This window comes from Haliotis rubra, unplaced genomic scaffold, assembly GCF_003918875.1.
Source record: "Haliotis rubra isolate DU_JTF1 unplaced genomic scaffold, ASM391887v1 Scf629, whole genome shotgun sequence".
In the NCBI taxonomy this organism is placed as follows: Eukaryota; Metazoa; Mollusca; class Gastropoda; order Lepetellida; family Haliotidae; genus Haliotis; species Haliotis rubra.
Window position 1 is genome coordinate 33078 of NW_025767334.1, and position 144179 is coordinate 177256.

The 144179-nt window shown below is 41.0% G+C and overlaps 4 protein-coding genes and 2 long non-coding RNA genes across 10 annotated transcripts; 2 read left to right on the plus strand and 4 right to left on the minus strand.

Moving 5' to 3' along the window:
* Positions 1-808: 808 nt before the first annotated feature.
* LOC124256455 lies at positions 809-18295 on the plus strand. The gene is made up of 3 exons (XR_006892924.1): positions 809-820; positions 1615-1619; positions 17330-18295. It is a non-coding gene; the product is annotated as an uncharacterized LOC124256455 (long non-coding RNA).
* LOC124256454 (deoxyribose-phosphate aldolase-like) lies at positions 2999-13610 on the plus strand. The gene is made up of 7 exons (XM_046690447.1): positions 2999-3041; positions 4243-4340; positions 5873-6119; positions 6640-6774; positions 7936-8064; positions 9302-9414; positions 12662-13610. Exons 1-7 carry the CDS (start codon positions 3011-3013, stop codon positions 12866-12868), a joined length of 960 nt encoding a protein of 319 aa, XP_046546403.1. The 5' UTR covers positions 2999-3010; the 3' UTR covers positions 12869-13610.
* Positions 15560-16074, minus strand: LOC124256458. Its single transcript, XR_006892926.1, has 2 exons — positions 15971-16074; positions 15560-15613 (listed from the first exon to the last, which is right to left on the minus strand). It is a non-coding gene; the product is annotated as an uncharacterized LOC124256458 (long non-coding RNA).
* Positions 18296-20176: 1881 nt separating the features above from the next.
* LOC124256462 lies at positions 20177-36492 on the minus strand. Its single transcript, XM_046690452.1, has 2 exons — positions 36254-36492; positions 20177-22436 (listed from the first exon to the last, which is right to left on the minus strand). Exon 2 carries the CDS (start codon positions 22278-22280, stop codon positions 20445-20447), a length of 1836 nt encoding a protein of 611 aa, XP_046546408.1. The 5' UTR covers positions 22281-22436; positions 36254-36492; the 3' UTR covers positions 20177-20444.
* An 8299-nt stretch (positions 36493-44791) lies between these two features.
* LOC124256451 lies at positions 44792-63418 on the minus strand. 2 transcript variants are annotated; one of them, XM_046690445.1, is made up of 2 exons: positions 63159-63418; positions 44792-47661 (listed from the first exon to the last, which is right to left on the minus strand). In XM_046690445.1, exon 2 carries the CDS (start codon positions 47582-47584, stop codon positions 45638-45640), a length of 1947 nt encoding a protein of 648 aa, XP_046546401.1. In that variant the 5' UTR covers positions 47585-47661; positions 63159-63418; the 3' UTR covers positions 44792-45637. The 2 variants fall into 2 exon arrangements, with proteins under 2 accessions (XP_046546401.1, XP_046546400.1); XM_046690444.1 differs by lacking the exon at positions 63159-63418 and adding an exon at positions 54765-55069.
* Positions 63419-108877: 45459 nt separating this feature from the next.
* LOC124256453 (con-Ins Im2-like) lies at positions 108878-131045 on the minus strand. Of its 4 annotated transcripts, XM_046690446.1 has the most exons (5): positions 130718-131045; positions 113068-113323; positions 110318-112618; positions 109781-110233; positions 108878-109661 (listed from the first exon to the last, which is right to left on the minus strand). In XM_046690446.1, exons 2-3 carry the CDS (start codon positions 113288-113290, stop codon positions 112413-112415), a joined length of 429 nt encoding a protein of 142 aa, XP_046546402.1. In that variant the 5' UTR covers positions 113291-113323; positions 130718-131045; the 3' UTR covers positions 108878-109661; positions 109781-110233; positions 110318-112412. The 4 variants fall into 4 exon arrangements, 1 of the variants encoding a protein (XP_046546402.1); XR_006892922.1 differs by lacking the exons at positions 113068-113323; positions 130718-131045 and having other exon boundaries at positions 109781-109870; positions 109961-110233; positions 110318-112411; XR_006892921.1 differs by lacking the exons at positions 113068-113323; positions 130718-131045 and having other exon boundaries at positions 109781-110289; positions 110346-112411.
* Between the last annotated feature and the right edge of the window lie 13134 nt (positions 131046-144179).

The window sequence follows — 144179 nt, forward strand, 5'->3', positions numbered from 1 at the left end:
GGCCAGAGCTCTTGAGAAGCACAGTTGGACTCACAAGTAGATACAGACTTAGCGGGATCGAGTCTCATCTCAGTGCTCTTCCTCTCACACAGAGGCAGAACATATCCCGTATCATATATTAGCTTGTTTAGCTTGTTTGACCTGTAGATTATATACATGTAGTGGAATCATTTGTGAGTAAATATAGTACTGTCTATTTTTCCCCTGTTGTGTTTTATTGGTAACAGTTTTCGTGAACAAGAAGCGGAAAAGGCCTTTGCTTAATCTTGACGAACTAAGGTGCTATGGAAAGTCTATAATGGATTATGATGGGATCTTTTTTCTGGTCCGATGGAAATATATACTAAATACTATACTGCGTAGTCCATGAAAAAATATATGGGGCGGGGTAGCCTCGAAGACCCGGGCTCGAATCCCCACATGGGTACTATGTGTGAAGCCCATTTCTGGTGTCCCCGCCGTGATTTGCTGGAATATTTAAAAGCGGCGTAAAACCAAATCAGTTGAAAATATATGACTCCAGACAGAAACAAGTAACCCTTTTCAAATTGAATAGTTGAATCCGATAATATATATGAGAGTTTCGGACAAATATAAGGCTACCCGTATGTTAACATTCTAAAGCTATCATGTAATGTATACGGATACCCTAACCAAGCCATATCCTCCCGAAACAGTCTGAACCTGAAGTAAATCCAGACTTGCTTCATTGCTCGATTTTTGCTTTACATAAATGGCTGCACGGAAGGCAAACTGGTGTGGCGCAGCGTCTGATTGTCAGAGAGCCCAATAAAATTGACTTGCGTACAATCACGTTCCTGTTTTCTTTCTGGTCAACAACTGACTTGCACCTGTCTGGCGAGTGCCATCTTTATTGCTTAATGCGTCCATGACTAATGCCCGATATCATCATAAACACTTAATCCAAAAACATAATATGGAAACGGGTATTGGAAGAATTTTGTCCCGTATAATTAACCCGAGAAGGGAAATACAATGCACCACGTGTAACAAATCATTCACCAATACCAAGGCCAGCAACACTGGAAGGAGAACCACAACACAGAGGCAACACGTCTGTCTGTCCATGAAAATATATGACTCAGATAGACACAAGTTGCCCCAATTAAACTGAATAGCAGAATCCGACAAAATGAGAGATTCAGACTCAAAATGCTATGCAAAGCTTGCAGCTGGATGTGTACGTGTATTTCTTATGTTCCCTGGGTCTGTAGGATTCATGGAAGGAACTGGTTATGGTCTGACTTGGATGTAAAGTGTGTGAGTGCGTTTAGGTTTACGCCGCTTTAGCATTATTCCAGTAATATCACGGCTGGGTACACCAGAAATGGGCTTCTCACATTGTACCCATGTGGAGAATCGAACCCGGGTCTTCGGCGTGACGAGCGAACGCGTTACCCATTTACCCGTTTTTGTCCATTTTGTGTTATACCTGTAATTGAGACAGAATATCACATGTGTTTGGAATGGCCTTTTTACTATAATCACAGACATACAATTTTGCCTGAGTTCTATTGTACTTATCCTTCTTATGATAAACTGGTATTACTTTGCACATCACACGATTCAGGTATTTTAAATCGTTTAGCGAAGTTTTTGTTCCTTGCATTCAAACAACGTAACAATTACCTTAACAAAACTTGTACAACCCATTAAGTGTTTATTGATGTATCTTGTACAGTGCTATGGCGCTCCAGATTTTCCACTTTCATGCTATGACTCATGTAACTGTATAATGGGCCTGTGGCCCCTTTATTGAATAAACCAATTACTCATCAACTAGGTTACCCCACAGCCCCAAATGATATAAGAAAATATGAAGTGAATTGTATCTTGATCGTAACCATGGGAATAGAGAGGACTGGATGAATGGTTATCACCCGTATGGGTCTGCCCGGACTGTTCAGACTCGCATCCATTTACCAGCGAGTTAGACAGAGTTGAAAATGAGTACATCAACTATCGCCATTAAGGAAATAAAACAAAGGAGTGGTCGGGTCGGAGTCAGTGCAGTATAAAGGTTAAACTCCGACACGCAGTCTCAGTTGGTTTGTGCTATAAAACCGCCATAACCTCAATCCATTCACCCACATGTCAAACACTTGTATTGAAATATCAATATTTTGAGCTCTGTTGGTTTCAGAATAGTAAGTAACACAGTACAAGCAACATCTGGTTGACGAGTTCTCTGCAGGTAAAAGAAAATTCGTACTTCTGACAAATTGAATACATTCAGTGTTTCCATCTTTGGTGGATAGCGGCCATTCTACACATGATGAGCTAAGTTCAGCTGGTATCACGTGCTCAGAACTGGAATGTCGTTATACTGTTGAGGGGCGGTGAGGTAGCCTAGTGGTTAAAGCGTTGGCTCGTCACGCCGAAGACCCGGGTTCGAATCCCCACATGGGTACAATGTGTGAAGCCCATTTCTGGTGTCCCCCGCCGTGATGTTGCTGGAATATTGCTAAAAGTGGCGTAAAACCAAACTCAGTCAGTCAGTATACTGTTGAACTTACATGTTCACGAATGTGTTTGTTATAGGTTCGATTTCCGATGAAGAGACATGCATTGTTCTTATATACTGCAGCTTCCATCCAAAGCAGACGCAAATACATCAAACGAAAGAATGTAATCATGTACTCCTACAAAAAGACCCCGAATGAATTACATTGCACTATTTTAATTACATATTCATTTGACTGTCAAAACATTCAATGTGCATTACCAGTTACCCACTTCACTTTCAGACAAGAATATTTATTTTATTGTATAAACCATTTTCAATTACGATTAAACTCATATTAATTACATGTATTATTGTTAATTCTGAATTTTTAGATTCTAATTATTGTTTGGTCTGAAAACAGTTTAAAACGACAATCTTATCCAATTATGCGAACTTGTGGATTACCGGGGATGGTAGGAGCAAAATGTGTGTGGTATGCGAAGACGTTAAATATTTTAGAGTTACCTCCCATTTCGATCCACGATGGCTGCCAGGAATCCCGGAGTTGAATTCGGTGAGTTCTCATGTTGTGTATGTGGTTGACTAACTAGGGATTCGTTGTACACTGTGTATGAAAATCTAATCAATCGTTATCTAGTATTGCCATTGCTATAAATTGGTTTCACAATGTTTAGATAAATGACGAATGCACGAAATAGTGTCCGACCCTGACCTAGGCTAAGTAGACCTCTACTGTCTACAGCTGGGGTGTGAGCTGAACCTATCTACACAACCATGTACTGAAACAGACATGCCTATATCTGATACTATCGTTTCTTTGGGGACCCGCAACAGAGGAATGCGGTATGACTTTCGCTTGTCAAACCGCATACTCGACTCGTAGACCAATTTGGATGTGCACAGTTGAGACTCACGTTTGTCAAAAATATCAGTTTGTTTACCATGTTCACTGTCTTCATTTCGTGAAAACCATTTCTGAACAGGAACAAAATATATTGTGTGTGATTGTAATGTGCCCTACTCAGATGTACACTCTCTTATTCACTGACAGATGTTTTTTCTCTAGTAAACACCGCGAATGTAGGCTTATAATGTGACCAGACGTTTTTGCTTGTTTGTCAACAGAGCAGAGGGGAATGAGCCAAACCTTTGGTGGCGCTTTACCGTGTTTACATATCGTTTTGTTTAACATGTTTAATCATATGTTACTACAACTGTGGTGAGGTGCATCTATATCTTTACACATCAAAGTTGATGGTATGACTTCGACGACAGCCTATGGAGGATAAATATGCAAATAGTCCTTTTAGGATATTATTTAGATGAATATTGTTTAATATTTCATGACAAATGAAATGTCATTAACAGACTGGAGGGAAAAATATCAGTATCTAACATTAATAAAGCCTTTAAGGGTTTAACTCTGATTTGCAATATGTAGTAATACATACTGCAATAGATGTTAAATTATGCCAATATATTGCAGTATAATCTAGGTCAACCACAGCCCTAGTGATGAATGGTGTGAGGGTCCAAAGGGTGATGCATTGTCAATGCGTGACTCAAACTCAAAGTCTGATTCTAAAACCATTGTCATATTCTCAAAAGGTACTTTTCTCCTATATCTCAGCAATATTATGATAATTTCTGGTGATCAAAGTCGGCATATTGCTGTGATATTGCTAAAAGTTACGCAGACATGGTAAAACCTCACTGTCTGTATTGTAATGGATGTGTATACTTATCTGTTCCAGATGAGAGCTGGTTTCAGAATGTCAACATTAATCTGGCAGCTGTGAAGCGTCGGGCAGAAACACTGGGTACAAGAAGGACAGTAAAGAAACAATGGCAGGTTTGTGATATTTTTGAAACATGTAATAGACACTCTTAAGAGTTTTTGAATGGCATTTTGAAGTGATACACAGAAAGGCGAGAATGTATTAGTGTTGGGAATTGGTTGAAATCTCACAATTGATGATTGGTTCAATACCAACGACCAATCATCGAAAAAAAATTGGTTAGCGTCATTTGTTAGATTTTCCTATTCAGGTTGTAGTTGCAGATAAATATAAAGAAAAACATTTGGTTCTCTGTTGTTGTTTTTAGAAACTGCACAAATTACATTTGCAGATTTCACATCCAGTGTAAAATGATTCAGTTCCAGTGTAACATTAACTTCCCAGATTCTTCAAGAAATATTCAGTCATGACTTTTCAGAAAGTGAAGTGAGTTTTCTTAGAAATAAACACGTTTTCAGGCCTTGACAACATCCTAGATATGTTCCATCATCAAGTATTTCAAACTCTATTACGGCGGTTCCAAAATCGTTTGTGTTCGATTATGAGAAAATGTGATCGATTTCTTGGTCGTTTGGCCACTGCGACCAATCTTCGATTATTTCAATTAATCGGACCACCTCTAGAATGTATGGATGTCAACTTCTTTATTTTGATGATGAAGGTGATGAAGGAGTAAGAATATATCCTGAAACATCATGTCCCTCAAAATAAAAGGTTGACATCCATAAATTCTTGCCTTTATGATTAGCGAGTGGTAGATTATGATCTTTATTTGTTTGCACAATAGCCATTGGTTTAACCCACTTAGTAAATATCTACCAGTTCAGGATACAACAGAAAGTACCACCTTCACAACTGGTAACACTGGGGATCGTTTCTTGAAGGAAGCTTAGTATCTGTGGGTAGTTGGGTTGCCTAGTGGTTAGGGCATGTAAAGTGTTCACCTATCACACCAAAGGCTTCAGGGGGCGGTGGGGTAGCCTAGTGGTTAAAGCGTTCGCTCGTCACGCCGAAGGCCTGGGTTCGATTCCCCACATGGGTACAACTTGTGAAGCCCATTTCTGGTGTCCCCCTGCGTGATATTGCTGGAATATTGCTAAAACCGGCGTAAAACCATACTCAGCCAGCCAGCCAAAGGCTTCAGATTGATTCCTGACATTTGTACAATATGTGAAGCTTATTTAAGGTCTCTGCTGCAGTGAACATCCAGCCTAAAACCAGATCACACTCACTAACACACTGATGGTATGATCTGTGATGAATTGTTGAAGAGATTCACTGATGCTCAAATAGTAATGGGAAAAAGACATGAATGACAATGGGGATCAGATGGATGAGGTCGCTAGTTTTAAGTTCCAGGATAGAAATCGTCCCAGCAATGTTGGTCGGAGGAGGTGACTTAAAGTATTGGATGGTCCGACTAGGAGACTTAGTGGATTAGGTGTCATCATACCTTGACAGCATCGATCATTACACATTATATTAATCATCTGATTGTCTGAGATAATTATAGCTTGTAGCTATAGCTTTGCCGTCTTTACTGAATTTACTACAAGTCAACCACAATGTTTTCTTTTTCTCTAAGGCTGCCTGGTTGTTGAGGGCAGTCACCTGTATCGATCTGACAACACTGTCTGGGGATGACACAGCTGCCAATGTGTCACGGCTGTGTTTCAAGGCTCGACAACCAATCCGAGAGGACCTTCTGAAAGCAATGGACATGCTGGATAAAGGCATCACAGTAGGCGCTGTCTGTGTATACCCGAACAGAGTGGCAGACTGTGCTGCTGTCTTCAAGAAGTCCAATGCTAAACAGATCCCCATTGCATCAGGTTGGAAGCTTGCCTCATCATGTTTACTGAAAATGATTAGAAGATCTTGCAGGCATAAAAATTGTGCTTAATTTTCATCCCATGACACTGTAAATACTGGTATTGAAATGGCACAGACGAAATATTTTCAATATGCCTTGGCTGCACTAGTAAAATTATGATAATAATTGTCACTATGATGCAACTGATGGAAATGTGATAAAATTTAACCAACTCAAATGATTTATAAACCCATTCTTGCAGCTAGTCAATCTGTTTATCTGTGTCACTCTCAATCTCATATCCGTTTGGGGAATCGAACCCGGGCCTTTGTCGTGACTAGCGAATGCTACCCAACCATCTTGAAGTCAGCTTGACTTGTATACTCCCCATGGAGTTGAGAATAAAAATATTCCAATTGATCTATGATATTGTTGTGTTTGATTCAGGTGTTGTGTCATGATGTTCATCACTGCCTGGCTGACATCATCGCTTGAACTCATCCAATATGATCCTTCTCTTTGTTTCCCTCCCCGTCCAGTGGCTACAGGGTTCCCCACGGGACAGGTGCCCCTGAAGACGAGGCTGGAAGAGATCCACGTAGCTGTAGCAGATGGAGCATCAGAGATAGACATAGTCATCAACAGACAGTATGCACTTACAGGCAACTGGAAAGGTAGTTAACACTACCATTATGCATCACCATTAAAGTGTTTGACTAATTTATTTACAAACAGTTGTCCTGTTGCTGGTATATTGCTGAGTGCAACATGAAACAATAAACAACAGGCATGGATCATTTTGGGTTATTTTCAAGTGTCTACAAAGGTCATGGTCATAATCAGGCCTACCAAAGAAAACTTTCCCACTGTGCAGAAAAACGCAGAAGAGCCCACATTAATCATGGAAATAGCAACATAAATGTAATACCTCGCTACTGAAACAGTAAAAACGGCAACTTTAAATCGCTAACACTGCATCATAAAACGAGGAGCCCGCAACTTCGATTTTGCGCATGTGCACATGGAAGAGGAAGTCTCGACCACATGTTGACATTTTCCAGCTTGGACAAAAGTTACATTCCTTTTTAAGTATTTCTGTTGTGTTATTTAGCATTTATCATCATGGTACTCGTGTGCACACTTGTTTAGTTTACTTTCCATTTGTATGAAACGATTGACAGCAATTATTTCGACATATTTAATACTTTTTCTACGCGAGGCGATTCACGGTCGCTCGGAAATTGGAAAGAAGCCCAGATCGTAATGCGCATGCGCTTGCGGAGTAGAGGTCAAAGTTCGCTGATATAAAAATGTTGCAGTTTCATAGTTTTCGTTGTCGTTTTTACTGTTTCAGTAGCGAGGTAATATGTTTATGTTGCTATTTCCACGATTTATGTGGACTTTTCTGCGTTTTTCTGCACAGTGGGAAAGTTTTCTTTGGTAGGCCTGATAATGACTCGATGAGTGAGTAAGGATAGTTTTACGTTGCTTCTAGCAATGTTCCAGCTAGATCATGGTGGGGGACACCAGAAATGGGCTTCACCCATGTAGGGAATCAAACCAGGGGTTTTGGCATGACGAGTGAACGCTTCAGCTACAAGGCTACCCCACCGCCCCAGGTTATAAAGAACTGAGAAGCAGTTACTGTTAATTAATTTAGGTTGGCATGTCATCTGTTGGGCAGGATGGTGAGTGACCTATTTATGTGAAATTAATAACATGCAAGAAGATTAGTTACATTTCCATGGACACTACAACTTTTACCGTAAATAAGATGGTCACTCTGTAGGAGATAATTTTGCAGACGAGTGAAAATAAATTGGTTTCTATTCCAGGTCTGTACGAGGAGGTGAAGCTGATGAGGGAGGCGTGTGGGGAAGCTCACATGAAGACTATCCTGGCCACTGGAGAGCTGGGGTCAATGGTTAATGTCTATAGGGCCAGCATGGTGTGCATGATGGCAGGTGAGTGGGGGGTGTAAAGGGTAGGTGGGGTTTGTGTGTGTGTGTGTGTGTGTGTGTAGAGAGGGTATGGGGGAGGTGTGTGCGGAGGGGTTGTAGAGAGTTGTGTGTGGAGGATGCAAGAGATACGATGCTAATGAAGCTCACATAAAGTGGTTGGTTGGATGGTTTGTTGTTTAACGCCGCACTCCGCAATATTCAGCTATATGGCGGCAGCCTGTATATAATCTAGTCTAGAGCAGACAATCCATTGATCAACAGCATGCGGATTGATCTACGCAATTGGGATATGATGACATGTGCCAACCAAGTCTGCGAGCCTGACCACCCGATCCCATAAGTCGCCTCTTAGGATATGCATGGGTAACTGAAGATCAATTATAACCCGGATCTTCACGGGTACCACAGAAGTGAATAAGTAAGTGAGTGAGTATGGTTTTATGTCGCCTTTAGGAATATTCCAGCAATATCATGGCAGGGACACCAGAAATGTGCTTCACACATTGTACCCATGTGGGGAATTGAACCCAGGTCTTTGGCGTGATGAGCAAACGCTGTGAGCACTAGGCTACCCCACCACCCCTCACATGAAGACTATCTTGGCCACTTGAGAGCTGGGGTCAATGATTAATGTATATATGATGGCAGGTGGGTGTACAGTAGGGGCTTGGGAAGCTAGCGTAATGGCAACTGAATGAGTGGTTTATTAGCGGGGGTTGGAGAGATGACGATATTGGAGTATTTCATTGTTTTAAGGCTCAGAATATATATTAGGCAATTATTGTTCTGTGGTTGTTTAATTTTGTTCAAAATATATCCACAAATGATAAATCACGGTCTTATACATCTAATTTTCTATTCTACCAAATCACCTGTATAGATGTCAGGGGTGGAAATAACCCATTGCCCGACGTCCGAGTCCAGTGTTTTTTTCTGTCGGGCAAGCAAATTTGTATATCACACTGTACCAGTGTCCAGTTGACTTTCCAATGTTAATTATGTTGTTTATATTAAAAAATCAACAAGAAAACGGACGGTATCAGGGCAAGTGATTTTACATGTGCCACTTCTTCCGGAGTACACTAGCAATTTTAAAGTTATTTCCACCCCTGGATGTATGTATGTGCATGTTCAGTATGGTACCAAAAGGGGATAGGCATCTCTTCACCCTGCTTCGAGATTCATGATATAGTGGGTATGGTGTTAATGTTGAACTAGTGAGAGCTTGCTGTCTGTGCAGGTGCTGACTTCATCAAGACATCCACTGGGAAGGAGGGAGTGAACGCAACATTCCCCGTGGCGCTGGTGATGGTGAGAGCCATCCGGGAGTACCACCAGAGGACTAGCTTCAAGGTACAACACTGTAACACATGGTACCCTGACAACACTGTAACAAATGGTACCCTGGCAACACTGTAACACATGATACCTTGACAACATTGTACCATCAACATGGTAACACACATTACCCTGGCAACACTGTACTATCAACATGGTAACACACGGTACCCTGGAAACACTGTACCATCAACACTGTAACACATGGTACCCTGGCAACACTGTAACACATGATACCTTGACAACATTGTGCCATCAACATGGTAGCACACATTACCCTGGCAACACTGTACCAGCAACACTGTAACACATGGTACCCTATCAAAACTGTACCATCAACATGGTAACACACGTTACCCAGGCAACACTGTACCATCAACACTGTAACACTTGGTACCCTGGCAACACTGTAACTCTTGATACCTTGACAACATTGTGCCATCAACATGGTAACACATGGTACCCTGTCAAAACTGAGCAATATGGTACCCTGTGAACACTATTCAATGTGTTACCCCATCAACACCAAACAACATGGTACCCTGTCAACACCAAACAACATGGTACACATTGAACACTGTACATGGCATTCCATCAAACAATGTATAATATTGTACCCCACCAGCACTGTACAACATGGTACCTTGTCAACACTGTTACACATGGTATCCCATGGTTGGAGTGAAAATATAGACTTATACCTAGAAATACATGAGATAATGTGCATTTTCAAGGGACACAACTCTGATGTGTTTACAGCAGGTACATCGTGTTCACTTTTGAAAGGAGTAAATCTAGAATTATATCGACCGCCTCCGTGGTGTAGTGGTTAGAGCGTCCGCGTCATACCAAAAGACGTTAAAATATGGTACTTGTTGGTCCCTGCCTGGCGCTCGGCATTAATGGGTACAACAAGGACTAGTCGGCTCGGAGTCAGTATAATGTGTCTGAGTGGGGTATTCATGCTTCACTGCGGTATGGTATCTCAGTGGGCTAGCACTATAAAACCAGCTTAAGTCTGGGCTAGTACAAGCAGCCGCACTTACACATACACAAGCATGCACGTCGTCATATGAGCGAAATATTCTCAAGCACGACGTAAAACCCAATTTAACCTCACCTCACCTAGAACTATATCAAATGCATATTATCAAGGGAAACAACTCTGTGGAGAGTAATGTCAGAGTATATCAAGCCAACCAGCCGGCCTTCATGTCAATTTTGTTCAAGGTTCAAGAAGTATAAAAGGAGGTCAAGAAATTTAGTTACCACGACATGTGGCATTTTATCTTCTACCATTTTGATTTATCATCATATTGTTCAAAGCTGTATTTGGTATGGATGCAGACGGTGGACCATGTTGTTCAGATATGGAATATAAGAGTGATACAGGTGTTTTTCAGTGTGATCTATTATTGATACATCATGTTAAACAAATTTGTTTATCGGGACAGAACTAACTGTGGGAGACTCAGTTAAAATGTCTGGAAATAAGACCAGGGATAGAAACCAGTGTTAAATTATTTGCTTTTGACTAATTTGTTGCTGCTGAACAGCGTTTCAAGCAGTTATACAGATTATGATCTATTTAAACTATGATGTAGTCTAAGTACTTTATATCAAAGCCTTCACTTTGGTCCCAGGTTGTTCAAGTGACAACTCTCATTGTGAGTGAGTGAGTGAGTATGTTTTTACGCAGGTTTCAGCAATATTTGACCAATATCACGGCGGGGTACACCAGAAATGGGCTTCACACAGTGTGCCCATGTGGGGAATGGAACCTGGGTCATTGGTGTGACGAGCCAACTCTTTAACCATCAGGCTTACCCACGTTGTATATGCATTAAATTGACAAAATAGCGTATTTTTGTTATTGTTATGGTTTCAAACCGAAACCGGTTTCATAAAGAGGTTGCGGATGAATGTTGTTCTGTAGTACACTTTTTGCATGACGTCACACTGTAATGACGTCACTACGGTTTGCTCGTCTGCCCCCTTGGTAACCGACGTCACGATGCATGTCAGTTGGCATCGCCTCGTACAGCCTCCTACATTAAACTACTCCGTAGCACTCCATTTCTTGGTTTGCAGTTGCTTCACTCGGCTAACCTCACTGGTGGAAACTTTGTGTTTATTTTTTCGACTCATATAATGCCTCAGTCTGACTCACAATTAAACAGCGATATGGCAACGTTCGCAATGTTTACATTCCCACAATGCATATAAGTTGTAGAATGAATGAATTCACGTGTTTGTTATGAATGAAAAAGTAGTTCCGTCACAACGTGACCTAAATGAGTGGTCATCGGTTATCCAATCAAATCGCTAGAATCTCAGGTCAAGTCGTTACGACACAGGTCAACGCGATACGACACTCGTGTGACGTATGAGATTAGTATGCAACTACCCATACATTGACTAAGTGGGTAATAACTATGTTAAATACAGGGATGAGAATTTACTGCAGATCCGTGGAATTCCGCAGATTTAATCACACTAGGGTAATTCTTGTGAATCGTCTAAACCTGCTGCCCCTAAAACCCCCAGCTCTTTTTCCTCTGTTTTCACTCATACCCATTCTCATATCTGTAAGTAGCACGGTGCTGTTGTACAAGCAATCCTCGTGCTGAGGAGATCATAAATCCCCTCCCTTGGAATAGACCTCTGACAATCGACCTCTGACATAGTAGTAAGTTTGTTTTGTTCAGTGACACCCAGGACTGCATCTCAGTGTCAAGACCGCCTCTGTGGTGTAGTGGTTAGAGCATCCAACCGGAGAGCGGAAGATAGTGGTTCAGTCCCCGTCCGCGTCATACCAAAAGACGTTAAACTATGGTACTTGTTGGTCCCTGCCTGGCACTCGGCATTAATGGGTACAACAAGGACTGGTCGGCTCAGAGTCAGTATAATGTGTCTGAGTGGGGTATTCATGCTTCACTGCGGCATGGTACCTCAGTGAGCTAGCACTATAAAACCAGCTTCAGTCTGGGCTAGTACAAGCAGCCCCACATACACATACACACGCATGCACGTCGTCATATGAGCGAAAAAATATTCTCCAGCGTGACGTTAAACCCAATTTCACCTCACCTCACCTCACCTCTCAGTGTCAAAGCACTGTAAAATCAGCATCAGTCCTGACTAGAACAAGCAGCTTCATGAACACACCACATGCACAAATGTCACTGTTTATAAGATGTTAACCCCCATTTCAATCACCATTATATCAACTCTGTTAACCCCTCATGTTCTGTGGTTGCAGGTTGGTTTCAAGCCTGCAGGCGGGATCCGGACAGCCAAAGATTCCTGTACCTGGCTCTCGATGATGAAGGAGGAACTCGGAGATGATTGGACGAAGCCAAATCTCTTCCGTATTGGTGCTAGCAGCCTGTTGGGGGACATTGAACGGCAAATATTCCACTACGTGACCGGACACTATGCTGCAGCTCATGAGCTGCCCATGGCGTAGGCAAGATGTGGAAACATCACAGATACACATATAATCATGGTGCTGGATACGGGCATTGGGATAGCACTGATGGTCAGATGGTCAGTTGGTCAGATGTATGGACCATGACTTTCATTTAATCATGTATATATACTGGTTTTGCTCAGTTATTGAAGGACTAGGATTGAAGGATCAGCTTTAGAAAGTCCTGTTTGCAAAACTAGCTAAGAGGACTTGTAAAACCAATTTGTCTTCTGCATTTGTAATTTGTGCTACTGGAATGAGACAAAAATGTAAACCGTTTTTACACTTTCTGAGAGGTAAAATTGAAGCATTTGGAACTGATTGAGAATTATAGCCCTCAAATTATCTTTGTCAATTCGGACTTGAAGTTTGGATTTTTACTTGTCCTCAGCAAAATTTACTAGTCTAGGGGCTAGCAGACAAGCATGAATTTGAAGGCAAGATGATTTCGTTGGTCTGCAAGTGTGTTGACTAAAGGACTTTCGGAAATAGAAAAATACTGTTATTTCACATTTACATCTACAATTTATGTAGATAATATGTGAAAGTGTGAAATATTTGTTAAACTAACTTCAGTTTAACTATAGTCTCAGTGGTAGGGAGATATGAAACGTAAAAATTGGACTTTACTCAGGAGAGATTAGTGCAGAAATGAGCAATGCAGGTTTTTTCTAAGTCCAAAGCGACTTATTTGGAACAGACCATGGCTTTATGCAAATTAGAGGGCGATGATATTGTATTACAAAATACACTTTTAAATACCCATTTTGAAATTAGACTTAGCTTCATTATAACGATAGCTAACATAAAAAAAATATAAAAAAATATAAGGATGTAAAAGAGATATCAGCTAAGATAAGATGATCCTTCGGTGGTTTGGGGGGAATTAAACTATAGAGGGAAGCTAAGATAAGATGATCCTTCAGGGGAATTAAACTGGGGAAGTAAACGGCATGCCATAACAATTTACAAATAATATCCAGTCCTGTCGATCTATGGGTGGTCATGCCACCTATATATTTTGAGACATTTAATATGATGACTGATTATGCTTTTCTACGGGTATCATACATATCTGAACATAAACTTTATGAAAGAAATACACGTAAGATGATAATCAATAGATGCGACATATTCAACACACAAGAAAAGGCATCAAATATCTTAGAGATGACCCCTTGTGCCTGTAGGCAGCACGTGCATTTCATGCCAGGTGAGTCGATGGTCCGTCGTCATACCTGGCTGAGCGACCTAATTGTCATCTATAGTCTGATCTATTGTTTTCAGCAGCTATTCATATTTTTTCAAAGTTTTGCCCGATTTTACGAGTAAACATGCTTTTCTGGATATCCTATTACGCATCCCACTGAACGCCCAGTTAGGCTGATGTGGGTTATTTTGACATATGCTGTTTGCAGTTATGTAAATTTTAGGGATACAGAGTAATAGCCTAAAGAGAGTTCTTTTTCTATTTCCGACAGTACTTTAGTAACAAATGGGTACTATGTGTTATACAAGTCATGATTATGCTGTAGCAATAATGAAAGTGTCAAATCCTAGCAACTGGAAGGGGTGTTGTTCTCTGTGCTGTAAACCAATACCAGCGATACCTGCTTGATATGATTGATCAACCCATCAATAGCTCTCTGCATTGCGATACAGTGACATGATGCACGAGCATTTTATTGTGAGGTCATGTATTGATATAATCTGATACAAGTATGTTTAAGACAGGCATGTTAAAGTGAAACATTAACTGTACTAAACATGCTAAATATGGTCATTCCCTACTACTGAGATATGCCTGATAAGTATCATATCGACACAGAGTTTATTGTTACAGCTGATGCAGAATTTTAAAGATGAAAATCATATCATTGCCAGTTTCAATACTTTGTGCACTATGCAAAGTTTGTCTAGTCTGCCGTAGTTTGCTATACACAGTTGTGTCCCTTGGCTGTGCCAGAAACCTGTGATCATGGGTTTGATTCCAGGTCACTCCATGTCTGGGTTCTGAGCACCTGGGTTTCACTAAGTGGTTGACATGTCCAATCTACATCACTTTAGGCTTTCACCCACATGAGGTGACAAGCTATAAAGGAATCCTGTTCAAAGTGATATTAAACCCTACCTACTTTGAGCTTTGAATTACCCACTTTGCGACTCGGTGTATTTGTGACATGATATGCGTGGAATATGCAGATGAGGCGATATGGTGATTATTCAGATAATAGTTGATATTACCTGAATCAGGAGAATATGGTAATCATTCATGCTTTCCATCAAATTCTTTGTGATAGCAAAGAGACTTAATTGTTAACTATTTTCTGAAATGTTTTTATTGGAAATATTTGTTTTTCATGATATATATTTGAACTGTATGGAATCGCTTAGCATCTAGGTATTATAAAGTTATATAGATATATGTGACACACCAGATGAAATGTAACACAAATGCTGAGCCAGTTACCATGGTTTCTGATGCCTGAGGTATATAGGACAAGCAATATACAAGATAGAAATGATATATACACCTGATGCTTCATTTTATATGTATGAATGTACAAAGTATCAAAAACACAGTTCTGTATCTCTTTACTTTTGTACATCATGATAAAGCACTTAATATATGCATGTTATCTCATTGAACATAGTTTGTGGTTATTGTTTATTTTGTAACATTTTTTGACATCATGCATGCTTATGTATTCAGGATTATACCCGAGATTATTGATGAAGAACCTACTTTTTTTATCACTTTATTTCTTTATAATTGGTACATAATTTATGCATTTCTGGTACATGTAAATATTATAAGACAAGGACATGGGTGGTAGATAATCCGTAGGCTATAAGAATACATTTATTGTTGCAATTTATGTGAAGAGGTTATGGCAAGATGACCAAAAGGTGAAGAATTTACCATAGTTGCAGTGCGAAAAGGCAGTACATTTGTCAATTTCATACAAGGTGTTTAGATAATTTTTTAATCCAGCAATCTGTGGATGCGAATTGGAACATCTCTTTGCATATATATAGTATTTTGTTGCGATGATAATAAGGTTTAGTACATCATTTCTTTTTTCTTTATATAAGAACATACTTACCAGTACTGTTGAGAATCACATGATAGGTGGATTCACTACATCACTTTAGATAAGGATGGTGTTCCTCATACTTTAACTATAATTCAGGGCGAAAGTATCCTTTATTACACTATACATGGTGGTAGAGCGAACTAGATTTCTTAAGTATACATAACTGAAATTGAAGGTATCATTCTCTCAAAGATGTTCAATAGTTCAACAGAAAATGTTGTATTGTAGCAGTGTTAAATTTTTCAATTTACCTTGATGACATGAAAAAGTTCATCTGCGGCCTTGATGCAGTTTTCTAAGGGCTTGGAATACTAGCTGCACTGTTCAAATGAAAGAATGTATGTCAGTATATCTCAGGAAAATGTATGCATTTTTGTAAATGGGCAGTAAGTGGAATACATGTGAATCTAGAGTATGCTGTAGGTTGCATTCAGGGGGGCAGCTGTTCAAAGCAGGTAGTTTAGAAACGTATTCAGGAATAGGATGAGAGAGAACACGTCATCTGCTGATGTGGAAAGGGCAAGATGACCTTGACTGAGATGCTTTGTGTACAGAGTTGCCTCCCTTTACTACCAAAACTGCTTGTTGACTGATGATAAAATAGTTAGGACATCCTGGTGATAAAGGTTTGATTTCCCACGTTGGTACTGTGTTCGAAGCCCATCCTTGTGTACTCTGGCATATGGGTAAAATAATGCTAACAATGACATAACACTCACTCACCCAGTCATTCCTGGATACCTAGGTTGACCTGTGACTTTGGGTAATTGTCTTTGAAAATAATATTTTCCTTTCTGCATGACCGCTGTCTGGACACTACCATGCTGCAAGGTGGGGGTCATCACATCAGACACAGCCTCCCCTTTGGCTTGACCGCTGTCTGGACGGTACCATGACAGCTTTGCCCTCTCTCTTGATAGAAGAAAGTTCATCTTGTTTTTCTTCCAGCCGAAGCCAGCAATATGTTTACATTTTAGCTGTTTGTAATTTTGTTTGGATTGAATGTAGACTGTTTGTTTATAGTATTGTTTTGGTTTTATTCTTTTTATCATTTGTTGCGTGTGTTGTGGTAGGACCTCATCCAGCTCAGAAACATCCGGTTCTAGTGGGAGATGTAGTTTACTATCAAGGTTTGCTGAGGATATTGGTAAGGTGGCGACAGGAGTAAATAGCAACACCTCTAATTACACTGCGGGGCGGTGGGGTAGCCTAGTGGTTAAAGCGTTGGCTCGTCATGCCGAAGACCTGGGTTCGAATCCCCACATGGGTACAATGTGTGAAGCCCATTTCTGGTGTACCCCGCCGTGATGTTGCTGGAATATTGCTAAAAGCGGCGTAAAACCAAACTCAGTCTAGTCAGTCAAAGTCAAGCAATCGTTTTAACTCTGTTTCAGTGAACAGTATCAAGTATGTAAACTATGTGTATAAGGCTGATCAAATAACAGCCTTACATTCTCAGGCAACATTTCGGGTAAGCAGGTGTCTACATTACCTCATATGAATTTATGAAATATTTTTATATTTCCAAAACTTGAATCTCCTTTGAAGCCAGACCTTGTATTTATAGATTGATCCCCCAGTATGATGTGCTTGGTGCTGAGTAAGGAAGAATACTTGTATCTTCACACTTGCCATAGGTTCACAGAGGAATTCCTTCACTGTTATTATAATGATTTATTATATTCCTTCTAGTTTGACTGACACACAGAAAAATGATATCATTTACATGAATATATGGTCCATAATTCTAGGTAATGTGCCCATGTTATCTGTTGACCTGGGCCCACTTCCATTAAGCTGTCTTTGTGCTAAGAGGATTGAAATTCCCATGCGTTAAGAGGATTGAAATTCCAATGCATTATCACAGATTTTAGAGATTACTTTGTGGAATGGCTTCCAGCGCAGTGCTCACTTACATATGTACTGGGGGCATGAGTGGCCCAGTTTAAGGCATAACGGGCTCAATGTGCAGAGTTACCATTTTTCGCAATGACTACAGTTATCCTATCTGGGAGTAAGAGCAAGTATTGTGATTTCCTAGTTCCTATGAATGTTTTTGTGATACAGACTTCTGATAGATGACTTTAGTATGCATAAGCTTTGCCTTTTACATGAAACTCACAGCTGTTTTCAAGACAGACTTCAGCTGTATCAATCCCAAGATGAAGATCTGGAGCAGAGTAGTCTTTTCCCCAGTGCCATCCCAGAATTGCTCCTGATGCTGATCATACCACTGTGTATGGATGTTACCTTGTCCGACTGACGCAGATGTGTATATTGTATGTTATTCTGCCATTGTGTGGCAGCTATTAAATGATTACTTATATAAGATGTGTTAATGTGTTTTTTATTACTGAAGAGTGATTAATCACAACTGGGTAAGTGAAATGGCCTGGTTGATTGCTCGTCGTCATAAACCTATTAGCGTTCATTAGCCAAGGAGGCCACAATTGAACTACCTGTTATTACTCAGGGAGTATTAGGTTGGCTGGATAAGGGTCGCTGCACTTCAGCTGATCCTGAGTTACATGTAGTGTGAAATCTTTGAATATCCAAGACACTGCAGTCTGAGAAATTCGCTTATATTGAAAAGTGGGTCAGAATTACAGCCATCAAATTGTCAGTGAGGACAACCAGCACTGTAGCGTCCCTTGATCCATAGAAGAACCTTTAACCAAGTGTGGATTTCCGCAGTCTGCGCTTCGTAAAAGCTGACCACATGATTGTTTGGTGTTTGGTTCCAATCCCAATTTTGGTCTAAAAATCAATGTCCTATCAACAATATATCGTACTTCTGTGTTTCATCTTGTGGTGAAAAGTCCACGATATTGGTAACTTAAACACATTAATCTGCCATTCTGCCGATCGACTGAAACAATGTCTGAGCAGTGTTCCCGACTCATGTAAACAGACACATTGTGCTCAGGACCCTTGAAGATCCGGGTTAGAATCGGTCTTCAGCAACCCATGGTTGTCGTAAGAGGCGACTAACGGAATCGGCTGGTCAGGCTCGCTGACTTGGTTGACATATTCTCGTATCCCAATCGCTTAGATCGATGCTCATGCTGTTGATGAAAGGGTTGTCTGATCAAGGCTCGATTAGTTACTGGCGTCCGTCGTATTGCTGGAACATTGCTGGGTGTGACGTTAAACAACAAACAAGGGAGCAAACAAGCATTGTGCTCAGCAGTGAGATGACAAATCTGAATACTTTGACTGCTGAAACGTATTCGTAATCAATCCACGTAACATCGTTGAGTTTACTAGCACTGTGATGTCGGAATAATTAATTAGCCCTTGCTGCCGGTGTAGATCCCCGTTCATACACATGCGCTTGATAGGTTATAGGTCATTTTATCACAGGTATTTTCACACAGGGTCATCAGCTAGTGTCGTTAAAACGTACCTGAAGGTCAATGAATGTAAACGCGGTCGTTCTCATGTATGCATTTTCAAAAGACGTTCAGTAGATACCAGTAGGAAACGTGAACGTATTGATTACTAGTGCAGATAATATATTGAAATCTACTTCGGATGGTTTTATCGACTGGGATCCGCGTAATCTAGTTGAACTCGCTTATAGCTGAAGGCTAGTGGGTGTCCGTATTCAATCTATCGAGGACATCAAACTGACCTTAGCATGTGTGATTGAAGTGGTGTGAAAAGCCTATTAACTTTAAGGATACGTAATGTTAGAACGAGAATGCCCCTCAGGTGTGTATTCTCCTTTGTTAAGAATCACCCTGCAATATTCCAGCTAAATGGCGGCGGTATGTAAATAATTGTGTCTGGACCTGACAGTCTAGTGTTTAATATCATGAACATTAATCTACCCAATTGTGATACGATGCATCAAACAAGTCAGCGAGCATGACCGATCCAGTTAGTCGACACACACATAGGTTGTTCTAGTGTTGCAGGGGCGGTGGGGTAGTCTAGTGGTTAAAGCGTTGGCTCGTCACGCCGAAGACCCGGTTCGAATCCCCACATGGGCACAATGAGTTAAGTCCATTTCTGGTGTCCCCCGCCGTGATATTGCTGGAATATTGCTAAAAGCGGCGTAAAACCAAACTCAGTCAGTCAGTCTAGTGTTGCTGAGGACCAATTTGAACCCTGATCATCAATTATCACCGCGACCAGGAAAGATTGCAGTCTACAAAACGACAGATACAACAGTTTATATAATATATTTGTTATTTTAGGATTTATATGCAACTGTATTTACACAATCATTGTGTCTAACGCTGTCCTATCACAGCTTTGATACTGTAATATAGTATCAGTTAAGTTACTCTTAGCTCTTGCAATGCAACACTCCACATCACGCAGACTGTTACTTCTAGGCACATTGTGACATGTGCAGGCAGCAGGATCCTGTCCCATAAAGAATCATTATCACTGTCATAAAAACGATGCACAAAAACGATGGCATCATCACAAATGAATTACGACCCTGTGAATACGCCCAATCAGGTTTATTGCCGCTTGGCATTTGCCTGTGTCTCGAGTGGCGAAATGAACGTGATGCTTTGGTTGTGCACAGACACAGCGGGTGACTTGTCCTTGGATCTAGATTCACTCCTTGTGTCGTGATCATGCTCATCACTTAACTTAATGTGTTCATTTGTCAGTACCTTAATGTTTGATTCCACCTCTTTACTGTGGAGTTCTGGCCCCGACTCTTTCTGTTTCTGAATGTCAGCCTCCACCTCGTCACTGTCACTGACGCTGATGGTAGGTCGAGATCGGTGCTCTGACCCCGGATAAAGTTCAATGTTTGTGACCTTAACCTCCGAAGAAGGCTGCACTTGCCTCGATGTGGATAGAACATCTTCATCCACGGGGTTATCTCTTCTAGGAGGACGTTCTCCCCACATCAAATCCTCTTGTGGACGACGTTCCTTCCCCGCAGCTACAAATGGAACGCTTAGAAGAGAACTAGACACCGTAGAATCGTTTCCGTCAGAAAGATGTTCTGCTGGGGCCTGTAGTCTTGAAGTCTCTCCACCACCTTCCTCTTCAACTGTAAACATAGCTGCTGGGTCTCTGGTGTGTGGAAGCTCCAGGTCATACAGGCCGGCCTCAACACTGGGGGGAGGGTTGACTACTGATGCTGCTGTACTGACACTTGACGGGGACCACAATCTTTGATCTTTCCCAACACCCTTCACTCCCTCCACATTAAATGTTCCCTTTTGTGATTTCTTTGGTTCAGGCTTCTTTCGTTCCTCATCAGACACAGCCTCATCTTGGTCTGGGGTCCCAGTGATATCTGTAAGCGATACAACTATCTGACGTTTCTTTTTAATGCTAGCCTTTGGTTTAACCTGTCCGAAAAATGACTTTTTCTCTGACCCGTACGGGAAGTGAAGTCCAGGTTTATGTTCCTTCATTGCCTTGTATCTGATCTCAAACCGACTCTGTTTTTTATCCGTCACATGCTGTTTGTATCGCTCTATTTGATCATAGTTTGTGTTCTTGCTTTGTTTTGGGATGTTCACAGGGAGTCGGGGTTTTGGGTGTAGGTCCGAAAGAGACTGTCCAATGGACACTACCTTGAGGCTGGTTTGGGTGGGTTTTGCTTCCTTAACCGGAGTTCTTCTCGGCGTTCTTACCGGTGTTGTCACAGTCGGTGACGATGTGTAAAACTCCACGGACTGGACACTTGGAGTAGAAGGGAGGGCGTGGTCAACCACATCCTTTCCATACCTCTCTTCAATCCTTTTTAACATCCGGGCAATCCGGCTCTCGTTTCCAACAGACCTTTCTTCCCATGCATTCGTCATGTCTGCATTCTGGGGCAGTACAAGAGGTGCCGTTATCTGACTTGCTGTCACTGACCCCGGCTCAAGAACCATGCTTTTCACCCCCATGTTCCTGGGACCCCGGGGCCCATGTCTCTGCCTACGAGGACGGTAAGAGTTGACACCGATGGTAACATGACTTCTTTCACGGGCTAACCTGACCGTGTCTGGCATGTTAGCACCTAAAATGTCTCGTCTGTGCATGGCCAGAAGAGGCTCCTTGAATTTACTGATCGAACTAAGACCTTCAGTGAAATACATCGCTCCAGGTCTGTCAACTCTTTCCAGACTTTTTGTGGTGATCCTCTCCCTCACGGGCACAGCCCTCGCCCCTCCTGACCTCATGGCAATCTTGATGTGTGGCAGAGTCTGGGGCCCCGTGGGGTCATCAACAACGATACTGTTGTACTGTTGCAGGAGCGACAGAGCCTCGTTCTGGGAGAGGCGAGCAATGTTGACACGAGCAGTGGTTGGATCATCCTCTTTGTCTGCTGCAGATGTGGACATCACTTGGTTCGAGCCTGTGATGTCCTGTAGCAGTGGTAACTAGAGAGGGACGGCAGGGGCATCTCCTGCTTCTCTAGCAGTGCGTTGTGTCCGCGACATGACTACAGCCTTGTGTCTCCCTCAGGGTCGTAAGTGACAGGACAACAGCGACGTCATCTGCAACATGAAAGCTTTCCATAAACTTTGCACCAATCCTACCTTAGAATGACGTTGTAAGTGTATTTGTAGTGACATTAAACTGTGAATGGATACTTGTTGCTTATTGCCGTAGTATTAATAAATGTTCCAAATGCATCACAACGACTTGTGAATAATGAGCAAACCAGTGGTGAATAACCAATGCAAAGATTCCTGGCATCGGGTTCCGACACACAGTCACTTTGCCAACACCCCAGGCAACGCAATACACCATCGTACCGTTTAAAAAAACGACAGAAACAACACGATTTGTACTACTGTAGCGCTTGGTCTTTGGCAATATGGCGGACTCCAGGCACATTTGACGTCACGAGCGGAGAGGTCACGTGGGTTCCATCGAAATATGCATAATGGCCGAAGCTGAGATTTACAGAAACTGTTTTCGCGATTAAAACATAATTATGCATAATTTTTAATTGAAAATTTGGGAATATGTTTCTGATGACTTTATCTTTCACCCAAGTATTGCAATTCACTCGTATTCTCTGTTAAAGTTGGTTGGCTGATTTGTTGTTTAACGGCGCACTCAGCAATATTCCAGCTATATGTTGCCGGTCTGTAAATAATCGAGTCTGGGCCAGACAATCCAGTCATCAACAGCATGAGCATCGATCTTCGGAATTGGGAATCGATGACATGTGTCAACCAAGTCAACGAGCCTGACCACCCGATCCCGTTAGTCGCCTCTTACGACAAGCATGGGTTGCTGAAGATCAATTCTAACAGCCGAATCTTCACGTTTACCTTCTTAAAGATCGACAATTTCAAGTACACGATACCAGAATCTATTTTGATTCCGTATACCCATGGTGATATTAAAAAGGAAACGTAAATATACAACGACCAAATAAAATGAAAACTATCAGACGCAAGTTGCATTACGTTGATATTGTGATTTTGTAACCCCCACAACAGCAACATCAAAAACAAGAAGAGGAAAACAAGAAAACTCAGCTAAGTATCAAAGACCCATAATTACTAATTGTGACATTGATAAATAACAGGTTGAAATCTCCTACATCAGAGTTATCAGTTAACTTACCTGTGTGTCTACCCTTGTGGCTGACGATCCAAGCGTAAGTATGTGTATGTAACCTCTCAGGTTAAACCTTGATGAAAGTGACGGACCCGGTGAAGTATATGCAAGCTGCTAACTAAGCTGTATAGATCGTGAGCTGGAGGGTAGCGATTGACCATCACAGTATATCGACTGCAGGAAAGGATTAACTGCGGTCTCTGTGACGTCGGCTCACCGCGAGACGTGGGTTGCTTTGACATATACCTGACCTTCGGTATTACTGGTTAAAGGCTAGACTTTATGTGTGAGTATTTTCCGAACATTTAGTATGTTACAGGCTATAGGGTAATGGGTGGTGGTGCTAATGAATGACAATCGGGAGATAAAAGTGAAGTCGCTGCATTATGATGCTGAAGAATCGAAATACAATTTCGAACCACAAGGTGTTTCTGTAGATTAAGTGAATCCGAAGTTGGTAAAATACAAAATAATTCATAACTCACTGATTGCTAACTTCCATTTATGGTTACATAAATGGTGGTTATTCAATATTTTAGCCACAAAATAATTTTAATTATGTTAATGAATTTTAATTAATTGAGGGGATGACTCAAATCAATTGGAACATTTGGCAAATGTTAAGCCGAACCCACGACATGTTGATATTGGTAAGGCAGGAGCGATCAGTCTGCGGCGTCGTTCATGCAGGCATCGTATCAGTGCTGTTTGTCTTTACATCTAAATAACGTTTTGATAATGTCACAGAGCCCATCCGGAACTCGACCCACACTTCTCAGAGTCAGGCACCCAATCGCCCGCACACTAAGTCAGCGATCTAAATAAATCAGCAACAGCGATTTCTACGTGCGCTGACTTTTGTTTGTATTTACCAAAATTAGGACGTACTCTCCGATTGGATGTTTCTGCATTCCCATAGGAATTTCCTTTCTGGTAGAAGTGACATAAAGGTACTTGTACCTGCACCGGAAGGCAGAAGACCTTTCCTGAAACTAATTTTCTCATATTCTGTCTTCATTCATATTCAGTTATTAAATGACACTAAAACTATAGTCTGTTTGCAGCGAAAACGTACCGATGAATATCACTCAAATAAAGCGAAATTAAGATTGCGAATCCTCATAATTTGACCTTGCAAATTGAACATTTAAATCTCATTTTTTTTATTTAACTTAGGATAAAAGTTGTTTTACAAACGATCATAGTTTCAAGTCGCTATTATGGTTTGTATTACAAAATTAAACTTGTTTCATGTTCTTGGAATCCTGGAAATTAAAAAAGTTTTGACTGGGTGACTGCTAGTCTGGTTCATTGTGACAGAAAGTACTGAATATCCTCATCGATAAAAAAAACTCAGTCTGTTGTGACTGACCAAATCAAAGATATTGTTCGTATCTTCAAGCCGAAATGATATTGTGATTTGTTAACTGCGATATATTTTTAGCAGTTTGATTGCGAAGGGACAATAAATTGATTGATCCCCAAAGAACTATGTATATCATCAGTGCTGTGTTTATATGACAATCGTCTATATATACCTTTAATTGTATAGATGTGTCTAAAACACCCGTTTGCAATCATCTGGAGAGGACTGAACGCGTCAATGTTTCGGTTCATATGGCAACGTGGCATAATTGACAGAATGCGAACCGTGTCCTAGTTTACCAAATCGATCTTCGTGATCCCTGTATTCTTAAAAGCAACCAAACCCATTCCATACTTATGAGTTGTCCCAGCTAGGTTTTACGATTCAGATTATATTAGGCATTTGAATGGCATTTAGACTGACTGACTGAGTTTGGTTTTACGCCGATTTTAGCAATATTCCAGCAACATCATGGCGGGGGGACACCAGAAATGGGCTTCACTCGTTGTACCCATGTGGGGATTCGAACCCGGGTCTTCGGCGTGACGAGCCAACGCTTTAACCACTAGGCTACCCCACCGCCCCGAATGGCATTTAGAATTGATACACATGAGGAAGTGGGTTTTTATGGATGTCAACGTCTTTATTATGAGGAGTGAGTGAGTGAGTTTGGTTTTACGCCGCTTTTAGCAATATTCCAGCAATATCACGGCGGGGAACACCAGAAATGGGCTTAACACATTGTACCCATGTGGGGAATCGAACCCGGGTCTTCGACGTGACGAGCGAACGCCTTAACCACTAGGCTACCCCACCGCCCCTTATTATGAGGAACATAACGTTTGGAGTATATCCTTACTCCCTCACTGCTTGGGTACAATGTGTGAAGTCTATTTCTTGTGTAATGTTGCTGGAATATTGCCAAAAGCGGCGTAAATGTAAACTCACTATCCCATGGCTGCACGCATTTCCAGATGTTACTCATTAGTGACAGCAATGTTGCTCAATTCAAGTTTGACTTGAAAAATTTGTTTTGTGTTTCCGAAAAACTGACCTGCCTTTGCATGTGTTTGTGACTGATGCCACTGATAGGACAGAATACCTTGACCTTTTCCAGAATATCTGATCTTATCACTAATTGACAATGATTCATGAACACATTCTTGTAATATAATCGGGGCCGATGGGGTAGCCTAGTGGTTAAAGCATTCGCTTGTCACGCTGAAAAACCGGGTTTGATTCCCTAAATCGTTACAATGTGTGAAGACCATTTCTAGTGTCCCTCTGTGATATTGTTGGAATATTGCTAAAAGTAGTGTAAAATAGAAATACACCCACTCCTTCTAGTTCTGGTGGGTGAATCAGGGAAAGCATCTTGTATAGTTGGTGGATACTGAACGACATCATATCATCATTGTCATACATGTAGTTGCACTTTAGCTTCTTGGCTATTTTTCCAATCCGAGCAGAATTTACAGTACACGTGCGTTTATATGTAAATTAGCAAAAAGGAGAATACAGAAAGTACCCATGGAGATGCCTATTTTTTTTAACCAAAATGTCCCACCCCAAATGTTGCATAGATGTTTATAATGATGAAGCCCCAAAACACCACAAGGATAGACATAGAGCTGTTTCTATGGTTTCCACGTGTTGTAACTAAAAATCCATGAATGAAGTTTCTTTTATTAGGAAGTGGCATACAAAGCTGAAAAATCAAATGGTTGATTTAAATATAACTATATTCCTTTTGACATTCCAGGTCAAGCAAATCAAACCAAGCCATATACATTAACTCATAGACCCGCGACATTTGGAGCGCTAAGGTCGCTTTTGTTGAACTGGTTCTTGTTCGATTAAAGGTTATAAGTACTATTATTATTTCTTCCCGACTACTATTGAGTGCTTAGTCACAGAGATTAGTCGCGGAAGGATCAAATGGACTCAAACATGACTGGTGTCTTAAAACGATAGCGTCAGTTTTCCCCAAACTGCTCGATACTGATCAATGAAAGAGTAATTTCGTTTAAAGAACCACCAATCAACAACTTTTAAACCGCAACATTTATAGTTTAGATATTGTGAGTTAGGTACACTTATAGTGCTTAATGTAACACTGGTACTGGCTGGCGAACAGTTATCCCATGAGTATCACACGTGCGCAGTTCCGGTCAATTAAAATTCCGACATTTTTCCCACGGTATTTGACAACAATAAAGGACAGCACCAGAAAATTCTTCACGTGAAGTAACATAAGAAAAATTAAAGATAAGGTTATGAATCCTAATAATTATTTCAACTTTGTCGGGGGGATGTCCCACGACCTATATAATAGCAAGTTCAAGTTCACAAGTCAATAATTGTTCCATTCCCTATCAATCTACTGTAAAGAAACACTCAAATAGTCGCACAATCAACTATTCGAGGTGACTGTATGATATAAATATATATTATTTCACGCATGACATGATAAATTCTGAAATGGCGATAACTGTTACAGATAGTTGTGAGAAAACATCTATTTATACTGCCGTGATTCTCTTCCTTCGGGTTATATACAAAAACACAATCGGCGGCAGTGAACTGGTTGGACACATCGGTGAATGGCTATTTAAGTATCATAATTAATTCTGTTGCATTAATTTAATAGAGTAATTTTGTGAATATCGCTAAAATATGGCGATAACTGTTCGGTAGCCAGTACTGATATTGTGATCAGACACAGGACGCCTTTCTTGTACATTGTATCATTGAAATGGAATGTGAAACATATTAATAACATAATTCTTCTCCCTGGAACACCTAGTGTGAGTGAGTGAGTGAGTTTGGTTTTACGCCGCTTTTAGCAATATTCCAGCAATATCAAGGCAGGAGACACCAGAAATGGGCTTCACATATTATACCCATGTGGGGATTCGAACTAGGGTCTTCGGCGTGACGAGCGAACGCTTTAACCACTAGGCTACCCCAACGCCCACACCCAGGGAATATGCCCTGGAAACATCATGTTCCTGAAACCGCAAGAATGGGCTTGTTGTTGCATGTTACTCCAGTAACGCAGCTTGAACAAACCAGATCAGAATATATAATTATTTGGTTAAATGCCACTACGTAAACATGCTTACACTAAATAACAGAAAATGGGTAATAATGTGCATGTGTGTAATGCAACTTACGCTGTGTTACAATCAGTTTATATCGATGTTGTGGTAGTGATGACGTCCGCTTCGTTTTATGTATATTGATCCACACAAAGGACGTCGTTCTCTGTGACTGCCTTGTGATGTATGGACTGCGGCATGGCGTGGAGCCAGCTGACGCTCCTAGATGCCGATGGGTGGGTAATGACGTTACTGATGCAGAGGTTATATTGATGTTGTGAATGTTTCGAAGGGCGGGGCACCGATGCTTTTTCTAAACTATCAGGGTTCTACCATCACCACCACCACTACTACTACTGCTACCACTACGACTTCTGCTCCTGCTACTGCTACTTCTACTGCTACTACATATGATGATGATGATGATGATGATGATGATGATGATGATGATGATGATGATGATGATGATGATGACAGAAATATTATGTTATTATTATTAGGGTGCTCCAGATTGATAACATTACAATTGTTATTAAATTATTCCTGTTATCCGTTCTATGAGGGAACTGGTCAAGCACATTAACACAGGTAGCTTTATATGCCCGTAGACTTAATTACTTAATTCGACCAGTTGGGGCGTGGTCGGTGATCATAAGTACCGTTATAACCAGATCGTTGGGTAATGATGGATGGAAGCATAAGAGTAAGGGTGGGAACGTGTGCTGTAAGATGAAAGGAAGTTGGTGAAGTGAGTGAGTGAGTGAGTGAGTGAGTGAGAAGCTATAAGGGTATTGGAATGAACTGGAGTTGGCAGTGGTAGGGTTAAAGTGGTGCAAGGCTTTATGCATGATATTGATTTATATTTGTTTGTTTAAGCGTTTCCTAATATCTATATTGACACGACTATTTTAGTTCTCATTTCATTGTTGAAGAACAAGCATTTCATAACATGTCTTTACTGTGAACATACGTTAAATATCGACTTCGTTTCGATCCCCAACTTTGAAAGAGCATTCACACCTTTCCTCTGTCCTGTCCCCATTGTCTCAAAACACGTACAGGTAGAAGGTCATATCACCATACCAATTAACACCTGGCCACATGTGACAATAACACCCTTCACGCCAATACCTAGATCACAAAAGACTTCTCCAAGTCCACGTGGGACTGAATCAGGACGTAAATTAATCAACAGAAGATTATCTCTGGTGGTAAAGACAGATTTGAATCAAGTTAGATCAGATACTCACCATCACATGATGCAGCGTCTCTCTGGTTTCAAAGACATAAACGTGTTTATTCCAAGGATTACAGTATCAACGGTGCGCCTTGAATAGGGGCCGCCATGTAAAGGCTTTTATCAATCCTTTCTATTTATATATAAGATCATGGTTGGTATAGGTATATATTCACCTAGTCGAACAAGCTATTGAAGACTGTGTGTACGTATCAAATGTCTCCACAAGACTGTACTTCTCTCGTTCAATTTGTCAATGCTCAATGTCACCTACACAACACAAAGCAGCTTCAATGAACAACGTCTGAACAGCGGCCTCACGCATTCTTCATTGCGGTTTGGCTTGTGAAAAAGGTGGCTTTCGCCTTTAACTCTCTGTGTAATTTCTATTAAATGTTTAAACAGGACTCGTATAGGTGTTGGTTTGGTTGTCATGACTCATATAAATATATTGCTTTTGAGGAAGGTTAATTATTTACAACATGCACTGTAATAGATGATTACAGATTATAGGATTTTATAAAAACAAATATATGACATTTAATGTCTAGTATAGACTTAAATGAATTTAATATAAATTTAATTTATAATGCATAAATAAAGATCTGAGATTATATTGAATTTATAATGCATAAATAAAGATCTGAGATTATATTGCATTTCAGTTAGTAAACTAATACTTAGAGTTTCAATTTAATAAAAATATGTAATTGTTAGGGCTATTACGGTTGACGTATCCGGTGAATCGAGACGTACCCCTTCATGAATTCAATTCATTATTCGTGATTACGATAATCAATTATTTATCTGTATCAATAATTTTTAAAAGAGTATTTGTAACTTGGAGCTTGTCTGTTATTTATCAAAGTGAAACAAGCAAACTGGAATAGAATCCATGCAGTAGCGTGTGTCATTTTGCCAAGTGATGGTACTGTCAAAGCTAAAAGCATTTGAATGCATTGCTTGTGTACATTACAAAACGAATCAACCTGAACAATTACATGACATGCTTATTCTAATTCCTTGATATTAATCACACAGTATTCATAAATAAATGTCCATATCTGATACCCTATATTCGTGATATGTATCATATTAACCTCATGGTGTGTTCGTAGCAGCCCCGGTCATTATCTATTATCTGTATAATCGAACAAGATCATTACCAGATCGATAACACAAAGATGATTAAAATATAAAAGAGAAAATAGACAAAACAAAATCTGTACTTGTAGTTATCTGGTTAAGATGTGATAAATATAAAAACTGAACAAAATTGACTAGACATTATCAACTAGACGAAACAGTGCCATCTACCCCCTGTATATACTATGGCACTCTGTGACTTCTTAAACCGACTATGGGCCATGTCGTTCCTGAAATGTCAGTTCGAACTTGAATCAAAGGTATGCAGTTGGCATGCACAATCATAGTTGATAGGAGTACACTGACTTGAAGATAACCCCTCTGGTTTCAGTCCCAGATATGACGACATGTATCCCACCCCACCGTCAGAACGAGATCGACTCACTTGTTACTTGAATCACTACGTTGCATGACAAGCCGTCATTTTGACAGTAATGAAGATTGCTCCCCTATTTGTAATGTTATTTGTGTGGACGAGTGTATTAATAATGAACCTCACGATAACAGGTAACGAAACACGGAAAGCTGGTAGTTCAGGGTAGTCGGGGAATGCTGGTCGTAGGGGAGAACTGGGTAGAACTATACCCATTTAATGTGCGTGTAGTGAGCGTGAATGAGTGAGTGAGTGAGTGAGAGTGAGTGAGTGACTTGATGGGTGATTGGGAATATTGGGGTATGAGTGAGTGAGTGAGTTGATGGGCGATTGGGAAGAGTGAGTGAGTGAGTGATATATATTATCACAGCCGTTCCTGCTCCATAGTTTATCTTTTTAGTGGTTGATAGCTTGAACACAGAACCATGTTATTTTAATATTCTTCTGATCATCATGTAGGTTTTATACTACACACGATTCCATTACTTTTGATCTAAACACACGTTGTATTCCACAAGATGGGCACATTAATAGCCATTAACTAAGAGTGAGTGAGTGAGTGAGTAAGTTTGGTTTTACGCCGCTTTTAGCAATATTCCAGCAATATCACGGCGGGGTATAAATGTAGCAATGTGGCCATGTTTTCAGACCGGGTCTTCTGCTGAAATGCCAAAAAGAAGATGGCTAACCGAATTAATAAGAATTAAGAGCGCCTATGTATAAATGTTGGTTGGCAGTTTTTGGACAAGTAACTGGTAAATGAAAAAGAAGATGGAAGGATTAAATCGTTAAAACCATGAAGTCAGTGGATTTGGAGAGTATGGCTAGCCCGTTATCTTTGAAACATGAATATATTTATACACTGTGAACTAGAGAACATGTAAATTTGCAAAATACCCCGAATAAACAGAAAATACATTTTCCTAAAACTAACGAAATCTAGATTTGCTATAGTTTTGGAGACTTCACCGAATTTTTACCAATATTTATAAAGAAATAAATAGGTTACTGGAATAGATTTAAAGAAGAAATGATGCACTCATTTGTGTACTGGCCAGCTATTCTCGAAACGTTCGTAGCCCGACGAACTTCTTAAGCCCATTCTTAACCCATTAGCTACGATCAAAGTTAAGAGTTCTTAGGGCTACGAACGTTTCTGGTCTAGTTTAAAGGTCTAGTTTACTGATATTTCCTGAGAAATTTGGTGGTAAGATAAGACTGGAAATGTAATTTGAGGCTTTATTTTGGGTAGTCGGACTCGTCATCAGATAATGCATGACATACAGTTAGTCTTGTGGGGCGAGTGTGCCGATCCTCCGTCATACTGTCAAGATAGTGTGTTGTGCAAGTGACTGTCTAGTTGTTTACAGTCACAGGAGGCGACCTCTGCCCCGGTAACGTAATCAGAGACATAATTGAAGTCAATTTGTTTTGCGTTGAGAGGTGTGTAAATACACGCAGTGTTATCAGAGTTGATGATTGTGTGTGAAGCACATTTTCGAGTAGGTTTAGTGCATTGCAAAAGTGCAAGGCATTGATCAGGTATATGCCATGCGTATGTGCTATAGTGCAGGGAAATGTTATGGTACAACCTGAAATTATTGAGAATTTAATGATTGTAATTTATTTTTTTTCACTCATTACTCACGTTTTAAATGTGAATATTAGCAGAACATAACTCCAGATTCAAAGACAGGTGAACAGTTAGTATTTTGTCAAGTCACCATGGGCAGCAATGCAGGCTTCAATGCAGCGGGGCATACTACTACTGATCAAAGAAGTTAGAAAGTCGTGGTCCATGCTGTCCCAATACCGGACCACCTCTTCCTTCATTTCAGCAATATTTGTCAGATTTTTCTTATTGACACTTTCCTTCATAAGTCCCCAAACATTTTCTATTGGATTTAGGTCAGGGCTATAGCTTGGCCAATCTAATAATGTCATATTTTGGGTCCGAAACCAGGCCTGTGAATGCTTTGAACGATGTTTTGGGTCGTTGTCTTGCTGGAAAATCCAAACATTTCAATAGGACACGTGAGCAGATGGAAGTAAATGTCCCTCGAGAATATCAATGTACCGCTCACTCTGTTCATATTCCCTTCAATATACAGAGAGGGCGTTGCCCCTAACACAGATATGCCACCCCACACGTTAAAATTCGGACTGTACTTTGGGCGCTGATACAAAGGTTTTTCAGTTTGTTTGGTCCAGAATTTCAGTGTATTAGGAAACAGCCACACAGAACTTTCATCTGAGAAAATCACACTGTCCCAGTTAAAATTTCTATGCTCTAAGCACCAGTTCAACCTTTGCTCCTTTTGTTCAGGTTTCATGATCGGTGATGCAATTCCTCGACTTTTCTGCCAACCCATTGCATGCAGCTCAGTTCTAATTGTCTCCTTACAGACAGCCACAGTTCCTCTATCAATCTTATCCAGCCTTAAGTTTTCTAAACTCCTTCGTTTGCTTTTAGAAACAAGAATACCAAGCCGCCTCCTGTCACCGACAGTCAATTTTCTGGGCCTACCTGCCCTGCGCCTCCCTGGTGCTAAATGCCATATCCATTTGAAATATTTTTTAAAACACGATAAACAGTGGACAAAGGGATGCCTGTTCTACTAGAAATCACTTTAGCTGATCTGATGTCCTTGTTATAATACTCTAAAATCAACTTCCTCTTCTCTAAATCATCCATACTGAGGATCACTGAAAATGTCGTCTGCTAGCAAGTAAACAAAGGGGGATAACTCTTCACAAACTAATGAAAAAGGATTAACGGAGTTGTCGCTCTTGAATGAAACCAAGCACTTGATAGCTGGTCAAGGTTGTTTATACTAGAAATCCAATTAAACATATTCCTAAAATTATCAATAATTTCTGGTCATACTATATATATGTTAATTAGTACATCATTCAAGAATAGGACCCGTATGTGTATCTTTATTCAGTCCCTTGTTTTGGTTTGGGCGTGGTGTAAGAGCAGGTCATACCATAGTAACTAATATCGTTCCGGTATATATGCCCCTGTGTATATGCCACTTTAAAGATACAGGCGCCGTATATGCGTTACGGTGCAGGGTGCCGTTGTACAAAGCAATCTTAGCGCTAAGGTAACTCCCATACCTTAGCGTAGCGCTAAGGTCGCTTTGTGCAACGGTACCATGATAACCATTCAGGCATAAGCCTGATATATATGCCACAGCACATCAAAGTTTCCAGGTATAGATTCAGTACGTGTTTTATATACAAAGCAGTTAATGTGGTTTTATGCAATGGAAGGCATTGTAACATACAGGTATAGACAAGTATATTTACTTTGCTAGACGGATACTATTCAGGTATAGGCCATTTAAAGGGCGTTGACCACTGATTCAATATAAAGGCTTATGTATTCGGATATAGGCCCTGCGTATTTTTGTACTGCTACAGTTTATAACAGAACTGCTTTCGCGTAAAGTGCCGAGTGTATTCAATTTGGAATGACTGACTGACTGACTGAGTTTGGTTTTACGCCGCTTTTAGCAATATTCCAGCAACACCACGGCGGGGAACACCAGGAATGGGCTCCACACATTGTACCCATGTGGGGATTCGAACCCAGGTCTTCGGCGTGACGAGCCAACGTTTTAACCACTAGGCTACCCCACCGCCCCAATTTGGATTTAGGATATGATTATGAGTTTGAGGTCTCCTCTCCAGCTGACAGACCTGACGTCATATCTGACGTCACGTATAACGACGGTTCAAGTTGTTTGACAATTTAGATTATACCACAGTGTTATCAGACACGTAATTGAGGAGTGTTTGTGCATACAGTCCTTGGTCTGGATTCCAAAGTACCGTAGTCACATTCCATATATTTTAGAAATATATTTTAGTTGTTGTGCATGCTGTCATTTGTAGATGGGCATGAGTGTGACGCATGATAACAGATCACTGTATTATCAGATGTCGTGTACATGTAGTTAAGAACGCTTTGTGCACATGGTCCTTGGTGTTAATTCCAAATTATTATACTGTACAATTCTCATCTTTCAAACATATCATTTCTTGTTGAGCATGTTGTCATTTGTAGGTCACAAAGACTTATCAAAAAGGAATGCTCTATTTTTATTCCGTGTCGCATTTTATGTCATCGGTAACCACACTCCCGAGGCCCGCTTTGTACACACACACACACACACACACACACTTCTCTGGTCCATGATCGTGCATACGGCGAAGACATGGGTCACCGACTACCAACGCTGTAATCCAGATCGGTAAATCTAAGACCATGAATGCATTGCGCTACGAAGTACCAGCAGTGATATATTTACACTCTGTGTTTGTATAAGATAAGTATACTATAGGTCTAGTGGCGGCAGCTCACTAGGACAAATGGAATGCATTACTAAAGGGTCGGCAACTTCCACCCTCTCGACTCTAGGAATTGTCTACCCGGGGTACTTGACGACTACTCCTGCCCCGTCAATACCCTGTTGACATCGCCGTCAATAGTAAGCGGGGGTGATCAGTACATGCTGGGTTGCGGGGCAATCGATGGCATGCTGTAGAGCATATTATAGGAACACAATACAAAATAACAAACTACCGTCAGTATGTATCGAGTGGACGATCTGTTACTGACAAAGCTTTAATCAATATTAATTGTTCAGTATGCTGAGTTACGTATTAACAACACGCCATTGTTGGACCCGGAGACATTTCTTTTTAAAATAAACATTACAAATTAATATTGTTATTAAAGATTTAAAACACAAATTAATTTGGATTTTTTCCCTTTCATTTATTTACAACGTATTTAATTGACACAAATTTCTTTAAAATAATGTACTTTCTTTTTAAATACTTTTTTTCAAATGTCATAAACCATCAATTAGAAAGTACACTATTCTTGAAATAAAATCGGTGTTGTATTATTTTCACAGCGTACAATGAATATATTTAATAATATACAAAGTAAACCGAAGATTGACTTAATTGTAATATAAAGCACACGTACTTATTTGGATAAACTGAGAATCTTTATGGAATGAAAGGAACCCGATCCCATAATACTATGACAAGCTCGAATCTATTCCTAGATCATTGGTAGGTTCTTATAGTAATGTCACTCTTACTTTACAGAGTGAAGTACGTTTATAACGAACACGCTTTAAACCAACTGACAGATAATGCATATAGCAAACAACGGTTATAACGAACTAAAATGAATGGTCCCTTTGAGGTCGTTACAACCGTAGTTACCTGTTCATATCGAAGGTAATATCGAACTATAGGAAATGTATGGTAAATCATGTTCTTTACTCTTAGTAATGTTGAAACAAAGCCGTATTTCTATAACAAGGTACATACATGCTCTTAGATATTGAAATAAATATTTCTGTGATATAAAGATAACAGGAGGTATATAAGCAAGATATTCTAATTGTGATAAGTCTATTTCCTCTGTATGAACGTATACATGCATATCTAACATATTACCAACGAGCGTTTGAAAGCTCAGTACTTACCTGTATACTTGATGAGTTGTGAGACCTCAATGGATTGCGATACAGGTGGGTGTCCAAGAACTTCAAGGACAATTTGTGTGAGATGATGAAACACTGACTTCCTTCATCTCATGCTGCTCTCACAGCCATGTGCTCTTTAATCACGTTGCGGGAAAGCCAATAGGTCACGGGTCTACGTTGATCTAGAATATATCCCAACAGACGGAGTCTCCTCGCTGTCAGAGCCTCGTTCACACCGGATTGAGTGTTCAACCTGTCGTCTGCTCCTCATAGAGATTTATTCCACTTGAGCAGACGACTTCCCGGCTTGACTTGAGTGAAGGTCTCACTTCAGCCACTCTGCGCGCGGTATCTTTAAACCCAAACAAACACGCGGCTGTGCCGATTCTTTTGCCAGTGAGCAATTATTTACGGTAAAAGAAATTAGTGAATTTGCTTTGGCGAGCGCGTTAATCTTTCCTGACATGGCCGAAAGCTATAAATGTTCTGTGTAAATGCCATTCTGATATGTTTGAGCTATAATGTTGGAGAATTGTGGGACCTGGGTGGCGGTATACGGGGTAATTATGGGTGTTTAGGCTACTGACGGGTATATTGGGGTACATTACTTATAAATATTGTTTTGGCAAAACGTGTATGTATCCAGGACGTACTTGCCAGGTGCTTTAAACGGACCTGGCGACCTGTCAAGTGACTGTTGACTTGACCTGTCAGCGGCCAGATGGCGGTGACGGTAATAAATGGCTGACGACCTTGACATTTAATTTGATAGGCAACGCTAATAAGTCCCTGTACAATTGAGATTGAAGATATTTGTATAAATCTCGAAGATATTTGTGGACGTATTCAGTTTCTGGGCGTTGACATATTGGATGACCAGTGTTTACTATTCGTTTATCCCATATATTAAGGGACAGTTCGGGTGGTTCAGTGGATAAGGAGTATACTCGCTACGCCGAAGACCTGGGTTCGATCCTCAACAACCATAAGCCACAGGTGTTCATTCATTTTATTTTTTATTCTTGCTACATTGACCAATAACAGATCAAAGGACGGCACAGCCTTCATACATGAAACATAGCTTGATGTAGACCATGACGATGAATTGATGTCACCTTGCTGTTTGACGTGCCATATGGAGTTATGTTGTTGCTGTATTTCGTGACAATGAATTGACGTCACCGTGCTGTTTGACATGCCTTATGGCATTACATTGTTGATGTAGTCGAAGACGATGGATTGACGTCACCTTACTGTTTGACGTGCCTTATGGTGCTATATTGTTGTATCTAGTGACGATGAAGTGACGCCACCTTGCTGATTGACGTGCCTTATGGAGTTATATGTTTTCTGTATTTAGTGACGATGAATTGACGTCACCTTGCTGTTTGACGTGCCTTATGGTGCTATATTGTTGTATCTAGTGACGATGGTATCTACTGATTGACGATGAATTGTTGTGATTCAGTGACGATGAATTGACGCCACCTTGCTGATTGACGTGCCTTATGGAGTTATATTGTTGCTGTATTTAGTGACGATGAATTGACGTTACCTTGCTGATTGACGTGCCTTATGGTGCTATATTGTTGTTATCTAGTGCCGATGAATTGACGTCACCTTGCTGATTGACGTGCCTTATGGAGTTATATGTTTTCTGTATTTAGTGACGATGAATTGACGTCACCTTGCTGATTGACGTGCCTTACGAAGTTATATTTATTTTATGAATTTAGTCACTGTTTCACGTGTAATAGTGATGCAATAGTGATGCTTTCAATGGCGATGATGCGACATGATCTTGATGTATCACCAGCTGTACAATGCTGCTGTACTCAGTAAAGAAAGCAACATCACATTGCTGTTTGAGGCAACAGAGAAGCATGCCAGGAACTGCAGGTATTTATGTCCTACCCTGCGGAGAACGCGTTTAGTATTTGATATAAAATTGATCATCGCAAAACAAACGTCTTCAACCGCCCCAAGCCTAGTGCTGTCTTTCCCAGTGACCCCCTTCGTAAAACATATTGCTTAAAAAAGGACTACATCACCTATGTGCGCATGTAATGATATATTATGCTGTTTATTAATTGTACCAATATAGCCTCTCGTTTAAGTGTGTTGTCATGCTTATAAATTATTGCTTTAGTTCATGCACTATCTCCCGTTCTGCCATACCAACTCTTCAAGCAGATTGGGAGTGGGCACGAATTGCTCCGTGGTTGCAAACTGTGTCAAGTGCATCATATAACCTTCACATTCTCCTCACTGTAAGCATCCGTATAATAACTCCAGAACGAGAATAAATACTGTCCCTTGTCTGCCACTTATGTGCAGATTAAGAACACACAATAATCTGGACATAGATTAATCGTTCAAACCAGGAGCAGCAGTACAATCACCATCACCATCACCTTCGATGTCATCATCATCATCATCATCATCATCATCATCATCGTCGTCGTCGTCGTCGTCGTCGTCGTAATTGTTGTCGTTTTCAGGACTGGAAACATTTCACGTTATGCTTACAAAGACCGGTGCTTGTGATACCAGGGCCCAGAAGGACAAGAAGAACCTGCAAGAATTAATCCCTAGACCTCCAAGAAGCCCTGCAATAAGCCCTAAACTGACATTTACAAGCCCCAGTACAATGGAACTTCAGCTCAGCAGCAATAGCCGTTGAAAAAATTACAAGAGAGCACAAATACCAGAAGAACATGCAGCACCAGCAGCTGAAACATGTAACAATGCGACAGCAGCAACAGCGACAACACGAACTAATCCCTCAAGATCAGGAATAAGGCTGAACAACAACAACAATATTTCATATTTCATAATTCCAGCTGCATCACCAGCAACGCAAACAGCGCTGTACAACAGCGAAAAGAAGTTGCACCATCATCAGTGTGTAGTTTTGTCGTTCGTTTCATATTCTACATAGTGTATCATAAGAAGGGAATCTGCAGCGTTTAGTAACACTCCTGAAGCTGCAACATTAGCAACGAAACAAGCAACACGCAACGCAACAGCACCCTCATAACGGGGGAAACAAGAAGAGTCACACTATCCGCAATATAACAGCAACAAAACGGAGAAAGGAGAAGCATGATTACACAATGTGGTCAAACGTACCATATGTTATATTTGCGATTACACTTTCTTAGTAAAGTACAAATTCTAGCCCTTTTGGGGGGTTGAGTCCCATCCGATTGTGTAATCATTGCTTTCGGCCGCGGGAGCCGTGCCAATTTACACTTAGCAAAGGGGTACACAAAGTCCGTAGTCTAGACTACCAGATGTCCAGCTTCCATTTTTGTGGAAGTCGCTGTGGCTGAGCGGATTAGGCGGCTGACTTTGTGTGCTGACGGTTTGGTGCCTGACTCTGAGGGTGTGGGTTCGAATCACGGATGGGACTCAACCCCAAAAGCACTAGAATTTGTACTTTACTAAGAAAATCCGAAATATAACATATGTTACAATAGAAGAAGCAACGGCAGCAATAATTACACCACTAACAACAGCTGCCACCATAATAAGACTGAACAACAATAATAGTAAAATAACAATCTGTACCTTGAGACTACTAGCGAGACAGTGCGTATAGTTAACTTGCATGTTAGGTCGCCCAGGGTTGAAAAGGTTCTACATGTTTAGATTAATGCTATGTATATTTCACGTTATGTTGACAAAGGGCTGTGGTCCGCATGATTGGGTACCCACTATCGACATTGACATGCTAGGTATGACGCATGTCCATACATAATATATACACTCCACTCTGAATTGATCAACTGCTCAGGAAGGAGGAAACTGATCGACATATAGGGAACATTGTTTTTAATTGACATGAACCTTCACAGGTATGTATGAACGTAATGACATTCACTCTGTAAAGCTCGACTCCGTACTGAAAAACGTCGTACGCTGGAAAAACACGTCAATAGAATATATTCACATGTTGGACTGACTGACTGACTGAGTTTGGTTTTACGCCGCTTTTAGCAATATTCCAGCAACATCACGACGGGGGACACCAGAAATGAGCTTCACACATTGTACCCATGTGGGGATTCGAACCCGGGTCTTCAGCGTGACGAGCCAACGCTTTAACCACTAGGCTACCCCACCGCCCCTCACATGTTGGAATGAGTTGTTGGAATGTAGTTGCATTGAGTGCGCATACATGTACAAGACATCATTATTAATTAGCATATGTTCTGCATGGAGAATCAAAGAAACGGTTTTGGCAGAGTAAACCAATTTGTCTGACGTCATTGACGCAACAATTCACTGTGGATTTGCTTGCTTGAGGCGTACCAGAAACCTGTGATCGCGGGTTAGAATCCCGACTCGCCCCATTTATATTTGTCTTATTTGTCAGGAAATTCACTAAAGTGTTAAATGTCTAAGATCGGTATCTATTCGGGCATGCTCCACATACATCTGGCATGTCGTGGTATTAATGGAATACTATGGGAACGACTGTCAATAGGCGGCTCTACGGGAACCAGGAATGCAACCATTTCGATGTCGATAAAAGTGTGTCACTGACATCATCAAGACGTTGTTTGCGTATGGGCGTGCCATATTATGTAGCTGATGCTACAGGTATATACTGTATTTCCCATATGACCTTTTCAGGTCAATCACCGAGTGAGTGAGTGAGTATCAACTCCACGCAGTCAAGCAGAAAATACTTGATGGTGAAAATCTCATCGCAAGAGACACACATGGGGGGTCCATCCCCATCCGTTTTCAGCAGATAGTCATGGGTAAACTGACTGTGGCCATTACGACATCGTCGTAAAATTACCTCATCACGTCTTGACTGACAACCCAAGTAGGTATAACCAATTAGCATACATGCAGCTGCGAGAGTTGTCCAGCGGAACCTGTGGCTCATGGCTCTGTGTACAGGCATAGGTCATGAGGTTAAAGAGAGAAAGGCTGCACAGGTGACCATGGATGACGTGGGTTTTTTTATGGACAGATGACTTCGTCTGAAATAAGCCTCTGTTAATCAAGGAGTAATAGGGTTCCTGGTAGGTGGGGATGGTAACAGGACCGTTCACCTTCTAAACTGTATGTTTCCCAAGGAGCTGAGAAAAGAAATCTAGTGACTAGGGGAATAATACGATACACCATAGTGTAAGTGCATATCAGCAGTGAATCAATTCACTGTGACGTGACGTTGTGTGATGTGACGCGGTGTAGCATAGGGATATTGTATGATCTAAAAGTAGTGTAAACACACGACTGTTATTAAAGGTTCCTTATGTTCGAGGTGTAGTAGAGATTGACTGACCGCTTCTTTAAGTCGTGTTTGCATATTAAGGGCATGGTTTCTGTTTTCAATGAGGGAAGGTGAGGTGAGGTGAGGTGAGGTGAAATTGGGTTTAACGTCGTGCTTGAGAATATTTCGCTCATATGACATGCGTGCATGCGTGTGTATGTGTATGTGCGGCTGCTTGTACTAGCCCAGACTGAAGCTGGTTTTATAGTGCTAGCCCACTGAGATATCATGCCGCAGTGAAGCATGAATACCCCACTCAGACGCATTATACTGACTCCGAGCCGACCAGTCCTTGTTGTACCCATTAATGTGTTTTCAATGAAGTGAGTGAGTTTAGATTTACGCCGCACTCAGCAATATTCCAGCTACATGGCGATGGTCTATCAATACAAAACAGCCAAGTCATCAACTCCATGAGCATCAATCTACGCAATTTGATACGATGACATGTGTCAACCAAGTCAGCGAGCCTGACCAGCCGATCCCGTTAGTCGCCTTTTTACGACAAGCATGGGTTGCTGAAGATCTAACTGAATTCTAACCCGGATCTTCAAGGTTCTTTCAGTGCAGTAAATCCTTCACGTTGTTACGTAGCAGTGTTATTCAATGTGTAACGATGTTCAAATGGCATACAGTGAGTGAGTGAGTTTAGTTTTACGCCGTTTTTAGTTTTTAGCAATATTTCAGCTATATGGCGGCGGTCTGTAAATAATCGAGTCTTGACCAGACAATCCAGTGATCAACAGCATGAGCATCCGTCTGCACAACTTAGAACCGATGACATGTGTCAACCAATTGCAAGCCAGCGAGCCATGACCGTCCGATCCCGTTTGTCGCCTCTTACGACAAGCATGGGTTACTGGGGTGAGGTGAGGTGAGGTGAGGTGAGGTGAATACCATCTCTGTCTCTCGTGCTATAATCACTAATCTTGTATTCTACAGCCTTTGTATTTATGCTGTCACTGTGATAGCTTTGTAGTGATTTGTAATGATTTGTAAACATAGCTAATTTGGGAATAAAATTTTACAGTTGTGAATTATGTCAAATTGCTTTTGTGTTTGTTGGTTATTACAGAAAGTACTTTCCAGGTTAATATTAATTTCAAATTGGGAATCGACACATGGCAATATTTACATGTTTAGGCACAATATCTTCATGGTTTAGATTCTGACGTGAGAGTAAGTCCACTACATTCAGCCAGTCTGTATCCATTGTGGCCCTGTTGTGTTTCAGGCATATAAAAGAGATTTCGAGGTGCCATAAAATATTTCATCGAATTGGCGAATAATAACGCAGTTGGTACGCTTCACGAAGCTAATCTTATGACATCTTACAAACTCCTAACGCCTCTTCAATCTGCAACAAGAAGTACGTTGCCCCAGTGTTCCCTTGTCGCGAAGGTGTGCACAGTATGTGTAGTCAATACTTTACTGTATTTGGTTATGCCACCCTGAGTATATATTAAGATACCTTTTATGTTTATTTTCAACATCCCTCGTGCAACAGTGCTGGAATATAGTGTTTTATTGATTTACAGAATGTGGAGCTGAGACAGTTTTATTCTTTGTAAATGGCTGTGCTATGACTGGACAATAGCCTGAACTTGTTAGTTGTGAGAATCTGACCAAATATGTTTTTCAGTTCTTCAGTCACAGGTCAAGAGCAGACCACCCTCCCTCCCTCCCTCCCTCACTCACTCACTCACTCATTCTGTGATATCCCAGTACGTCACACAAATAACACTGACCATTGTGATGGCACGTTCGAGGTTCGTGATCCTTAATGTCAAGAGAGAATGGCGACACAATATCTCTATCCATTTCCATCACCAAAAGGTATTTGCGAAACGTTATGAAGACATCATGCTTTTGTTCTCAATCATATGTCAACTGTGACTTTGTAGGCAAAACCCTGGTTCTGTAAGTAGAATCAAAATACTTTGATTTCCCAATCATTTTATTCACATGCAGGACATTTTCCGGCCCTTTAGTGTGATTTTGGAGTTGGTGGGCGTGCTACCAGGCACCATGTATGTGTTATCGCTTTCTCATCTCCTAATATCGCTTTCTCGTCTCGTGATATCGCTTTCTCGCTTCCTCACCTCCGAATTTTAAGGCGAGAAAGCGATGGCCCTAATCAGCCACCATAACCATGCAGCGATTTCCTAAATTGTACATTCTCTGTGTGAGACATTTGTCTCTGCTGTGGTCGCATCGCTGTGGACATGTTGGGCATAAACAGTACTTTATACAGTGAAGTAACGGTAATTGTTGTTGGGATGCAATATATACACATAGATATGTATACGAAGTTGCGAATGTGCTTGCGTGCATAACAGTGTGTTTGTGAGTGTGAGTGTGTTTGTGAGTGAGTGAGTGAGTGAGTGAGTGTGAGTGTGTGTGTGTGTGTGTGTGTGTGTGTGTGTGTGTGTGTGTGTGTGTGTGTGTGTGTGTGTGTGCGCGCGCGCAGCCCCCTCTTTGCAGTACACGGAGACCTTCCCTTAAAAGTGTAAAAAAGGAGAAAAAAGATAACTTCTTTGAGTTGCATGTATAGAAGTTGGTGAATCACACAAGAACAAATTTTATAGATGAATAAAGAATAAAGAATTTGTTCATCCATATAGTTTGTCCTTATCTGAAAAAAAGACATTCGATGTCTCATATTCGCTACTGTCTGTAATTTTGCCACACAATTCCTACACTATAAATCATGTTAAGCTTTGAGTATACTTCACCACGACAATTCGAATGCACTTTATAAATGTTTACTTAGAGATAAAAGGGTGCATATATACTCAATTTTCACCCAGCCGCAAATAAATCAATGTTCAAAAGTACTTTTTGTGTACGACAGCTGACGCTTTAACAATCATTTTCTTGTTCACCTACACTATCAGTAACATAAAGCAAGTATTTTATTGTTGTCACACAACATAGGGTACTGACGTGAGATCAGCCTTAGAGTACAGATATCTCGTCAATCTTGTTTATTAAGTAAGGTAATGCGTTATAACCTCCCATATCTTATCAAACTGGTAACTGTTATATTTATGCATGTATTTAGTCTCATGTTTGGCTGCCAGAGTTTCTTTTCTTTAATGGATTACATTTTCCTTCATCACAAAGGTGACAGGAAACCAATAAACTAGCAAACCCGTTTTAATGACACACAGAAAATCCCCGGGCAGATCACGTGATCAATATAGCGTTACCCGCATGTTGTGTTATAATATAATTGGATAGCGTTAGTTTCAGAAACATTTTATTGTTCACTCATATAGTGAGAATCAATTTAAAGTATCCTTCAGAACGATATTTACAAGTTTTGTTAAACAACCTTTGTCTATCTTGGAAAGTTTGACAAAACAACACACTTGAATCTCATCTCTGACAATGTTGAATTGTACACACTATACACACACTGGACACACGTAGTTAGACACAAAACACGCATTTAGAAGCACATCCTACACACAATCTATTGGGAAATCGTCTTTTCGGGTGTACATGGTATACCATGCACAATCCAATTAATCATGCAGGGAAATCACCATAATCCGGAAATGCCCTGTCCACTTTGAAATGTCTGGATCAAAACACATGTCTGGATTAAAACTTGTCCCGATTTATATCCCATGGTCATGATGTAATGTCCACTTTAGACATGACGGTTGCCATTCATCCGTGGCAAATGACAAAAGTACGGGTATTATACTTCAAAGGTACGCTATATTTCTCCGAAATGGAAAATATGATAACTATAAATACTGGCCTCGCATTGAAATAGTCACAAATACTGTATACGTCAAAGAAACGTGAGTATGCATTTGTAATTATAGGTTTACATTATGATGTTACATCTGTCAATATTATGTTGGTGTAAGTATACTTTTAGGATAATGGTACCACCTGCAACGCAGGTATTGTCCCAAGGGTCCTCAGGAGAATGGATCATGTAGCTGATTCAATCTGACGCGTACAATTCAGTTCACCACAGCGGATATTCGCTTATTGGGGGATACACATCTCAACTTGACCACTCAAGCATTATTCGAAGATGGTTGAAGACAATGTTCAATGCCCTATTGTAATCACGAGCTTGACAATACGGGGGTGTCTCGCATCGGCGTCTGTCCAACGGCCCCTTCGGACTTGACCGTCCTTGAGGTCTGTGGGTCGCCAGTGGTTTGCACTTTAGACAGGATGGCATCACCATCAATAACGCTGAGCGAAATAGGGTTGTTGTCCGCTCCGTGGATTTCTTGGTGTCCTTCAAAATTAAGCAACGCCTGGATCATGTTCCCTTGGGGTGGGTAGTTCTTCATGTCCAGCTTGTATAAGGGAGGGTAACATTGGGGCAAGTATCGACTTGGGGGTGGCGCTTTTGTGATAATTTTCTGGGTCCTCTCAGGAGGCTCATTTTTAATTTCTCCGAACACCTCCAGTTTCTTGAAGCCAGTTAACAGGGATATCTTGTTCTTTGGGTCATCGTACGGTTCTTCAGCTTCTTGGGACACTGGCTCTGGGGCTTCTTGAATGACATCATCAACGACATTTCGTGCAGTGTCATTACCTGGTAGCGCTTCACTCCTACCTACCAATGAATCAGACACATTAGTTTTACCACAAGGTGTGACTTCGCTTGCTTTGGTGGAGTGTTTCTGCTTCTCCAGGTTCTTTTCAATGTGTCTTGGTCGACGGCGGCGTGGGGTAGGGTGGTCTATAGTCAGGTTCACGACTGATGTCGGAGGCATATACCTTGGTCGAGGGGTACTCACGACCTGTGTGTATTTGGGAAACCGTGTCACGCTATCAGGCAATGGGTCCTGGGACAGAAGGTAGGGGAACATATGACGATTGGTCTTTCTGGAATTTGGAGGGCCTGTCACAGAGTCCGTGTCCTGATGACACGTGCCTGCAGCTTCCGCAACAACAGGTCCCAGCATCAAGTTGGTAAACGGACTTAAGCCAACTGTTTCATCCTCAAATGATTCCATGTGGTTATGTCTAGGCTTTGGGTTAAACAGTCGTGGCAGAGGTCGAAGTATGTCTCGCTGAGTAGTAGGTGACGATGAGTCTGAAGGTGATCGCTCGCCCTTTGCTCGTGATTCACGGTCCATCACTTTCAGCTTCAACACCGACTTCTGCTTCATCCTGTAATAATCTCTATCTATCATATCCGACTCCAGGTCCTGAGGCTGCTGCACTGTTTCAGCTCTCAACTCCCAGTACTGAGCAGGATACATGTCATAAGCCTTTAGATCAGTCGACTTGCCTGTTTCCCTTGGAAACAAGGTCCGATTCCTGTTGAGCCCCAGAACACGAGCCCGCAGTTGTTCCCTGTATGTCTCTTCCATAAGTATCTGCCTAGCGCGGCTGACAAGTTCAGGAGGAACACCAACGAGACGGCGATCTACAGTTATCTCCTCACTCTCTGGTTCTTGTTCAGGGTCCGGACTCGCTGCGGCTAGAGCTATGGGTAATGTCTTTTCAAGAACCTTTGGTATTTTAGGGAGGACAATTCCCGAATTATGGTCTTTATTCTCAAGCTCATTCACATCTTCGCAGAATGCTACCTTTGGATGTTTGTGCTTTAAACCCGGAAGGTTTTCAGATGTATCTGTAGAAGATAGATTTGTCCTTTTATTGTCGCGTCGTTTTAATGTCGAGAGGTCTTCAAGACTGGATGAATGTCTCACTAATGTCAAGGTAGGCAACTCTCCAGATGCAAAGTCAAATAACTCAAAAGAACTCTGGTGATGAAAGGGAGGCGACTCTGGTCTCTTCTCGGGTCGATATCCCTTGACACGTATGTTCATTTCATGATTAACTTTCTGTTGTAACGTGGACTCATTGACAAGCAGAGGAATGTTGACACCCGCCTTGTACCTCTTTGTCTCTGCTTGGGACAAGATTGTGTACAACTCACGGGGGTTCGTCACGTCTTTTCCATCACCATGGTAACCCGTGAGACGCTGCACCAACACAGCCCCCCTCTCCACCGAACGCTGGTTCATGTTCTTGACGCCGGACGTCATAGTTAGACGAGTGTGGGTACGTCATCGTGACGGTTTTGTAAGATACACAGAGATGCTGCAGGGGCGCCCAGATCAGCCTGAATGAAAATAAAAAATTAAACATTAATCAAATGCAAACATATTTTAAGATAGTGTTATTGAAAATATTGACTTTTATTGAAAATATTGAATTTCCAATTTAGATTAATTGCAGCTCAAGAAATGTTTCTTGTGTTTTATCCCGGCAATCCCACTGCACGCAAACAGCATCATATCGATCCATGAATACGGGAACACTTGTCTCCAGATTGTTTGTGCGAGAATTGACCCAAACAGTTCATGTTGTAGAGCATTGTCAACAAGGCGAGTATCGATATCACCCTGCCTGATTACCTGGACTTACAACTGATTCCTTTATAAGCAGTTGGATTCCTGGTCCTCCAGCCCGTGTCAGTCTACACCACCACCCGTGGAGAGGCTATTATATTTATGTATAACAGGTGCTCGATTTACCTGCGGAACGATCACTCAAGTGTGCGTTGGCGTTCCTTGGGCTTGTCTCTGTCCGGACAGTGTGGTTTAGAGTAAAGGGTTCGGTGTATTGCAGATCATGGTGGGTGTATCGGAGACCATGGGTGGGTGTATCGGAGACCATGGGTGGGAGTATCGGAGACCACGGGTGGGTAATCGAAGACCACGGATGGTAGATCGGAGACCATGGGTGGGTAATAAGAGACCACTGATGGGTGTATCGGATACCATGGGTTGGTTAATAGGAGACCATGGATGGGTGTATCGGAGATTATGGGTGAGTAATGGGAGACCACGGGTGGGTAATCGGAGACCATGGGTGCATGTATGGGAGACCATGGAGGGGTGTATCGGAGACCACGGGTGGGTAATCGGAGACCACGAATGGGCGTATAGGAGACCATGGGTGGATGTATGGAAGACCATGGGTGCATGTATCGGAGACCGTGGAAAGGTGTATCGGAGACCACAGGTGGGCGTATCGGAGACCATGGAGGGGTGTATCGGAGACCACAGGTGAGCGTATCGGAGACCATGGGTGGATGTATCGGAGACCATGGAGGGGTGTGTCGGAGACCACAGGTGGGCGTATCGGAGACCACGGACGGGTGTATCGGAGACCACTTGGGGCACTTGTTTGTGAGGGTTTGTGGTATAAAGTGTTTTGAGGCAATAATTACAGGACAGCAGAATGAGTTGAATGGGACTTGGTGGTGTTGCGGTGAAGAGACACGGTCCGCTGTTGGTAGAGACTTCTGACCTGGACCTAATACAGACAACAATGCTTGACTAATCCCCAGATCAGTATCTAATGATGCGAAGGCCAGTGTTTGTGCTGGGTGGACGGACAAGCTCAATGCCTCATCAGTGCCACAGTGTGGAGAACAACCACTGGGATCACACACAACAATTCACAAATGTCCGCTGTAGAACATGTAGAGCTAGCGCGCTGTACCGAACAAGGTATCACGCGATACAAGATCATATGCGCTAAGTATTACATCTTAATGAGTAAATGAATGACTTTGTGCTTTAAAGTCGCTGTTACAATATAGTGAGTGAGTTTAGCTCTTCGCCGCACTCAGCAATATTCCAGCTACATTGGCGGCCGTCTGTAAATAATCGAGTCTGGACCAGACAATCCAGGGATCAACAGCATGAGCGTCGATCTACGCAATATGGATACGATGACATGTGTCAACCTAGTCAGCGAGCCTGACCACCCGATCCTGCTAGTCGCCTCTTACGACATGCATGGGTTGCTGAAGATCAATTCTAACCCGGACCTTCACGGGTTGTTACAATATAACAGAAATGGGGACGCAAAAAGGCACTTCACACAATTGACAAATATATGGAGAATCAAACCCGGTTAGGAGCACAGCGAGCGAACGCTTTACCCATTAGGCTACCAAAGCGCCCACTGTTGTATATGGATACATGGGACACACTGAGTCCGTGATCTAGACTACCAGTTCACCTGTTACATTTGACCACTTTCTAAATGGCATTGTGGGGCGGTGGGTAGCCTTATGGTTAATGCGTCCGCTCGTCACTCTGAAGACCCGGGTTCGATTCTTCTCATGGGTACAATGTAAAGCCCATTCCTGGTGTTTCCCGCCGTGATATTGCTGGAATATTGCTAAAAGCGGCATAAAATCACACTCACTCATTAAATGGTCATTGTGTATTCAAGGCAGACAGACAGTCATGTTCCAAGCACAGACATCAGATAGCCAGTCATGTCCCACCCTCAGACAAACAGGCAAAGAGACAGCCATGTTCCATCCTCAGACAAACAGGCAGATAGCCAGTCATGTCCCATCCTCAGACAAACAGACAGACAGACAATCAGCCATGTCCCACCCTCAGACAAACAGATAGACAGACAGTCATGTCCCACCCTCAGACAAACAGACAGATAGACAGACAGCCATGTCCTACCGTCAGACAAACAGATAGACAGACAGCCATGTCCCACCCTCAGACAAACAGATAGACAGACAGCCATGTCCCACCCTCCAACAAACAGACAGATAGACAGACAGCCATGTCCCACCCTCAGACAAACAGATAGACAGACAGCCATGTCCCACCCTCAGACAAACAGGCAGATAGACAGCCATGTCCCAACCCAGACAAACAGACAGACAGACAGCCATGTCCCACCCTCAGACAAACAGGCAGACAGACAGCCATGTCCCACCCTCAGACAAACAGACAGACAGCCATGTCCTATCCTCAGACAAACAGACAGACAGACAGCCATGTCCCACCCTCAGACAAACAGGCAGACAGACAGCCATGTCCCACCCTCAGACAGACAGACAGACAGCCATGTCCCACCCTCAGACAAACAGGCAGATAGACAGCCATGTCCCACCCTCAGACAAACAGACAGACAGACAGCCATGTCCCACCCTCAGACAAACAGGCAGACAGACAGCCATGTCCCATCCTCATACAGACAGGCAGATAGCCAGTAATGTACCACCCTCAGACAGACAGACAGACAGCCATGTCCCACCCTCAGACAAACAGACAGACAGCCATGTCCCACCCTCAGACAAACAGGCTGACAGACAGCCATGTCCCACCCTCAGACAAACAGGCAGATAGCCAGTCATGTACTACCCTCAGACAGACAGACAGACAGACAGCCCTATCCTACCCTCAGACAGACAGGCAGATAGTTTTGCTATACTCAGACATGCAGAAAATACCACTAGTATCCAGGGGTAACCAATCAATGTTTTGTACCTCGCTGACTTTGTACATATACATATATACACACAACCTACTTTAGAAATATTTTGCCAGGGAAGTTATTGGAGTTTTATTACTTGCCGACATTCTAGCGAAACAGATAGCTCAATGCGGCGCGGCTTACAGTAAAACGGCCCAGTCGTGATATCAAAAGATTAATTTAGCGAACAAATACAGCACCGATTGATATGAAGTTCTTTGTGTTCCGCCGGGCTGAGAACCTTTGATTGAATAACTCACAGGGCACGCACTGGGTCAGAGGGACTCTTGTGTGAGTTGTCGCCAGTGTGTTTGAGGGCTCAGGTTGGCGACACGGCTTTCACTGTTTTACAAAATGCTTGTCTGACATTCAGATAAGACTAAGCTGTTGAAGTCGAAATGATAATTACATTTATAGGGAGGGGGGACGTTGAGGACATAGAGAGGAGGGGAGGAAGTAGGTACAGAAGAGAGGGTGGAGGAGAGACAAAGAATTATTCATGTACTGGTATATACCGATGTGTGACATTTGTGTATATGCTATTGTGTGACGTTGTCGAACATGCTGTTGTGCAACGGTTATGTATATGCTGTTGTGTGACAGCTATGTATATGTTGTTGTGTGACAGCTGTGTATATCCTGCTGTGTGACAGTTATGTATATGCTGTTGTGTGAGAGCTATGTATATGTTGAGTGACAGTTGTGTATGTCCTGCTGTGTGACAGTTATGTATATGCTGTTGTGTGACAGTTATGTATATGCTGTTGTGTGACAGTTGTATGTATATATCCTGTTGTGTGACAGTTGTGTATGTCCTGCTGTGTGACAGTTGTGTGACAGTTATGTATATGCTGTTGTGTGACAGTTATGTATATGCTGTTGTGTGACAGTTATGTATATGCTGTTGTGTGACAGCTGTGTATATGCTGTTGTGTGACAGTTGTTGTATGTATCCTGTAGTGTGACAGTTGTGTATGTCCTGCTGTGTGACAGTTATGTATATGCTGTTGTGTGACAGTTATGTATATGCTGTTGTGTGAAGTTGTTGTATGTATCCTGTTGTGTGACAGTTGTGTATGTCCTGCTGTGTGACAGTTATGTATATGCTGTTGTGTGACAGTTATGTATATGCTGTTGTGTGACAGTTATGTATATGCTGTTGTGTGACAGTTATGTGTATGCTGTTGTGTGACAGTTATGTATATGCTGTGTGACAGTGTGATATGCTGTTGTGTATGTATATGCTGTTGTGTGACAGTTGTGTATATGCTGTTGTGTGACAGCTGTTATGTTGTGTGACAGCTGTTGTATATATGCTGTTGTGACAGATGTGTATATGCTGTTGTGTGACAGTTATGTATATGCTGTTGTGTGACAGTTGTGTATGCTGTTGTGTGACAGTTATGTATATGCTGTTGTGTGACAGTTATGTATATGCTGTTGTGTGACAGTTATGTATATGCTGTTGTGTGACAGTTGTGTGTATGCTGTTGTGTGACAGTTGTGTGTATGCTGTTGTGTGACAGTTATGTATATGCTGTTGTGACAGATGTGTATATGCTGTTGTGACAGATGTGTATATGCTGTTGTGACAGATGTGTATATGCTGTTGTGACAGTTATGTATATACTGTTGTGTGACAGTTATGTATATGCTGTTGTGTGACAGTTATGTATATGCTGTTGTGTGACAGTTATGTATATGCTGTTGTGACAGATGTGTATATGCTGTTGTGTGACAGTTATGTATATGCTGTTGTGACAGATGTGTATATGCTGTGTATATGCTGTTGTGACAGCTGTGTATATGCTGTTGTGACAGCTGTGTATATGCTGTTGTTGTGTATATGCTGTTGTGTGACAGTTGTGTATATGCTGTTGTGTGACAGTTGTGTATATGCTGTTGTGTGACAGTTATGTGTATATGCTGTTGTGTGACAGTTATGTATATGTTGTTGTGTGACAGCTATGTATATGCTGTTGTGACAGATGTGTATATGCTGTTGTGTGACAGTTATGTATATGTTGTTGTGTGACAGCTATGTATATGCTGTTGTGTGACAGTTATGTATATGCTGTTGTGACAGATGTGTATATGACAGATGTGTATTGTGTGACAGTTATGTATATGTTGTTGTGTGACAGCTATGTATATGCTGTTGTGTGACAGTTATGTATATGCTGTTGTGTGACAGTTGTGTATATGCTGATGTGTGACAGTTGTGCATATCCTGTTGTGTGACAGTTGTGTATAGGATGTTGTATGACAGTTATGTATATGCTGTTGTTTGACAGTTGTTGTATGCATCCTGTTGTGTGACAGTTGTTGTATGCATCCTGTTGTGTGACAGTTGTGTATATTGTTGTGTGACAGTTGTGTATATGCTGTTGTGTGACAGTTGTGTATATCCTGTTGTATGACAGTTGTGTATATGCTGTTGTGTGACAGTTGTGTATATGCTGTTGTATGACAGTTGTGTATATGCTGTTGTATGACAGTTGTGTATATGCTGTTGTATGACAGGTGTTGTATGTATCCTGCTGTGTGACAGTTGTTGTGTATGCTCCTGTGTGACATTCATGCACATGCATGCGTGTGACTTCTATTTATACGTCTCTATTCGACAGTCACGTTTGCTGTGACATGTCAGTATATACTGCTGTGCTAGATTCTGCGTACGTACTGATGTGTGCCATTTATACATACGCTTCCACGTGACAGTAAAGCAAAGCTTCTCTATGACAACATATGCACCTGAATGTCAAGTATCATACTATGACATTTATGTTTAGCCTGTCTCTCTATATATACCAACCTGACGATTATAATAAATCAGCATACGGTGGTCATTTGTAAACCCCTCAATGTTTCACAGGGGTTCTCAGGGAATGGATCATTTCTGGCACCAGAGGAAATATAACAAAATCAGTTAATGGTATCGCGTCCTGATAGGACAGCCCGACCATTTGTTGAGTAATATACCTATAAATCTCACTCTTCTTATTCTAATTCTCTGTAAGCTGATTAAATGAGAGATTTACCTGTGAGCCTGGCCTTTCAATAGTCCTGATAAGCCACTTAGTGTTGCAAACAGCTTATATATTTCCATGAGTTATCTAACGTGCGCCAGAGACACACATTATCTATCTTATGACGTAGAGATTTGGTAGGGGGAAGAGGGGGGTAACAGGACTGAGTTATGAATCCTTATCGGCACATAAATGAACATTTGATATACCCCCCGAAACCTGTATCTACATGATCAGTTCTTACTAATGATTTGATATTAACCATATACACAGAGTCTCCGATCACAGATAAAATCCAACATTGAGTCCAGCATGATAGAAGCACCCCCTCCCTCCAACCCCTCTGTTGATTATTAGATATCGATACAAATAGAAGATTGCGGTAAGATATTGACAAATAATTGATTCAGTTAAGCGAAGGCCAATCTGGATCTGTAACGTGACATTAGCGACAGCTGTCTGGCGTTCAGTTACACCCTGGACAACTCCTCTAACACTGTGAAACACACGTTCTCGTGGACGTCTGATAAGAATTAGCATGATACACTAAACATATCACCGAAGGAATGTATCGAATTATCCAAGATTACGATGTCATCCACATTTACGGATGCAGAAAAACGAATGTTTGAATTCATCGGCTACAGCGGTCACCAGGCTGAGCATATAAAATGCTACTCATCCATAATTTGACAAGGTGAGCAACAGAACTCACTTTGTTAACTTTTCTCAGTAAAGTGTGATACACATAATAAGGATATTTATTGACATCAACATATTCTCCCGTTATTTTCGCAGTAACGATGGAATCTATAAACAGACAACATGGGCGATATCGATTAAATGGAATATTGATTTTTCAGTGAAACTAGAAAGCTGTCGTTTTATATCGTACCTTGAGTTGTTATCCCAGTGTATATGGAGAGGTGATATAGTGAAGTTTAGACCAGTGTCCAAGTCTAAGAGGTGTCTTGCGCATCTGGACTATACAACCTCTCGGTTCACAGGTAACATGAAAAATGAACAGGTGTGTCAGTAAAGGTGTGAGACAGGTTTCACACCTGTTCCATCGACCTGTAGCCCTACTGGCAATTTCTCCCAATCGCTCTAGTCCTTCAGGTCACCTCTTGTCGCACACTCAACTCGCATTGATCATGTCATGTCGGAGTCTCCTCTCGCACTGATCATGTCGTGTCGGGAGCTGCCTGTAATGAGGGTCGAACCAGGGACAGAACGAAGTCCAATTACCTTCCTCTGGATCTATAAAGCGTAAACAGACCCGCCAAAACAAGCCATTTAGTCCGGCCGGTTTGAGATTAGCAAGGCGTGTTGCGCACACTTGGACAGGAGAATTTAGAGAACGTGCTCACAGACCTGTTAATCATTCTCGGGAGATTAGCATGTACATTCGTGTTATATAACAGTTTAAGTGTACTGGATCCTGTATCACGTGACATGAATGGCCCAGTGGTCTCAGACCATTCCAATTGCTATGTAGAGTTATGTCCCCTGTTTGGGGCAGGATTCTTTTAAAATTTGATTTGATCATGAATTGTGATACTTTTGACAGTTCTCCCTAATTAAAGCTGCCTCATCACCTTGTAACGTAGAAGGCTGTTGGAAGAGAGAGTATTCTAATGATTGGGATATTTTTGTTATCGCTGTTGACAGACACTCTCCAGCTCTATCATGACGTTTTGAAGACAACCGCATCTGTTCCAGGCAAAACAGTGATAGCATGAGCTTCGATCGACGCCTTGTTTTAAGTAATTGGTTTGTCTGATCCAGGTTCGAACCTTTACAAGTCGCTGTGATAGATTTGGTATACCACTGACTGCAACGTCAAACATCCACTTAGTCGACTGAGGACAATTTTTATGGATATACAACTGCTTTATTCTGTATTGGATGGATTCTAATGTCGTTGTCAAGCAACGTCGCCTATACAGAATAAAGAGGTTGCATATCTATAAAAAATGTCCTCCTTACTACTAGAATGTCAATCAAAGTATTCACTCAGTCGCTGAGTACTTGATATCATTTTTAATTGATTAACTATATTTATTAGTTCAGTTGAATAAGAGCTGAAATGATTGGTTGGTTGTTGTGTAGCGCCGGTTACAGCAGAATTCCAGGTATAAGGCTGCGGTCGGTAAATAATCGAGTCTGGAACAGACAATCCAGTGATCAACATCATGAGCATCAATCTACGCAATTGGGATACGATGACATGGTGCACCAGGGAAGCACATTGTGTTGTCACTATTATATACCGCCCATGTCCGTTTTGTCACATGTCTCTAGCTTTTGTCTTTGGAAAGTACGAATTAAATAAAAGGAGCAAAACCCTTTCAAAATCAATTAGAAATATCTGCTAAAAGGAAAGTCAATTGTACAATTCCGAGTATATCACGAGCATGATTGTGTTTAAGAATGATGAGTGCATATAGTGATTATGCGAAGTGTTAACTAACAGGTGAGCGTATATTGCCTCCCCCCATTGTTTTGCCTGCGTCTTTGTTGTTCTTACATGCACATACATATGCTATCTGTCTCATACCATTCATTCACCTGATGAAGGAGTAAGGATATACTCCGAAACTTTGTGTTCCCCATAATAGAGAAGTGGACATCCATAAATGTTGCCTCCTGTTCCACCCGTCGTAAACACGGGCAATGCATTGTCAATTGCTCACTTGCAAAACATCTGACACGTGTCGATCAAGTCGAAATAGGGAATTGCATCGGAAAACATTTCTATCACTGACGCATCTCATTTTGAAATTTCCTCCACATGTCTACCATAACCCTTTTTGAAATCTGTACCGAAGCCGTGAGTATCGTAACCTTGATTGAACATCTTCTGAGCAGGGTCGTATGGCGCTCTTTGAAATCTTGTTACAAAGAACATGCTCGATTGTACCTCAATGGTTGTGAAATATAAACACCAAAGGCTGATGCTGTTGGCATATTGCTCGACATGAAAGGAAGGTTGACTATTTAAAGGTGAAATCATATCATCCCTTTTGCCATACAGCATTGTGAGTGGACTTCTCCAAAGTGGTAATATAATATGACAGGCACCAGGCTTCCCACTCACAGGAAGCGGTGGTGGAACTGGAAACGTTGTTCAAAGCGTCCTTAACCCCAAATTACCCATCAAGTAATTTCTGTCATATTGGATATTGGTTTCCTCACTCGATGTCTCATCGATGAAAACCTATATAACAAATCATATGCCAAGGCATTGAATAGCGGCTTGATCAAAGGCCGTCACACCTCAGTTCATCTTAATCTTAATCTACAACCCGTCTGTACAACCACTGCTGACCAACATAGAGTTCCTTTAATACCGTAAGATATAAAACGTTAATGCCAGGGAATAGTCTCAAATATCTACCGTAAATGATTATATTGGGCGTTAAGACAAAATAATGGTGCAAACCAAATCAATGGATCACTGAAACTCAACAATGACACCAGGTGTTCGCTAAAAGGGTAAGCATTTTCTAGAACTACTCAGAATTGGCACAATTTCCATTTTGTGCGTGCATTAAGAGTGTAAGATGTTTTCAAACTAAGAATGATTCTCGGGTCTAATGGAATCGTGAAGTCTCTTCAGCTGACAAGGGGAGGAATATAAGCTGTTTGACCTGAGAAGGGGAGGAATATAGGCTGTTGGAGCTGAGAAGGGTGGGGGATATGTGCTGTTGGAACTGAGATGGGGAAGAATATATGGTGGTGGAGCAAAGAAGGGTAAGAATATAAGCCTTTGCAGCTGAGAAGCGGAGAAGTATGGGCTGTTGGAGTTGAAAAGGGGATGAATACAGGCTGTTGGAGCTGAGAAGGGGAGGAATACAGGCTGTTGGAGCTGAGAAGGGGAGGAATACAAGCTGATGGAGCTGAGAAGGGGAGGAATACAGGCTGTTGGAGCTGAGAAGGGGAGGAATACAGGCTGTTGGAGCTGAGAAGGGGAGGAATACAGGCTGTTGGAGCTGAGAAGGGGAGGAATACAGGCTGTTGGAGCTGAGAAGGGGAGGAATACAGGCTGTTGGAGCTGAGAAGGGGAGGAATACAGGCTGTTGGAGCTGAGAAAGGGGAGGAATACAGGCTGTTTGGAGCTGAGAAGGGAGGAATACAGGCTGTTGGAGCTGAGAAGGGAGGAATACAGGCTGTTGGAGCTGAGAAGAGGGAGAAGGGAGAAGGGAATACAGGCTGTTGGAGCTGAGAAGGGGAGGAATACAGGCTGTTGGAGCTGAGAAGGGGAGGAATACAGGCTGTTGGAGCTGAGAAGGGGAGGAATACAGGCTGTTGGAGCTGAGAAGGGGAGGAATACAGGCTGTTGGAGCTGAGAAGGGGAGGAATACAGGCTGTTGGAGCTGAGAAGAGGAGGAATACAGGCTGTTGGAGCTGAGAAGGGAGGAATACATGCTGTTGGAACTGAGGGGAGGAATACAGGCTGTTGGAGCTGAGAAGGGGAGGAATACAGGCTGTTGGAGCTGAGAAGGGGAGGAATACAGGCTGTTGGAGCTGAGAGGGGAGGAATACAGGCTGTTGGAGAATACACTGTTGGAGATGGGGAGGAATACAGGCTGTTGGAGCTGAGAGGGAGGAATACAGGCTGTTGGAGCTGAGAAGGGGAGGAATACAGGCTGTTGGAAGCTGAGAGGGGAGGAATACAGGCTGTTGGAGCTGAGAAGGGGAGGAATACAGGCTGTTGGAGCTGAGAGGGGAAGGGGAGGAATACAGGCTGTTGGAGCTGAGAAGGGGAGGAATACAGGCTGTTGGAGCTGAGAAGGGAGGAATACAGGCTGTTGGAGCTGAGAAGGAGGAGGCTGTTGGAGCTGGAGGGGAGGAATACAGGCTGTTGGAGCTGAGAAGGGGAGGAATACAGGCTGTTGGAGCTGAGAGGGGAGGAATACAGGCTGTTGGAGCTGAGAAGGGAGGAATACAGGCTGTTGGAGCTGAGAAGGGGAGGAATACAGGCTGTTGGAGCTGAGAAGGGGAGGAATACAGGCTGTTGGAGCTGAGAAGGGGAGGAATACAGGCTGTTGGAGCTGAGAAGGGGAGGAATACAGGCTGTTGGAGCTGAGAAGGGGAGGAATACATGCTGTTGGAGCTGAGAGAAGGGAGGAATACATGCTGTTGGAGCCGAGAAGGGAGGAATACAGGCTGTTGGAGCTGAGAGGGGAGGAATACAGGCTGTTGGAGCTGAGAAGGGGAGGAATACAGGCTGTTGGAGCTGAGAAGGGGAGGAATACAGGCTATTGGAACTGAGAAGGGGAGGAATACAGGCTGTTGGAGCTGAGAAGGGGAGGAATACAGGCTGTTGGAGCTGAGAAGGGGAGGAATACAGGCTGTTGGAGCTGAGAAGGGAGGAATACAGGCTATTGAACTGAGAAGGGGAGGAATACAGGCTGTTGGAGCTGAGAAGGGGAGGAATACAGGCTGTTGGAACTGAGAAGGGGAGGAATACAGGCTGTTGGAGCTGAGAAGGGGAGGAATACAGGCTGTTGGAACTGAGAAGGGGAGGAATACAGGCTATTGGAAACTGAGACCAGGACGGATATGGGCTGTTAAGTGCTGAGTAGGGGAGGAATATATGCTTTTGGGTCTAAGTAGGGATGGAAAACAGGCTGTTTGAGCTGAGAAGGGAGGAATACAGGCTGTTGGATACTGAGAAGGGAGGAATACAGGCTGTTTGGAGCTGAGAAGGGAGGAATACAGGCTGTTGGAGCTGAGAAGGAATACAGTATGGAAACTGAGACCGACAAGGATATTAATATAGGTTGTTGGAGCTGATCTAGAGGGATGGAATACAGGATGTTGGAGCTGAGAAGGAGGGGATACGGGTTGTTGGAGCTGAGAAGGGAGTAGTATGCGCATTTGGATTTGACAAGTGTATTAATATAGGTTGTTGGAGCTGATCTAGAAGGTTGGAATATAGGATGTTGGAGCTGAGAAGGGGGTTGGGGATACGGGTTGTTGGAGCTGAGAAGGGAATTAGTATGCGCATTTGGATTTGACAAGTGTATTAATATAGGCTGTTGGAGCTGATCCAGAAGGTTGGAATATAGGATGTTGGAACTGAGAAGGGGGTTGGGGATACGGGTTGTTGGAGCTGAGAAGGGAATTAGTATGCGCATTTGGATTTGTCAAGTGTATTAATATAGGTTGTTGGAGCTGATCTAGAAGGTTGGAATATAGGATGTTGGAGCTGAGAAGGGGAGGAATACAGGCTGTTGGAACTGAGAAGGGGAGGAATACAGGCTATTGGAAACTGAGACCGGGACGGATATGGGCTGTTAAGTGCTGAGTAGGGGATGAATATATGCTTTTGGGTCTAAGTAGGGATGGAAAACAGGCTGTTGAGCTGAGAAGGGGAGGAGTATGCACTGTTGGATATTGAGAAGGCGAAAAAGATAGGCTGTTTAAGCTGGGAAGAGGAGGAATATGGGTTGTTGGAGCTGAGAAGGGAATTAGTATGCGCATTTGGATTTGACAAGTGTATTAATATAGGTTGTTGGAGCTGATCTAGAAGGTTGGAATATAGGATGTTGGAGCTGAGAAGGGGGGGGGATACGGGTTGTTGGAGCTGAGAAGGGAATTAGTATGCGCATTTGGATTTGACAAGTGTATTAATATAGGTTGTTGGAGCTGATCTAGAAGGTTGGAATATAGGATGTTGGAGCTGAGAAGGGGGTGGGGGATACGGGTTGTTGGAGCTGAGAAGGGAATTAGTATGCGCATTTGGATTTGACAAGTGTATTAATATAGGCTGTTGGAGCTGATCCAGAAGGTTGGAATATAGGATGTTGGAACTGAGAAGGGGTTGGGGATACGGGTTGTTGGAGCTGAGAAGGGAATTAGTATGCGCATTTGGATTTGACAAGTGTATTAATATAGGTTGTTGGAGCTGATCCAGAAGGTTGGAATATAGGATGTTGGAACCGAGAAGGGGTGGGGATACGGGTTGCTGGAGCCGAGAAGGGAATTAGTATGCGCATTTGGATTTGACAAGTGTATTAATATAGGCTGTTGGAGCTGATCCAGAAGGTTGGAATATAGGAGAACCGAGAAAGGGTTGGGGATACGGGTTGTTGGAGCTGAGAAGGGAATTAGTATGCGCATTTGGATTTGACAAGTGTATTAATATAGGCTGTTGGAGCTGATCCAGAAGGTTGGAATATAGGATGTTGGAACTGAGAAGGGGTTGGGGATACGGGTTGTTGGAGCTGAGAAGGGAATTAGTATGCGCATTTGGATTTGACAAGTGTATTAATATAGGTTGTTGGAGCTGATCCAGAAGGTTGGAATATAGGATGTTGGAACTGAGAAGGGGTTGGGGATACGGGCTGTTGGAGCTGAGAGGAGGGTTGGGGGTTAGGGTGGGGGGCTATGCTGGAGACGCGCTGACAAGGGGTAACAATGGAAATGGGTGATTCGTTTTGTTAGATGTTTGCTCTGGTTTCTGATTACGACCACCTTTGTCGAGATCGCCCATGTTGACCTACAACTTGTGAGTTTATATGGTAATCAATTTCCTTCCGATCTCCCTGGTCTTATCAAAACGTAATTGAAGTAGAAATAACATGACAGTTAAATGATAAATTTCTGAAAACATATTTCATATCACGCAATGAATACGTCAGACGAAACTTGTGGCCGAAACACGTTCTAAATGAGACTGAATATAGTTATTTATACGTATCTGCTGAGACATATTCCATTTTCGCACGCAACCTATCTGATCTCCATTCCGCCGTATTGACTTGTAGATAAATATAAACATGGGGCGACTGCAATCAAGCGATCAAGTTACATAGTGAACAGCGGTTATTGAGTGTGAGGAGCGGTGTCCATCAAGACTGGAGTGTGCGTGCGCATGTATGAATTATGGATGCGTATACCACTCTGAATTACACTGGAACATGTCTCCCACGTTGTTTACATTGTAATGTTTCGTTTTTTGTCGATAGCCGTTCTTCTGTGTCCCTACTGAAATAACATCACGCCCTTCTTATGATGTGAGAAAGTTAATTGTTATGCCGCTTTTAGCTTTATTCTGGCTTATCATAATAGGGTTCACCAATACGGGACTTCACACACGGGGATTCGAACCTGGTCTAAGGCCATCACTTTATATACTGTGGTGCCCATAGATAACACAGATTCATGGGTGTGTCAGAGAATGTGTTTACATGTGTCATTTGCTCATTTGAAGAAAAAATCATTGCGTCTCTCTAACTTTATAAACTTAACAAAGAATACATTGCCGCCCCTTGCATATTAGTGTACTGAGAGCTCTAACCGCATTTCAACCCTGAATGAATGAATGAATGAATGAACACTGGGACCCATACCTCCCTTCAAAACATCAGAACTGATGATCTGTCCTCCCCTCGAATAAGACGTTATAGATCTACCCTGCCGTTGTAGAATGAACTTGGAGGGGGTGGGGTGGGGTGGGGTCTATATCAGCCTTGACGAAGACACTAGGGCTTTACCATATCACTGACGAAAGTCCTGGAGAATGAGTGAGTTAAAATTTATAGTCACTTTGGCCATATTTCAGCCATATCGTGACTAAAAAGGGTCATATTTAAATCATTTTTAATGTTATACCTTAAAATATGTCTGTGAAGGACAATATTCTGGAGATCTGACGTACCCTAAATGAAGGCACCGTAGTATACCTTACGACGACTACAAGGAGGCCGTGGGGATCTATCCTAAACGTCACGATTGCACTGGGGATGTATACTTAATTTTACTCTAATTACTTCCCTACCCTCTACACACCCATTTAAAAGGCATAGGAGATGAAGCTTTCCCTTGAAATTGCACTGTGGGCAGTGACATGAACACTGGGGACAGACCTACCCTTGAGTATAAAGTGTACGGCAAACTACCTCTCTTGTGATGAATGATGCAATGACAGAATTTAACTTAAATCTGATCCACGCATTTTGAATAATTACTTGCATTATATATCCAAGAGTTGAAAAAGCAGTGACGATGTAAATCAATAGGATGTTGTGTACAGTATGTATTCAAATCTCATATTAATGTCCTCTCATCACATTAGTCTCCCTTCCATATAGAATGGTCCAAATACTTAAACTGCCTCTTAGTACATTCATCGCCTCCGGTCCGGATGTTGGAACAGTGACACAGTAACCACATCTTAACTTCTCTCCCATAAATCTCCCTGCCCCCTACCCTGCAAGCACTCGTCCAGCTGTCCCACCTCACCCCCCGTAGCGTTTCTACCTGTAATTTGACTCACCTGAGCTTCAGAAGATGCGTGCCGAACAATCATGTTGGAACTAATTGGGCGACTATTCAGCTGTGAAATACCCTGATCAAAGCGTTTTCTTGTTCTGCCTTGGGTCTGTGTTCCTTGTCCCCTGTTTTCCTTCGGGAGGGTTATCCGTGAGAAATAGCCAGAGTCCAAATGTCCTCACGTTTACTGTGAGAAGTAGCCAGCGTCACAATGCTCACATATTGTCCAGTCCTGACGGTTAGACAACAAACGTTCTACCCACAGCTGACTCTGCTCAATACACCTTCACACTGTGACGATTGTATGTAACTGCATCAAGGAAACGCCGGCTTATATGTATCATATGACATAGGTACTCCGCTCGTCCAGTATTGCTCCTAACTCCTGGGATCTTCCGTCACTTGCAACATCAGGTAAATGACTCGAATCACGTACTACCACGGTCCGCGGGCAGTGTTATATTGTTAATATACCCCATTGTATTTTTATGCTACCAATAACACTTAGCTAAACACAGCATGAATAACCTTTAACAGGACGTTTTCTGAGATATTGGTAGCGCCTTGGCAACTTTCCTCCCGACGGGAGCGCAAGTCACGCGAACTTTCTATACACCTATTGTACATGTTGAAAGGGATTGCTTGAGCGACATTCTAATCGCTGCTTACGTATATTTTTTCACACAATAACCATTGAGTTGGACACAAAGAGCCGACTGATAAATCAGCGACGGTGATAGATGATCGAATGGCACTTGCTTTGGCCAGGAAGCTAACGACTTCGACTCACTCAAAGACGGTATTCTGAAGCTCGTCACAGCGCGATCCCTGCAGGGAGCCAGGGTAATTGTGACGTATTCTTGCACGTGCAGGTCACGTAGCCAGGTCGCGGTGATTGAACAGAGGCATTGAAGTGGGTTTCCTTTTCAGTCACAATCAATCAATACCACAGAACGTTCATTCTAATAAATTTCAAACAGTCGTTGAAAAACAACAATGACGTTTTGTTCAACCTTAAGTGTATTTTCATGTATGATTTAACAATGGCCTATAACGTAACCGACGAAATGACCAATTACATTTTCACAACCTGTACTCAACAACATGTTTTTTCAGCCTATGAATTTTGGTTTAAATGCTTACGTTTTAATTTCATCACGATAACATATGATTATGTATCATTTAGGACATACGTGTCCAAGCATTTCAAGTGAACATTGAGTATTGGGAGGACTAGCACATAGAAAATGTCGCGGCAAATTTAGAATATTTTAACGCAAATCTACTTGCAATCATGTTGATATGTTTGATATCGACCGACATAGGGATGAGATTTTGTTTTCTTCCTGTACATCTTAAGTGTTGCATATCTTATCGCCTTTATAGCTTGACTGACTGACTGACTGAGTTTGGTTTTACGCCGCTTTTAGCAATATTCCAGCAATATCATGGCGGGGGACACCAGAAATGGGCTTCTCTCATTGTACCCATGTGGGGATTCGAACCCGGGTCTTCGGCGTGACGAGCGAACGCTTTAACCACTAGACTACCCCACCGCCCCCTTTATAGCTTGATGCATCATCTATATTGTATGTTTGCCTACTCTTTAAAACATCATGAATCCCTTATATTATAATTTACATTAATACCATGCATTATCAATGCTACACTGTACGTCATATTTAAGGGCCAGTGGGCGGTTGGGTAGCCTAGTGGATAAAGCGTTCGCTCGTCACGCCGAAGACACGGGTTCGATTCCCCACATGGGTACAAAGTGTGAAGCCAATTTCTGTTGTCCCCCGCCGTGATATTGCTGTAATATAACTAAAAGCGGCGTAAAATCATATTCACTCACTTCCTGAAATTGTGGAATAAGTAGTATCACTCGATAATGCCCTGTAGCCTTCAGTTTAAACATTCTTTTATTTAATATAGATTTATTATCATTGCTGGTCCAGCCACCGAAAGCGCTCAATTCGCAGAGTTGTGTCCCCTAGGCGTCCCCATGATCCTAAGATCATGAGTTCGAATTAAAGGTTCTACCCAAACATTTGAACCCTGGTTTGTAGACACAACCGTCGTGTTCGAGGGATTCACTACATGCTGTAATAAACGTCTTTCTTTCCTGGGGCGACCGCCTCCTGGGATTATATCCGTATATAGCGGAAGGTCGTGGGTTTGAAACGCGTCATACCAAAGACGGTAAAATATGGTAAGATTGGTCCCTTGGCGCTCGGCATTAATGGGTACTCAAGGACTATACTGAGTCTTATAATGTGTCTGAAGCGGTATTCATGCTTCACTGCGTCATGGTACCTCAGTAGCTAGCACTATAAAACCAGCTTAAGTCTGGGTATACAAGCAGCCGGACATACACATACACGCATGCACGTCGTGATTATTAGAAAATCTGTATGACGTATTCACCACCTGGGGCGACCTTGGGTTATATGTATATACGGTACAACTCAAACACCGTCATATAAGTGAAAGATTGTTTTCATGGGTGCTCACATTATACTGGCTTACGAAGCGGCTGTACTTCACACTTTCTGTGCCTGTCGTATACAGAGTATGAATAACAATGGCAGGGCGTAGCGACCGAGCTTACACATGAGTTTTTCTGTGAAAATTGTGCAAGCCCTAAAATATATCTAAATATAAAGCTTTGCAACCTGGAAAAAATGGCTTGTTGCGGGCCTGAATGGACAAAACGCATGGAGCTTCACTCCATATCTTGGTTAGCAGCAAGAAATGGATTTATCCCTTCTGTATTTTCTACTTATTTAGAGCTTGGTGAGCTCAGTGTAGATTAAACTGAGTTAGTGGTCGAGGCCTAATTCGCCTTTCGGTTTATAGAAACCAAATGTCTTGGGTCGTCAATCAAATGCCACGGAATCAAAATATTTTATGTGTGCATAAATACAATAAATACTGTTTAAAAATCACTAAAACACATAGCTGGCGCTGGGGGATTTCACATATCGTAAAGAGTGTTGACCCCAAGACTTTCTTAAAATGGTCAGTTGACAATATGGTAAATCGTTTTCAAAACGCTCGTTTGTTTTTTCTATGATTCATGCCGAGCTAACGAGTAAAGATTCTCTTAATTTCACACAAACAACGCCTCGGTCGTAAACCCAGGGATGGGTTACAACACATGGGTACTCGACAGTCTTCCGTCAATGCCTACCGCTGGTTGGACAGTGAGCAGAAATAGTTGTATTTTACTAGTGCTTCGACCAATTTATCCAGTGGTGAAAACACTGTTCCAGGACGAGATCTCGGTAATGTCTCGAGAGTTGTTCCCGCAGGCTTTAAACACGATACAGCAAGTTGAAGGGAAAGACTGACTGACTGAGTTTGGTTTTTACGCCGCTTTTAGCAATATTCCAGCAACATCACGGCGGGGGACACCAGAAATGGGCTTCACACATTGTGCCCATGTGGGGATTCGAACCCGGGTCTTCGGCGTGACGAGCCAACGCTTTAACCATTAGGCTACCCCACCGCCCCCTGAAGGGAAAGAGGGTTACAACGTTGTGTAACATTTTAAAACTCTACAGTTATGGGACTTACAATGTGCCATTGAAGCCAGGGATGGGTTTAAGCCACTACATAAAATTTTTTCAATTCTTTTAACCGTTAAGACGAGACATCAATATTTATATATGTTACAGGGAATGTGTGAAACCAGGGATTTCACGTAATCCCTGAAAGATTCAGTGATTTCGCGAAATCACTGTGACCCCCAGGGATTTCATGTATTCCCTAAAATTTCCAGGGATTTCATGAAATTACTGATTTTATTGGTGTTCCATTACACACGTGCCCTGTTAGGATATCAGTGAATGTGTGAAATTAATGTTTGTAGCTTAAACTTTACTGTTGAGTCTCATTTCATCCCTTACTTCTTTGGAGTTGAAAAGTTTGACAATTTACCGATGACACTTTTGGCTAATTACTACCTTGAGTTGGGATACCAAGTTAATTTTCTCACGGCTTTACTGTTTAGTCTCATTTCATCCCTTAGGTCTTAGGAGTTGAAAACTTTGACTATTTACTGATGACACTAAGTCAAGCTAAGAGAGGGAAATTACCGGGTTTCGATAATAGTCCAGTTGATGTTTTGACAAATGACATCTGTATAGATTATCTTCATAAACTGTTTTCTACATGTTATGAGACTGGTCATGTACCCTCCAACTGGGCCCAGGGGATCATTACCCCTACCCCTAAGTCTGGAGCTGACAACCTGAGAGACCCAATGTCTTATCGCAGCATCACACTAGTGCATCTTATTGTTATGATTAATAATTTAATCAATATTCCTTTTGTAGTTTCAAAAGTTACAGACGTTGTTTTTAGCGATTTCGTTTATAAATAGAAACAGGACCTTTACAAGTTGGTAGTTTAACTGGTAGGGGAGGTAATAAGTTACACACGTACTGTACTTTAAAGGTGGATTTTTGCAGTGATTTTTATGTTAATTGTAATGTCTCGCTCTATGAGAAAAGCAATAGCTTTGTTTAGATGTGCGGTAGCGCCGCTTAGAATCGAAACTGTAAAGATTTTATTGAAGATGAGTGTCATGTTTTATTGCATTGTCCTTTGTATGCTGATGAGCGATTGCAACTTTTATCTAAATGTACAAGTCTTTTAAATGTTTTTTTGAAAATCTGGGTATGTTGAAAAGTTAGTTTTCTTCTAGCTTGTCAAGGTGTATCGCTTTTATCTGCCAAAACCTGCCTTAATATTTTTAAAAGCGTACTGCAAATTTGTATATATCTTCTTAATGTAACTTATACCCTTATTATTTTATTTTTAATATTCATATATTATACTCTGTATATTGTGGCACAAGTGTCTCTCATAATTCCGTACGGAATGGCTCAACATTTTACTGTGATATAGCATTTCAAAAAATTAGAGAGTTTTTTCAAACATTTTGTTTTCCTTATTGAAAATAGACGTTTAAATTTAAACAGACTAGACCATTCATAGAAATAACTTGGAATATACATCATCCCGCTGTTGAAGAAGAGCTTTGGGATATGGGTTTGGGAAGGAAAAGGTATTTTTCAAACCATATGTTTCATGTTTGTCCTTCAGCGTCTTCTTTCTACGAATGATGTGACAATGGACAAAGAACTGTTTCTCCACACAGCTTTGATTTTCGAGTCGAATTGTGGTGATCAGGGTTTCCAGAAATGTAACTGTTGTCCTAACCAGTATACCGTTTTTTGAAGTTTGGCTTTATTTATGAACTGAATGCTACACAGTTGTTAAGGCAATCAACTAAACACCTAGTATCTGTATAGTGTTTCTAATGGTTGCATTTATCCATCCATCATCCATCCATCCACCCACCCACCCACTCATCCATCCATCCATCAATGCACCCATATATGTATCCATCCATCCATCTATCCATCTAGTTATAGTAACACAAGCCATCGTATCCATATTGCGAAGATCGATGCTCATGCTGTTGATCACTGGATTGTATGGTCCAGACTCGATTACTCACAGACTGCCGTCATATTGCTGCGCGGCGTTAACCACCAAACAAACAAACAAACACAGGTTAGCGGACGCTTCATTGTTTGTGCTCTCTTCACACGAACAACGAAAAGACATCTAACTAACATATAAAAACAACTGTATCTCTAACACAAGCCGTGTCTGTGTGTAGGAACACACCTTGCATCGCGAGTAACAATGAGAAACGTGCGGTTACATATTTTACCAACGCTTCCATTAGTATAAGTGAGCGACGATGCAGCGGTAGGTCAAGGCGTGGTGTCACATATGTGGCAGAACAGCGACGTCACAAGCAGTTTGTGATCTTATTTTGTCCAGTAACCCATGCTTGTCGAAAAAGGCGACTATGCTTGTCGTAAGAGGCGACTAACGGGATCGGGTGGTCAGGCTCGCTGACTTGATTGACACATGTCATCGGTTCCCAATTGCGCAGATCGATGCTCATGCTGTTGATCACTGGATTGTCTGGTCCAGACTCGATTATTTACAGACCGACGCCATATAGCTGGAATATTGCTGAGTGCGGCGTAAAACTAAACTCACTCACTCACTCACTCACTCTTATTTTGTCTCGCGATTGTCTTTTTTGTTCGTATGTATAATCTGTTGTTAAACATGAATTTACGCCATTATTAACGATGTCCCTCGATCTTGAATACTTCCCATAGAATGATGAATTGTTCAACATTATGTGCACATTAAAAGCAGACAGTGAGTGAGGATGATTTTTCGCCGCTTTTAGCAATATTCCAGCAATATCACGGCGGGGGGCACCAGAAATGGACTTCACACATTGAACGCATGTGGGGAACCAAACCCGGGCCTTCGGGGTGATGAGCCAACGCTTTAACCACCAGGCTACCCCACCGCCCCTTCAAGCAGTCGGTATTTAACATTGTCACTATACGTTTTGCACAGTTAGTGCGCATACCGAATTTGTTTCTACAAATAAAATGATGTCTCAAGATATTTTCACAATGTTATACAGACAAACTGACAAGTCTGAAATCTTAAAAAATATATGCAAGAACTCCTTCTACCTCTTTCAGAGTACCTCTGCAACAATTGTGTTGCCAACTTCCCAGCGTAGACACCTGATTGGATAAAAAGCCAGCCAAGGGAGGTAATAAAATTATCGGGCCGAGCCGTAGGTGCAGCCAGGATATAGTGGAGGTTTATCGGAACGTATACCCTGGAGATTATCGAGGATGTCAAGTGATGGATGAACCGGAATTTCTAGTTAGGTAATTAGGACATACGACTCCTGTGTAGAAATAAAGTATAAGTGAAGAAAAACGTTTGGGAAAAAAAGTTTGTTTAACAACACATTGGAGATCGGTTTTAATGTCTCGGACCAAACATTTCTTAGCATAATGATAGGCTACTAAGCTCATGATGAATCTCGGAGACTTCAGTCCACCAGCCCAACAACGTGAGGCCAATCCAGGGTATTACTGAACAGCCAAACATTTTACTTGTATGTACAAATAACAAGACTACGCTTAGACGGAGTCTACTGAGTGAATAGGGTTAATGCTAGTATTATTGTGTAATTTAGTATATTGTGATGCCCGTGTAGGATAATGTGATGCCTTGTCTCTTCAGGGACAGATTCTATGTCTCTACTAACTGAGATGAAAAACTCAGAACGCAAGAAGTAACACTTCCTTTTTGAAGACAATGTCCGTGAGAGTAATCGAAAGGTCAGGAACATAAGTCAATGCATTAAAGGTTTTCTTCTGTCATGGACTATTTAAGGAAATAATACGTGTTTTCTGGTTTGATGGGAGAAAATAACCGATTTGACGTCTCTTTATCTGGCTGACCCTTAGGGATAACGCAGAGTGAAGCATTCATAAGGTGGTGGTGGAATTGGTTTAACGTCGTGCTTGAGAATATTTCGCTCATATGACGACGTGCATGCGTGTGTATGTGTATGTGCGGCTGCTTGTACTAGCCCAGACTAAAGCTGGTTTTATAGAGCTAGCCCAGTGAGATACCATGCCGCAGTGAAGCATGAATACCCTACTCAGACACATTCTACTGACTCCGAGCCGACCAGTCCTTGTTGTACCCATTAATGCCGAGCGCCAGGCAGGGACCAACAAGGGACCATATTTTAACGTATTTTGGTATGACGCGGTCGGGGATCGAACTCGCGACCTTCCGCTCTCCGGGCGGACGCTCTAACCACTACACCATGGAGGCGGTCCATGCATTGTATTAGTGCAAATTACAACATAGATGATACATGGTGTTATAACGAGTTGATACAAATACAATATAGATGATGCATCAGGCTATAACGGCAATACAATATGCAACACTTATGCATGATATAATAAAGTGTTAATAAAAATGCAACTTCGATGATATATAAACAGTTATAGAGTGCGTGGGTTTAGGTTTACGCCGCAATCAGCAATATCCCAGCTATATGGTGGCGGCCTGTGAATAATCGAGTCTGGACCAGACAATCCAGTGATCAACAGCATGAGCATCGATCTACGTAACTGGGATACGATGACATGTGTCAACCAAGTCAGCGAGTCTGACCACCCGATCCCGTTAGTCGCCTCTTACGACGAGCATGGGTTACTGAAGACCAATTCTAACCCGGATCTTCACGGGTAAACAGTTACAGGAGGTTGTAACACCGACAGAGGATACATGATCTTATAAAGGGTAAAAAGATGCTAGATGTGTTAGCAATATAACGCCGCACCAAGCAATATTCCAGCTGTATATGACGTCGGTTTGTAAATAATCCGAATTGATTGATGCATGTATCCTAATTGGCGTAGATCGATGTTCATTTCATCAACCACTGCGTTGTCTGTCCCAGACTTAATTATCTTGAAGTTGTCGTCAAATCCTGGAATATTGTTGAGGACGGCATTTAACAAACGAACAAAGCATCCGCAGTGTTGAGTCCGCTTTGATTAGAGTCCGATGCAATGTAACATAGAGGCGGTATGGTATAATAGAAGACGTTCAATTCAATATATACATGATTCAGTGTAACATAGAGGCGGTATGGTATAACAGAAGACGTTCAATTCAATATATACATGATTCAGTGTAACATAGAGGCGATATGGTATAACAGAAGACGTTCAATTCAATATATACATGATTCAGTGTAACATAGAGGCGGTATGGTATAACAGAAGACGTTCAATTCAATATATACATGATTCAGTGTAACATAGAAGCGTAATGATATAACAGAAGACGTTCAATTCAATATATACATGATTCAGTGTAACATAGAAGCGTAATGATATAACAGAAGACGTTCAATTCAATATATACATGATTCAGTGTAACATAGAGGCGGTATGGTATAACAGAAGACGTTCAATTCAATATATACATGATTCAGTGTAACATAGAGGCGGTATGGTATAACAGAAGACGTTCAATTCAATATATACATGATTCAGTGTAACATAGAGGCGGTATGGTATAACAGAAGACGTTCAATTCAATATATACATGATTCAGTGTAACATAGAAGAGGTATGGTATAACAGAAGACGTTCAATTCAATATATACATGATTCAGTGTAACATAGAGGCGGTATGGTATAACAGAAGACGTTCAATTCAATATATACATGATTCAGTGTAACATAGAGGCGGTATGGTATAACAGAAGACGTTCAATTCAATATTTACATGATTCAGTGTAACATAGAGGCGGTATGGTATAACAGAAGACGTTCAATTCAATATATACATGATTCAGTGTAACATAGAGGCGGTATGGTATAACAGAAGACGTTCAATTCAATATATACATGATTCAGTGTAACATAGAGGCGGTATGATATAATGGAAGACGTTCAATTTAATATATACATGATTCATGATCAGTGTAACAAAGAGGCGGTATGATACAACCAGAAATTATTGAGAATTTAAAGATTGTAATTTTTGTAAATAAAAATCACTCATTACTCACGTATTAAATGTGACTATTAGTAGGACATAACTCCAGATTTAAAGACAGGTGAACAGTTAGTATTTTGTTTAAGTCACCATGGGCAGCAACGCAGGCTTCAATGCGGCGGGGCAGACTACTGATCAAAGAAGTTAGAAAGTCGTGGTCCATGCTGTCCCAAAATCGGACCACCTCTTCTTTCATTTCAGCAATATTTGTCAGATTTTCTTATTGACACTTTCCTTCATAAGTCCCCAAACATTTTCTATTGGATTTAGCTTGGTCAATCTAATAATGTCATATTTTGGGTCCGAAACCAGGCCTGTAAATGCTTTGAACGATGTTTTGGGTCGTTGTCTTGCTGGAAAATCCAAAAATGTCCATAGAACACGTGAGCAGATGGAAGTAAATGTCCCTCGAGAATATCTGTCTACCGCTCACTGTTCACATTCCCTTCAAATACACAGAGGGGCGTTGCCCCTAACACAGATATGCCACCCCACACGTTAAATTTCGGACTGTACTTTGGGCGCTGATACAAAGGTTTTTCAGTTTGTTTGGTCCAGAATTTCAGTGTATTAGGAAACAGCCACACAGAACTTTCATCTGAGAAAATCACATTGACCCAGTAAAAATGTCTATGCTGTAAGCACCAGTTCAACCTTCGCTCCTTTTGTTCAGGTTCATGATCGGTGATGGAATTCCTCGACTTTTCTGCCAACCCATTGCATGCAGCTCAGTTCTAATTGTCTCCTTACAGACAGCCACAGTTCCTCTATCAATCATATCCAGCCTTAAGTTTTCTAAACTCCTTCGTTTGTTTTTAGAAACAAGAATACCAAGCCGCCTCCTGTCACCGACAGTCAATTTTCTTGGCCCACCTGTGCCTCCCTGGTGCTCAATGCCATATCCATTTGAAATATTTTTTAAAAACACGATAAACAGTGGACAAAGGGATGCATGTTTTACTTGAAATCACTTTAGCTGATCTGATGTCCTTATACTCTAAAATCAACTTCCTCTTCTCTAAATCATCCATACTGAGGATCACTGAAAATGTGGTCTGCTAGCAAGTAAACAAAGGGGAATAAGTCTTCACAAACTAATGACAAAGGATTAACGGAGTTGTCTCTCTTGAATGAAACCAAGCACGTGATAGCTGGTCAAGGTTGTTTATACTAGAAATCCAATTAAACATATTCCTAAAATTCTTAACAATTTCTGGTCATACTATATATAACAGAAGACTCTCAATTCAATATACACATGATTCGATGTAACACAGAGGCGGTATGATATAACAGAAGACGCTCATTTCAATATACACATGATTCAATGTAACATAGAGGCGGTATGATATAACACAGAAGACACTCAATGCAATAGGGGCGATGGGATAGCCTTGTGGTAAAAGTGTTCGCTCGTCACCCCGAAGGCCGTGTTCGATTCCCCACTTGGGTACAATGTGTGAAGCCCATTTCTGGTCGTACAGCGAGCACTGACAAACAGAAACCTGGAAATCGTGGAAATCTCAAAAAGAGGCTCTGCCGCTAGAAAGGTTCGGTGGTCTGGTACGGACTTGATATTATATCAATCACATTGTGCGTTACAAAACTACACTGAATAAGCGCAAAACACACATAACAGGTGTAACCAGTGAGCCAGATGCATTGTGAATCATTCTACGACCTCATCAAACAGGGGCAGTCTGTGACGCCTTAGTTAAGGTCATGCTGCCTACACATCGCCATAAAATATAGAAATACGATGTTATTTAAGTGTAAAATTAAAATTCATTTGTAACTACCATTTTCTTATGAAAAACGAAATTGGAATTCTGTGTAACCATAGTTCTTTGTGATGTCTATTTTCACTTTCACACGAGAACATTCGGATCGGCTAAAAAGTAGGTCATTGTCTGAATAGGTTAATGAGACTTATGTTTCGGTTTGTATTGCTGGAATGTTTCTAAAAGCGGCGTAAAACCCAACTTGCTCACTCAGTGCAATATATACACGATGTAATGTAACATAGAGGCGGTATGCAATAACACACAACACGTTCAATGCAATATATACATGATGAGATGTAACGGCTGTTCAATGACTGACTGACTGACTGAGTTTGGTTTTACGACGCTTTTAGCAATATTCCAGCAATATCTTGGCAAGGGACACCAGAAACAGACTTCACACATTTTACCCATGTGGGGATTCGAACCCGGGTCTTCGGCGTGACGAGCCAACGCTTTAACCACTAGGCTACCCCACCGCCCCGCTGTTCAATGAAACAAGATACATAATGTAGAATACAGATAAAACAATGCTACATCGATATCGCGCGATGAAAGACAGATATAGTGCAATGTGTTACAATGTTGCACAGAAAGAATGCCACTAACACACGTTGTAATCTGCCTCAAACAGATTTCGGGTCTCTGAAAGGTTGATCTTATGGAACTGAAAGAAGCGGACGCTTGTCAGCTAATCCGGAACTAACAACTCCAGATGAAGACTTAGCTTTGGCCTTTAGGTTCGTTATCAAATATTGGTTCTGTGGGATCAATATCGAACACCTGTAAATGTACTTTGAAAGGAAGTTGTCAGCTGATATCGTTACTGTTATAACAATGTTGATGGCAGTCTAAATGAACGGGAATAGAAATCCATGAAGACAAATGTTCATGGTCCGTGTCTGAGACTCTTGTGTGAAGTGACCAGGTGATGACCGCTTCCTTTACACACGTCAATAACTGGAGTGGCCATCAGATCCGGACAGGCCACATCAATGTAAACGTGTGGGCGGTATGCCCTACCTAACTACAGCTGATGGACAACCTCCTTATTGTTGACACTAATCCATGATAACTATAGGCCATCACGTCACAATGTAACAGTTTACTGTTGTGACTGAGACTGTCAAATCTCCTTCATCCATATCTAATAACGTTCATTAATCTATTTCCCTCTTTTTTAAAAATTGCCTATTCAGCAAGGTAGGAGATTGGGGTCAATGTCCTGTAGGGGCTCTACAATGTGTCCAACCGACGTTATGTATTTATATCTTAACGTGACGGAGGATAATATGGAAAACGTCTTTTCTTAAATATTGGGGAACGGAAAGCCTGGTGGTCTTAGGTCTGGAAGTGGGCTATGCAGAGTTATGTCCCTTGAGGTATGCTGTTGGATACATTGATTACGAGTTCAAAACCTGGGCCTAGATTTTCGAAGCTCTCTTAGCGCTAAGATAGTCGTAAGTTAATGTTAATGTATGGCACTTACGACTATCTTAGCGCTAAGAGAGCTTCGAAAATCTAGGCCCAGGATTCTACTTGATTATGATCCCCGGCAGACTGGGCTACTTTGCAAATTGGACCTTCCCACAAACAGGAAACCCAGCTGTAGAATTAACACGATACAATAATAAGGGATTGTGTTACATTCTGCAGTACAATACGTAGTTCACCGAAACAGCAACACGATGAAAGACTGAGTAAGTTTAGTTTTGGCACTATGGCTACCAGAAATGAAATACCAGCTTTCGCCCGCGCGCGAAATACAAAATATATTTGTATCAGTGTTATACCCGATCAAACTTTGCAGAAAGTTGTCGTTGTAACTGTTTCGTGTCCATACCTACGTTCATACTATGGACAACTTTTGTTTAAGGTTTGGCTTTCTTTCCACATAGCGACACGCCGTCATATATCAGGGCCCCGTTCCTCAAAGCGATCGTAGCGCTAAGGTGATCGTAACTTCCAAACTTTAACATAGACTTACGACTGTCGTAGCGCTACGATCGCTTTGAGGAACGGGGCCCTGGAACACTCTTACAGCGTAAAACCCATCTCACTCACTCACTGCAAAGTCTGAGTCAGTATGATACAACCCACGCAACACAAGTCCACAGCAATCCAAAGTAGCGGGGTAGTCTAGTTACTGTGGCGTCATATGTCAATGTGGCGTTCGTAATACTTCCCCCTTTTGGGGTGGCCTTGTGGTTAAAGCGTTCGCACGTCATGCCGAAGACCCGGGTTCGATTCCCCACATGGATAAATTATGCGAAGATCATTTCCGTGATATTGCTGGAATATTGCTAAAAAGTGGCGTAAAACTAAAACTCACACACTCACCCAAAGTAGAAATATTTTAAAAGGCTGTGATTCTGAACGCAAGGTAAGGTTGGAAGTAATGGTTTGTGTGTGGATTGGATAGAAATCTCTAATAATGTTAAATAGAGGACATTTGTAGAGAGCCTGCATCCACTCACTTATGCATGCTCAAGTTATTATGCATGTTATACGTTATTACCCCGGTTAACCCAAGCTGGCTGTGAGGCGCCAGAAGGTTATCATTCATAATGACCTATCCCACCAGGTACCCATTTACTGCTGGGTGGCAATTTTGAACAAACGCACTTGTCTTAGGTGAGACCATATATGCCACGTGTGCTTTGTTGTGGAACAGAACTGAAGTCCTAGAAACTCTCAGGAATCAAACTGCCAAACACAGTCTAACATACAATGTATAACTTCAACCAATTTGTGACCTAGGTTCTGTGGACAAGACCACTCAACACCACATTCCTTGTACAATGAGTGAGTGAGTTTAGTTTCACACCGCTTTTACCAATATTCCAGCAATATCACGGCGGGGGACACCAGAAAGAGGCTTCAGAGTGACGAGCAAACGCTTTAAACACTAGGCTACCCTACCGCCTTCAGCGGAAGGTCGCGGGTTCGATCCCCGACCGCGTCATACCAAAATATGTTAAAATATGGTACTTGTTGGTCCCTGCCTGGCGCTCGGCATTAATGGGTACAACAAGGACTGGTCGGCTCGGAGTCAGTATAATTAGTCTGAGTGGGGTATTCATGCTTCACTGCAGCATGGTATCTCACTGGGCTAGCACTATAAAACCAGCTTAAGTCTGGGCTAGTAGAAGCAGCCGCACATACACATACACACGCATGCACGTCGTCATATGAGCGAAATATTCTCAAGCACGACGTAAAACCCAATTTCACCTCACCTCACCTACCGCCCTCATTCCTTGTACAACAAGATTTTAGTTATATAATGCAGTGTAGGAACAAAGTCCTCGTGATGGAGGTCTCAGACGTTTAACACCTTGGTGAAGCTTCAGCCAGAGTTAGTATCGAGAAACCTAGATACATATTCAGGGCGAATTTGATATTCGAATCGACCAACAAGCTCCGCCAAGTACAAGGGACGCAAATCTGTGCAGCAAATCGCAGCGCTTCAGACGCTACTCTTTGCGTATTCGTGCTCTTTGCCATGGTAACGAAATAAGCTTATCTCTTCCAGGAATGCTGAGATGTAACTAGTTGATTATGTGCGTGTTCTAAGACAAGAGCAACATGTAAGTCATAAACATGAAGTTCCTGGATGTTAGTGGCATTGAATGTGTTGATATGCACAACAAATCATAGCTCTATTCTGTAGGGTTAAGAAATGAAATATAAATGTTCAATACATCAAAGCCTTTAAGGTTTAAAAATACTGCTAGCATAAGGAACCTTGACATATCTTAAAAGATTGCGAAAACATAGAAGAAAGATATCATGTTCGTATTTATTAAATTATTTACACATGGTTATGTCAGGCAGCCTTTCATATGCGAATATTTTAAATGCTAACCCAGAAACGTTTTTTGAAATCTTTTTTAGCTTGGTGGAATGTTTCACCAAAACAACCTCATAAATCTAAGAGGAGGTATGCATGCACACCATGCCACATCGTTACTACAATTAGCTTACATCACGTGTTTCAAACCTGAATGTCTTCAGTGGTTCTGTTAAGCGGAAAGCTGCGTAATATGCGTATAATGGAAGTTGCGAGAGGATGAGTCAGTGAGTGAGTGAGCATGGTTTACGCCGCTTTTAGCAATATTCCAGCAATATCTTGGCAAGGGACACCAGAAACAGGCTTCACACATTGTAACCATGTGGGGAATCGAACCCGGGTCTTCGGCGTGATGGGCGGTTGCTTTAACCATTAGGCTACCCTACCGCCCCCGGCAAAAAAGGGGGGGGTATTATGAATGCCACAAAGACATATACAGATTAAATACTTAATGAATGTTCTGTTACACATATACTCGTAGTAACTGTTATCGAATCTCTGAAATGAGCCAATACTTCTAGTTGGGATATTAATGAGTTTGATTTTTAATGATGCTTTGAAAAGTATTTTCGAATGTAAACTTTATTTTGAAACTTAATCATTGAACTCTGGCATACCTTATGGGACTTGACTTAATCTCACTGCGAATTGTATATACTTCACAGCTACTGATGATTTTGTTGGTCTACTTGTTAGTTTGTTGTTTAATACCGCACTCAGAAATAATCAAGCTATAGAAGAGGGATCTGTAAACAATCCGGTCTGGGCCAGACAATCCACTGTCGACGTGATGAACATCGATCTATGCAATTGGGACACATGCATAAACTAGCCTTTGCCTCAAGCGACAAGCGGAGAAGGGATGACACAGGTCATGTTTTAACAATATCCTCGTTCAGAAAATCCAGAACAAAGCTGCACGCATCATCACTCTCACCAGTCCTCGCTGTCACAGCTCTCCCATTCTAAACTCTCTACACTCACACTGGCTCCGTATTCGTAAAAGGATTGATTTCAAGATTCCCTGCCTCACCTATCAGTCTTTCTACAACTCAGGACCTTCCTACCTTCAAGACCATCTGACACATTACTCTCCAGAAAGAACTCTGCGCTCATCACAACAACTGTTACTTGCTGTCCCGAGCTACAATCTAAAATCCTTTGGCTCACGAACCTTTTCATATGCAGCAGCTTCTCTGTGGAACTCTCTCCCTATCGAGTTAAAATCATCTCCTTCCCTAAGTACATCCACTAAGACTCATCTATTTCTCCGCTACAAGTGACTTCCAATCATCCGTACCTGCCAGCTGTATATAGTTTTAACTTGACCTCAGGAAGCGCTTTGAGCATATCCCTGTGACGTGGAAAGGCGCTATATAAATGGCCTATTATTATTATTATTATTATTATTATTATTATTATTATTATGTTTTAACAAGGGCGATGGGGGTCGCATCGTGGGTAAAGCGTTCGCTCAGCACGCCGGAGACCCGGGTTCGATTCTCCACATGGGTACAGATTATGATATTGCTGGACTTATACACCTTATCTTGTTTCCTCGTAGTTAATGGACTGTTTCCTAATAGTGTCACTTTTCCGCAGAATCATAATCAGCGTGTTGCGGCTAGAGACATGTCCGCATCATCAACGCCATGCCAAAATAGTAGCTTTTTACCAGATTTGTTTCGTTAACCCTCATCCCATCAATATATTTCACAGCATTTATTACTGTACATGGGCCTGTCAGGCTCAGTCCCCCTTTTTAACTAATGTTTGGTCTCGGATATATTTACACTAACGTTAAGAGCGACATCATGTATAATCACACTGGATGTAGAAACTATGCAACGACTGCAAGCAAGCATCAGAGAGGAAGAGTAGAGTATTCTTACCATCATTATTAACATTTTACAGATTTTTTGTAGTTCAAATTGTTCTTAGGAAACAAAATCAGTTGTATGTGAAAAAATATAATTTTATGAAATTCAAAAACAACTGATATATTTGAATTAAGTAATAATTCTATTGAAGCTCTCAACCCCTTCGGGGAGATGAGTAGACATAAAATGCACAGAAAAGGGTCTTTCTTTGTATTGTCAGTTACACTGCTCCAGCAGGGCTCCTGCATGTTGAGCATCATGGGAACTCTCGGAAAGAGGTCTACAGAGCATTATATGGACAACTTGTGGTACGTATCTTTCGGTTTGGGGGACGATAGTGACGCTGTGAAGGTACAGGGCTACACGGTACTGGGTTCGAATCAACATTTCTGTAGTGAAAATGCAAATGCTTATATTGCTCTGCAGCAAGGAACCACCATGGGTTTGGCAGTACCATCAAATATTTCCAGGTTTGCTGCAACTTCCACCTGCAATAAACTAGTACTACCGTAACAAAGTGAAATAGTCTTGAAAGTGGCGTAAACTACCAATTTTTTTGACGATTAATCCATTAAAAAAGAAATATCATAAAAGTTAGATTGTTTTGGACATTTTAATATATAAAAGAAAGCAGTAATCACGTTCTTCAATTTCAGTTTGGAGGAAAACTTGCTGCTCCGGGAACAACACTTGCTTATCCTGAAGTTGTCCGAAACATGGTACAAGAGCGCTTCCCAGAAGGAGCTGGAGCTTATGAATCCCAGTATGAGGACCCGCATGTGGTATGTAAATGCTGTATATCATTCCCATTGAAAATAACACGGCGGTGAAATAAAATAGACATATTCTGAACACATCAAATTAAATGTCCCTTTCTATTCGTCAGGGGCTTTACCTTACTCTACGTCATATGCTGGACTACCAGTGGAGAGCTCCACAAAAGAAATGCCAGCAGTGCAAGAAGAGTATGACTAAGCCCTACTAGCAATCCTTACATGTAACAAACATGTTTTAATAAACTTGGAAACAAAACGTCTTTTGTTTTTCATTGTTCAAAACTTTAACATAATGGTCAACCAACCAACCAAACTCTTAACAGTATCTCTGCTGAACACATAACAACATGATTACATGTCAGTAGAGAGGCAGTCTTCACACACGACTGTTTGAGTAATGTGTTCCTTGCAGACACTGCGTTTACACACATGACAAGTGATTTTACTCTTCCGGTGTTGGCTGCTGCTACGGATGTAACATCGGCGACGATTTACTCCTTCGTCATCTACATCACTAGTGGGTCCTGGAACATGAACTGTACCTTGCATATCGATACGGAGTCCACGTTGATGCTGTGGTGTGTTCATCCTTCTCTGTATTTGAGGAAGTACTAATCCATCACCCAGTGCCTGGAGAACATTGCTTCTCAGCTCATTAGAAGAAGCTCCAGTTCTAGTGAACTTTGTTGTCCAGAGTGTAAAGGTGGTAATCCCGGCGACATCCAGCATGTTCAAGGACATTTTGCTTTTCGATATTGATATGAAACAATTCTCAAGAAAAACAAAAAGAGAGCGATAAAAAAGCTTATAAACATCAGAGAAATAGAGTAAACAACATGAAATGCTATGCGAAAGAAAACTTTTACTCTAATATTAATGGCCTACTTTTGGAATTATACTCTGAAAATAAATCTTCATATTGGAAATTATTACGTTATATTGTTAAAAACTCGGGCTCTACTTCGCATATTCCTCCTCTCAAGCAGAATGTTGATGATGAACTTCTAACGCTATTTTCTGATTTGGAAAAAGCTGAAAAACTTAATACATATTTCGAATCAATTTCTCGTTTGAATGATAAAGATGTACCATTACCACATTTTCCCTCAAGGACCATATGCAGTTAGATAAAATAGTAATTTCTGAGAAGGAAGTATCTGATGTTATAAAATGTTTACAGATAAACAAAGCTTCAGGGCCGGATAGAATAAGTCATAAATTATTAAAGAATACCGTTTATTCCATATCCAAGCCCCTGTGTTTACTGTTCAACTTATCATTGCAATATAGTGTGTATCCAAATATGTGGAAAAGTGCATATGTCATGCCACTGTTTAAGAAAGGTGATCACTCTATTGTTTCCAATTATAGACCTATTTCTCTTATAAGATGCATAGGAAAACTGTTTGAAAGAGTGGTATACAAACACTTGTATAACTATTTCCTTGTTCTGCAAGGTTAAGACTTTCATATGATTCCTTTTTTCCATCAACTGTAAGAATGTGGAATAATATTTCTGATACCGAAAGAAATCGACCTTCATTACAAAGTTTCAAGTCGTACTTAAAGTGCGAGCAACCTGTAGCTCCATCATATTACTCGTTTGGAATTAGAAAATTAAATATTATACACACAAAGTTGAGATATATGACTAGTCAGCTAAATTATGATCTGTATCGTTTCAACATGAAAGATTCTGCTTCTTGTTACTGTGGCAATACTTGTGAAAATGTACATCACTTCCTATTAGAATGTAAACTGTACAACATTCAAAGGGAAATATTAATGTTAAATTTAAAAAGTATTGTAAATCGAGACTCTCCAATCACATTGTCATTGATGTTATTTGGAAGTCATGATATGACCATTCAACAGAATGAATACGTTTTTAAAGGTGTGCAAACTTTTATTCATCAATCAAAGCGTTTTGTGTGATCACATGAGTTGTATCCCTTCCTCTACTTAACTTTCCTATCTCTTATCTCTATTCCTTCCTAATATGTATATAATTGAAAATGTATGTATGTAAATATTAGGGAGCGGGTATTTTAAGTTGGATTACTTGTCCCCAATCCCTTTCACATTTGTGAATAAAGTATGTTTAAATCAAACAATTCTCATATCATTTTGAAAGCCAAAGAGTGAGTCATATATGGATCTTCCCTTCTTTGCAGTGAACTAAGGTGGCAGGAAACGTTTATGTGGCCTGACAGTTCCAACAAGGGTCAATCCATTGGGCAATAACTCTCTTCCAACTTCATGGTCACTGAAGTAGTTGTCCATGGTGACATTGCGATTGGTTCCAAAGTATGGCCCAAAACTGTTGAGAGTTATCTGACGTCCAAGGCCTACACGTCGTGAGTTCCCTTCTTTGCCAAGACATGGAATGCATTTCAGTGGGTAGAAAGATTCTGATCTGAGTCCATAAGCCAAAACAGTTTCAATCCATATTTATCCGGTTTCATTGGCATATACTGGATGAATCCACATCCCACACGGAAGGGTACCAGCTGCTCATCAACCGTAAGATTTGATCCTGGTATGTAGTAGTGACCTAGAGCAGACTCAAAGATACCCCAAACTTCTCGAATTGCTGCAAGCCTGTCCTTCTCTTTACAAAGCCCTCGATCTCCTCTATTGTCAAACCGCAATGCCAACATGAGTTTTAAAATCTCGACCTTGACATTGTCGCTCTAACCAGAGTTATGCCATACTTCTGTGACCACAAAACAGCAGTGTCTGTCATATTGTGTCTCAGGCGGCCAAAGGTAAAAGAATACCAATGATTGCGCGTATTTCAATCCCGCCAGTCTCTTTCAAGGACTGATTTCTTGCCATCCGTCTTCCTTCAATGTTAGTGAAATGTACAATTTGTTGTAGGATAACAACTGGAATGTAAAGGCTAAAGGCTTCACCTTCAGTAGTCACATGACTGACATTAACAACCCTGTGAAGTGGACCACGGAGGATATTCCGTCTCCTTGTCCGACCAGTGGGAGGTGGTTCCTTGAACCACTTGCTTCCATAACTGTTCAATAACTTTTTCTGTACAGCGGTTGAAATGAACAAAAATGGTGTGCAGGGGGCTGAGATGTTTCTCGAGGAATACCTAGCATTTCACTTAAAAATGTGTAAACGTGAAAGAGCTAGATGTTTTGAAAGCATCTCCTTAGCCTCTCAGACAACAGGTAGTGACGTGAGATTTTATAACGATTATATTTGAACATACGGAATATATACTTCAGTGAGTTTCCTTATGAACTGATGTTAAATGTCATCTGAAACAGTCTTGTATGTCGTCAAATATATCAACTGAAATGGTTCATAAAACAACTTGAAAGGTAAAAGGTCTCTTTGAAATACTCGACACTGCGTTCTGCCAGACTGTTTTATTTAACCGCATTGACCTGCAGATAAAATGTTAACAGATGGGATTGTGGCCAGACAGTTGTTTGTCTCATACGCCGGCTATTCTGATTCATATCCTTGATCACCCACTCAACCTTCTGATGTTTCGACTTAAATTCTACTGTATTTAATTTCCTCTGCACGCAATGAAGATTTGATGGTATAATTCATTTGGCACTTGTGAGGTTTTTTTTCTGTACCTTGAATTGAAGTCTGGCCAGTGGATTGTCGTTTGGATATCTGGGGATCAATACTTAACTTTACTGACGCTGCCTCAGCGACGGTATTTATAACAAGGAACCGCCACCGCAGCTACCACCTCAACCACCGCAACAACTACGACAGGGACAAACATCATAATCATATGCGCTTGTGACACCACAACAACGTAACTACTGCTACCACAATGATCAAAGACACAGTAGCTACTACTGCCACTTCTACTGCTACTTCTCCTTCTTCTACTACTACTACTGCTGCTGCTGCTGCTGTTGTTGTTGCTGCTGCTGCTAATCCTACTGCGACTACTACAATTAGCAATACAATTACATCTTATTCTAATACTTTTACTACTACTACTACTACAATTACAACAGCAACTACTACTACTACCACTACTACTACTATTACTACTACTACTATTACAACAACTATTACTACTACTACTGCTGCTACTACTATTCCCACTATTAATGCTGCACTACTACTTCAACAACAACGACAACTACCTCCACAACAACAACTAATAATAAATACTAATTGTTCTACTATTGCTACTGCTGCTACCACTACTCCTGCTACTACCACCTCTACTACTACTGCTACAACGACAACTACAGCCACTCTGCTGCTAATATTACTACCACTAGCAACACAGCCTTCACAACCACCACTACTGTTACTGCTCCTTCCACGTATACTGCTACTTTATCACTACCGTATATATACCAGTATTGGATGATAAAGCCACGCCTTGTCACAAGTAGCATATATGCGCCTTGTATGTATGTGACGTGCCATGCATCAACTAGGGACCTAATTCTTCTTATTGCAACAGACACAATCACACCTGCATGGTAATCCTATCCGGCATATGAGCTGTCACTTATCACGACAAACCACTTTACGCACATTCAGCTGCAAGGTTCTGATCTCAATACATCGTAATCCCTCTCTCCCTCTAGGCTTCCGATGCTAACGTAACAGCTCTCTGTGTGTTGTATGTGTTGCCGCGTTCACCATGTCTCCGGGCAACGATGAACATTTAATTCCAACGAAAAGGCTTTTTTATTCGTAGGAGATTGTACAGAAAGGGTCCCGGAAGTATGTAAAAACAAGTCGTAATCCCACTTAGCAAATCGACTTACAAATCGATAGTATCCATCAATCCAGATGAGTAGAAATATGTTTTGAGTTTTGAGGATTTGTCGCGGAACGCGGGAGTATAATGGCATGAGTCGACAATAAACACATGGTACACGTCGTCGGGGCCAACGTGGCAGCACCATTGACAACCATATGAAGCTATTGTCAACATTTGGTGTCTTCCGATTAAACGAGAGTGAGTTGGTGTGTGTTTGGTGTGTGCATGTATGTGTGTGCATGTGTGTGTCTTTGTGTGTGTGTCTGTGTGTGTGTCTGTGTGTCTCTCTCTCTCTCTGTGTGTGTGTGTGTGTGTGGTTGTCTTTGTGAGTGCTCGCACGCGTGCCTGTGAGTAAGTCTGTGCGTCTGTCTACGCGGCTGTGTCGGTGTTGGGATGGGACACATCATCCGCGAAAGGAAAATAACACTCGACTTACGTTTGTGTCAGGCGAACACTCAACCTTTCACCCATATCATCCCATCCTCCAACTGGATTACTATGTACCTACATTTAGCATCTTTTGCAGATAGTAATTGTCTTGGAACGTCATGGGTTTAGGGAAATTGTATCATCTCATGCAATGAGGTCATATTCAACTATCTTCAATCTCTGGTTTCAAGAAACAGTTACCGCTAAATATACAACCATCTGTAATTTACCTGTATGATTATAAATAAATACTCAATCAAGAATAGCCAAAAGAAATGTGAACACAAATTACAGTGTCATCGTAAAGAGAGTATTGATCTGGAGGGAATGAGAGCTTTATGACTTATACAGACTGATGTGCAGTTATAACTGAGCATTGGCTGTCCACGTGCAATACATGCTTTTGGTTTGTTCCCTCGAAGGATACTATTAACATCTTACGGTAAGGCTATTTCAGCATTGTGAAATTGGTGTGCAGATGTTTCTAGGTAGATGTGATTGCCAGCGAATAGAACTGCATAGATAAACAACAAAAAATGCCAATATCGTGTTTTTTAGTTTTACAGGGTTGTTCTGGCTTCAGATAGAACTAGGGTCTGGTCTTAACTGGTCGCAACTATGCGTGATTGGATGTTGTGAAATATCGTGGTCAGCAATATCCCAGATATCGCAACGTCCTGTACGTAAGTCTGGGCCGGAAAGCCAATGGCTGAAAGTATGGTCCAAGGTAAACGTCCTGACCATCTGGACACAGCAACACCCAATAAGATTAATAGCCAAACCAGGCACCCAGTCCACGAAGGGTGGATGGATGAAACTCCAGACTCTGACTGCTATCCGCCATATAGCTGGAATATTGCTGTGTGCGGCGTAAAAAACTAAACTCACTCACTCACTCACTCACTCTAACTGCTATTGATGTAGAGGTAACTCTATACAGCACCTATATGCTTACAGGTTTTGCGTTTGTACCAAATACACAGCCAGACAACATATTTCTGTGGGCAGGATAATGACAAAAAAAGTCTGCTGTCGATGAATGTACCAAACTGCGTTGTCATCAAATGTAGCCAAATTAGAGGGTTTCATCAGCCAACCCTGCGGACAGGTTCGGGAGAGGAAGGTAAAGCCTCGAAGAATATCCAAGATAAGAACGATCTTCATCACTAAGAAAATGGTAATAATATACATGACATGGCTTGACTCGATGATCGATGACTCACAACAGGTCACATAACATAGTCTGTAGGCATCTATCACGACAGAGATGGAGTGGAGAACATCAGAATAGAAGCGACAAACTATATCCATAAGGGATCTCTGCTAAAAGCAGTTGATTGTACAATTGATACTATACACGGGCATATATTTTTAGCAGTATTACAGCTGTACGATGCTGTATGATAGATAGAAGAGACAAAACATCCATCAGCAATCTCTGCTAAAAGCAGCTTCGATTGTACAATTGTGACAATATATATTTGTCTCCGCAGTATGAAAGCTGTTCGATGTTGTTCGTAAACAAATCGAGTCTGGACCAGACAATCCAGTGATTGTCAACATGCGATACGATGACAGAGCATGTGTTTATGAATCACTATGAAATAGTGATGATACCAGGTGTTCGTGAAAAGATGAGCGTATCCTGCCCCACCGGTGGCACCCGTCATAAACATATGCTAAGTCTCGTCAAATGATCACCTGAAATAATTTGGGAACGTATGGTATAAGTCAGAATTGGGAATTGCATCGGACATCGTTTTTGTCACTGATACATCAAATTTGGAAATTTCCATCACATGTCTACCATAAAACTTCTTGAAAGCTTTACTGAGGCTGTTGTAATCTTGATCAAACAACTTCTGAGCAAGAGTGGTATGACGCTCCCTGAAATCCTGATAAAAAGAACACGCTCGATTGTACCTTAAAAGTTATGAAATGTAAACACCAAAGGCTGGAGCTTTTGGAATATTGCTCGATATGAAAGGGTTGTTGACTATTGGAAAGTTGAAATCATCCCTTTTGTCATACAGCCTTGTATAGAGTTTTTTTGTCACTCTGAATCTTTATGCGTCGATCTAAATATGAAACATTTGAGGCGGTCTCACTTGTCTCCTTAATTTCAAGTTCAGGTGGGTGAATCAAAGGTAGGTAATTGGCTATTTGATGGTTATTGAACTATATTAGATCATCGATGTACCGAAAGCTGAAGTTAAACTTTTTGGCCAAATTACCTTGTTTTGATTTTGCCAACCCCAAACAGAAATAATTCTGATTCATATGCATAAACAAAAACAAGAGGGGAGCACAATTGGTGTCCATGGGGATGCCTACCTCTTGGCGAATGTTTTACCCCCAAATTTCACAAAGATGTGATCAATTAGTGCAGCATATCACATATTGTAATCTTCAAATTACAGTTGCTTTTAGTTTTGACATTTTGTCCTGAACCTCAGAAGATAGATATGTTGGTATATCTTAGTTTGACAGAAAGGAACTCGGTCTTTTTCTGAGATTGCCATAATGTAAGCAAATCCTTTGAATGTTTGAGAATCAACATGGTAATTCCGCTTGTCTCCAAAACCTTCCGCAAATATCGAGAAAGTCCTTGCTTTATACTATTAAAGTTATTACACATGGCAACCTATCGCTTACCAAAGAAATGGTATAATATGAAGATTTTATATGCTAGAAATGGGCACAAAAACATAACTGATGTAAAAAATATTATTATTTGCTACTGGATTTGGAGATATTTGGCACAACCCAAAAATTGGAATGTTTCCAGAATTCATCTAATCATTTACTCAAAGACTTAAGGATATGTATTTTCTAAACTGGAAAGAAAACTGATCTATTTCATGCAAATGTGGCACTTAAATAATGTTTAAAAACAATCTCCACATAACTTGTTTGAGTGGCATGTAGAAGTTGGTGTGATGAACAACGAGGAGGGTTCTATGGATATACATATGGATACATATTCTTTATATTAAAGAACCTATAGAACTCTCCTCGTTGTTAATATCTATACATCCAATAACCTTAACCTTACCCTAACCCTAACCCTAACCCTAACCCTAACCCTAACCCTGACCCTGACTCTGACCTTGACCCTGACCATTAAATGTAAACAAGTATAGAGTAAGTTTAGTACGATACCGATGCTCATCTCATCATCTTTAGGTAGATATGTAAATATGAATAGAGAACATCTGACTTGTCAGTTATGTAATTCAAATGCAATTGAAGACGAGTATCATTTTCCAGGGATAGACATACTTTTTTTCTAAGTGTACTCTAGGGCACCAGGCAAATATTTTCAATGTGCCTTTCAGAAATCAAGTGTGCCCACATGTTTTTAGAATAAATGACTGTAGCAGTGATGATGATCTTTTGGAATTTATTGTCAGAAAACAACAAATGTAACCTGTTTTCTGTTATCACTGATATGTCTTCTGTTTAAAATGGTTTTCATTTGTTCTGCTTTTCCAGCACCTTTAATAGCTAAGAAATGTGTGACAGGTTATCTTGTTCAATATATCGAACATACACAATTTCCTCTTCAATAACCTAACTTTCGGTACTCCCAACACTCTTAACGGAAAAACAACCAGATTTCTTTCCATCATCCATCATAATTCCAGTGATTTCCTGGGAGATAAAGTCAATAAATGGTTTTGCTTGTTTGTCATTTGCGTAAGTGTTTTGTTTTGGGGATTAAATTACTAAAGGTGAGGTATGTCTCTAAAAAATTAGGCGTGCCATAAGGGCACAGAATTTTTTATCTGTGCCATGGCACCCTAATATATGGCATATTTGGAAACCTGTTTTCTCCTTGTTAGCTCCAACTACAGTAATCTTTGAAGCAAATATATAAGAGAGAAAAGTATTATGTCCATCCAAACAGGCTTAAGTTTTCACAACTGCTAAACAGTTCAAATGCTAATGAAATTGAAAACCAGTCCATGTATAGTTTCTACGCATTTGTATATAAAAAGCGTATTGTTACTTGAACGTGTATAAAGCAAATGTATATAGTGAACTATTAGGGCTGCGCAATATAACCGGTTTACCGGTATTTACCGGTGCAGGCATGAAAACGATATGCATTGCGATACGCTGATCGAAAACCGGTATCTTGACATGCATTCGGAAAACTTCGTAACACTCGGAAATCTTCGGATATTGCCTTGTTTCATTCATGCCAAATATTATTTACATTTTTATTTTGTCAGGATTAAAAGTTTTTATTAAAGCTTAATCAAACATGATGATTTTGTTTTGTTTTTGCTTTATAAATCAAGCATTAACTCAGTATAAGTAGTTTTTTTTGTTGAAAAAACTTCTTGCAATATATTGCAATACATATCGCAATATATGCTTTCGCATCGCAATATATCGCAATATGAAAATTCTCTGCAATACCCACCCCTATGAACTATAGACCAGAGGCCTCTAGAGTATCGAAATAGAAATAAGAAAGAGATAATATTAAGGATTATGATTAATCTTTGAGAAAGGAGTGAACTGGGCATTTCAAAGATTTGAGAACGCTCCTGGGTTCTCATGTCTCCATACAGCAGTCAAAGCGGTGGAAAAGTTTCCTCTTCCGAAGAAGCAAGTCCGGTAGCAAGTGGGAATGTGAAAGTGTAACAGTTTCGATTTTCGACCGTCCTGAAAGATCAGACATTCTCCGTAATCGCGAGATTTGGCACTTTCAGATTTTACAGTTTTCCTAAAATGTATGCACACGAAGATTATAACCACACAAAGTAGGATCCACACTCCAAAGGATCTTTTTTGTAGCCGTATGTAGACCTCGAAGAGGATTATCTTCAAGGGTAAGCAGTCGGCCTTATCTTGTGGCCTACTGCTCTGGCCGTTACATATAGTATATAGTATATCAACTATTGCATGCGATACCTGTATGACTGTTACATATAGTATAGAGTATATCAACTATCGTGTGAGCTACAGCTCTGACTGTTACACATAGTATAGAGTATATCAACTATCGTGTGAGCTACCGCTCTGGCTGTTACATATAATATAGAGTATATCAACTATCGTGTGAGCTACCGCTCTGGCTGTTACACATAGTATAGAGTATATCAACTATCGTGTGAGCTACCGCTCTGACTGTTACACATAGTATAGAATATATCAACTATCGTGTGAGCTACCGCTCTGGCTGTTACATATAATATAGAGTATATCAACTATCGTGTGAGCTACCGCTCTGACTGTTACACATAGTATAGAGTATATCAACTATCGTGTGAGCTACCGCTCTGGCTGTTACATATAATATAGAGTATATCAACTATCGTGTGAGCTACCGCTCTGACTGTTACATATAATATAGAGTATATCAACTATCGTGTGAGCTACCGCTCTGGCTGTTACACATAGTATAGAGTATATCAACTATCGTGTGAGCTACCGCTCTGGCTGTTACATATAATATAGAGTATATCAACTGTCGAGTAAGCTTCCGCTCTGGCTGATCAATCATGTAGTCTGTAGTCTAATACCTGCATAGTGCAGATATCACCTCTCCTAGAAGGTTCCAATGCAAAATTTCACCCTGATTCTTGTACGTGTTTTAACACTGTTCGTTGGTCTCAGGGCTATATCTAGTGTCGGTGGTATTTCACGTTCTCTCAACACAAATCTGACACACCATAACACAAAAGAAATTCCCAACTCACTCACTCACTCGTGTCCACGTAGAGTTGATACTATCAATAAACCTATAGCTCCAGCTGCTTATCATTTGCAAGATGACACGTTTCCATGGAACAACCAGCTGTCAGCATCCTTGATTGTCCAGGAAAATATCTCTTTTCATGAAAGCGACGTAAAACAATATTCACCTATCTTGTTGCCTCCTACTGAGTTCACTGTTTCCTAAAGGGTGTCACATTTCCGCAGAATTATAGGCAGTGTGTGACGGTGAGAGACTCGTCTGTATCTCGATTGCTAACACCACAGTTGGCACAAACGGTCAGAGTTATAAACCCCATCAGCTTGACGGTTCGAATCCCCAAACAGTGTTCTTGGTTTGCAACATATTATCCGAGCCCGTAGGGTTTCTACAAAGAAATATATATTTTGATCCCACCTTTGTATCATGTATCAACTAGGGACCTAATTCTTCTTATTGCAACAGACACAATCACACGTGCCTATCTGGCAGATCAGCTGTCAGTGATCACGACAAACTACTTTACTCAGGATACGCCATCCACGAAACGAAAGAACACCTTACTAGCCCATAAAATCCCATCCTCATGCTGGATTATGATGTGCCCACATTTAGTATCTATTACAGATCGTAATTGTCTTGTAACGTTATGGGTTTAGGGAAATTGGATCATCTCATGCAAAGAGGTCATATACACCCTCCTTCAACTATCTTCAATCTCTCGCTTCATGTAACCGTTAACGCTCAATATACAACCATCTATAATTTAAGTCTATGATTATCAATTAATACTTAATGAAGAATGACTCAGAAAAATCTGAGCACAAATTACAGTATTGTCATCGTAAACGGAGTATTGATCTGGAGGGTGCAATTATACCTGAGCATTCACTGTCCACGTGGCATCCCTGCCTTTGGTTTGTTCCCTCGAAGGATCCTATTAACATCTTACGGGAAAGATCTTTCAGCATTGGGAAATTGGTGAGCAGATTGTTATTGGTAGATGGCCCAGGCGTGGTTGCTAGTGAATAGAGCTATACAGACGAACAACAAGAAATATCAATATCAAGTTGTTCAGTTTTACATGTTGTTTTGGTTTTAGATGGAAACAAGGATCTGCTCTCAACTGTTCTCAACTTAGAGTGATTGTGTAACATCGTGGTCAGAAATACCAGAAAAACCAGTTACTGAAAGGATGGCCATCTGGACACAGCAACACCCAATCAAATCAATAACCTAGCAGACCACCCAGCCGATGAAGGACTAACTTGATGTAAAGTTAACCCTAACAGTTTGCATATTTTAGGTGCGACACCTACATGCGTACAGGCTGCATTTGATCCCAATACACAGCCAGACGACATATTTCTGTGGGCATCAAAATGACAAAGAATTCTGCAGTTGATGCATGTTAAACTCGTCATCAAATGTCGCCAAATTAAAAAGTTTCATCGGCCAACCCTGCTGAGAGGTTCGGGAGAGGAAGTGAAAGCCTCGAAGATTACCCAAGATCATAAAGACCTTCATCTGCCATCACTGAGAAGATTGTAATAATATATATGACTCAACTCGATCGTCGACGACTCACAACAGGTTGCATAACATAGTTTGTAGGCATCTCTCATTACAGACTGGAGAACATCAGAAGGATGAACTGGACAAAGGTTTCAACACGTTCCCTGTTCATCATGCCTCTAGATAAGACGCGTTTGAAGGATCTGATTTTACTGAGGCATCTGTAACGTCTTGGGTTGACCACATGCAGCCAGACAACAGTCAAAGCAGGGAGAAGGCAAAGTTAGTTTCAGTTTTAATGTCAAATGGCAACCTGGAAATGTAACAGTTTCGATTTTCTTCAAGAGTAAACAGTCAGACCTTTTAATGAATGATGTGACGTATGTTTTCGGAATGAAGTACAATAAATGTCTTGTGACCAACTGCACTGTTTGATGAATGTAGAATCAAATATATCAACTGTCTTGTGACCTACTACTCTGGCTGTTGCATATAGTGTATAGTATATCAACAATCGCGTGAGCTACCGCTCTGACTGATGAATAATGTTTAATATTGGTGTATCAGCCGTCTCGTGACCTACTGATCAGCCTATTGTTTACAGTATGACGTACTCCTGGACTATTATAATACAAATTGTTATTATTATATTGAGGTTAAACGTTTACTAAACTTTGAGGAAGACAGAAAGGAGAGCCCATACACATGTTGAAAATGGTTTGAATGACTAGACCTAACGTCAGAAATGACATGAACAGACAAGAGCAAATCTGGACTCTACATTTGACGGATGAAGTCTTCTTCAGATTGCTTGTGTCGAACTCTCGTGTCACTTTGACAAGAAATGTCTTGTTGATTAATGAATAAAAAAGCTGACACCAGATGCTTTCTTTGAGCATGTGATCTAACTGTCATGTGAAACAATAGTCCTCTTTTGGTGACCTTTTCTGGATTTCAAAAACCTGCATGGTGCAGATGTCAGCCTTGTTCTCGTGGGTTCCAATACAAATGTCATTGCTGTTCTTATACGTTTCTAACACTGTTCGTTCGTCTCAGAGATATGTCTGGTGTCGGTGGTATTTCAGGAGTGAGTGAGTAAGTGAATTTAGTTTGACAGTTTTACGCCACACTCAGCAATATTCCAGCTATATGGCGGCGGTCTGTAAATAATCGTATCTGGACAGACAATGTAGGGATCAACAGCATGATCATCGATCAACGCAATTGACATGTGTGAAGCCAGTCAGCTAGTCTGACCATCCAATCCCGTTAGTCTCCTCTTACGACAAGCATGGGTTACTGAAGATAAATTCTAACCCGGATCTTCACGGGTGGTACTTCAGGAGGTCCCATAACAATCTGTCACTCCATGACACAGCAGAACTACGACGTTAACTAACTCACTCACTCCTCGTCTTGGTAGCTGCGAGTTTGTTCATTCTTTTGTCCACGTGGTGATGGTACTGTCATTAAACCTATAGCACCAGCTGCTTATCATTTGCAAGATGTCTCATTTCCTAAGAACAAACAACAATCAGCAAGACCTGATATAGCATCTACCGTGACTGAGCACATCCTTGATTGTCCAGGGAAATATCTACATAGAATTAGAAGAAATACCCTTGAACCCATCGGACACCAAAACTTCGTTATAAGCCCTATTCGAGAGAATAACATTTAAAAACAATGAAATTTGAGCGCGTAATGTTAGAGGCAATTGAAATTGTAATTGAAACCTTACTACGAATACGTTATATTACACGGGGTCATCGAGGTTGGCCAAAGCAACGATGTCTTACCTGCTATGGATACAAGTTTTTATCGGAAATTATTGAGCCAGAAATATCCAGCCTGTCATACTTGTAAGTGACATATATCAGTATTGACCTGTGTTTATTGAGTCATCGTTAATAATTCGGCGTACTTCAGCCCAATGATTTCCTGATGATTGACTTTCACTTTGAGGAATCCTTCATCATTGTATTGACATGGACGAAACTGAATATTGTGTTGTCATCTGTAGAGGCTATTGATGAGCGTTGACATGCTATTTATAGGGAGGTTGATCCCATCATATGTATATGACAGTTAAACGTTGGGTGATGGAACTGTTTGTAATATTGTGGGCAATGAGGGTCGCCCAGTGGGTAAAGCATTTGCACGGCACGCAGAAGAACTAGGTTCGATTCCCAACATGGGAACAATGTGTGAAGCCCCTTTATGATGTTGCTGGAATTTGGTTGAACGCGACATAAAACAATAGTCACCATCCTGGTTTCCTCGTAGTTAAAGGTAGGGGTGTCTATTGAGGGGGAAACAACTATTGCGATAGCGATAGTCTATTGCAACATACTATTGAGATAGTGATAGTCTATTGCGACCAACGATTGCAATAATTTTGCAATAGTTTTTCTCCTCCTTGAATTATCTCATTTGAAGTCATTTCCGAAATGAATGTATAGTTCATATGACGTGAAAACAAGTTGAAGTCCAGATCTTGAAACCCAGATCAAGTAAACAGTTAAAACATAAACTCAATGAAGCTGCAAGTCTGCACCCAAACAATATAAAATACAAGATAAGTCAATATTTATTAAAAATATGTCAATTACTATACTATCGATAGTCGCACATACTATAGATCCATCGATAGTGTTTGTTTCTACCATCGATTAATTGCTATCGGAGATTCAACAATTACAATCCATCGATAGTTCGATGCATCGTTACAGCCCTAGTTAATGGATTGCTTCCTGAACATAGTCAATGTGTGAATAATGTTAGAGACATCTCTGTATTATCAACGCCATGTTAAAAAGTAGCTTTGAACTGATCCATTTCATTAACGAGTATTTATGAACATACGGAATACCTATACCAGTGAGTTTCTCTTTAATCTGATGTTAAATGTCATCTAATATTTTGCCTTAACAGCCTTGTATGTACATTAAATATCAACTGAAATGGTTCATAAAACAACTTGAAAGGTAAAAAGTCCCTTTGAAATATTAAACACTACGATGTGCCAGACTGTTTTTTAACCGCATTGACCTGCAAATTAAATATTAACAGATGAGATTGTGGCCAGACAGTTGTTTGTCTCATGCGTAGGCTATTCTGATTCATCCTTGATCACCAACTCAACCTTCTAATGTTTCGACTTAAATTCTACTGTATTTAATTTCTTCTGCACGCAAAGCAGATTTGATGGCATAATTCATTTGGCACTTTCCAGGGTTTTTGTCTGTACATTGAATAGAAGTCTGGCCAGTGGATTGTCGTTTGGATATCTATGGATCAATACTTAACTTTGCTGATGCTGTCTCAACGACGCTATCTATAACAAGGAACCGCCACCGCAGCTCTGCCACCACAACCACCGCCACAACTACGACGGCGACAAACATCATAACTACATGCATCACTGACATCACAACTACATTTCTACTGCTACCACAACCGCCACCACAACTATGACTGCCCCCACTACTGCGACTGCTCCTTCAACGACTGCTGCTGCTAATACTACCACTACTACAACTACTAATACTATTACCTATTCTTCTACTTCTACTATTACTACTACTATACTACTGTACTACTATTCCAACTACTACTACTACCACTACTACTACTAATTTTACTAAAGCTGCTGCTATTAATACTAGTACCACTACTGCTACTGCTGCTACTAATACTACGACTACAACTACTAATACTATAATTATTTCTTCTACTGCTATTACTACTACTACAACTTCTACTACTACTACTACTACTACTTCTGCTACTATCAGTACTTCTAGTGCTACTACGTCTTACTACTACACTACTGCTGCAACTCATTCCACTACTACATCTACTACTGCCACCATCAACATCACTATCACCATAATGATACCATCCCTACGATTGCTAACACCACAGTTGGCACAAAAGGTTAGTGCATGCCCCGATCAGCTTGACGGTTTGAATCCCCAATCGGTATTCTTGATTTGCAACATATTATCCAAGTGATATATATTTTGACCCCACCTTTAGCGTGCCATGCATCAACTTGGGACCTAATTCTTCTTATTGCAACAGACACAATCACACCTGCATGGTAAGCCTATCTGGCAGATGAGCTATCAGTGATCACGACAAACCACTTTACGCACTTACGGCTGCAAGGTTCTGATCTCAGTACATCGTAATCCCTCTCTCCCTCTAGGCTTCCGATGCTAACGTAACAGCTCTCTGTATGTTTTATGTGTCGTCGCGTTCACCATGTCTCCGAGCAACGATGAACATTTAATTCCAGCGAAAAGGCTTTTTTATTCGTAGGAGATGGTACAGAGAGGGTCCCTAAAGCATTTGACAACAAGTCGTAATCCTACTTAGCAAACCGACTTACAAATCGATAGTATCCATCAATCCAGATGAGTAGAAATATGTCTTGAGTTTTGAGGATTTGTCGCGGAATTGCAGTATGAAGTATAATGAAGAACAATAAACACTAGCTTGGTACACGGCGCCGGGACCAACGTGGCAGCACCATCTGCAACCATATGAAGCTATTGTCAACATTTGGTGTATTCCAATAAAACGAGAGTGAGTTGGTGTGGTATGTGTGGTGGATACCTGTGCTTAGTGTGGTATGTGTATGCATGTGGTTGTCTTTGTGAGTGCTTGCACGTGTGTCTGTGTGTGAGTGTGCGTCTGTCTGCGTGGCTGTGTCGGTGTCGGGACAGGGTATGTCATCCACGAAAGGAAAAGAACATTCGGCTTAAGTTCGTGCCAGGAGTTCACTCAACCATTAACCCATATCATCCCAACCTCCTACTGGATATCTATGTGCCTACATTTAGCATCTATTACCCTCCTTTGGCTATCTTCAATCTCCCGTTTCAAGTAACAGTTAGCGCTAAACATACAACCATCTATAATTTACCTGTATAATTATCAATTAATACTAAATCGAAAATCGCCAAGAAAAATCTGAACACAAACTACAGTATTGTCATCGTAAAGAGAGTATTGATCTGGAGGGAATGAGAGCTTTATGAATTAAACAGACTGATGTGCAATTATATCTGAGCATTCCCTGTCCACGTGGCATCCATGCACATGGTTTGTTCTCGCGAAGAATACTGTTAACATCTTACGGGAGGGATATTTCAGCATTACGAAATTGGTCAGCAGATGACTGTTGGTAGATGATCCACGCGTGATTACTAGTGAATAGAGCTGTACAGACAACAAGAAATGCCAATATCATTTTGTTTGGTTCTACATGGTTGTTCTGGTGTTAGATGGGTTTAAACTAGGGTTTGAACTCATCTGTTCTTAACTATGCGTGATTGTGTAACATCGTGGTCAGAAATACCAGGAAAAACAGTTACTGAAAGGAAGGCCATCTGGACACAGCAACTAGTAGTCCAGTCAAAATGTACCAAAACCTCCAAATAATTGGTACAGAAATTATTTGAGTGTTTTCAACATGTTTAAGTTATAACTAATGAGTATTGAAAAGTCCTCCCTTGAAATATGATGCTAAGTCCTACTTCTGGGGGTAAAACGCTTATTAATTGAAATCTTCAGTAAATAATTTTTAAAATCTTTTTATATATACTTTCACAAGGTACACAAGGTACTAATAATAGATGAATTAGAAAAGTCAAATAATGTTATCCGAAGTGCTATTTTTGGGTAAAATATTAAAAAATTGGAATTTTTCAGGGAATATTTCAAAAAAATTCATATTGAGACACAAATATACTTTTTTATGGGTATTTTCAAAGAGACCACAGGGTATTACTAATACATGGTTAGAAAAGTCAAATAGATGTATGCTAAATCCTATTATGGGGTAAAAAATTGAAAAGTTAAAAATTTCAGAGAATAATTTTTAAATCTCATACTGAGACCCAAGTGTACTTTTATATGCATATTTACAAAGAGGACACATGGAACTACTAATACATGGACTGGAAAAGTCATAATCTGAATAAAACCATGGATAAAAGACTTTTCAGAACATATATTTTCTATTTTCAAGGGTAAAATACACATAACTTCAGGAACATGCAACTTAGTTCCTTTTTTGCCTCATCAAAGTTATGATTAATCTGAAAGGGAACTATCCTCTATCAATATGGAGAAGCTGTTATATCTCTAAAACTAACACATATTCATTCATAAACTTTCAGAGATCACGTTATGAACATGAGCCCTGTGCTATTTTAAGATGTTGAAATGTGTATTTATTTATTATTGTCAAAATACGTTTGACTTTTGTCAATGGTAGTATACTTGCAACGGCTATATCCAAAGCGAATAGGAGTTCAGTTTAAAAACTAAGTGGTGCCTTTGCTCTCCAGGTATTTGTCCATGACACTAGGTTTAGGTTTACCAAAAGAAGAGTATATTTATTGCTAAAGACTGAAATCCACATCAATATTTTTCTGCTGTAACCTCATGGAACCGATTGAATTACAGGGGACCAGATCATGCATGATGGAACTTCCATGTCAACACATGGATGACAAATTCTCACAGTAAATCTATTACAGTGTCCTATGTGAGATATTATCTGTCAAATACAACCAGCTGACTTCCACGTGAATATGAATCTGTGTAGATTACCTGACTCTGGTTAACCAAATATATGTGGCTTGTCGAAATGTGTACCGACAGTGTACGTCTTGCCGTGACCGCTCACAAACACGTGAGTTGAGCAAATACAGCTTTGAGTCTGGGACTCAGGTTGATCTTAGGCACGAAGGTGACATAACTCAATACTGAGAATTATACAATCTAGTGATTCATTTTATATTCTACTTGAATTGTTCAAGACATCAAGCACTTTGATTCGTCATCTCCGTAACATATAAACCCAGGACATATGAACCCATCCCTTTTAACGCATCAACACCTCAGCATTCTTGGCAAACAGTCACCTAATTGGCAAAAACGTCATGGTATGCGTTAATCCATGTTCTCAGATTGATCTACATTATTTGTTGCAAACTGAATGATCTGACCCTGTGTACACCCATTTTCGGAGGCGTTGTACTTAGCTCCTTCTTCTGTAACTAGAGATTGTAATAATGAACAAGATATTAATTAACGTATCGGTTGGCTTGAACTATAGTGATGGAGACCCTGAACACCAAGGGCTTGACAGAGATTCCCTTGGTCTCATAGTCTGTATATTTGAATCAATTTCGAGTATCATGCTTGGTGACACTGCTATTCCAATCAAAATGAAACGGTGCTTGCAATAGTTTTTCACTTACCGGTACATTGAATTGTACATGATTTCATGACAGTTACTCCCAACGGCATGTACTACCATGGGATATATAGTCATCCCTGTGTCAGTCAGAAATCTTTTCGTTTCCTGATCAAAATTTAAAGATGGTTGATAAACAAGGATGCACCACCTACTATTTAAGCATTTGAATTACTTAAAGTATTTGCCCATTAGTTATTTAAAATACCAATATTATTAATGTTTTTTACTAGCAGTAAAAACGACAAAACTGGTTGTGCTTTCAAAACCATTCTAGAGCTTTGATCAAGTAGCCCAGCACCCATGAAGATCCAGTTTAGAATTGATCTTCAGTAACCCATGCTTGTCGTAAGAGGCAACTAATGGGATCGGGTGGTCAGGGTCGCTGACTTGGTTGACACGTGTCATCGTATCCCATTTGCGTAGATCGATGCTCATGCTTTTGATCACTGGATTGTCTGGTCCAGACTCGATTATTTACAGACCGACGCCATAGCTGGAATATTGCTGAGACCGGCCTAAAACTAAACTCACTCACTACAAGGAGCCTTATTTAATGATTTTTCCAATTTTAAGAAAAAGCTGTTTTTAAGTAAAAATATGTGTTATATATCTAATTTATGTGAATCAGTTTCAAGTTTTTCATGAAGATTTCAGTCCGTTTTTTAAATGTTGCTGAGGTTTCAAATAAAAAAATAAAAAGTTATTCTATAAATATTTGCAAGGGTTCACTCAATTCAAGGGGTCGGTGGGGTAGCCTAGCCAGTGGTTGAAGCGTTCGCTCGTCATGCCGAAGACCCGGGTTCGATTCTCGACATGGGTACAATGTGTGAAGCCCATTTCTATTGCCCCCTGCCGTGATATTGCTGGAATATTGCTAAAAGAGGCGTAAAAACATACTCACTCACTGTGCTCACATAATATGTAGTTGCCAGTTAAAGTTAAAAGAGAACAAACTTATCCTTCAATCACCTTTTGAATTGTTTTAAAATTAACAGCATAGAAAATATAAATGGTAGCATATTTTCCTAATCTATCATTCTGGCATATGTTTCTTCAAGTTCTGTTACATCTTGATACAGAATGTCCCATTTATCACCAAGATGCATAGTCTTACACGACCAAAGTGCATAGATATAGTTCTGTGGGCTAATTATGGGAGCAGAATCACCCCAGTCCTCATCTCTTGTAATTGTAGATTTTAGCTGTCTTTTTAATCCATTATCTATTTGGCTAACTATAGCCTCATCTAGTTAGAGTTTTATAAAAGATATAACCTTTCCTTTACATTCTGCTGTTTCAATCTAATTGTAAACAAAGGGGAGATAACTCTCATTTACGTGTTTCCAGTGTGCTTGAGTGACCAAAATCGAAGTTCAAACCTCATGTCATAATTGTTTTTAAGTTTTAATTTTCATAATTTACTATTTTGTACACTTCAGTTGTGTGTTTTGCAAGATTTTATACCATTTTCTTGACTTATTTTCAGATAAAAGAAAAATAATTGAAAAATATCATTTTTCATAGTTTTTGCCCCCCAAAAGCCACTTAGCATCAACATCCAAGGGAGGACTTTTTGTATATTGTTCATATGACTATTATAAACGATATAAACACAAAACCATTTCTGTACCAATTTTTTTGAGGTTCAGTGATTTTTTCCACTAATTTTACTGGACTTTAGTCAGCAACACCCAATCAAATCAATAACCTAGCCAGACCACCCAGTTCATGGAGGACTAACTTAATGCTCAGCAGTTAACCCTAATAGTTGTAAGTACAATATCTACATGCTTTCAGGGTGTATTTGAGCCAGACAGCATATTTCTGTGGACATCAAAATGACAAAAGGATTCTACTGCTGAATGTACATAATTGCGTCGCCATCAAATGTCACCAAATTAGAGGGTTCCATCTGCCAATCCTGCCGTCGGGTTCAGGAGTGGAAGTTAAGGCCTCTCAAACTATCCAAGATCAGAAAGAGTCTCTGCAATAACTGAGAAAACGGTAAAAGACAGCACGGCACGGCACGGCACGGCACGGCACGGCACGGCACGGCACGGCACGGCACGGCACGGCACGGCACGGCACGGCACGGCACGATGATCGATGACTCACAACAGGTTGCATAACATAGTCTGTAGTCATCTCTCATTGCAGAGATGGGGCTGAGAACTTCAGAGGGAATAAACTGGACAAAGTTTCGAGCACGCTCCCGGTATCTCCTCGAGATAAGACACGTTACGTCGTTTTGAAGGATATGATTGTATTGAGCCATGTGTAGCGTCTTGCGTTAACCACAAGCATCCAGACAACAGACAAAGCAGTAGAAACGTTTCCCCTTCTGAAGAAGTCAAAAGCAAGTGGCAAGATTGCAAGTGGCAAGGTGGCAATGTTACAGTTCCGGTTTTCTACTCTCCTGAAAGGTCAGACTTTCTTCGTAATGGCATGCTTTGGCACCGTGAGATTTCAAACTGTACCTAAAATGTATGCGAATGATGTTTACAAGACGGATCACCTTCAAGCAGTCAGCCCTCTGAAAGCAGGGTGTGACTTATGTATAGAGAATAAAGTACAAGACTTGCCTTGTGACTTACTGCTCCATCTAATGGATATAGAATAAAGTATATAAACTGCCTTGTGACCCACTGCTCTGGTTGATGAATATAGAATAAAATGTATAAACTGTCTTATGACCTACTGCTCTGGTTGATAAATATAGAATAAAGTATTCCAACGTTGTTGTGTCCTACTGCTCTGGTTGATGAAATATAGAATTATATAAACTGTCTTCTGATCTACTGCTCTGGTAGATGTATGTATACAGTATAAAGTATGTCAGCCGTCTCGTGACCTACTGCTCTGGCTGTTAAATATAATATAAAGCATATCAACTATCGCGTGAGCTACCGCTCTGACTAATGAATAATGTATAATATAGGTGTATCACCTGTCTCGTGACCTACTGATCAGCCAACTGTTTACAATATGACGTACTTCTGGACTAATAAGTATCCAAATATTTATCAATGCATTGAGATTAAAACGTTTACTATACTTTGAAACAGACAGAAGAGAGCCCGCAGATGTCTTTTCTTGTAGTGTCAATGACAGGTGTGTCTTCAAATAAAGACATTGACATCAACCTTGACATCTGGACTCCTCGCCTCTACATTCGATAAATGAAATCTGCTTCAGATTGTTTATATCGCACTCTCTTGTCACTTTGAGAAAGTTCCTGTTAAATGATAAACAATAAAGCTGAGACCAAGATGCTTTCTTTCAGCAGGTGATCTAACAGTCATGTGCCACAGCAGGTCTCTTTGGGTTACCCTTTCTGGAGTTTAATCAGCTAGATAGTGTAGATGTCCAGCCCTGTCCTTGTGGATTCCAATGCAAACTTTTCGTACACGTGTTTGACACTGTTCGTTGGTCTCAGGGCTATGTCTAGTGTCGGTGGTACGTCATAACAACCTGACACGCTATGACATAACCAACTACGACGGTAACCAACTCACTCACTCACACATTAGTGTCCACGTGGGGATGAGACTGCCAATACACCTACAGCTCCAGATGCTTATCATGTCACAATGTCACATTACCATAGAGGAAACAACAATCAGCAAAAAACTGAAATATCATGTAATTTTTATATTGTCTGGGAAAATTCATGGCATGATCTCACAATGTTAGAAGCAGTGGAAATGGCGATGGAAGCCTGACTAAAAGCAATAAGATACGTTGCACTTGATTATCGAGGATGGACTGAGGACCAATAAGGTTATACCTGCCATCGAATGTCAAATAAGGATGTATCAGAAACTGTTGGGTCTGGAATATCCAGCCTGTCATACTTGTAAGTGACATATATCAGTATTGACCTGTGTTTATTGAGTCATCGTTAATAATTCGGCGTACTTCAGCCCAATGATTTCCTGATGATTGACTCTGACTCTGAGGAATCCTCCATCATTGTATTGACATGGACGAAACTGAATATTGTGTAGATATCCGTAGAGGCTATTGATGAGCGTTGACATGCTATTTATAGGGAGGTTGATCCCATCATATGTATATGACAGTTAAACGTTTGGTGATGGAACTGTTTGTAATATTGTGGGCAATGAGGGTCGCCCAGTGGGTAAAGCATTTGCACGGCACGCAGAAGAACAGGGTTCGATTCCCAACATGGGAACAATGTGTGAAGCCCCTTTATGATATTGCTGGAATTTGGTTGAACGCGGCGTAAAACAATAGTCACCATCCTGGTTTCCTCGTAGTTAAAGGTAGGGGTGTCTATTGAGGGGGAAACAACTATTGCGATAGCGATAGTCTATTGCAACATACTATTGCGATAGTGATAGTCTATTGCGACCAACTATTGCAATACTTTTGCAATAGTTCTTTTTCCTCCTTGAATTGTCTCATTTGAAGTCATTTATAGGGAGGCTGTCCCTGTCATATGCACGTGACTATTCAGGGGCGGATACAGCTTTATGAGAAAGGGGGCGGGGTGCACACACTATTGAGAAAAGGAGGGTGCACACTTTATTTTCACCTGAGGTTCAATGGTCATTTAACAAACTTTCAGCACCCCTGCACCCCCCTCTGGATCTGCCTATGCTATTAAACGTTGTGTAAAGGAATTGGTTTGGTTTGGTGGATTACCCATAATACGTTCGATCAACATTTGAATAGTTCAATAAAAACAATCCCTCATGAAGATGTACATATCTCAAAACTTTGATGCGTTCTTAGAAAGTTGTTGAAATGAGGGCTACATCAAATGCAATAATAATGGGCGGATTTCAGTTACAAAAGACGATAACTCTTGTTTTGAAATGATATGAGCGACGGCGGATTCCCGCTTCCGGTCTGGTTCCCTATTCAATGTGCGCTGCGACAATTTGCTGAGATGTAACGACAGGACCAAGTTCATACGTTGACCTTTTTGCACCTTCATTTAAAGGTCACATGCAACGTAAAACACAACTTTGCAGATTCTGATACCTTTCGGTATGGACTTACCGAAACAAAGCGTCAAAAATGCAAATTCAACTTATAAAGTTGAAAAATAACGCGATGAAAAAAACCGCGCGAAATCGGAGTTCAAACGTTTCACTAATTTTCCCCAGACTTTTCTGGGGAATACGGGTTTCAACAGCTGGGCTGCGCTCATAGCACGTGCGCAGTGAAATAGGTTCGCGCAACTTGGAAGCGGGCTGTCTGGTGAATACTCGGTGAAGGCTTGTGAAGGTGTGAGCTATTTTCATAATGTTTTGTTGATATCTCACAGGCGCGAGCTTTTTATATGTTATGACATTAAATAAACTGTTTATATAATTTCATTTGTCTATTTCACCACACGTTCTTCTTACCGAGTCACTTTCTCAGTTCGATACTTAAATGCAATGTCATTATTTAGCGTTGACACAATTTCTAACTGTGATATAGATATGTCGCTGTCACAGACAAAACTCAATGTCTTGTTTTATTGACACCTGTGTGTCTGCCTGCCTGTCGGCTAATGACAATATTCAATACACAACTGCGATCACTGACCCCATGCAATTTGAACTTAACACCAATCAGGCTATACACCATAAACAAAACGCATTGATTTATGGCCCGACGTCGGTCTTTGTCACATTATGTAATTACACAGACAGGCAGGTGTGATACTTGAACACATGACATGTTATGATGTCTGTTGGTTGCAAAATGTTATACACAAAAAATGAGCATGTATTTACAAAACCCAACATCTCTATATATACACACACAATGAGCCGTGAAGGCGGCATCTGCTAATGAACCAGCCGTTACGCTTGAGTGCACACCCACCCACTCTGACTGGGTTCGGTATCCCGGCTGCTTCGTTTCTTGGGAAGTAAACCCAAGTACAAAATATTGCACTTTTTGATTTGCGATTGTACGCTTATAATGTTTTTATGTTTTTTTCATAACCAGCGATGTATATTATATGTCATGAAGAAGTGATAATTGTGTTTTAATTACGTTTGATTTTTTGGTTGCATGTGACCTTTAAGAACGGTTATTTACTGCTGACTGCTTCTAACTGGCACACTTTGTGGTGATTGTAAGTCTTGGGTAAGTCTTGCGCCGATGAAATAAAGTAAAAAGAAATTATATATCCGCCCTTGTTATTTCCAGCGACAAGTCCTTCAAATCTAACAAACATTTCCTATTCTGTCATGAATTATACTAAAAGTTGGAGAAATAATGTGCAGAATCTAATGACTTTTCGATAAACACTTCTTACATTTGATTTCATTTTAAAAATGTTGACAACATATTTTAGAAATATACCATATCGGAAATCTACCATGCATCTGACATCCATTCAGGTACGCGACTTCAGTACATTCCAGTCATCATGGCGTGAAATAAACGCTTTACTCTATTCTGTCTCTAACATTATGTGTCTATCAGTCGATGGAATGATTAATCACATGTTTAGTTCTTGAATGAGGTATACCAAGCTTTAAGCTTCGTTAAAGACAGAACTGAATTGTCACCGACAATTGTTGACATATTTTGAAGAAAACCCATAATGTTCCTTTATACTAACCCCATAAGCCTACAGAACTTTTAACAAAACTGTCACAAATCTTTTATTGAATGCCCCTGCAAAACGACCTGGCCGCCGTGGAATAATATTTTGCAGTCCAAATATTGATGGAAAGTGAAAAGAAATGACAACATTGATTTGTTACAGTTAGCAAACAATAAAAGCTAGGTCCAATACAAATGTGAATAATCTTTGTCATGTCATGTCAAACTGTATCGGTTGTCACTGGAAGTCAGTGGAATGTAAAATTGCGCTTGTTTACAACACTGTTAATACAACATTTAGACATAGAAAATTATTGAAATGTCGCCAATACAGAATAAAGAAGTTTTATAATCATAAAACCTTTCCTTATTCTTCATTGAAAATTAGTATGAATATACTGCTTTTTGACGTACATCACCATGAATATAGCCTAATCAGCGATAATGCGACTGAGATTAAGTTTAAGTACATAAACAACGAAAATTTAAAAAGGTGTGATATTCAAACATCATCGCCTCGCTTCGTACGACCATCATGTGGTTTACTATTACATGATAAACTGTCATTGTGATCCCTTATGAATAACGTAACATGTATACAGGTGACGACAATAGACATATCATTGTTTAGTGGAGGATCATATGCTGCCCATACATTTGCGTCTAAAGGTAAGGGCTATACTGGTTAACTGTCTGTACATGTGATATTAACACACACCGCTTTTATCTCGCACACCACCTGGGCTCTCAGTTTAAGGTTGGCCCCTAGCGGACTAGTGAAGGGAAGATAACTTGAAAAAGATCGCCCATTATACATCTATTTTGGTTCGCAAGATTCCATGGAGTGTAAACCAAGACGTTAAAAGCAAACAGAGCCACGAAGAATGTAATGATGACCTTTTGTGACAACAGGGGAATAAATCACATCGGTTACATACACCTTGGAACTGCAATGAATCATTAGTAATGTGCAAACTTATTGAAAACGATTGCTCGTGTCCTTCGAAGACAAGTGTCGCGGCAAATTTGTACTTTATAGTGTTCTTCGTCAGGACAATGCTTGAGTTCACACCAGCCATGCTGAAGGGGCTGCTTTACGGGATCACACCGATCCAACGTATTCACGACATCTGTGACTAAAGTACATCGAGGTCACCTAATCAAGGTCACAGACAAAAAGAAACTCTTGGTGGTCAGAGATTTGATGAGGGGGGTTATTTGGTATCGGCTATGGAGGGTTGGTTGAGAGTTCAGCACCTCAAGCAATATCTAGTGCATCAAGTTAATTCCCTACGGCAGGTGCACGAATGGTTGAGACTCAGTTACCGCAAGTAACTGTGTAGAAGTGACGCCTTTCAGGCACACAAGAATCAAATGATCGTGTGTTTGAATCCCACATTCTTCCGGTAAGGCTCCTGAGTGTGTTAACCATGCCCGTGCTCTTGTGCTCTTTCATGTGGAAAGCAGGACCTTAACACATTTAACTTACATGCCTTCATGTAAATACTGCGCATTAAAATACTTCGCATTAATGACGTTAAACCACTGAACGCCCACATGCTAATACTCAGTTTGTCAGCATGTTAAATGCATAACTTCATCCAGCTCATCCAGCACCGACGGATGAAAAACATACAAGAAGAAGAAAGAAATGATGTTTACTGTTTATTCCCACCACTTTCCAAAACCAACTCCTCCCGTTCAAGCAGACAAAGGTGGATACAGGCGAACCATGGCGTGTGGTGGTTGGGGAGGGAGGGGAGGAGGAGGGGAGGAACAATGGGTTGGCATGAAGAGCGTTGGGAGAAGGGTTGGGGAATTGCAGAGGTCATGAATAGTGCGTGTTGGTTGAGTGAGTGAGTAAGTGTTTAGTTTTACGCCGCTTTTAGCAATTTTCCAGCAATATCACGACGGGAGACACCAGAAATTGGCTTCACACGTTGTACCCATGTGGGAAATCGAACCCGGGTCTTCGGTGTGACGAGCGAACGCTTTAACCACCAGGCTACCCGACCGCCCCGTGTTGGTTGAGAGGGGTACAATGGTTATCACCATCGTATTACCTAGGATCTCTGGTAGGGGTGGACGTTTTAACCACTTTAACCGAATACAGCCAGGTTCGCGACATCTTGATCACCCTGGACCATATCTGTCTTGTCTCTTGTACATGTTCCAGCACGGATTTGATATGATGCCTCAACATGTGAAACATGTGACACCAAAGCTGTCTGTGAACATGTGCACATATGTCAACGTTTGCAGACATTTTATTTATTCATGCAGACATCCGTATCGTTGATTTAGAAGTCAATTTTGAAATCTCTCAAGGGCGGTATGTCACAACATACCACAGAGAAGTCATCATGTCACGGAATCTCAAATGACAGACAGAATGATACGAGTGCCCAACCAAGCGGGAGGAATGTTACGGTGCACCTCTCAGCATGCAGAATGTTACGGTGTACCCCTCCACCTTTCTCCCATCCACCCCTTCCTCTCTCCGCAGGCAGCAATTTTACGGTGAACCTCCCAGCATGCAGAATGTTACGGTGAACCTCCCAGCATGCAGAATGTTACGGTGTACCCCTCCACCTTTCTCCCATCCACCCCTTCCTCTCTCCGCAGGCAGCAATGTTACGGTGAACCTCCCAGCATGCAGAATGTTACGGTGTACCCCTCCACCTTTCTCCCATCCACCCCTTCCTCTCTCCGCAGGCAGCAATGTTACGGTGAACCTCCCAGCCGACGACATGTTACAGCGCGCCCCATCACACATCCATGTTACGGTGCACTCCTCCCCGATGGCATGCAACAACCACGCCGGCTGATGGCCACCACGTAACAACCCCCACCTTGCAGTCACCACCTGACACCCAAATACCCTCCTGATGGTTGTAGTATAACAACCTGTGACGTTGCCATACGATAGTCACCCTGTAAAACCCTGTCATCTGGTGGTCACCATGTAACACCACGCCATATGTTGGTCAGATGTAAAACCATGTCACCTGGCGGTCAGATGTAACACCACGCCACCTGGTGGTCAGATGTAACATCCCGCCACCTGGTGATCACCATGTAACACTCGCCACCTGGTGGTTAGATGTAATACGCTGCGACCTGGTGGTCAGATGTAACACCACGCCACCTGTTGGTTATATGTAAAACCCCGTCACCTGTTGGTCACCATGTAACACCCTGCCACCTTGTGGTCACCTTGTAACGCGCCACCTGACGGTCAGATGTAACACCCTGCCACCTGTTGGTCAGATGTAACACCACGCCATCTGGCGGACACAGTGGAACAGCCCACCACCTAATCGCCATGTAGCATCCTGCATCATCGTGCCGACATCTCATCATATAAACATCACATGAGCAGTAATTGAGACAGCACAGTCATACTGACATACAAATACATGGGATATTGTCTGATCGAATTGTTCAATACAAAGGACTAAATAAAAGAAACGCGGCATAAATGAGAATATAAGTACAAACATACAAAGGTACAATTGATACTAACGTATACTTTTAATCTGCCATCACTTAGAACATCGTAATAGCATTTTCTCAATATCCACAAGCATCTGTCTTGAGAGAAATTATGACTGCTTAATATCTAATATCTTCCCTACTGTCTCATAAAATATGTAATTCATGTTGTGTAAATCTATACATCTTTCTTTAATGAACAAACCGTTGCTACGGTAACAACAGTGACAACTGTTACAGAAAAACGTAAGTAATGTGTTATTTTCAGATCGACAAAATACGTTAAACTTGTTTGCTTCAAGAACATCTTTTCAGAGCTATCAGGTTTCATGAGCACATTAGCGTCAGCGTTTGCAAACATCTGAACATACCTATTGCATGACAAGAAAAGGAAATAGGGAGATATTGCTCGTTTTTACAACGTGTGTTATGCTGTGGGCGAAGAAAAACGCCTCATCTTCAAGTAAGTAAGACATGTTTTCCATAATAACAACTGGATGCTTTTTGGCTTTGAAGCGAGTACTAAACCTCTTCAGTGTCATTTAAGCCTTTTCTGGATACTTAACTGTGAATAATATTACTTCTCATGAGCACTTAAACTTTTTAATATTACCGTAGATGTTCAGATAAAAATATCCAAAACCATCATCAATATCCTCAATGGATTCCTGTGTAAATACTAAAAGACGAATTTTCAGAGTTATTAATGGACGTTTCTGTCTTGAAATCAATATGCACGTTAAACCGGTCGTGATGAGGGATAGCAATGCTTTGATCCTGTGTCTTTTATCTCTGGCTGGCCAAAAAACTCTCTAATGCTCTATGATTACATGTACAATACGGTGCATTGTCGGATAAAATAAATCTGATGAGTGAAAGGATATAGTGAAGAAATCTAAAACCTCGTGTAGTTTGCATAAACTCTTCAGAGATGATATAGACTGTTGTACAAAGGGGAACGAATGCTTGACGGACATAAATTTGACATGATGGCACTTAAAGGTTTCAAATGAAACAGATACACTTTTGTATTAACAAACTCATGTAATGAAACAAACAATTCCCTCCTGATTGAGTCCAAGAGGCCTGGAGGTACCAGAGAACACGATTTTCAGATCAACGCGTTGTTGTATCGAAAAAATGCAAGATCAGAATTGCACATGGTTTGATGCTCTGATTTAGACCTCATGTGCAAGATCAGCACGCTCGGGATTAAATGGAATATTTAAGGATGTGTTTTGATAAGGAAAGGACCTTAAGGCAAGTCTGATCTTGCACCTTTGGCGTGTACAACATTTCTTCACCTATTGTCACTGTCACAATTGTATTATGTCACTGACTATATTCCACTGTCCAAAGCAATCGTACAGACACCATAAATCCAAGTCTTTTATGTGGTGCTTTTGAGCAAGCCTCTTCAATTTGTTGATGTCTTATTTTTGCCTTCAAGAAGTTGGCCAAGCATTAGCCACACATACACTATGGCGTCTTGTCACATCACCGAGTCGCAGGTGCTGTTATCGTGCACAAGAATTTCAAGCACCGTCAGCAAAGTAAACAGAAGCACTGGTTTGTCAAGCATCACCTGGTTAGTCATCATATGCTAGAGAGGGTGAGGGTGAAGCCGGAAGAGGCTGGACAGCTAGCAGCGGGGTGGGGGAGGCAGGTATGAAGAGGTGGGTGGGAGTCCAGCTATTTACGCCCCAGGTGTAGTGGTCGTCGACCCCCTGTTAACTGTGACAATTTGCAGTATTGCCGGAGCTCTGAGTAGGAACACCTGTGGTAACAACATTCGCAGGTAATTCCCTGCTCGCCGAATGAGCTTGTGCTTCGTTTACTAAGATAGGAGAGAGCATCCCTTTTTCCTAAAATAATATCTTTTATTCTGTTTTTACTATCTGAAATGAAAAGAAACACAGTGATGTCATGTTATTGAAAATACACTTCTTATGTAATGGGCTATTTAAGTTATTTAAAATTAGGCAAGTCCTGCGTCTGTAAACTTCTAAAAATCTTTAGGATATATCCAAAATGAATTCAGTCACTGACAATATCACTGACAATATCACTGTAAAAGCTTCTGTTTTCGTGTTTAGTTTTTAGTCGCGAAATCGAATTCAACTGAACTTGATTTATCATCAATGAAGTGTATAATGAACTGGGATTATGGAAAACAACATCTCAGGATGTCTGCCATGGTCATACAGACACTGAAACAAGCACATTCGAAACAACCCAAATCTACCGTAGTCCCATCTAGATTCTTTCAGTTTCAGATTTTTCTGCGCTCCTCCCTGTAGCATATTAAACACGATTTAACAAAATATGACAGTTTGCTTCTCCCTACCTTCGTCACTCCGCTTCCGGAACCACTTCTCTGTGTAACCCCCGTACACCCGACACACGAGCTCTAGCACATCAGGGAGACGCGACCCACAGATCCCCTGTGGTCCCTCCCTCTTTGTCTCTAGTGAACACGAGTGTTCCCAGTCTCCCAGCACCCAACCGACGTGCAGAAACAGAACACCCAGGAACACGAGGGGGCACCTTCCTGTCTTCAGCCCTTCCATTCCGCCTTGTACTGAGCAAGCGGACAAAGGCACCTGCAACAATTAATATATAATTAACCATATTGATCATTTGGGTATACTTTTCTTCGAATAAAACTCCAGCCTTACGTATGTGCACATTGTTGGATCATGACAATGCTTGTTCAGATGGGTAAAAATGTTACATAATTTAAAGAGGGTATTCTTCATGGGTTGGCATAGAATGGCCTCAGGATTACGTACGATCGTTTGATAGAGGACGGAACTGATGCAACAAGGAAGTGTAGCACGATGGTTGCTGGATATCATACCACACTGCACACATAGGTGTCAGCCATTGTTAAATGCAGCGAGTGCATTTATGGTATTATAACGTGTTGATGTCCGGATTAAATTATTTCAGGGTGAAATAATCCAACAACAAAGAAATATTAAAAGTTAATACTCGTATCATAAACGTAAGTAGGTTTACAAATCTCAAGTTACTGCTAAATATGTACTATGGCAGTACACCATTAAGCGAAAGTACAAAATCCAATGGCAGTTAAATAACAACGGGGGTGTAAAATATGAGTGAGTAAGTGAGCTATATGGCGGCGGTCTGTAAATAATCGAGTCTGGACCTGACAATCCAGTGATCAACAGCATGAGCATCGATCTACACAACTGGGCTACGATGACATGCGTCAACCAAGTCAGCAAGCCTGATCACCCAGATCCCGTTAGTCGCCTCTTACGACAAGCATGGGTTACTGAAGGCCAATTCTAACCCGAATCTTCACGGGTACGTAAAATATCATCACAACATGACGACGCAATAAAGAAATATGAAATGAAAAATAAGGGGAAATATGAAAAAAGGAGCCAAAGTAAGCCCACCATACTACAGACTATATGGTCTTACAGTATATCTGTAGGCACCCTAGCAAGATTAACACCATCTCTCTTGTCGAAAATGATTTTTGACACTCTTAGCCACTGATTAAAACGAACCAAATTATTAAAAAAGCATATCATTAAGGCGATTATTAAAAGGTTGTAGCTATAAACATACCTTGTAGTGGTCAAGAAGTCATTCTTAATTTAAACCCCCACAGAGGGTGACATGTTCTTGAGACCTAAACATTATACTTGGTACTCAACTCAACCTTTGTGTCTAGTCAGTGTAATTGTGTTTAGTCAGGAATTATTTATCGACCTAATAAGGGAATATCCACCTTTATGTTGTATTTATAACAATCACCTTTACCTGAAACAGAAAATCAATATTTCTCTCGAGTTTCATAACATTCCCTTCCTTTCGAAACTGTCGAGGAAACGAAAGTATACACTTCAAACTTTGATTTGAGCAAGCAATTACAAACGGTATCAAAATGTCCCTAGGATGATAATGCATATTTTGTTTTGTGATATTCGATCACTGATATAATGCAAGTAACGCCGACTATCATATCCCAATTCAAATGCATCCAATAGATCTTATTCCGAATTATCATTTGTTGGTTGTTTCATCCCCCATATACAATGGGTGTGTACTTCACCCGTGCATTCAGATCATTAACAAAAATAGGAACTGAAATTCATTTTGACCTGTATCGCAAATACTGTCATTTTTAAATTAGAAATTGAATACAATACCAAAGGTGAAGAACAATCTTGTGTTAATATGTCCTGGATAGAGAAACCGTTTAATAAAATTTTACATTCTATCTAGCTCGTTGCTCACTCATTCAATTTGTCAGTTCATTCGATGACAAAATCTATGAATACATGACACGTTTTTATGGATAACGCTTCATTTTATTCGTTATACGATGGAGGAGAAAGAATTAGCTCTGAAACATCGTATGAAGAATAAAAAGAAGCTATTATCGAGAAAACCGTGTCATGTATTAATGTTCGTCCAACTTCTAAATGGTTTTGAAGAACGACAGAATCTATGTATCTGGAAACAAGAAAGGCATATGTTTTACTCCGATTGACCTACAGGAATACAACACCTTAGGGACATTTACCAGCTGCCGGGTGAATGCCCTAAACGCTAGCTAGACGTGCACCGATTACCTGAAAGATTGGATAAGCGTTTCAATAATTAACGCTCGAGACGAATCGTTATCGGGTCAGAAAGAGAAGCACGAAACGTGTCGGTTTCGTGGTGAGTCTTATATTACCGTATACCATCCTCTTCATTGCTTTCCTGCATTTAATGTTAAACTGAAGACAGACAATGTATTTACACTTTGGCCTTCCTCTGCATTTCTTTCCCCACTTTTAATGCCAAACTGAAGACAAACAATGTATTAAACTTTGGCCTTCCTCTGCATTTCATACCGAGCTTTTAATGCCAAACTGAAGACAAACAATGTATTTAAACTTTGGTCTTCCTCTGCATTTTATTCCGCGCTTTTAATGCTCAATTGAACACATTGATCTTCCTCTGCATTTCATTCCCCACTTTTAATGCCATATTGAACTTTGATCTTTCTCTGCATTTCATTTCCCTGTTTGTAATGCCAAACTGAACCCAAACAATGTATGTTTACCCTTTGGTCTTCCTCTGCATTGTTTTCCTGCTTTTACAGCCGCACATACACATACACACGCATGCTGGACGTCGTCATATGAGCGAAATATTCTCAAGCACGACGTAAAACCCAATTTCACCTCACCTCACCTCCTGCTTTTAATGCCAAACTGAACACAAGCAATATATTTACGCTTTGGCCTTCTTCTACATTTCGTTCCTGTTTTAAATAAACCAAAATGTATTTAAACTTTGGTCTTCCTCTGCATTGGTTTCCTGCCTTTAATGCCAAACTGAAAACAAGCAATTTATTTACGCTTTGGCCTTCTTCTACGTTTCGTTCCTGTTTTAAATAAACCAAAATGTATTTAAACTTAGGTCTTCCGCTGCATTTATTCCAAACTGAATGCAAACAATGTATATTTTATTTTTGGATATTTATATAGCGCACAATCCACGCAACAAGTACATCCTCAAGGCGCTGGTATTTTTCCCCTCGTTCATTGGATGTCACTCTGATCGGCACAACGTATTTTCAATCTCAACTCCCTGAAGATCACAAAGCTCTTGCAGCCACTAGGCGCACCGAGTTAATGTGGCTGTCCCATCCTTACGAGGTACCCATTCACAGCTGGGTGGACTGGGACATACAGTCACAGTACTTTGTCCAAGGTTACTGCACGTTGATGTACCCGCAACTGTACCATCATGTACCAACGGATTCGTGGGTTCTTCTTAAGTGCACAAGGTTGTGTACTGTACTCTAGGTGTTGTGATAACACTGAAACGCTTTGGTCTTCCTCGTCATTGCTTTGCTGCTTTTAATGCCCAAATGAAAGCAAACAATTTATTTACACTTTCGTCTTTCTCTTCATTGGTTTCCTGTTTTAAATGCCAAACTTGATAAACCACAATGTATTTACGCTTTGGTCTTCCTCTGCATTTTTCGTTTTGGAAAATTTATGTTTGCTTTTTCTCAACACACGCTTTTTACTCTTTCAAATGAAGACTGAAAAACTGTCAAACCCAGAAGCGACGTAATATGGATTATTCTATCATATGTGGACATTAATGGACATTAGGATGTAAAACGACAACGACAGATAATAATTAATCTCCATTATCTGCAGAAACAGATTCCACTTGGCGTAAAAGGTGTGATTCTAGAACATTTTGAAAAGCTCTGATTCTAGAACATAAATCTCCTCTGGGGCCTATTGGGAGTATACTGACAACTAGTGTTGTATTGAATTACTTGTTTGATGCGTTAATGGAACTAGGTAACACACGATATAAGATTAGTGTTAGAAACACAGGATATCACCATGAAGCTGCAATAGATACAGACACCATGGGACTGATTATTGGATCATACAAAACAAACGTGGTTAAACCCAGTGCATAGGCGGATCCAGAGGTGGGTGTTGCAGGGGTGCGCACCCCCTTTCCTGAAAGTTTATTAAATGACCATTGAAACTCGGGTGAAAATGAAGTGCGCACCCTCCCTTTTCTCTCAATACACCCCCTCACCCCTTCTCAGAATGCTGTATCCGCCCCTGCAGTGCGTAATGCTTTGACTTGTCACACTGAAGATCCGAGTTTGATTCCCGTCATCAATAAACTGTAGTCCAGCAGACAAGCAAGCACGAAAGGGCGGGATCATAGCTTGAGATAATTATTTGAATCACTGAGTATTTGCTCATCCGATTCAGGCTCGCTGACTTGGTTGACATATGTCATCGTTTCCCATGCTCATGCTGTTGATCACTGGATCGTCTTGAGCATGTCCTGTGAGTCCTCTAAAATCACTCACTCACTACTCTTCCGATTATCGTTCCGATGCGTCTTGAAAGGTTTATCTGTAGGTTCTCAGGATATATGTACTCTCCAGGGATCAGTTTGTTGCGATTAGTTCAATATCCCTGCTACGCGTGAAGATTTGGGTCGAAGCGACTAAAGGGGAGAGGTGATCAGGCTCGCTGAGGTTGTTGATGCATGTTATCATTAAAATTACGTACATCGATGCTCATCGTGTCAATCACTGGACTGTTTAGTCTAGACTCGGTTATTTACAGACTGCCGCCATATAGCTGGACAAATGTGGCTTTGACCAACAAGCACACAAACGTCACAAAATATCATAACAAAATGTCATAAGAAAGGTTGTCGACTGTAATCATCTTCTTCGGTGATGACATGTTGTCATACATTATCACAAAAACTGTTCTATAATACATGGGATTGCGGATCAATGTATCACAAGAGACAGTAAGGGGCATGCATTTGTTACAACGACCAGACAATTGACAATTTTATAACAGCTTTCATCCAGTGATAAGATTATATGAAATGTTTGGGCATTGAGAGTGGTTTTCCCAAACAATATTCACTGCATACCTGGGGTCTGATGTAAATAGTGTTTGCTGTCCAAATGTTCCAAACATCTTGAATCGACCCGTGAAGATCCGTGTTGGAATTGATCTTCGGCAACACATTCTCCTAATAAAAGGCGACTAAGGGATCGGGAGCTCGGACTCGCTAACTTGGTTTCATGACATGGTTGATGCATGTCACCGTATCCCAATTGCGTTGATCGATGCTGACGATATCAACAACTGGATTGTCTGGTTCAAACTCGATTGAAATTTTCAAAATTTCGACAAAATTTTCAAACATCTTATGAACGCACCACCACTTCTCTATATCACTACCCCTACACATTACGCATGGGATGCACGTGCATAACACAGTAGCCCCATACACGTGCATGGGGTGTCATTCTTCATTTTTACGGTTTTCAAGAAGGTCGATGAATCACTGTAGACCATTAATTTTGAAAATCATCTTGCGTACACATGCAAATTTCACGCCATATACCAATCATGTTTCAAGAGCGATTACTGTGCAAACAACTATGGCCATAAGGAAGTGCAACTGGTGATGCTCTCTGCAAAACATTCATTATTATCATATCAACGTTTATAAACTCCGATATTTCTCCCAATTCTTTCAATCGTAAATTATAAATAAAGTTCCCCTACTTTTTGTAGAAGAGTATAGCTTAAATATTGCTGAGAGCGGTGTTAAGCTACAAACAAATAAATACAAAATATTTCAGCGTAAAATGCAGATTCAAGTGCTGTGCATATATCCATCTCTGCACAATGTATAACCTGTGAATGTCTAATTAACAATAAGCGATATGCTGCACTGTTTTAAATGCATGATTCATTACAGCAGGAGACTGAAGTCCATGTGTGTGATGTCTTCATTCGATCAGTAATAAAAGTGAACGCAAATGACTCAAACGTAATATTATTAAAATGATGTCGATGTATTTTGCGGAGTCTACACAAATACGCGGCTTATCCGAAGCTGTGCTGGTTGGTCATTCCAACTGTCTTGGCGTTGAAGGCAAAGAACCTTAAAAACGATTAAAGATCATATATCACAAGATTATAACAAGAGTCACCCTTGATTTTACGGTAATACTTGTCAGCACAAGGCATAATGACAAGGCACAAGGTCAAGACTACCTACTGTTTAAAACAGTGGTAGACATATTGGAAGAAAAGTGCATTTGGAAATAGATCCACACATGTAGTCCAAATTTCCCACTGTTTAAAACAGTGGTAGACATATTGGAAGAAAAGTGCATTTGGAAATAAATCCACACATGTATGCAGTCCAAATTTCCCACCTGTCAGACCGATGGCAGGGGGCAGTGGGTTTCCATGTCAACCTGACCGCCAATTGTCGGGTGTCTCGATCAAATGACACTGAGACAGTAGCCTGCAATGTCTTTCAACGTTAGATAAGGTCTTCTCAGCAGGGAAGTAGAAAATCAGAGATCAGTTTGAAAGTAATGGCTTTGTTTGATGTTAGGTAACCAGCATTAGTTTCCTTTCATAGGGGCTCCTCTCTGAATCTCCTGAAGTATTTTCATACGCGATGTCAAACCATGCTGGGTCACTCCTACCTGGATGTCAGGTGACACATGATTGGGTGAGTGAGTGACTGAGTATGATTTTACGCCGCTTTTAGCAATATTCCAACAATATCACGGCCGGGGACACCAGAAATGGGGTTCACACATTGTACCCGTGTAAGGAATCGACACATACTTGGACCTATAAACAGACATACGTTTGCTGGCCCGTAAAAGAAGTCGAGTCATGATCAATAGTTCTTACGGGTTTATTCTATTATAATCCTTTCAGAAAACTATCAGTCGACAGTCCTAATGACGTAACGTGTGAAGGTGAGGTAACAATCCAGAAAGTGTCGAAACATACGTAACGTCAGTTCGTGTCCTTCACGAAATGACGTCACAGTACTTCAGGGCGCTTTGTGAAATAAAACAATAGAACTTACAAAAAGGGGCTTTGAATCATAAAACGTTAACAAACGCCTTCATGAATCACTTGCTTGGATTGACATATCACAGATTTCATTCAAGGTTAATACTACCTGACGACACTGCATGTAGTAATAATATTGCTGTGCCAGCCAATCGAAGAGCCAGATCAAATCGGAACAGGCTTCGTGTTTCGAAAGAAGGATAGTGGAACGACCACTGCACCGAGTTATTGTGCAGTGTGTTAAGATGAAGAGTCCCTTGCTTGGATGAAGTCGGCTTGCCTGAAAAGTGAAACATGGGGCTTCTATTTTGCTGTTCAGGACGAGTCACTTACCATTTGTAACCGCCAGTGTTTGAATTTGCATCAAATTGTAAATAGACAATGTCAATTATGGAATTTAACAAAACTGTCCAACACCTTTTTGGTACATGCAAGGTTGACACAAACACAGTATGTTTAGAGAAATGATGACGTGGCTCGGTCCTGTTTTAACCGTCTTCGCCATGCTCATGGTTATTAATCAGGTCGATTCATGGGAGGACCAATGATATGTTGAGGGTGTCAGCTACCGGTTTTGCCATTTTAACTTGGCAGAAAATATATTCGATTCTCCAGCATGCATACATATTCCCCAAATGGACAATGCATGTAATCCTCCCGGGTACCCGTTCGAATGGCAATCATAACATTCATAATATGCTTGCCTGTATAGAGTCTCAAACACTTCAAACCAGAGTCCGACATCGTCGTAATTTTACTAATGAAACCAAAGAGTTTAGAATTTATATCACTGGATGTCATTTTTACACATATGTGATTGAGAAGACGTCTTAACTACCAAGCTGCCCGAACCCCTGAACATCCGGGTTACAACTGGTGTCGTAAGAGGCGACTAACGGGATCGGGGGTCAGGCCTGCTGACTTGGTTGACACAGGTCATCGTATCCCAATTGCTTAAATCGATGGTCATGATGTTGATCACTGGCTTGTCTGGTCCAAATTCGATTATTTACAGACCGCCGCCATATAGATTGAATATTGCAGAGTGAGGAGTCAAACAACAAGCAAAACAAAAAGTAAACTAAAGTACGGTGCATATTACCTCGCTAGAATATTCGATATATAGATGTACAACCTGATTTATCAACAAAATATACAGAAATTATGCACTTCACCCAAGCGTGCGCAGATATGGTAATCGAAGCTATATAGGCGTTTTCATCACGGCATTGAACAATCTGACGTGATCAATCACACTCATTTGTGCGCTGAAGCATATTTTGTCATGCGGCAAATGATGTAAGGGATCGAATATGATTTAATGTTGATGTACTCTGGCATGGGATACAGTAATAAATAACGGCTAAATATATACTGTGGTAAATGACCACAGTGCTAATAGTATTCATAAAGGGATATTTATCTCTGGATATATTTATCAATTTATCATTTATCACTGGATCAGTGTGCACTGATTTGTCATTCTCAACTTCCGTGGGAGTATACAACCCAAGTTGCTTTTGGCGTTGGAGGGTTAAGAGTCACATTACCATCTCATTCGAAAGGGTACCCGGAAGGATTACATGCATTGTCCATTTGGGGGACATGTATGCATGCTGTAGAATCGAATATGTTTTCTGACAAGTGAAAATGGCAAAAACAGTAGCTGTCCAAAATCTGAATTCCTTCGGGATTCTTCCAACATGAAGACAACATGGTCTCATTCTCTTTGGGGCGGTGGGGTAGCCTAGTGGTTAAAGCGTTCGCTCGTCACTTCGAAGACCCGGGTTCGATTCCCCACATGAGTGCAGTGTGTTAAGTCCTTTTCTGGTGCCCTCTTCCGTGATATTGCTGGAATATTGCTAAGAGCGGCGTAAAACTAACCTCACTCACTCTGATGCTCTGCAATTCTTATACATGCTGCGTTGAACCCGATTCACCCAGACATTATTCCCGAGAAGTGGTCAGTCTGGGTCCTTGAAAGGACGCTGTAGGAATTTACCAAACTGGATGTTAGACGCTGATGTTTCGCTGTACCCTTAAACAAGGAGATCCAGAAATATACTTGTTCTCCATAATGCATTATAAGAGCGGCATCGGGTGCTCTGGTATTGTTACAGTTTAATATAGGCCATCCTTGTAATATATTGATAAAGCATTATCGATTTGTCGAATACTTTCTATTGTTTGTTGATCAAGGATTAATTACAATATTCAGTGTAAAGTAAGTCGTTTCTATTTTGATAAGCGTCTCACTGATAGCATATCGACCGTATTGAGGGTAAGCAGTCCTTTCTCTGCCGGGGCAAGAAGAACGCATGTCACGCAGTCGCGTTAATTAAGCCAATAAACGTTGAGTAAATTACTTGTCACCCTGGTCGATGGTTACATCAAGCGCAGTGCGCATGCGCATGAAAGCCAGGGGCACACGTGAGATCTAAAAATAGTGATACCACATTTCCAGTATGTGGGTTTCCGGAGCATCTTGACAATCATGGCGCGATCTATTTTGAGTGGCTCGTTGGTTACTGATCTAATACATGCTTGTGGGCTGATCAAGTGACCACCGTGATGAAGGAGATCAAGGACAGATAAAAGTTTTTCCTCTGATCCGATTTTGGCAACGTGGGCGACGAACCATCATCGACCACCGTGCCATAGTCCGACCATTGTCAGTAGTAGCTATAGATGCTCTATCTAAGGCTTTGTACTTTCTTGTGGTCGTTTCCGTGCCTGGGAGACTCAAACCGATGATGGTAGGATTTCCTTTTTAGGACAAGGTGACATACAGAATAATAAGAGGGCTGTAAGCGGTCAACGCCAGAAAATAACCGACCTCAATCATCCTCGATACTTGGTTGGTTGGTTTGTTGTTTAACGCCGCACTCAGCAATAGTCCAGCTATATGGCAGCGGTCTGTAAATAATCGAGTCTGACCAGACAATCCAGTGATCAACAGCATGAACATCGATTTACGCAATTGGGAACCGATGACATGTGTTAACAAAGTCAGCGAGCCTGACCACCCGATCCCGTTAGTCGCCTTTTAAGGCAAGCACGGGTTACTGTTATTATTTCTAACCTGGATTTTCACGGGTTCCTCGATATTGGTTCCACTGTACGTAAAAGGCAAACTAGGACCATTATTAAAAAACAAAACATGCATGACACCTGGTGTTGTTGATTAGGTAGACTGTGTGCCTTACAGGCAGCACCCGTCATTCACACAGTAATAATTATTGCCTGACACACATAAATAATCAGGGGCGGTGGGGTAGCCTAGTGGTTAAAGCGTTGGCTCATCACGCCGAAGACCCGGGTTCGAATCCCCACATGGGTACAATGTGTGAAGCCCATTTCTGGTGTCCCCTGCCGTGATGTTTTATTTATTTTTATTTTTTTCGATAATATTTATTTTCCCAGAATCACATACAGTCATGTTGGAATGATACTTGCAATCCATGACACAAACACAGTAATATATACATGGATAGTAACAGGGCAAGTGATGTTGCTGGAATATTGCTAAAAGCGGCGTAAAACCAAAACTCAGTCAGTCAGCATAAATAAACATCATTCCCAAATGACACAGTAGAAGTGAGGTAAAACGGTATCTTGATTGCCCGTTCTGTTGCTATCTATATAGCTCTCGCGTTTTGAGATACCATGCGGATGTATTCTATATATACCCACCTCAGACAGATTATACTCCAAGCCGATCAGTTCTTGTTTTAGCCCCTTAGTTCTGAACACCAGGCAGGGTAACACGCTATACAACAGCTTATAGGCCTACAACAGTGGTGTGATGAGACTTGGGGATTCAACCTCAGACCTTCTCTTCTCCGAGCAGACGCTTTTTCAATGAGTGAGTGAGTGACTTACGTTTTACGCCGTTTTTAGCAATATTCCCGCAATATCACGGCGGGGGACACATGGGCTTCACACATTGTACCCATGTGGAGAATCAAACCCGGTTTTCGGAGTGACAAGCGGACGCTTTAACCACTAGGCTACCCCACCGCCCCCTTTTCAATGAGGCCATGGTGGCCGTTGTTAACATAATAGTTTGAATGTATGTGCTGAGGATAGCTATACATTTATACACTTGTTATAAGTTAGTTGATGGTGCTTTTAAGCTTAAGCTACTACTGCGCCTTAATATGTAACGCTACACAAACAGCAACACAGGTAGGACGGCGACGGAGTCGATGATTGTGAAAGATCGATACTTGCTGTAATCAGTTTAAGGTTAAACTGATCTAGCGCAACAGTTGCAAGAGATAACTATTAGGGGCAGTGATGAGTCATGGAACAGAACAGACTCCGACCTGAATAGTTAACAAGTTGGGATGAACACGATTAGTGATCAGTAATGGCTGAGGGGGTCAGGAAGTTCCTCTTGCGACGGCAGTTGGAACGACACGGCGATGTTTGCCGACTTCTTTGCCCGGAGCTTGGGAGAAGAAACGGTGCGAAAGGATGAATTACGAATCTGAGCTATATATCACCACTTTCAAGTGAGATTCGATTTTCTGTTGATGTCATTGCAGTTCTCTTATCCGGTTCATTAAAGCTTTTTCACTTTATGTTCTGAAGACCTACATGGTCCGCAGCTGCCCACGCATTCCCAGTGTCCAATTTAACTATTAGGGTCTTCACATACAGCACAACATAGATCAGACAAGAAGATGTGGAATTGGTCTGAGAAAATAAATTGTATTGATTTCAAAGTGGAATTGATGAAGTGAATATTAGAGCGTTGGTGTCTCGGTAAACGACGTCACGTCTTGCAGTGGTCGAATTCTACTGTTGAAGCTTATCGAAACCGGAAGTTAGTCGATACATCCGGGTAACATCAAGAGGACCTGTGATTGTTCAGAGGGGACTAATTAATACGATCAAAGGGATCAATGGTTTCTGTTGACAGTCAGCACACCTTATGAGTGGAGCTGATGGGAGGGGGGTTCTGTCGGAAGTCTTCATTCCGAACGTGCGTTGCTGACATAACCGGACATCACATATGGATCATGTCTATATCAAACACATCCTTGTTCGACATTCTGCTGTCAAGATTTCCGGTCCAATGGTCTTTGTGCTTAGAATAATCTCATCGATTATCATTCATATGACAACTGACAGGAATATAATAAGCACCATCTACTGGATGTTCTCAATATATGGACACAGTCTCGGGGAACCGTACACATACTAACGATTCATTATGGGCCAAACTTTATTCTCGGAAAGGTCGCCGACAGGTCAAACATGTGACAGAATAGTAAAACTGCACTAACTCAAGGATACTAACAACGTCGGTGAAAGTGAAAAAAAGACAGCGACATCTGAAACAGTTACTAATTGAGGTAAAGAATCTACAGGGTAACGGCACCTCACTTTTACAGGGACATAAAAATAGGCCAGAATTGTTAGGAAAACAACCTATGCGAGAACGTGGGCGTTTATCTGCGATACAGGCAGTGAGTACTATAGAATACTTGGGGAGCGTGACAGGAAGAGGTCCCACTTCCCTGACCCTAGCGTTATAACTGCGTTGAGTATTTAACTGCTTGATCTTGAACACTTTATTTCTGGAAATCCTTCCTCAAAATGACGCGGACGTCAGAGGAAACAACTAAAATGGCTTCTTAATACCGCACACGTGGTATCGAGTCTTTTGGGGATATATGTATTACATGTTGTGTCGTCATAGGCATGTTTCTTTTTTCGAATGTGTGGCTGAAGCAATGAATGGGTACCCGGTAGGAGGAGATCGTGACTCCTTACCTTTTAGTACCTTTTTGGCGGCTTGGGTATATATGTACTCCCCAGGAAGAGAGAATAAAAATCGAGTGCACACTATTATGTGGCGACTTGTGCATGCTTTCCGGTATTGAATCGATGCATTAGGAAAGAACACAATTATATTATCATTGTTACAACTATGTAAAGAATTTGTCAGCTGCTATTATTAGTATGATGCCAAATTATCTCCCCTTTCTTGTACCTGTCACAGCGTAATGCAGCTATCTATTCTATGCAGTACAATAAGTTTTAGATATGTAGTATTGCAATGATATAAAACAAATGCTTAAACATGAACCTCCGCATAGGATACACCATGAATTGCCAGGATTATGCCGACTGCCAAAACCGCGGGGAAAAGCTCGGTGATCATGTATACAAACGGGAAATTTCAACTTTTTTACACTGGGCCGTGGGCAATCATCTTCCAAGAGATAGAGTGGTAGGCACCAATGCATCTGGAATGTTCTAAACTATTCAAAGCCTGAAAGTCCGTCTATGTAGAGCAACAATTAAAAGAAATGTGTCAAAACAATACATATTACAACAAAATGCTAAACGAAAAGTTTTGCCAATTTCCTTGTTATATCGTCTCGCTTTTCATGCATGACAATCTTTTCCTGGTGTTGCGTACACGCACCGCAACTGATGGTGACAAGATAACGTTTCGTGCTTTAAACGCCTCAAGTCATAAACAGATTAGGGGTGGGATAGTCATCTACCCACAATGATATCGCCGACGGTACTCGTCCGTATTAGAATGACACAAAATTACTTCCCATCCTTGACACCGTCCCTGTCTCCAGCCATGAAGCCAACAATAGTGTTATCATAATGTAGCGGCCATAAAATTTCCGAGTCCCGTGCAGCGATTCGAACCACGGACCTTCTAATCCGAAGTCGGGCGCCTTGTCCACATGACCAAAGAGGTTAACCCCGTCAGCAAGCTAAGGATGTCATCTGTGGGATGACTCCACGCCCTGCTACATACTCCCCCGTCAACAGAAGGCACGTCCCGAGCCGCGTAGTTGGGTACGGAGACTTATTTTGCTCAAATTTGACATGAACATGCTCAGACGCACGTTGGGCGCCAATGTAGCGGCCATAAAATTTCCGAGTCCCGTGCAGGGATTCGAACCACGGACCTTCTAATCCGAAGTCGGGCGCCTTGTCCACATGACCAAAGAGGTTAACCCCGTCAGCAAGCTAAGGATGTCATCTGTGGGATGACGCCACGCCCTGCTACAATAACACTACTCATTACGCACTATCGCAATAACGCACTGCCCTTACTACTTCTACTTCTACTACTACTACTACTACTACTACTACTACTACTACTACTACTACTACTACTACTACCAACAACACTACTGCTACTACTAACAACAAACCCCTGAAGTCCGGGTTAGAACAAGTCCAGTGCAGACTCGATTGTTTATAAACCGCCGCCATATAGCTGGGATATTGCTGAGTGCGGCGTTAAACAACAAACAAACAATTCTACCAACAACTGACCCAGAAGGTCCGGGTTAGAATGAGCCTTCAGCAACCCATGCTTGTCGTAAGAGGCGACTAACGGGATCGGGTGGTCAGGCTCGCTGGCTTGGTAGACACATGTCATCGGTTCCCAATTGCGCAGATCGATGCTCATGCTGTTGATCACTAGATTGTCTGGTCCAGACTCGATTATTTACAGACCGCCGCCACATCGTTAGCATATTGCTGAGTGCGGCGTAAAACTAAGCTCTCTCACTCACTCACTCTACCAACAACAATACTACTACTGACACTGCTACTCCTCCTCTTCCTACTACTACTACCACTGCATCTACTACAACAACAACTACTAATACAGCCATTAAGGGCAGCAGAACGAAGAGCAACAACGCTCAGTCTATTACGAAACACTCAAAACTAAAACGTTTCCTTGATCTTAAAGTGTACAGTGCATGTTAGAGTTTTCGTGCAACTGCTTGTACAGGCTTTGATAAACGAGACATCCTGGACGTGCACGCACGGAAATAAGTGATTTGATCTTTGACGAGAAAGGAAAGGCAAGAGCTATACGTCTGACTGCTAAGCCCTTAGCGCAGTATAGCTGCACTCTAACAGAAAACGGAAGCTAAGCTGAACGCCTGTTCAATTAAATAAACTGCGACACCAAACTAAACAGCTCGAAAGGTTTTTTTCGTGGGACTGACATGAACACTTTCACTTGCCGACAATGGTATACCAGCACGACATAATTACCTCTTGGCATTTATCAATTATGTAGAAAGGATTTTAGTCTTGGCTGCAAATTCGATTTGCAGGTAGTCAACGAAATATACCTTGAGGGAAAAACGAATGGAAACAAATTGCTTTCTTTTAAAAACAAACATATGATAGCTCTGGTACTAGAAACAGGTCATGATATGGTATTATGAACAGGTCGGGTATTATGAACAGATCTTGGTATCACAAGGCAGATAACATGAACAACTCTTGTATCATGAACAAATCAAGTAATTTAAACAATTATTGAACATGGAAGGCATTTGTTAACTTGAACAGCTTTGGTGTATTACAGACAGGTGTGGTTCATGATCACGTCATGCACTATGAAAGTATCTGATACTACGAACGGGTCTGATATTATGAACAAGTGACGTTCTAAGAACAGGCTCGTTTTACGGAAAGGTATCGATCATGAACAAGTCTTGTTTTATGAACAGGTTTTGGAACGTGAGGAAGTCTGGTTTTCTGAACCCTCCGGGTATTATGAGCAAGTCTGATACTAGAAACAGGTTTGTTACACGTCAGGTATCATGAACACGTATGGTGTTATTAACACGTCAGACATTATGAACACATATGGTATACTGAACATGCCAGGTGTCAAGAACAGTTATGGTATTTTGAACACGTCAGGTATCATGAACACGTATGGTATTATGAACATGTCATGTATCATGAACACGTATGGTATATGAACATGTCAGGTAACATGAACACGTATGGTATATGAACATGTCATGTATCATGAACACGTATGGTATTATGAAAATGTCAGGTATCATGAACACGTATGGGTATATGAACATGTCAGGTAACATGAACACGTATGGTATATGAACATGTAACATCGTATGGTATATGTATCATGAACACGTATGGTATATGAACATGTCAGGTAACATGAACACGTATGGTATATGAACATGTCATGTATCATGAACACGTATGGTATATGAACATGTCATGTATCACGAACACGTATGATATTATGAACATGTCAGGTATCATGAACACGTATGGTATATGAACACGTGAGGTATCATGAACACGTATGGTATATGAACATGTCAGGTAACATGAACACGTATGATATATGAACATGTCAGGTAACATGAACACGTATGATATTATGAACACGTCAGGTATCATGAACACGTATTGTATTGTCGCTTTCTTTTAAAAACAAACATATGATAGCTCTGGTACTAGAAACAGGTTATTATATGGTATTATGAACATGATTGTCAGGAATTATGACCATAGCTCGGGTACTAGAAACAGGTCATGATGTGGTATTATGAACATGCCAGGTATTATGAACAAGGCTAATGCTATGAACAAGGCATTGTGAATAGGTCGGATACGATGAACAAGTCACTGCGAACACGTCAGGCATTGAGAAACGTTCACTCTCTTCTAACCAGCGGTGTTGTTTTGAAAAAGTCATTCATTTTGAAAGCCTGAGGTATTATGAGCAGGGCAGGTAATGTGAACCAGGCACTAGCGGGACTGGATATTGCCATAAATTAACATTTGGATAAAACTGTGAAATATCATGAAAAACCCATGCGTTTGATACCATGAACAAATCATAAACCATAAAGAACTCGAGATGATATAAAAAAAGAATCCGATTCCTTAATACATAGGATACAGCATACAGAGTGCAAAGTGTGCATAGTAACTGATTCGTCGTCAACAAAGTATCTCTTGTGGCTTATGAATTGTACTATTACGTTTACAGTGAGTATCGAGGTGATTTAATGATTGTCACATTCGCCCTACATCCCAACTACAGTGAATCTACAATGAGAAGTGTGAAACTGGCGTGACAGTCTGCACCTGGCACACTGACCACGTATATGCCCTCACCACAGAGCTGACAACACATGGTTCTTCACACCTCGGTTTCACTAGTCATAACATAGTTGTAACACTATGGGCTGTCCATTGTATGACACATGTGCACATTTATTGTACAAGAATCAAACCGGGGAATTATGCAAGGAGGAACTTTTTATGGTAAAAAATGAAATTTTACATATAGTGAGTATACATGTAGAACTATACTTAAAATCTCACCAATTCCGATTGCCAGCAGTGCGAGCACATTTGATAGAGGTGATACTACCTCGTTATAATGTCAATATGATATATCTTTGAAGTTTTTCTACTTCCATAACGCACCTTAAATAACACACGTGTAATTATAGCATGATACCTCGTTGGTGAAATGGAACAAATTTTAAAAATAATTTACTTTATAAGGCAATAGTATTTCTTAAGGACTACAGGATGTTAAGAAACTTGATGGCCCCACTTTTCACCTGGAAAAGAATTGCGGGTACATAAAGGGTAGAATGGTAAAAAGAGGTAAGAACACTTGTTAAAATGAAGAGCTACCTCTTTCTCTGTAATTCCCAAGAACCCAGCTTCATCTATGTCAGCTATGAAATGCAATCAATAGAAAACGGCACCTACCTTGGCTATGTGTGTACCGTGGTGTGACGGCGCTTCAAGAGACAGTAGCGAGGGCGCTCCCGAGTTTTATCGGCTCGTGGACCGTCACTGGGGAGGCTCCGCTGATACCGGGGAGCAGGCAGGCGTACTGCTGGAAGCACGGAGACTGAGGGTGATGCAGGGGAAAGACGCGCTAACGGGCAGCAACCACTTGCAGTTGTAGGTGGGTAGGACGGAGGGCAAAAGGTGGCGGGTAGAGGGTGACGGAAGGGGGTGAGTAAGTGACAGCGGGCGGCTACCTTCTCACCGGGATAAGGACACACAGGCCCCACGCAGCCTCGTTTGAGATGATCTTAGGGAGCGCTTGCTCCTACCTCCTCTTTCACCCGTACGTGAAGTAATCAATAGGAGGCCGTCACACCGTCCTTCAGACTGTCCACGTCTCAAAGACCCCGTGGCACTCAAAATGCTTACGTGACGTCATTATGACTGTACCCACAGGTGTTTCTGTATAAACTCCGCTCATTACATAACTCCAGAGAATTTGACAACTAAATATAAAATCAGTTTATCTTCCTTCAGGCCGAAGTAAGTAGAAACTTGACTTTTCCTTTAACAGATGGAATACAAAAGCAAATGTATTTACTTAATTATATAAAATACAAAACAACACAAAAATGGTCGAAACAACATACATGGAACAATTTCTAGGAAGGTTCGGTACTGATATGTTGTTTAAGCTTCTTTTTGAAAGTATATAACCGAGTCCCTGTGTCTCAAAATGGAAAAAAAGATAAGATGAGATGTAAAAGAGATGTCCAAAATTGATAGATGATCAGTGAGAAATGTATCAGACATAACATGTGTAACATTCTGCATGAGTAACATCACTGTCAGCAATAGCATCACAATTCATTTATCATTTTCTCCTCAATTTATCATTTCGTTCTCAATACATCACAATTGATAAAATACTTTTATCTCTTCCAACTGAATCAAGTTTGGAACCCCCAACTGTACTGCTATGGTGTTACTTATGAAAGGCTACGAGGGTATGTCAATCATATATCGTATGCCAGTATGGTGACAGGAACCGGCGACCCGGCCTTCACCTAAACTCTCTAACACCTTCATAACAGTCATGACCCAGATACTAGGGCTGCGTAATAAACCGGTTTACCGGTATTTACCGGTTCAGACATGAAAACGATACGTATTGCGATACGCTGATCGAAAACCGGTATTTTGACTTGCATTCGGAAAACTTCGTAACACTCGGAAATCTTCGGATATTTCCTTTTTTTATTTGTGCCAAATATTATTCACATTTTTATTTTTAATCACGAATAAAAGTTGTTATTAAAGCTTAATGAAGCACAGTTATTTTGCTGTGTATTTGCTCTATAAATAAAGCATTACCTCGATTATAAGTAGTTTTTGTTTAAAAATACTTCATGCAATATATTGCAATACATATCGCAATACATGCTTTCGCATCGCAATATATCGCAATATGAAAATTCTCTGCAATACACACCCCTACCAGATACGTGCTTGAGTTACAATAACGCACATTCGCCCGTTTTTAAACCGAGCACCTAGTGTCACCTAACATCTTTCTAACTGTTTTTGTTTGTTGAGATTCCCCACATAAGGCACCATCATGGCGGCTCAATCACAGTCACCTGTAAATAAACGCGCCAGGCATTGAAGACAGTGGTTGATATCATAATAGCAACGTCCAACGCTGTCTGGAAGAAAGGCAGTGATATCACAATAACTGGCATATGCAGGTTGTGGCTGTGTTTACCTGTGACATGATATTAACCTGTGACAGTTTAGTCACCTTTCACAGTTTCGTGCTTCGGGTCAGTTACTTGCCAGTAATTGACTTCAACCTTGAAGTGCCAAGCACCTTTTCATGGAAATGGACAAAACCAAGCCTACATGTGCCAATGATATTTTAAAAACTATAGGGGTAATCATTTGAGAAATATAGATGAACAGTTGCTCACCGTCTGACCAGTCACATTCGACCATTAAAAGTTTGATTAAGGATGAAGGAATTTCATCTTAAGAGAGACAGATGCTACACTTTGTAGTCCACCAACCGTCACCACCCCAAAAGAAAATTTGATGCCGGCCATTGTGTGGACCAGTGGTTTAGTTTTATAACCAACACGTTTAAATAGAACTGACGGATACAACGGGCCGGTTTTACCGCCCTGGCAACTTGCTCTATATATTAGTCGAGATAATTCCCTATGAGTTCGACATAACCGTCGTTTTCTGTACGGAAAAACAGGTGCATTTCAACCCAAAGACAGGAGGGCTCTCGCAAATGTCAACAGAGACAGCACTTCATGGGTATCTTACACATGAACTTCAGATCAGCTTTGTTCCCCGTTTGTTCAGCTGACAAAGTCTGAAGGGATGAAGGAAGGCTACACGAGTAACAATCCAATGTCCTGTTAACCAAATAACAACGCAACCCGGAAGATTTGTATTTTGGCTAGTGACTGGTGATAGGATGTGGATCCATCATAGCAATCCCGAGATCGAAAAAGGAGTCCTTGAAGCGGAAACTCTTCCGGTCTCCCAAACCCAGGAAGTTAAAACAGAAGCTACGAAACCCCCTCAGATCCATAGGAAGAAGCAAACAAATCCACTAAGAACGTTAAGGCTACCAGGAAAGGCATAATACACATTGATTGCTTACCATTGGGAACTACAATTAATAGTGGTTATTATGTCAACGTATTACGCAAATGCATCATGAACAAACGTCGCTGCAAACGTGAACGGTATGTTCTAAATCAGAACAATGCATGAATTAATATCATCTGGATAACAGCTTCTTCTCCTCTCGCATCCAAATAATTATCACTATTCAGTTTGAAAAGAGTCACTTGCATTCTATTAGATTTAACTGGGACCAGTAATTGGATGCTGATGTAGAGGTCTGGTTGACCGACCAGAATTTAACCTTTAAAAATATAATTTGTTCCATATTCATGAAAGATCTCTGCTAACTGCAGAGCCAATTGCACAATTCCGATCTTATAATCAGGATATGATTACGAATGACTTTCAAATCGTGAAATCATGTTTCTATAAATGTTGAGAAAACACCTGTCACAATTTATGCAGTAAACTGTCGACCTTGATTACAACAACTTTACAACACTGGGACATATGTTACACGTCAAATTGAGGATCATCTGTTTTGTCACTGATGCGTCGAATTTGGAAATGTCCTTCACTTGTCTCATAAGGCCTTGAACTTTAAGCAACATTAGAACAAGAGTCATAATTAAGATGCTCCTTGAAATCCTTCTAGAAGGGAATATTGGATGATGGAAATTGAGAAATGCAGATGCTAAACCATAGGCTGCAGTTGCTGGACTATTGCTCGATATATATTGATAGACTATTGGAAAGTTGTCATCCTGATTGTCAGTAGTCTTGTAATGAGTTTCTTGTCACTCTGAATCTATAGATCTGAATATGAAACGAAGGAGTTACACTGATCTCTTATATTTATAGCTCAGGTTGGTAGATCGATGCAAAGGCATGGGATATCTGATGGTTATTTAACAATATCAGAAAGTCGATCTACTTAGGTTTAACATATTGGCCAAATCACCCGTAACAATTTTGCCAATCCGAAAAAAGTATTTCCGATTCACGTGCATACAGTGAGCGAGTAAAGTTTTATACCTATTATATCAATATCCCGCCAATATAACAGTGGGGGACACCAGAAATGGGCTTGACACATTGTACCAACATGGGGAATCGAACCCGGATCTTCGGCGTGACTAGAGAACGTTTTACCACGAGGCAACCCCACCGTCCGAATTTGCACACAGGAACAGATTAGCAGGAAGAATTCGAAGAGCACAGTGGCTGCCGATGGAGGCGCTTGACGTCTTGCCTGTACGACTCACCCATCGTACACTAGGTAGTTCAGCATTTCACATATTGCTTTACGAACAATGGTATTCGCTTTCTTTTTTTTATAATTTTTCAAGATAAATATGTAACCATATCGGTGGCCACAACATTTAGTAAATGTAACACAACTGTACCGGTAATAATAATGCGAGGTCTTGACAATCCAGAGAAACAGATTCCGTTCTGGTTAAAGGGCATATGGCTTTGACATTTATATGAATGGACCATTATAAAACAGTTTGACAGGTAAACACGAGAAGTCGTGCAAAGAGTTGAAAATCCACAGAATAGAATGGAATGTGTTTATTTCGAAGATTGCATAAAATTCAAGCAAATCTTCCGAGTTTTTTAACCTCTACATAGTCTTAATTCCAATTGTCCCAAATACTTCCAGTAAACATAAACATTAATTCTTTATTTTATTAAGTAGTCTGGTTCACCTTTGAGACATGAATTTGGTGTTACATTTGCTGGGCCCAGCATTTCATATCATTTTTACGGATTGTAAAAGAGCTTTGGAATCAAGCACTGAAAAGGTTCAGTCGAAGGTTGATAAAATGTGGTTTTGGAGGAATCATTCATCAGTGAACACACTGGTCTCGTGTGGCATTATTGAGTGTCACATGTACCAAATTCCTTGACCAAATGATTCATGTAGCGACCTAAGGGTAATGTTATTTCAGGCCTAGTCTGTGGGAACTCCACCTACTTCTTCTGTTGGGCAGGCAGACTCGGGCAGGTACAGGATGGGTTTATGTCATGCCTGTGTTCCCATTTCCAGGTCGTGCATTCTACAAATAACGTTAACAACACACCCCGACTTAGCTAACAAAGAAGGCATTCAGCAGGGTTTCCCCAACTTTTAGCCAATGTATCGCATATGCATGAACAGCATCCATGATAATTTCATAGTTTAGATCCCAATTTGGTCACAATATTTTGGTGCAACGTTTGATAACCGTAGAAGGTTGTTGTTGTTAACAGTAGAGTAATGGAAGTTACATCATCAACTGCCCAGTTATGCAACACGTCACTTTAAATATACAACCTGAATGAAATACTGTTCGTATAGAAAACTGCAGTGGTTCGTGGTTCCTGAAATATGAACTTTTGTGGGTCGTTTGGGGAAAACGTATTTTTGTCTGAGCACGTTTCTACATTTGTAAATTTGAGACCCAGAAAACACACTGTCTTTGTCTGATTTGAAGTCTTTGTTACGCTTTTGAAATCAAAATGTAAAGAACTTTACTCTCTAGTCGATAGTGAAGGCTTTTTGTGTTTTGTAACCACCCATCAGCAAAAGTCGTTTGATTTCTGTTAATGACACAAGGATAAAACTGACCAGAGGAAATCCTTGACTCAAAACCCTTTGAAGCTCACTCGTATTTCGCCATTCAAATCGAATTTCAGCCGTCGCGAACAACAAGAATAAAAGACGGGTTGACTCCTGCCTCACCCAAAAGCCCCCATCTCACTCCTGATCGCTCGCTGTGACGCATGGAAACTGCATACGTTTCATTTCTCTCCGCTGCATTCGTCAGGTGATGTGCTTCATTCGATACAAATATCTGTAATGTTACCAGTTAAAAAAACCCGACAATGATCATGAAAATTAAAATCACGCAAATGGTAAAAAAACCCTCCAAAATACATAGGGTCTGATAACCATGCTTTTATCTTTTTTCGGTTAAGAGTCGACTTCTCATCTGGGTTGTGATAAATACTTCGGAAATGCCCAAAATGTGTTCAGAGATCTGTTTCATGCAGATGATAAACGCAGGATGATCTAGCCAGTGGCCAGAAAAACAACATTGCACAAAACCTTTGAAAAGTTTACCAGCCATGGGCCAGTGAACTACTGCTAATTGGCATCCCTGAACAGATCCTAGTTTATTGATCGGGGTCATTTCAACATCATAGCTTTAACCTAGGTATTGAGTTATAATACTCATCAGATGTGACTGAGACCGACAAATGTTCTTATATTAAGGCGGGCGGTGGGGTAGCCTAATGGTTAAAGCGTTGGCTCGTCACGCCGAAGACCCGGGTTCGAATCCCCACATGGGTACAATGTGTGAAGCCGATTTCTGGTGTCCCCCGCCGTGATGTTGCTGGAATATAGCTAAAAGTGGCGTGAAACCAAGCTCAGTCAGTCAGTCTTATATTAAGGCAATAGTATGTGATTCGTCTGTTCAAATTACTTATACAGATCATATGGTTGGAATGTGCCATGGTATTATTAATTACGTTTGATAATAACTGTTATACGATGAATGAGGTTTTGGATTGGTTGGGCCAGGGCAGGAGTCGCAAGCGTTAGCTGGATTCGAGTTCAAACCTTGACATATGTAATAGTATTTAGTCTTTATGTTTCTATAGTCACGTTGATCGAGGTCTGAAACAGAAAAGGTGCATAAATATGCAGAGAGTTTTGCATAACCTAAGATTTGGGGGCGCTTTAGATTTCTTTCTCTGAGCCGACGAAACGTCACCACAACGGATGGAAGTTCGCAAACATAAATAGATTGAGATCAAGATTAAAGAAGAGAAACGCATTGTCTCTTTCATAAATAACCTCATTGGACTGACTGACTGAGTTTGGTTTTACGCCGCATTTAGCAATATTCCAGCAACATCACGGCGGGGGACACCAGAAATGGGCTTAACACATTGTACCCATGTGGGGATTCGAACCCGGGTCTTTGGCGTGACGAGCCAACGTTTTATCCTCTAGGCTACCCCACCGCCCCAATCTCATTGGAAGTCGGGGTGTGGTGGTTGAACGGTATAATGGTTTGAATTTAGGTAGAGACCGAGATTAAAGCTCTTTTTGAACAATATAGCATTAATGTGTATGTCATGCTAGGAAGTTCAAAGTAGTTCAAAGCCACATGTAGTTACCAACAATCTCGGTTATGATACAAAAACGTCAATGATTAGAAAGGTTAGAGTCCGGGATGCGAACCTCAGATCAGCGGATCCTGGCGACAGCGTGGTTACTCGGGAGCGGTAATAGTGACAAATTGATGCCTGTATCATCTCAATGATAACAAGTAAAGAGGAATCAAGGAACGGAAGTGAGTGAGTGAGTGAGTGAGTTTGGTTTAACGCCGCTTTTAGCAATATTCCAGCAATATGATGTAGAAATCCTAGGATAGCATTGTATGGGAGGAGACACAAGACAAGTAGAAACTGTACAACATCCGATTGCTGATATGTACCGGCATTACGTGTGCCAGACATATTTCACATATTTCGAGATAATAATTTACATAAGAACCATTCACAACTTTAAGATGAGATGCATATGATTAAAGATGACCAATCAAAAAGGTGTTTGAGTAGTTTGCGTTTTATACCCATTGGCATCCTTTTTGGCGGTAAACCGATGCTGGTTGTTTTCTTGCCTTGTCTTTACACATAATGCTAAACGGCGGGGAGCACAAGGTACTTGTGACAGCTTGTTTCCACGCGGAAAACATCAACTCAAAAAGCCGGAACAGTTGAGTGTAGTATTTTTTAGCAAACCTCAGTGTCAGTATGTGGTAATGTCAACGAATGTTCGGATTAAACAGGTTCTCCATTGAGATATGGTTAAGCGCCTCTGGTCTGCCACACAAGTACATGTCCACGCTCAGCCAATAAATGACACATCTCTACACTGATCTACATGTATTGAGTTTGCGAGGGCGCGCTCCTTCCGGGTAAGGTGGAGAAGGGTTGATAGTCTTTCATTACTTGAGATTACTTGAGATGAGATGAAGCTGAAAGTTTCTCAATTGCTTTGATGTTTTTTGAAAGGTTACGATCAATAACGGAGAAAGTCGATCATACAAATGACGTTTTATTCCATTGTTGTATGGTCGTCGAGAGATTCTGCTACATAATGGAAGAGGCGGGAGTGCAGGCAAGAGCTGTGCAAACCAAGCCCTGTGAAGCTGCAAATATACAAGTGTTATTGACGGGCGCCCTCTGATCAATGATAGCGTAGTTTATATAAAATGACATCAAGTCATAATTAGATGTTAGCTGCAAATGATCATTGACATGCATGGTATTCAGAACACCTGCGTGTTCTTCAAGCCTGCTGTCTCTTTCTTGTCGAATGTTTTGGGGAGCAGTCAATATTTTACAATATTCTATATGTTTGGGCCCTAAAATATTTCTCCCTTACCATGAAGGATTGTTTGGTTGCTGCTGTATTAAAAGAATTCAGTATTTTATGGGAACAGAATATGTTCAACACAACATTAGAGTCAACGGAAATACCAAATGATGGGGCACTTTTATATTTGAAACAAAAGCGACAAACCACTTTCTTGGGCCATTGGAAATCTCAATATCCCGAGCAGTTCAAATAGTTCCGACACTCGGTGCTCCGGAAAAAGTGAGCATCAAACATGAAACAGGCAAATTGCATCATATTGCATCAAGATGAGTCATCCAAATTCAAATAACAGGAATTATTCTAAGAGTTAGTTTTAAAAGTATATGTTTCCCATGGACATTCCAAATTGATCGTAGAACAAAACAGTTTTGAAGGAGAATACATGACAATGGCTGATTAGCAGTTACAATGATCTTTTCTATTTCTTTCACAGATGACTGCATATTCCAAATTAGCCATGACATTTAATGTTTTTGTTATATGGATTTCAAATCATTAGAATGCATTTAATCTATGTTACTTCAAAGACGATATTTTTCATTAATGGAACGATGTTATTTTTTATAATGTGAACATGAAGATGAAGCGTATAATACAAGGCCAAAATCACTAGAACCTGACCAATCCAGATGATTCTTATTGCGCTTTGAAAATATAATTTAGGAATAATTCGTTTCATATGTTACCTTTGTTAAAGCTTTCTGGCAGTGTGGTGTGTATTGTGAGACGATATTTATTCCAATTAATCGTGAGGAAAACATGTTACACGACAGTACTATATCGTTAAACAATGTTGTCATTATGTTTCATTGGTTCTTTTGAGTTCAGGACATATTGTTTTAACAGTCTTTAGTTGTCAAGAACGAATTATTATCAAATGTAAGCAGTAGTGTGGAAATTACTATAGATTGATGCTTTAGGAGTAATGTCAAATTGTCCAGAACAGCTTTGTTCTGACTATATATGGGTCTTTCTATAAGGTATTTGGACTATATGAATGGACAAGCTTTTTCCTCCCTAAATCTCACACTTCATGCTTGGGCGAAGATCATTTTATTCGCTCTAATTATACACCAAGCCCTTTTATGCTTCCATATGTAGGTTTCCTATTGAATCATTTTGCTTTTACATATCTGTCTTTCTTAACCGATTATACTAAAGTGGGGGTGTTTTTTACCACATGCTTTATTCTGGAAAAAAATAATCTGACCTGAGGTTGTACAAAAAAGTATTTTTTCACTGTAGGAAAAATGGTGAAACAATGTGCGGCTTCCAATGCCAGAGAAAGTTTTTTCGTGAATGCAGTGACCGAATAATATATTCAAGCCGAACCCACTCCTCCAACACTACAACCACCCCCTTCTCCAGCCCACTTCCCCCACCCACAACACCTACCCTCAGTCCAACATGAATGGTCAGACCCTAAAGTGCATGCAACTCACAAATATAGACATTTTCTTTCAGATCGCAAACACATTGTACATCTTGACATTTGCTGTCAAACGTGTGATCAAACAGGTTAACGTCACATCAGGATGTGTAGAAAGGTAACATCTGATGTTGCCTGGGGGTAGTAATTATTTCCCCTGTCCCTGTCCCTAGTACGGTATCCCCCCCCGTGGGGCACCCAGGGAAGCCAGCGAGTGTATGATGACGTTGCCAAGCGCGAAGTCGATACCCGAAGAGTAAACTAACTCAAATCCATGTCTCCTGGTCTCTGGGCGATCATAGATGCATGAATGGACGCCGCGCATTGCGGCACAAACATTTGGCTCGTGAAAACTAATTACAGTCGGTTGATATATTCTAACTTTTTTTCATCTCAAAAACATATCAGTCCATTATGTTTAGTTGAGCCTTTTTTAAGCATATGGCTCACATGCAAATGGAAAACACGCCTTTCAGCACGTTATGTATAATCGATAGCAGTTTACGAATGAATCGCGGCTGGCATTTATGACAGTTCACTCAGAAAAACCTGAAATTGCATTTCACTACACCTCAACTCATCACATATATATTACCAGAATAAGAAAATATACACTTGAAGATCAAAATATGAAGACCAAAATATGACCTACGTTGTCAAAACATATACGGTTAAAAATGTTACAGAAGCAATGCCAACTTAAGATAGAAAAGATAAGTATGCTGTCCCTATCAAGTACATAACGGATAAATAACCATTTCTAGTTTTGTGTTTAGTTAAATGAAACATGGGCGTATACTTGCCCGGCTCTTTATGTAAAGTTGGTGAACGTTCAAACACCAAAACACAATCATATCTGACACCGAGAAGATAACGACGATTCTTGTCTGTTTGGGCATTTGCAGAAGTTGATGAGGAAAATGAAAGGTAGGATACTTTCAAGATAACCAGCAAGAGTACTTGGCCATACAATACCGAATTGTCACATTCTTATGTAATACAGAAGTTGTAAAGTATCATTTCTCAACGAATACCGTCATTACTCTTTCAGTGCCATCATCTTTCCATCCATCTGTGAGTGAGTTTAGTTTTACGCCGCACTAAGCAATATTCCAGCTATATGGCGGCGGTCTCTAAATAATCGAGTTTGGACCAGACAATCAAGGGATCAACAGCATAAGCATCGATCTACGTAATTAGGAACCGATGACTTTGTGGCAACCATGCGACAGGTGCAAGTATAAGTATCCCAGTGAAGAGTACATCTAATGCCCCTCAGTCCGCTCTATGCATTGATGTCAAACATAGAAACTTGCGTAACAAATGTTATATTGTTATTTATATATTCGGAATAATCCTTTCTAGTACAACTTCGTGTTGGGGTTGTGTATCAGAGATTCGAGCCTATATACTCAGTATGTATAGCTCGGATAAAAGTAAATAGGCACGGCTCCCATGGCTATGAATATTGACTGACTTTCTATAACGTTGTCAAATGTAGACAGTGAGCTCCAATCTGTGTGGAACTCAATCCGCTGAAGTACTACAATTTGTATTTAAATAAATAGATATGACATTTGTTACATTTGACGACTCTCCAAAATACAGACAGCGGGGGGCGGTGGCTTAGTCTAGTGGATAAAGCGTTCGCTCGTCACGCCGAAGCCTCAGGTTCGATTTCCCACATAGTTGCAATGTGTGAAGCCCATTTCTAGTGTCCCCCGCCGTGATATTGCTGGAATATTGCTAAATGCGTCGTGAAACTAAACTCACTCATAGACAGTGACGGCTGATCAATGTTAGCAATACGGGACCATGGATGCTGGTCTTCCATTGTTCTTAGGTTGGTGACATGGGAAGACCAAGAGACGGGCGTTAAGATAAGTACCTTACAGTCCGGAAGCAACTAACATCCTAGGAAATGGTCCCAAGATTGCAATGTCCTACCTGAAACTACTTTCCTGATATTCGAGACTGATTACACTGTCTGGAGTTAACAGTTTACATTGTCCTGAAATATATCAAGACTATATATAAGACTGTACGTTGTGTCAAGGACTGTTAATCGTAGGATATACAGAATGGCTCAATCTTGAATTTGAGGACTCGGTGATATCTGATACAGGACTCCAGTCGAACGCCATTGAACCTCACTGACGGAATTAATGTTTGCACTGGTAGCACATTGGTGGCCTTGACGTATCCCACTCGGATTTAAGGATTTACCAAACTAAATAGATAGAAAGACCTTCCATTGGCGAAATATCGTATACAAAGTACAATGTAGCATTAGGGATAATATGTCCATGAGGTCTATATAATTCAAGAATCGGGCATTGCTTTAAGAAATTTATGTGAATGTTATCAAATATATTCATTTGAATGATAACTTTACCTTTTTCATCTGAGTGAGTGAGTGAGTGAGTTTAGTTTTACGCCGCACTCAGCAATATTCCAGCTCTATGGCGGCGGTCTGTAAATAATCGAGTCTGGACCAGACAATCCAGTGATCAACAGCATGGGCATCGATCTACGCAATTAAGAACCGATGACATGTGTCAACCAAGTCAGCGAGCCTGACTACCCGATCCCGTTAGTCGCCTCTTACGACAAGCATAGTCGCCTTGTACGGCAAGCATGGGTTGCTGAAGACCTATTCTACCCCGGATCTTCACGGGCCTGGTTCATCTGAATAAATTCAAGTAGTGACCTATGGCATCACTAAACGCATAGCACGTGTGGTGTGATGTTACGCATCTGTCAGCAATATGCCAGCAATATCACGTCGGGGGACAACTGAAATGGGTTTCAGGTTTTGTACCTTCTTGGGGAATCGAATAGGGATCTTCGGCAACACTGTAACCCCTAGAATGCCCTACCTTAACAAAAAGGTAAACCGCTGATGATACAGTTTCTAATGAAGAGCCCTAGAGGAAAAGTCTCTTTATTGTACCTGTTTCTTTGTGATCACAGACATGGCGTTTGTTAAAGGAATGTTTAGCGTCACGGTACGAACTATTCTTGTTTTCTTCAATCGAACTGAAAATATTTAGTGTGTCGTTTCACTTAAGAGTCAGTAACTTAGTAATGTGGTCTGGGTAGCCTAAGAAACGGTTGACGGGAGAAACAAACATTCATTCCGTCACACATTTTGACCTCCTGATCCGCATTTTAGTCAATCCTTGCCTCAAGTATCGGGTACTGGAGAGTCTGTTCCCACATATAAATGTAACGGGTATATGACCATGAAGAAATCCTGGGCAATCGCAGGAGTACGATGTCAGTTATTTATAGCCGTCTGCAGGGTTTAAGTAACTTTGAACTGTTTGTCTGCCCCACTAAAGGGATCGTTTATTGTTATATTGATTAGATATGTCTGCTTTTGGTTCTAAGGATCTCATTACACAATTCCGGTCGTCCTTTTTAGATGTTTTATGGGAGGAATATTGCCCCATTAACAAACTGAGTTAAGGAAATGAGACGTTTAACCTGGTTTTCATTAATCGATAAATGTTCACGATGTTGTGAAGAATAAACTAGTTTCATAGTCTAAATATACCGCGATAACCATTTCAGTAGGTTAGCACCGAGTATTAGTAGCAGTCTGGTGTAGACAGTGTATACACAGCGGCGTGGAGGTCGTCGTATACGTCATCCGCAGGGAGGATCACGTTGCCGACGACGCGGCTACTGCACACACCTCCTCTATCACCATCTTGGAAACAGGTGTCTCAGCAAGTCTCGGACTGGCCAAGCAACATCCGGGCAATGCGACCCAAGTAGGAGTTCAGATACATTGACCAAACAAGAAACAAACAAGTTAAGCAACCAGCAATATAACATTACAAAAATGTATCTTTGTCAAAGGTCGGCCATTGTGCTCTTCCTCTGAACAGTGATACCAGGTTGTCATAGACTGTCAAAAATAC

Excerpts from the sequence above, each read along its gene's own strand:
- LOC124256454 (XM_046690447.1), top strand. The coding sequence starts at position 3,011 with ATGGCTGCCAGGAATCCCGGAGTTGAATTCG. Across the intron at positions 6,120-6,639 it reads ACAGATCCCCATTGCATCAG|TGGCTACAGGGTTCCCCACG; the intron begins GTTGGAAGCTTG and ends CTCCCCGTCCAG. Across the intron at positions 9,415-12,661 it reads ACCAGAGGACTAGCTTCAAG|GTTGGTTTCAAGCCTGCAGG; the intron begins GTACAACACTGT and ends CTGTGGTTGCAG.
- LOC124256462 (XM_046690452.1), bottom strand. The coding sequence starts at position 22,280 with ATGTCCACATCTGCAGCAGACAAAGAGGATGATCCAACCACTGCTCGT.
- LOC124256451 (XM_046690445.1), bottom strand. The coding sequence starts at position 47,584 with ATGACGTCCGGCGTCAAGAACATGAACCAGCGTTCGGTGGAGAGGGGG.
- LOC124256453 (XM_046690446.1), bottom strand. The coding sequence starts at position 113,290 with ATGGAAGGGCTGAAGACAGGAAGGTGCCCCCTCGTGTTCCTGGGTGTT. Across the intron at positions 112,619-113,067 it reads CCGGAAGCGGAGTGACGAAG|ATAGTAAAAACAGAATAAAA; the intron begins GTAGGGAGAAGC and ends TTTTCATTTCAG.